This window comes from Coffea arabica, chromosome 6e (assembly GCF_036785885.1).
Source record: "Coffea arabica cultivar ET-39 chromosome 6e, Coffea Arabica ET-39 HiFi, whole genome shotgun sequence".
In the NCBI taxonomy this organism is placed as follows: Eukaryota; Viridiplantae; Streptophyta; class Magnoliopsida; order Gentianales; family Rubiaceae; genus Coffea; species Coffea arabica.
The window spans coordinates 5,227,469-5,358,208 of NC_092321.1; the positions used below are offsets into that span (position 1 = coordinate 5,227,469).

General features: G+C 36.8%; 12 protein-coding genes and 1 pseudogene across 29 annotated transcripts; 5 read left to right on the forward strand and 8 right to left on the reverse strand.

The window, feature by feature from the left end:
* The first annotated feature begins 1,263 nt into the window (after window positions 1-1,263).
* Window positions 1,264-6,362, forward strand: LOC113696045 (BEL1-like homeodomain protein 1). 5 transcript variants are annotated; one of them, XM_072054663.1, is made up of 7 exons: window positions 1,264-1,434; window positions 2,235-2,286; window positions 2,618-2,786; window positions 2,992-3,956; window positions 4,568-4,941; window positions 5,056-5,116; window positions 5,191-6,362. In XM_072054663.1, the coding sequence occupies exons 4-7, from the start codon at window positions 3,060-3,062 to the stop codon at window positions 6,028-6,030; spliced, it is 2,172 nt and encodes a 723-aa protein (XP_071910764.1). In that variant the 5' UTR covers window positions 1,264-1,434; window positions 2,235-2,286; window positions 2,618-2,786; window positions 2,992-3,059; the 3' UTR covers window positions 6,031-6,362. The 5 variants fall into 5 exon arrangements, with proteins under 5 accessions (XP_071910764.1, XP_071910761.1, XP_071910762.1 ...); XM_072054660.1 differs by lacking the exon at window positions 1,264-1,434 and adding an exon at window positions 1,483-2,061; XM_072054661.1 differs by lacking the exon at window positions 1,264-1,434 and adding an exon at window positions 1,483-2,061 and having other exon boundaries at window positions 2,238-2,286.
* A 2,641-nt stretch (window positions 6,363-9,003) lies between these two features.
* On the reverse strand, window positions 9,004-12,406 carry LOC140009374 (BTB/POZ domain-containing protein At3g05675-like). Of its 2 annotated transcripts, none has more exons than XM_072054666.1 (4): window positions 11,230-12,342; window positions 10,933-11,101; window positions 10,745-10,800; window positions 9,004-10,470 (listed from the first exon to the last, which is right to left on the reverse strand). In XM_072054666.1, exons 3-4 carry the CDS (start codon window positions 10,754-10,756, stop codon window positions 9,169-9,171), a joined length of 1,314 nt encoding a protein of 437 aa, XP_071910767.1. In that variant the 5' UTR covers window positions 10,757-10,800; window positions 10,933-11,101; window positions 11,230-12,342; the 3' UTR covers window positions 9,004-9,168. The 2 variants fall into 2 exon arrangements, with proteins under 2 accessions (XP_071910767.1, XP_071910766.1); XM_072054665.1 differs by having other exon boundaries at window positions 9,086-10,470; window positions 12,317-12,406.
* Window positions 12,407-17,221: 4,815 nt separating this feature from the next.
* LOC140009375 (E3 ubiquitin-protein ligase PUB24-like) lies at window positions 17,222-18,932 on the forward strand (annotated as a pseudogene).
* A 12,754-nt stretch (window positions 18,933-31,686) lies between these two features.
* LOC140009376 (E3 ubiquitin-protein ligase PUB22-like) lies at window positions 31,687-33,358 on the forward strand. Its single transcript, XM_072054667.1, has one exon. The coding sequence runs from the start codon at window positions 31,907-31,909 to the stop codon at window positions 33,176-33,178; it is 1,272 nt and encodes a 423-aa protein (XP_071910768.1). The 5' UTR covers window positions 31,687-31,906; the 3' UTR covers window positions 33,179-33,358.
* Window positions 33,359-38,546: 5,188 nt separating this feature from the next.
* On the reverse strand, window positions 38,547-39,623 carry LOC140009631 (uncharacterized). Its single transcript, XM_072055727.1, has one exon. It carries the CDS (start codon window positions 39,621-39,623, stop codon window positions 38,547-38,549), a length of 1,077 nt encoding a protein of 358 aa, XP_071911828.1.
* A 3,816-nt stretch (window positions 39,624-43,439) lies between these two features.
* On the reverse strand, window positions 43,440-65,545 carry LOC113692301 (protein virilizer homolog). The gene is made up of 28 exons (XM_072054668.1): window positions 64,924-65,545; window positions 63,697-63,785; window positions 61,454-61,577; window positions 59,305-59,964; window positions 58,802-59,170; window positions 58,552-58,656; window positions 58,215-58,394; window positions 56,105-56,246; window positions 55,833-56,014; window positions 55,512-55,597; window positions 55,381-55,429; window positions 54,984-55,050; window positions 54,418-54,899; window positions 54,223-54,322; window positions 52,470-52,603; window positions 52,150-52,217; window positions 51,854-52,067; window positions 51,508-51,723; window positions 51,144-51,299; window positions 50,965-51,018; window positions 50,656-50,870; window positions 50,483-50,552; window positions 48,429-48,757; window positions 47,040-47,169; window positions 45,540-46,913; window positions 44,647-45,459; window positions 44,483-44,554; window positions 43,440-43,898 (listed from the first exon to the last, which is right to left on the reverse strand). The coding sequence occupies exons 1-28, from the start codon at window positions 65,002-65,004 to the stop codon at window positions 43,878-43,880; spliced, it is 6,582 nt and encodes a 2,193-aa protein (XP_071910769.1). The 5' UTR covers window positions 65,005-65,545; the 3' UTR covers window positions 43,440-43,877.
* A 1,616-nt stretch (window positions 65,546-67,161) lies between these two features.
* LOC140009377 (DExH-box ATP-dependent RNA helicase DExH1-like) lies at window positions 67,162-75,310 on the reverse strand. Of its 6 annotated transcripts, none has more exons than XM_072054669.1 (16): window positions 74,851-75,310; window positions 73,788-73,933; window positions 73,245-73,344; window positions 72,954-73,169; window positions 72,751-72,846; window positions 72,289-72,564; window positions 71,758-71,961; window positions 71,497-71,655; window positions 70,776-70,868; window positions 70,073-70,287; window positions 69,334-69,493; window positions 68,910-69,183; window positions 68,648-68,840; window positions 68,355-68,541; window positions 67,649-68,017; window positions 67,162-67,503 (listed from the first exon to the last, which is right to left on the reverse strand). In XM_072054669.1, the coding sequence occupies exons 1-16, from the start codon at window positions 75,130-75,132 to the stop codon at window positions 67,372-67,374; spliced, it is 3,102 nt and encodes a 1,033-aa protein (XP_071910770.1). In that variant the 5' UTR covers window positions 75,133-75,310; the 3' UTR covers window positions 67,162-67,371. The 6 variants fall into 6 exon arrangements, with proteins under 6 accessions (XP_071910770.1, XP_071910771.1, XP_071910773.1 ...); XM_072054670.1 differs by lacking the exon at window positions 74,851-75,310 and adding an exon at window positions 73,627-73,709 and having other exon boundaries at window positions 73,788-73,927; XM_072054672.1 differs by lacking the exon at window positions 74,851-75,310 and adding an exon at window positions 73,627-73,709 and having other exon boundaries at window positions 73,245-73,348; window positions 73,788-73,927.
* An 895-nt stretch (window positions 75,311-76,205) lies between these two features.
* On the forward strand, window positions 76,206-94,606 carry LOC113692305 (uncharacterized). 5 transcript variants are annotated; one of them, XM_072054675.1, is made up of 28 exons: window positions 76,206-76,696; window positions 76,798-76,892; window positions 77,732-77,831; window positions 78,189-78,293; window positions 78,453-78,615; window positions 79,850-79,970; window positions 80,086-80,148; window positions 80,262-80,342; window positions 80,455-80,549; window positions 80,640-80,790; window positions 81,687-81,773; window positions 82,448-82,567; window positions 82,642-82,770; window positions 82,853-82,950; window positions 83,028-83,151; window positions 84,745-84,852; window positions 86,130-86,271; window positions 86,812-86,922; window positions 87,176-87,227; window positions 88,148-88,223; window positions 89,772-89,957; window positions 90,093-90,203; window positions 91,176-91,340; window positions 91,430-91,588; window positions 91,723-91,956; window positions 92,349-92,519; window positions 93,552-93,649; window positions 93,807-94,606. In XM_072054675.1, exons 1-28 carry the CDS (start codon window positions 76,534-76,536, stop codon window positions 94,345-94,347), a joined length of 3,849 nt encoding a protein of 1,282 aa, XP_071910776.1. In that variant the 5' UTR covers window positions 76,206-76,533; the 3' UTR covers window positions 94,348-94,606. The 5 variants fall into 5 exon arrangements, with proteins under 5 accessions (XP_071910776.1, XP_071910777.1, XP_071910778.1 ...); XM_072054676.1 differs by having other exon boundaries at window positions 76,309-76,696; window positions 79,850-79,961; XM_072054677.1 differs by lacking the exon at window positions 86,812-86,922 and having other exon boundaries at window positions 76,309-76,696.
* Window positions 94,607-94,910: 304 nt separating this feature from the next.
* Window positions 94,911-96,618, reverse strand: LOC113691404 (syntaxin-121-like). Its single transcript, XM_027209530.2, has one exon. The coding sequence runs from the start codon at window positions 96,163-96,165 to the stop codon at window positions 95,263-95,265; it is 903 nt and encodes a 300-aa protein (XP_027065331.2). The 5' UTR covers window positions 96,166-96,618; the 3' UTR covers window positions 94,911-95,262.
* Window positions 96,619-100,332: 3,714 nt separating this feature from the next.
* On the forward strand, window positions 100,333-104,115 carry LOC113692841 (uncharacterized). 4 transcript variants are annotated; one of them, XR_011816790.1, is made up of 12 exons: window positions 100,333-100,601; window positions 100,700-100,720; window positions 100,817-100,917; window positions 101,421-101,478; window positions 101,587-101,630; window positions 101,736-101,816; window positions 101,916-101,986; window positions 102,174-102,284; window positions 102,729-102,811; window positions 102,951-103,162; window positions 103,466-103,549; window positions 103,796-104,115. XR_011816790.1 is itself a non-coding variant. In XM_072054683.1 (12 exons), exons 3-12 carry the CDS (start codon window positions 100,822-100,824, stop codon window positions 103,878-103,880), a joined length of 930 nt encoding a protein of 309 aa, XP_071910784.1. In that variant the 5' UTR covers window positions 100,333-100,601; window positions 100,672-100,720; window positions 100,817-100,821; the 3' UTR covers window positions 103,881-104,115. The 4 variants fall into 4 exon arrangements, 3 of the variants coding, with proteins under 3 accessions (XP_071910784.1, XP_071910782.1, XP_071910783.1); XM_072054683.1 differs by having other exon boundaries at window positions 100,672-100,720; window positions 102,951-103,167; XM_072054681.1 differs by having other exon boundaries at window positions 102,951-103,167.
* Window positions 104,116-104,574: 459 nt separating this feature from the next.
* On the reverse strand, window positions 104,575-107,306 carry LOC113692306 (33 kDa ribonucleoprotein, chloroplastic-like). The gene is made up of 4 exons (XM_072054684.1): window positions 106,552-107,306; window positions 106,237-106,338; window positions 105,070-105,378; window positions 104,575-104,988 (listed from the first exon to the last, which is right to left on the reverse strand). Exons 1-4 carry the CDS (start codon window positions 107,017-107,019, stop codon window positions 104,890-104,892), a joined length of 978 nt encoding a protein of 325 aa, XP_071910785.1. The 5' UTR covers window positions 107,020-107,306; the 3' UTR covers window positions 104,575-104,889.
* Window positions 107,307-108,809: 1,503 nt separating this feature from the next.
* LOC113691669 (nuclear transcription factor Y subunit A-2) lies at window positions 108,810-113,957 on the reverse strand. The gene is made up of 6 exons (XM_027209917.2): window positions 113,787-113,957; window positions 112,776-113,137; window positions 111,335-111,450; window positions 111,162-111,230; window positions 109,790-109,930; window positions 108,810-109,497 (listed from the first exon to the last, which is right to left on the reverse strand). Exons 2-6 carry the CDS (start codon window positions 113,032-113,034, stop codon window positions 109,093-109,095), a joined length of 990 nt encoding a protein of 329 aa, XP_027065718.2. The 5' UTR covers window positions 113,035-113,137; window positions 113,787-113,957; the 3' UTR covers window positions 108,810-109,092.
* An 11,282-nt stretch (window positions 113,958-125,239) lies between these two features.
* Window positions 125,240-129,853, reverse strand: LOC140009378 (replication protein A 32 kDa subunit B-like). Its single transcript, XM_072054685.1, has 10 exons — window positions 129,597-129,853; window positions 129,111-129,221; window positions 128,908-129,005; window positions 128,760-128,801; window positions 128,594-128,671; window positions 126,695-126,773; window positions 126,471-126,563; window positions 126,310-126,389; window positions 125,632-125,700; window positions 125,240-125,512 (listed from the first exon to the last, which is right to left on the reverse strand). The coding sequence occupies exons 1-10, from the start codon at window positions 129,705-129,707 to the stop codon at window positions 125,428-125,430; spliced, it is 846 nt and encodes a 281-aa protein (XP_071910786.1). The 5' UTR covers window positions 129,708-129,853; the 3' UTR covers window positions 125,240-125,427.
* Window positions 129,854-130,740: the final 887 nt, after the last annotated feature.

Genomic DNA, 130,740 nt, shown 5'->3' on the forward strand with positions numbered 1-130,740 from the left:
TGGCAACGAATCCCCTCCCTGGCACTAGCTAGTAGTGTTTGTTATTTGCACTTCAATTTGAACTAGAACGCTCGGCCTTCGCAAAGAATAATGGAGCCCTGCTGTTGAGAACCGAAGCACTGTTATCAATCCTAACGTTTTACCACACCACCTCATTTGTTTGCTAAATTGCATCATCAACACTTTTTTTAACCACCTTTTTATTTCACATACATTACATCAAAAAAATTTACAGCATTTGTTTCCGAAAATTAACCTAAATAATCCACTATCCAAACGCATATATTTCTTGGGGCAAATGCAGTTAAGTAATAAATACGGGATTGTAGGTAAACAAGTCTTTGGGAGCTCATGAAAACTCTAAATTTGTAGGGGAGTCGTTTCAAACTGAAGAAAGCGTTCAGCTGTGGGGAGGGGGAAGTAATAAAATAAAACGAGTTGAGTGTCATCCCTGGAAACTTCAACATTGTGTAATTTATCAGCACTAATATCAAATCCATTATATATATATATAAGAAAAATAGTATGAATTTGCTCGGTGGCCAGCATTCAGCAAGGACAATATCAATGGATACTAGAAGAAGATTATGTATGCTGGGTCGTTACGATGCTATGCTATCATTTTAATTTTCTTTTTTTTGCGGTAGGTAATGACTAATTAAACAATTGAAGGTTGAAATTTTCAAATTTCAAATACAGATGGCCAAGCTGAAATCAAGAGCATATAAACAGAGGCAATAAGACACAGTATGATATTAGTAGGAATTAGATTTTCTTGATTGAAGCCCACTTTATTGATTAAAAAAAAAAGTAGATGCAATGTTATTATAACTTTTTTGGGCATTAAGTAGGTGTCATGGTGGTTGGCCATATGTGCTACTTGGCCTTTTAATTGCTTTATCTTCAAACTCTATCATCCAGCCACAAAAAATACCAATTCAAGATATTGGAAAGAAAAAAAAGGAAATGAGAAAGAAGAAAGACAAAAGAGCAATCAATAATGAAAGAGGGGACCCTCTCTCTATCCCTTCCCCCCTAATGCTACTCCATAGTAGATCACCATCATCATCATCTTCTTCTCCTCCTCCGATATTTCTACCCGTTTGTATTTAAAAAATTTATTATTATTAATTTCTGATGATATTATATTAACAACCTGCATAATCTTTAGTGGAGGGGGACATTTCCTCGTTTTTCAGCTGTTTGTATCTTCTGACACACTTTGATGATAGCATTGATTTTACATATATGTAACGAAACAAAGACACACACACACACACACATAGTCGCACACATAAACCCATCTACATCTATATCTTTCTCACTCTGAAAAGTTCTTAGTAGCTCATCAAACAACGCAGGTGCCTGGCCTGCCTGCATCAAATGATTTGCAAAACAAGGTCAAATCACTCCCCTTCTTTGATCAATTCGCAGGTACTTCACCCCTCCAAGTCTCCAACTAGCCAATAGAAAGTAAAAATAAAAAAAAAAAAGAAACGAAAAATCCCACAGCAAGAAAGAAAGAAAGAAAAAGGGAGGATGACATCAAGAAATTGGTAAATCTTTAGCATACATGAGGCAAGAGTTCATAGTAATATCATGTGGGACTGGACTTCCTTTCTTTCCTTGCTTCTTAATTTGAAGGGAGTGGAATTTTCCTCCTCCGTCCTATCGTAACAATACTAAGAAAAAGAAATGGTACCTAGCTACTCAAGTGTGTGGATAAATGAGTGAATAAAGATGAGCATCTTTTTCTCTACCTTTTTAGCCCCATCTCTCTTTGATCTCTCACTCTCTCTCTCTCTCTCCCCCCACCCCCACCTCGCCCTCCAAAACACTGCCCACCTTCACTTCCGTTTTTTCCCTGTCAAGTTGGGAGGGATAGGAAGAGTTATTGATTTGAGTCCGACAGCAGAGAAGTAAAGGGACTACTGAGTGAGTGAGAGATATATACATATACATATACATATATATATCATCCCATCTCAGCTGCTACAACAATCTATAGAGAGATATATAAAGATCGCCTAGGTAAGCTTGGTATAGACTATAGACATAAAGGTATGGCCTCTCTATGGTCTTCAACTTGATGCATCTTTTCTCATGTAATTTAGCCATAAAACTGCATGCTCTTTTTAACCCCCTCCCTTTCTTTTTCTCTTTCTCTCTCACTCGCAATCTGATATGGTTTTTTTCTGTCACTGTATCTCAAAATTCTTCTTACTTTGTTGCAGCAGATGATGTTAATGACGGAACACGTGCCATACGAGAGTTTCGAACCACAGGGTACGTACCAATTAATTTATGATATATTAACTATGTATACATCATTCCAGATATCTGTCTTTTCTGATTTTCTCCTCCTCTCCTCTCCCTATATGTATTGTTTCCGACTTTTCTCTCTTCTTCCCAAATCCCGTGCTCCTTTTCAATATCTAAAGGAACCCTGAGTAGAAATTATTAGAATAGAAACTGAAACTGATGATCCCAAATCCCAAGTTATCATGTTCAAGATTAATCCTGCAGTTTGTTCCACTGATTGATCGACCAGCCAGGCGGCTTAGGTATGGGGACTGTTTATGTTAATCATTGGTTTATCCTCCTCTGCAATTTTCAGGCCTTATCTGATCAGAAGACTAGCTTCAAGCCTTCCGAGTCTCCACCGTCAATTTAAGAGCTTTTTAACCTCTTTCGGAACAGTAGTCCCAGCAGCTGGAGGACCAACCGAATGGGTTGAATACTATGTCGACCAACTAGGTTGTTTAAGAGCTTCATATGACCAACAGGTACATACGCGCGTGTGTGTATATATGTGAGTAGCAGCAAGCTAACTCGTAGTAGTATTATATTTCTATATAAGATGTGTGGATGATGGAAATTTTTTTTTTTTTGGTTATGGGGGTGGGTGTGTATTCGGGGGTATTTAACTATTTATTGGGATTGGATGTGAAATGAAGTGAAGGCTAACGTAGTCTCTTTCCATTGATGTAGTACTAGTTTGTAGGAACAGGAAAAAGAAGGTAATTCAGCAAAAAAAGATAAAAGAGAGTCCGATCACGATGGCGACGTACTTTCATGGGAATTCGGAAATCCAAGGAGGCGGCGGGGATCATGGCTTGCAAACTCTGATTCTCATGAACCATGCTGGCTACGTCGGTGGATACTCTGACACACATCAACCGCCGCCTCACGTCCAAGTCCAAGTCCAACCACCAAGCAACTTCGTTTTCCTCAACTCCTCCAACACTCCTGGACCTTCAGCAGCACCTGGAGCCAACTCTCTGAACGTTCCCCACGCGCCACCTCCTCCTTCCCCCACGCAACAGTTTGTCGGCATCCCTCTCACCGCCACCGCAGCTACCTCATCCCATGACCACCAACCTCACGCTGCGTCTGTGCAAGACATCTCAGCCCTTCACGCCTTCCTCCCTCGCCTCCAGTACAACCTGTACAGCCCAGCCATGGACCTTGGGGCGGCGCGTGAAGTGTCACGCGCCCAGCAAGGACTCTCCTTGAGCCTCTCTTCTCAACAGCCTGCGTACGGGTCCTTTAGGCCTGAACGTGAAATCCCATCACAGCCTCTGGTTACGGCCATATCTCCAACTGGCGGGGATGACGTGAGGGTTTCTGGGGGATCATCCTCCTCGGCCTCGGGGATTTCCAACGGAGTGAACGGCATGCAAAGTGTGCTATTGAGTTCTAAGTACTTGAAGGCAGCTCAAGAGCTCCTTGATGAAGTTGTCAATGTTGGCAAGGGAGTAAAAAGTGGTGCGGCAACTGCTAAAGGTGCTAATGGGCAGGCCAAGGAGATAGGAGAGTCATCCGAGATGACGGCCACTGCCGGAGAAGGTCAGAATGGAAGAGAGAACAGTGCCAAGCGCAGTGCCGAGCTTACCACCGCCGAGAGACAGGAAATACAGATGAAGAAAGCAAAGCTGGTTAACATGCTTGATGAGGTAAGGCTATTTTTCGGTCTGTTGATGTTGTGCTCTATGGTGTAGAGAAGCCAAGATTTGATTTTGAAAGCATGCAAGCATAGTACTATAAACGATAAACTGAAAGTGATTTTCAACTTTGAAGCAACTACGTTAAGGCTTCAACTGTGGTTTATTTTCTTTTGTTGTGAAAACGGCCCCAAGGGTACGGAAGGCTGAGTCAGGTCTCCATCACTTTGAGTGGGATATCAGATCTTTGCAGGAGTAGCTATCAAATAATCATGATCTCATGAAAATTTCCCTTCAATAATTCCTTTCTCGAAAATCTAACTGGAGTTCTCTACCTTACTTTTTAAAATTTTTTTTTTTTTAACACTACTATTACTCCGTACTACTGGTTGAATTTTCCGTATAAAAAATGATTTCCGCATTCAATTTGTGCAATTCTCTTGAGATCCTGAACTTGTCGTCCCCTTGTGTTCTCATAATTCAATTTGAAGAAGTAGGTTAGCGTTCATTTACGGGGCTATCATGAGAATTGTCAGTTCTTCTGTTGCCTTAATGGATGCGGATGCTCTGTATATACATTTATAACTTAGTGTTTTCTTTCTTCCAATGCGTGGGTATGAAAGGTGGAGCAGAGGTACAGACAGTATCACAATCAAATGCAGATTGTCATTTCTTGGTTCGAACAAGCAGCAGGAATTGGTTCTGCGAAGACATACACAGCCCTGGCTTTGCAAACGATTTCGAAGCAATTTCGATGCCTTAAAGACGCAATATTAGGCCAAATACGAGCTGCAAGCAAGAGCTTAGGCGAAGAAGACAGTTTCGGTGGGAAAATAGAGGGATCAAGGCTTAAATTCGTTGATAATCAGCTTCGACAACAAAGAGCTCTCCAACAATTGGGAATGATCCAGCACAATGCTTGGAGACCCCAAAGAGGGCTGCCCGAGCGATCTGTTTCTGTTCTTCGTGCTTGGCTCTTCGAACACTTCCTCCACCCGTATGTGTTGTCATATCTAACCTACTACTCTGTCGAAATTCAATTTAGACTGTTGAATTGGAAGAAAGATTTTGATTAAACTGACGCGATTCAATTCGTGATTGATGAATGCAGTTATCCCAAGGACTCAGACAAGCTCATGCTTGCCAAACAGACGGGGCTTACTAGGAGTCAGGTAATTGATAATATTCACGTTCCCAGACATTGCTTACCTATCGCCAACGGGGCCTAAACTCTACCGATATACAGGTGTCAAATTGGTTCATTAATGCCCGAGTTCGACTTTGGAAGCCAATGGTTGAGGAAATGTACACGGAGGAGATGAAGGAACATGAAAAGAATGGCTCCGAGGAGAAAACGAGCAAAAGTGAGCAAAACGAAGATTCAGGATCCAAATCCAATGCTCTGCAGGAGAAAAGCTCGAGCTTGGAGATTCAAAACAAAGGTTTTATCTCAAAACAGGACCATCTTGCAAACCAGAACGTCACTAGTCCAATTTCAATGTCTCCTACAGCATCTCCACCTGGAATACACATCCAGAATCAGTCCGGTTTCAACCTAATCGGTTCACCAGAAATGGACAGCATAACCCAAGGAAGCCCTAAGAAACTGCGAAGCGCAGACATGTTACACTCTCCAAGCAGCGTTCCATCAGTGAGTATCGATGCAAAGCCCAATGAGTCAAACAATGAGCAACTGTCGATGAAGTTCGTCAATGAGAGGCAGAACAGAGAAGGATTTTCGTTACTTGGGGCACCAACAAATTTCATTGGAGGATTTGGTTCATACCCAATTGCTGAAATTGGCAGGTTTAGCAGCGATCAATTTCCAGGGCCATATTCAGGTAATGGAGTCTCCCTCACTCTGGGGCTCCCGCATTGCGAAAATCTCTCCATTTCAGGACACCATCAAAACTTTCTGCAGAACCAAAATATACAATTGGGTAGAGGAGTAGAAATTGGCGAAGCAAATGATTATGGCGGTTTAGGTACCCCGACATCTAGTCACTCGACTAGTGTATATGAGAACATCAACATTCAGAACCGCAAGAGGTTCGCTGCACAGTTGTTGCCAGACTTTGTAGCTTGAAGATTCAGTAGAGCAAGGGTAAGGGCAGGCATAGGTGAATGCTGATCAGGGATCACCGCTGTTTTCTACTATTTTCTTCAACTCCCTTTATTTACTAGGAAAAAGGGGATGCCATAGTAGTGTAAAGAACATCAATATTTCCTCATAGTACAGGTCTATACTTGCAGGTTCGACTTTTTGATATATTTAGATAGTTTAGGCTTTATTTAGTAGATATGGCTGAGGATTGTATATTAATTTTGTTGCTTCAGATAAAATAGAACGACTGTAATAGTGTAATGGAGACTAGTTATTTTTGGGTGGTATAGAAAATAAACACTACACATTATAAATGCTGTCTCCTTTTCATACTTGTCTCAATTACGAATTTGTTTGGTGACATTGACTGGGTATACAATTAACCGCTTAACAGGTTTTGCGGAAGAATTTATTAGACATTCTGGCACCATTCTATCTACTTGTCGAATTGATGTAAGAATACAATTCACACATTGTCGGACACAAGAAAGAAGAATTCTAACTCCTGACTTTCTAACTACATGAAACAGCCCTGCATGATTCTTTGATCGTTTCAAGTCACGAAGGCCTATACAGGAGTAGCGAAAATGTAGACAATTAGAGAGTGGGTTCTGCAGGAAAATTGACTTGCATATCTTTGAGACCATGAAAACTGCTCCGACTGAAGTGTGAACTGATCGGCGGCCTCTCCCTCACAGCACATATAAATCAGCCATCACATTTTCTAATGTTTTTTTTCTATTTCGAGACAAAATAACATAAAGGATCCAGGATAATCCAATATCAGCTGCGCAAATCTTTTCCAAAGATGACAAACTTTAGCGGATAATGTGTCTGCATAGGAATAATCTGTTTCTAAAAGAAAAGGAAAACTCGGTAGGTCGCAAAAAAGAAGCACGAGGACAATAGTCAAATGGGAGGAGAACCTGATTTCTTGTTGCACGATCATCCATCAATTGAAAAGGTAATGTGCCAAAAGTGGCAATTACCTCTGCTTATGAACTACATCCGATAATAATTTGCAGCTGAAATTGATGTTTGTTTAGAACATTGCTTGCCTGAGTAGAAGACTGCACTAGCTTTTAAAGTTTGATGTCAAAAAAGTTTTTGATGGCATAGGACCACTTTACATTTAGACCTTATCCCGGACAAGCCATTCACTGCTTTGGAAGCTACGGGTCGATGTGACCCTACCGACGGTGATAGTGTCTCCTTTGGCATTTACCCTCTGGTCTGGTGCAAAGCATCGAAAGACCCCTTCTTCGCACGCCTCTCCTCCTAAAGTTATCCTCTTAAAGCAGATCTACGATTTGAAGGAAAAACATCTGAAAAAGAAAAAATGAATGTGCAAACTTCCATCAAGAAAAAAAAAATAAAATTGGGATGTTCATTTGTTCCTGAAATGGACTTAACATTAGGTACCTAATGAGGCAATATCTACGTATTCACAGGCTACACAGTCCTTTTTTGTTTTTTTTTTTGACAAAATGGGGAAAACCAATAATCTTGTAATCCTAGGCTACAAAATGACATTGAGGTTCCTGAAGGGAGGTGGGGGAAAGAAGGGGAAGGGTGGGGGGGCTGGTGGTGTTGGGGGTTTGAAAGCAGAAAGATTGTTAATCTTGATATGCTGAAAGCTGAAATTCTGTGTCTATTACTGAATGTCACAGAAAAAAATGAAAAATCCCATGTCGAGCCTTGTAAGAAGGTGAAATACATAACTGCTGCTAAGCATGCTTTCTTTGCTCGTGACTATGCACAGGAAGTTTGGAGGAACTCAGGAGTTCATCAGAATTTATGATAGATCACTGCTTCAAACTTCAAAGACTGGTTTGATTGCTAAATGCAGGCAGAAGGCAAACTTGCGGCAGAACTTATAGCAACAACTATGTGGATGACTTGGAAGTGCAGGAATCAGAGGATTTTTGAAGGTAAAGACAGAGATGCATCGCAACTAAGTGAATATGCTATGGCCTTTTTACAACAGTACAGGAACTTGCACCCCAAAAATGAAAAGAGTAGAATTGTAGAAAGGAGTATATGGAGAACACCTGAGGAGCACCTTTTAAAAATAAATGTTGATGGGGCTTTTTCTGAAGACAAAGCTGCTGTAGGACTGACTGTAAGAAACCACTTGGGTCAGGTTGAAGCCACAATGGCTGAAAGAATCATAGGAGGCTTTAGTGCTGAACAAGTGGAATGTATAGCTTTTCTCAGAGCTTTGCAGATCACCATGAAGTATAGAATCACTCACTTTGAATTGGAAGGGGATGCTTTATCTATTGTTCAGAAGATAAACAACAATGAGCCTGATTTGCCCTTGATTGGCAACCTTATTCATGGCATCAGAATCATGTTGAATGAGTTTGATATTGTTAAAGAGTCGATCATGCTAAAAGAGTTAACAATGTTCAAGCACATATTCTGTCAAAACTGTCATTGTCCTTTGCGACAAGTAGAGTTTGGTTTGTTAACTTCCCCATTCAATGCTGTATTCTGCAGATTTAGTTTGAATGAATGACGCATTTTTCAAGTCCAAAAAAAACAAAAGGATATGGCGAACAGAGTAAATAGCTGACAATCTGAAATTTGCTGCTATAAATTTTTACCATTAACTACATTCCAAAGCGAAAAAATACATCATCTTTCTTTAAAGAAAACGAAAAGAATACATCAGTGATCAAAGTAAGCAGTAAGTTCAAAAGAGACAAACCACCTGAAAACAAGCGTTTTAAGGCATTATTCTTGGCAAAGCACATACCACATCAGGAACTAAAGCCAGATACATCAGAAGATATATCAGAACAGATAATTCTTTCACAATAATCGTAACTCAGAAGACAGGAACAGAATAGCTGGAATGCATCTGACTAGATCATGTTATAGCAATGCCTGGAAGAGATAAATTACCAAGTTGTAATTAGTTGTTTGGCGCAAGAGATGAATTAGACAGGATTTTCAAAAAATTGAACCATCGACCATTCTTTACTCCAATCTGAATATGTTTTAGCTTTCAAGTCGCACTCTGGTTCAGGCATTAAAGAAATTCTCTTGTTTTCTATTTGAATGGCCTACTAAAACTATCACAAAATAAAACCAAAATTTAAGTAAGATATGTTATTATTCTATGTTAGTCAAACCATTTTTTCCACCAAGCAATGCCAGCCTTCGCTTGGCAACCTTGGACCTGTAACACCACACTTCAAATGCCTCAGTCAGGTCAGGATACTGAATATGTTTACAAGCCAACCATTCCGTCAAAATCTCTGCCTGATCACTAGATGGCAATGTAAGAATTAGTGAAACAAAAGCTGATTCCAACGACTGCCAGAGCTCACCATCAATTTTTATTGCCAGATCATTCTCATCATCCCCACTGATAGTATCCATCAATGATTTCACAACCCTAGCAAATGGAAGCCAAACCTTCACCATGTGAAAGCGTTTTGTAGCAGGCAAGACAACAGTGCCATACCCTATGGCTTCTATAACTTTTGCTGTTACTTCAAGAACCTTTAACTTTGTCTCCATCAATGGAATTGCTAAATTAAGAACATTGATGATACTTTCTGACAGTTCCATCCAGCAGCAAACAAAATCCTTGACACATTCCAGCTTGGCCAATATTTGGTAAGCCCATGACAAGTCTATCAAACATGAATGGAAAAACTGAATTTCACCTGTCTTGGACACTGAATCTTGGCGACCACAATACAAAGACTCTACAAGATACCTAAATTTCTTGAACATTCTCTTGACACATTGTAGTACCTCAAACTTTATCCCCTCATCAGCTGGTAATAAAGGAGCATCATCATCCTCAGTTAGCATGTACTCGAGCTGTTCCTGAGCCGAGGTTTTCAGATCATTCATTTGTGAAGGGGGTGATGAGGTGGCAATTTGAAGAGTAGAGAGAAAAATCTTGACTATAGAAGTGTGATTGACTGGCTGGAGTCGGGCAAGAATTGGTTCCACTTGTGATCCCATGCCAGGTATGATTTTCAAAATCTCCTCCTCCTCTGATTCTTCCCATGGGACAGCTTCCAAATATTCAACACATGCCGTAATGATTTGCGGGCACCCCAGGTTCACGGCCACTTGCAGTATGCCTATAGCATTTCTTACGCCATTCCACATGTCGCTTAATGAACCATCTCTCCTGACATAGAAGAGTCGGAGGGCATTGACATGGTAGTCAAAGTCAGATTCTTCACAATATACCTCAACGCAGTTGCGTGAGTCAAGAATCTGGCATGTTGGCCAATTGTCAGATAATCGGTCAGCAAAATACTTGCTCTTGTCAACTAAGATCTCTGAATGACAATATACCCAATCGTCCCGACCTTCTTCTGTCCTAAGCCTTACGACAACATCACTCGTTAAGCGATCACCAATCTCATGTGGGGAATTTGATTTATTGTGCTGAGACAACAAGAGCAAAGAAAGAACATTAAAGTAGTAGAATTTCGAACTTCAACTTGGCATCCCAACGAAGACGAACTAAATAAGAAATGATGATTTGAACCAAAAAATGAATTTTTAGAATGTCAGATTTACAGAAATTCAATAACAGCTTATCCATTGTAAATAGTTCCCAAGAAAAAATGAGGGAAAAAAACCTTTTGTTTGCCCAAATGCTTAAAATGATAATGTAACCTATATGACCCAAAAATCTTTAGGCAACAAAGTAACTTACCGGTGACTCCATTAGGTACTCATGAATGCTGGTCAAGATTGAACATATGATAGCACCTGTTTTTAGAAGATGAATTATGCAATATGATATAAGCTTGATAGCATCATTAGAGATAAATATTAAAATAAATTCAAGAGTATAATAACCGCAGATTGTGAAGTCAAAATCTTTAGAATACACAGTTGTACCAGCAAATGTGGAGAAGCTACTTCGGGTTTGTTCAACTACTAAACCCCCATGGGCACCCTTATTGCTGCACCAAGATTAACCATCAGCACATGCAATCACTCATTCAATAAATCTCCTCTTCTACACCCCAACGAGACCGGAGGCGAAAATGCCGTACCAATGTTTTACCTGATGATTAACAACATGACACAAAATCCTCAGTTTAAGAATATGATACATGCTCTATTGATTCATGACAAACAATTTAAAGAAAAAATGACTAAAAAGAATACAGCATAAAAGATCCTATGGCACACCTCCTCAATTGGCCACCAAGAAAGAATACCAAAAGACCATAAGCTTGTTCACACATGCTAAAATCCCACAAAACCAGACAAAATGAATTGATTAATAATGAGAAGGAAGAATTAGTTTGTCATTATACTATACTGAAAAAGTCAATTATGATGTCCAAGATAAGAATAAGTAAAGTGATTTCTTTATACCAACTTAGGATCGCACAAACCAATATAACAAAATGTAGCAAATTTATCCACACTAATTAATATGCTTTACCATAAATCAAATGCCACTGAGAAGATTTTCTACCGAAGAAAAAAGGAACATGAAACTAGATGTCTATTTGAAGGTTTTTAAGGTGGTAAATTCTGCAATGCTGAAAATTATGACCAGAAAGAAATGTAACTACAATTTTTGGAACTCAAGGCTAAATTGAATGAAAACTAGTATGCCGAAAGGTAAGCTGTTTCTGAATTACAGAACGGCCACATTAAACCAAAAAAAATGTTCATATAATTATCAGGCAGTAGTCCCACAAAACGAAGTTGAAAACATATAACTAGGAACTACGAACAAAATTCCAGGTAGATTCTGTACATAAGGACTACTCCCCAAGTATGACTGCTAAAATTTAAGCCAAAAAGAGGAGAAAGTAAAAGGGGGAAAAGGGAATAAAGAAAAAAAGACCAAGCATTTCCCTTTTTTTTTTTTGTTTGGTCAGGTATTCTTTAACGAATCATACGAGGTAGTATCTAACGAAGATTGAGTTTTCCTATTACATAAAACCCGCAAAAGTAAAAAATAGAACACATAATGGGGGATGAAACACTAGTGAAAGAAGTCCACTAAATAAAATCAAGACAAATTGAACAAGAGGGCAAACGGGAACTGAAGCAACATTTGAACACCCCCCCCCCCCATAAAAAAAAAACAAAAAAAAAAAACAGCCCCAGGGCTAAGTTCGTCGTTGTAAAGAATGAAAGGGGCCAGCATATCTTGAATTACTTCAAAATTACAAAATAACTGCATAGAAAGTATAATACTACAAGCAGTTTAGAAGAAGAAGTTTGGATGAGGATTAACATGAAGACACGGACAGCATACCTTCCCATCCTCTGCAGCTGCACGACAGAACGAGTTTCTCTCTCCTTTACCTGTCTTCCATAGTCTAGCTCTTCTTACCCTTAGCTCATGTCTCCAAACTGAGCAAGCAGTGGGCCTTAGGCCCATTTTGAAGAAGATTGTTTGTGAGCAAGTAGTGGACCTTAGGCCCAATTTTTAGAAGATTTTGAGTTGGTCTAAAAGAAGATTGTTGCCTATTCGAAAACTAATTGGGCCAACGGATTGTATTGAAATCGAATCTAGTTTGCCTCCTCTACACGTGACATGTTCCGTGTCTTTCCGTGGTGAAATTGTAATATACATATATATGTAATAAAAATAATGTGATAGCGGACGTAACTCTAAAAATAACATGTCACTTCTAGTCGCTAATTTTCTAAAATCCATCGTAATTCGATCTCCTCATCTCTAAATTTTAGCTATTTCCAACCTAATATGTGAGAACTTTCTCGACAATTTAAAATCGCAAATGATAGAAGTAGAGTCATATACATGTTTGTGACTTTTAAAGTTATAGCTTACCACTAGAAATCGTGTGAAAATATAAAAATATTTTATATTAAACTAATTAAACAGACCCTAATATATAAATTCCTCGCAGAAGTAAGTTTCCAATTGACGAACGCAGTTGACTATTAATTCCCGTACAAAATATTTTCAGACCCTGCACCCCTAGGGGTAGACGTAGAACCTAAGTGTGATCATGCTCCCATTTTCCATACGAAATACACTGCTATTGGGTATGACCAAAGTATGAAAACAGGAAAGTAAAAAAGTAAGTACAATCATTTTTCAAGCTTTGCAAAGTGACGTTGCTAGAAGCAATTTGTTCGATCATTCATCCGTGAGAGTATATTCTATGTCAAATCATGTAAGGATAATTTTTTTATACACTATTACTCAATATATAATTCTTTTTTGTATTAACAAATATGCATCATATTATATAATATGAATTCAAATATGAAATTCTCATGCACATACGACATACATCTAAAAGTGTTAATAGAAAAAAAATTATTAAATTATCAATATATTAAAAATTAATCCACCGCGGAATTGAATGGTTGACTCCAATTACGATTGCAGTTGGTCATACTTCTTCCCTTACGCGTTTTCGTCGTTACCCTACGAGTATAGGACAAACAGTCAAACCGACTGCGAGATTAAGCCATTCGTCTCGCGGGATGCTTTTGCAGAACAAGAGTAGAAAATGTCGTTTTACATCTAATGGATTCGTTGCTTGTGTATCCCTAGAGTTATGCTTTTTGGTATTACATTTTTTCTGTTATACTGTGCATTTTGATGACTGGTGTCCTGCATGATCCTCCAGCCACTGGAATGGAGTTCGTTTTTGTTTTTTGACGTAACAAAAGGGAGTATCATTTATGTTGTTTCTTGTTCTTTTTTATAAGAACAAAAAAGTTAGCATATACAGAAAACTTCATCTCGTTTCTCAATCATGCAATACCTCCATTTTACTTTTGTACGTAGCCAGAAAAGAAAAACATATTTCATTCATTAAATAGAAATACTACTCGGCCCGTTTGAAGGCAGTTTGGATCCTCTCAATATGTTGGAACAACTAAATCAAGTTATTTAGAAATTTAGTAGTAGTTTTATAATTGAATTTATTATTCAATAGCTAAATTAGAATTCATATGAAAGTTAGTTTAGAAAAATAAAGTTGGACTGTATTCAGGTATGAAATTTGAAATAGATTTTATAATTTTATTGGCATATTTAAGGATTTGAAGTCCGGACCGCAAGTTTGCAGTTTGGACTATGTGATTGATTAAAGGCTTGATTGCCTCCCGTACCAGCCCACTCGTGTTTCTTTTTTTTTTTGTCGACGAAGTGGGTGTCCGGGTCAATTCCGTAAAGGCGGCCCGACTAATCCCACTCCGGCCCAGCCCGACGCCCCAATCAGACCTAGCACGTTAGATGCACGGCGGAACTGATGTTGCTGCGGCGGTTCGACCCCAGGACCTGACGGTCCCGAAGAAGAGGCGCCAACCACCAGCCCATTCACGTGGGGGCAGCCCACTCGTGTTTCTTGGTTGCCTTTGTTGTTATTCTTGAGTTTGGCCTACCAATCTAGTCACAACTATCAAAAAAAAAAAAAAAATTATATTTTTCGTGCTAACGCAATATCTTGTGATTGGTCTACAAAATTAATTATTTTGCACTGCATAATTTTTCGTGCTAACACAGTATCTGAGTTTTCAGATACAAGATTATATTTCAATATATATATATATATATATATACACACACATACGATGTGTTTAAAAAAAATTAGAGGCAAATTTCACAACTTAAAATTAACGCAAGTGACCCGACCCAATTAAAATTTCAGCTATGAGATATCAATCTTTATATCAACAGATTGTTCCGTTCACATCTCACTTGCTGAAAAAAATATTTTCACTGGAATCGTTCCTGCCCTGAAATTGGAAAAATTTTAGATTTTTCAAGAACTGAAAAATTTTCAGCTATGAGAGATTGTTATTCGTAGCTTGATACCGCCGCGACCTTTCAAGAACTGTGAAATTTTGAAAAATGATACCACTGTGAACGTCAAGCAATTCACTTGGACCGTTGACTTGGATATTTGACTGGCTTAAGGACGGACAAAATTAAATCATTAATGTGGCCTAAGATTTTCTACTGATTGGACTATGATACACGCCATGGCCATGCAAAATCATTTCCTTCTTAACTGGTTCTGCTTTTGCATTTTCATACGAATCCCCTTTTTTTTTTGTCCAAAACCTGGACTATCACTTGCTACGAATCCCCCTCGCCCAAACTGATTTTTAAATATCAAATCATATGGGCGCTAATACAGATAGAAATTTACTCGTTTTCAAATTCCAAATATCCTTCTAGTTTTATACTCCCTCCGTCCCACTTTAATAGTCATATTTTTCTTTTTCGTCTGTCCCAAATTGTAGTCAACTTTCCAATTGAAGAATGTAGTTGTATTTTAATTTTTCTAAAATACCCTTATTCAATGTAAGTTGTTGTTACTATAAACCTACCCCATTTAATGAGAGTTTATTCTTTTTTTACCATCAAGTCAAGTTCCCATAAAATTGTACTCTAATTAATGTAAGGGTATTTTAGGAAAATAGCTACCTAAATTTATTGTTCCAACAAAGTTAACTACTTTTTCTTAAACTGTGTGAAAAAAGAACCAAAACTATCAAAGTGGGACGGAGGGAGTATATGGATTTAGATTATGTATAGAATCCCATTTTTGGAGTTCGAAGGGTACCTTTGGCTTTCTGGAGAAAATAATTAACGTTGTTTTAGAAGCCCAAACAGGACATAATATTTCGTCCAGATGAGCAATATCGATCTCAACTACTTTCATTAGCAGTAAAAGTAATAATTTTCCTGTACAATTATCCTTATTTTTAAACAGAAGAGGAATGAGATTTAAGGAGCAGGGAAGCTGTGCGATACAGCTATTAGTCTTTCTCATTAATTGCTTCATTACGGATTGGTGAAAGGGGTGAGGATAGAGAACAGTAGAGAGGGAAAAAAAAAAAAAAAAAACGATTAGAAGTCAAGAAACTCGATCGGGCTGCTGGAGGACAGAAGACCCACACATGAATATTTTTTCTCTCTGTTTTTAACCTCCCTCTTCGATTTTTCCCCCCCTGCACTGGGCTAAATAAAATTAAACGATCAGAAAGGCCGAAGTAATTCTCTGTTTTTTTTTTTCTAATACTTTGTGATGTAGAATACCCAGACCAAAGCTGAGATTAGAGTGCTTTATTAAGACAATGAGAGGGCTTTCCTCGGTTGTATAGTAAATAGCGAACTCATGTGACCAAGTTACGAGAACAGATGGATGCAGAATTGAACGAGTCTAGAATTCAAAGAAATCGACAGAAAGATTGGGAAGATCACTTAAACTCCCAAAGGCCGCCATTCAACTATAGGAGGGTGTCCAGGGACAGTTAATCTTTACGTGACTGAATTCTCAAGGAAGAGATGGGATCTTTTTCTTTGTCTACAAACTTCAATGATGACACAAGAAAAATAAGAAAAGCCCACCACTAATCAATATACACCAGTTGATTTTTTTTTTTTTTGTGGTGAATTAAGAAAAGGTTCCCTTGCTCTACTTACTTGCTACTACTCTCTAAAACACAATTTAATGATCTTACTCTAGTCATTGGAAAGATGATCAGAACTGGATCAGAAAGACACAGAAGATTCAACAATTATATCCTTGGAACGTTGGAGCCTAACTCTATGTGTAACTAGTCAGGCCTAGTTCGCTGCCTGTTTGGCAAAGGAGTTTAAGTCTTTTCAATACATAACAAAGCACCAATTATTAGGGTCCCAAATGCATAAAGGTTAATGCGTGTACTATGTACACATTAATATTATTGGCAGAAGAATAACATACAACAGTAGTTATCTTACGAATTGAAGAGATAGATGTATGGTCTGGAGTGTGTTGTTGACTGTTGAACATCAGCCAATAGCAGTTTAGGATGGAAAGTCCTAGTCCTTCATTACTCCATTTGGCTAAAAATTCGAGAATAGAGGACTTTGACCGGAGGATGCCCCCCGTGAGAATAGACGACCTACCAGATTTTTTGTTAAGATAAAAGAGCGTGGTAGGGACTAGGGCGTACTAGTGTGCTCCAGAGACGACCTGCCTCCTTTAGTAGTATTAGTCCACTCTTCGACCGCATCCAGAAATTCTCATTGCTCTCTTGAATAATACTTGCACTCACTCTCAGTCTCACCTCATCTTACACGCAAATAAATATATGTTAATAAATTAGCCGCATTCTCTTACCACCGAAATTTTAAGGGGAAAAGATAACCTTATTTTATCCATCCACATTCGTTCCACACCCCTACCATTTTTGAGACTATTTCTTAGTCTTCCTCCTCTTTCTCTGTATTCTTCTTCTGCATCAGTACGTAGCCTAGTATTACATGCCACATGAACGTCTGCACCGCTAAATTTGTCTTGATCAGATTATTTCCTACTACGACTACTATTATATGTAGACACACACACATATATATATAGTCTAGTTTCTTGACCACTAGAGAACTGGAAAACACTTGATCACTCGTGTATTTGGTGTAAGGAATCATTGATGGATGACGTTGAAATCCCAGAGTACTTCATCTGTCCAATTTCACTTCACATAATGAAAGATCCGGTGACAGCCGTAACCGGGATCACCTATGATCGGGAAAGCATTGAGCAATGGTTGTTGAAGAGGCACAACGCCACATGCCCGGTCAGCAAGCAGCCTTTGCCCAGAGACTCCGAATTAACCCCAAACAACACCCTCCGCCGCTTGATTCGGGCCTGGTGCACTGCCAACTCCGCCCCTGATATGGATCAGGTCCCCACCCCGAAGCCTCCTATGAGCAAGTTTCATTTCGCCAACCTCATCAGAGGCCTTTGGCTTCCAAACTCAACTGGAGGCGCTGCAGAAACTTGAAGCACTGGCAAGGGAGAACGAAAGCAATAGAAAGCAAATGGTGGAAGCTGGGGTAACTAAACCCGTCACATCTTTTGTCGTGGCATGCCACCGAAAAGAAGTAACAACAGGTTTAGCTGAAGCTCTTAGTATTTTCTTCCTTATACGCTCTTCACTGAATCAAGCAAAGTTAGTCCTGATCGAAAATGATGAAATCATCGATGCACTTACGTGGGTCTTAGTTTGTGATCTTGATCATTTGGATCACTCTTTGACCATCAAAACGCATGCAATATCTGCGCTCAAAATGTTGGTTCAAACGGCAAATTCATCTACTTTGGGGAGGCTAAAGCCGGATTTTTTCAATAGAATTATACGCTACATAAAGGAAAGCAACTCTCAACAAGGAATTAATGCTGCTCTGCAAGTCATGTTGGACTCTTGTCCGTCGGGAAGAAACCGCATAATGATGGTGGAAGCCGGAGCAGTGTCTGAATTAATCGAGCTCGAGTTTAGTTCAGCAGAACAGAAAACCACTGAGCTTATTTTTGGAATATTATATCACCTGTGTTCGTGCGCGGATGGGAGAGCACAGTTTCTCAGCCACGCTGCGGGTGTGGCCATAGTGACAAAGAGGATTCTCAAGGTTTCGCCGGCAGCGGACAGCCGAGCCATGCTCATTCTCTCGTTGATTTCAAAATTCTCGGGTACCGTTGGGGTAGTTCAGGAGATGTTGAGAGTTGGAGCTGTAGCAAAGCTGTGCATGGTGATTCAAGCCGATTGTGAATCGCACCTCAAGGATAAGGCAAGAGAGATCCTAAGAACCCACTCTAATGTGTGGAAGGACTCTCCTTGCATAGATGTTCCTAACCTCACCAGTGACAAGATAAGTCGATTAACTTTGTAATTCACATTAGTTACATCTTTAAGTTGTTAAGTATACCAGCCAAGAATATATTAAGTTAATGAGTATATTGAATCAAGCACGCAACATATGTATACATCATATTACCCCAAAAAAAAATAAAATTGTAGAGTACTACACTACATGGCTTGTTTGACTGAAACAGTGAACTGTACAAGTTGTAGTTAGAGCAAGCCTTGAAAAGTATCAATTCTTTGCTTGATAGTATTTTGTTTCCTCCAAGTTTTTATCCTCCACAATATAGCCGAAAAATTCAGCACGAGCAATAATATACACTACTGAATTTTTTTTTGGGTTGGGGTTGGGGTTTTATGGGTGGTGAAAGGGGAGGGGGGTGGCGGAGGGGCATCGAAATGGGTAACTGAAAGCTTGAACAGTCAAGCGTTAACGGTGGAACATCTCCGAAGCAATTGGTTTTGGGGTCTCATGATCATGGATCTTTAGTTATAGCTAGATGGCAGGTGATTCTCCCGTAGTGGATATGCTACTCACAGTCTTGTTAGATCCGGATGGATCGACGGGTCTAATCATGAACCGATTTTCTTTTCGAATTAGTTTGTAGTATAAAATCGTTTTGGTCAAAAATCAGTCAAAATCATTAAAAACCAGCTAAATTAGTGACCGAATTCGATTGATTGATTCGATTCTCAAATTTTTCTTTTTTTTTTCCCAAACATAATTTGGCTTACCTAAATTTTAACACTTTCATTTATTAATCGAAATAAGAAAATGTCACCTATTTAGTGTAAATATCAAAATCACTTGTTTTTCTAAATGATCTCTAAATCAAGATGTTTTCATTCCTATAATCTCATTAATTTAGTATCAGTGATTCTAATTTGCATTAATTTGTTTTAATTTAAGCTCTGTTTGGATTGACCTATTTTTCAAAAACAAGTTTTTCAAATACAATGTTACAGTAATATACAAACAAAAATAATTTAAAAAATATCTTACCCATATAATATATCAAAAATAACTCACAAGTATACACAAAAAAAAAATTTAAAATAAATTCTATAACATTTTCTACCTAGCTATCACCACCATCCACCACCATCGCTACCATCCCCACCCATTACCGCCACTACCCCTCCCCATCCCTACCCACAATTGCCACTTACCCCTCCCTTATCCCCACCAACCAATGCCACCACCCCCTCCATCCTTCTTTCTCCCCCCTTCCTCCCTTTCTTCCCCTTCCCTCTTCCTCCTCTCCTTTCCTTGCCCTCCAACCCTAGAAGGTCGCAATCTTTTGGTCGCAATTTGGCTATGACCAGATCAAGGGGGAGAGGGAGGGCCGATGGGTAGCAGGGAGGAGAAAGAGGGAATGAGAGGAGGAGGAGGAGGGAGGGGTGGTGGCGATGGTGGGTGGGGGTGGGGGTAGTGTTGGTGGTGGTTATGGACTTATGGGTGGTAGTTTAATTTTTAAAAAGTATCTTAAAATTATTTTAATTTTAAAAAGTACCTCAAAATATATTTCAAAAATCCCTCCAAAAAATCACCAAAAAAATCTATAATAAAAGTTTTTCACAAACACTACTACAGTAAAATATTTCAAAAATATCTCAAAAAACAACTAATCCAAACGGAGCCTCTTTTCAAGTAATTTTGGAGAATTGACATATTTTAACCTTGAACTTACATTTTTATATATAATCATTAGATGTATATTTGATTGCAAGTCTAATATTTTTAAAACATTTTTCATGATTGGCCAAATATAACCAATAATTTAATTTTAATATTTTTGAAAGTTATAAAATATAAAATAATTATAACATCATGCTGACGTTAGTGAATTTTTGAGAACTATCCGATCGATCCGATCAGTTGATCGCTGATCCAATAGTTTAACCGAATCATTATCCCGTCCAAATTTAATAGCATTGGCTCCTCAGAGTTACTTACAGCTGGGAATAACTCTACTTCAACCGGAAGTTTAAATGAGCTCATGCACTAGAGCTGCATCTTTTTGCAGGTTCGCGAGAAGCTACCCATATTAGAGATGTTGTTAATCGGCAATCTTTTGTTTTTACTCCAATTAAGCAAAGAATGAAATCTTACTTATACCCTTTTAAATCTCTTTGCTCTCAATCAACTGTTAGTCATGCTAATTTATCTCACTTACACCTTTGGCAAGTTCTCGTAGAACTTTACTGAGGACACTAAATCGATTGGTAATGACGACAAACTTGAGCTGAAATTCGATTCCTTGAGTCCTTGCTGGTTAGCTAACAACCAATTGCTTTTAAATGGAGAGATCGAGGACACATTTATATCAAATCAACCTTTATTTTTGGCTTTTTTTGTCCAAAAAAAAAACCCTTGCTCAATTCATTAGGGTTTTTTTCCGCTCTTTTGAAAACTGTTACTTGTAAGAATAAAACTTTTCAAAATGAAAAAAAGTAATTATTCAAAAATTTTCTCAAAATCTAAAGATAGAGGTAAAATAATCAAACAAGAACAGCAACTTAATAGTAATGCTTTTGAGCCAATAGTGCAGCTGAATGTATATCCCTCTCTAGCTTACGCTATGGTTAGTAATGGTTAAATTCAGTTGGAATCCTTTGAGTCACTATTTGGTATTGAACTTAGTACCAATCCCAATTATCACGTTACGGTAAAAAAAAAACTTAAATAAACAACACATAGCAAATTAAATAAACGAGACACTTAACATAAATATAAAAGTAACGCTGAGTTGTCACAGGAAAAGTGGCATTGAACATCCCAGGTGATCAAATTAGCCTGTTGCTACTTTCAAGGAAACCATACTCCAACTTTGCAATTTGCATGGTTGTATAGCCAGTTTAATTCTCTAAAATCAAGGCGGTTAAAAATAGAGTAGGTTAAACATCAATTTGCTTTATAGGAGCTCCAATTATGCTACACCTTACCACGAGGGTCGACATATTAGGTTGAAGCGGCTGGTGATAGAATGGCTAGGCGTGCTTACACTCGCGAATATTGGAAATGGAGTCACCATCTGCAAATTGGCACTTTAAAATTCGAAACTTGTAACAAGGAGGTTTCATTTTTTATTAATAATGGATTCAGAACCTTGACACATAAAATCTTGTCTTCCCCAGTTTTTACTTTTTAGTCACTTTCACAATTTTGGGACCCTAGAATCGTGTCCTCATTTGATATATTTATTGTCCTTGCCATTTGTAAATAAACTTGGACATGCCTTCAGAATTCCAATTCCCAAAAGTAAATTTTTTAAAATTCAATTGTAGACCAGTTCTTTATAAAGAAGGCGTAGACCAGTTGAATGGTGAGTCCGGTCCAATTGAGACACCAAGTCCAATATTGCAATATTATTTCTCAGTAAGCCCAATCTTGTAAGTCAACCGCCATGAAGCCAGACCTACTGCACCATCGTACATTACTTTTTTCCTTTTCGTTTTTCACAAGAAGAAGAAGAAGAAGAAAAGGAAATGTCAATATTAATGTCAAAAGTGTCAATTGTTTACATTAACAAAATATATAAAAACAATCTACTCTGGCATATATTTTAATTTTTATTAAAATTTTAAGTTACAACCCCAGTATTATTATTATTTTTTAATAAAAAAGTCAGAATGATTTGTTTATTAAAATATTTAATCAAACAAATAAGTTACTTAAGTTCAATTTGATACAAACTTCAATAGATTAAATTCAAATTTAGTCAATAGATTAAACTTCAATATTTAGTCAAAATTGAACACAAAATTCAAATAGAATAAAAAATTAACCAAATTTCAAGAGAATGGGATTTGACTTTGATTAAATTATTTATACTTGCAAGTAGGGAAAGGAAGACTGGAATAGACGCTAAACCACAGTTATAGATGTCATATAATTGATGAATTACTTGAAATATATTCTAACAAGTGCATATTAGGTAGTCGGTAGACAAACCCTTCCTTTTAATACCCTTCATCACCTGAAATATTCGTAAATTCTACTGCAAGTGTCTAAAAATTAGCAATGAAAACACCTCGGGAGTATAAAATATTGACCAACTTTATGTTTTGAAGATTTTGGTGATTGAGAATTATTAATTCATTTAATTCTTTCATATTTTCGGACGACAACAGCTATCAGCCCAAAAAAACCAAGTCTGCCAGAATCTGAAAAGCTCAAATTATCCGTCTCATGTAGGGGTGGCAATTCGGGTCTTGACCCGACCCGCCAAAAAATGTGTTGACCCGAACCCGACCCGTCAACCCGTGACGGGTCAGTATATCTGACACGAACCCGAAAATTTTGGGTTGGCGGGTCGACCCGAAATGACCCGAAAATTAATTTTAATTTATTAATTTATCACTGTAAATTCTAATAAAATCAATTTCTCACAAAATTAATTACATCATCAAGTAATAAAAATTTAAATAAATAATTTCAAATCAAATCCAAAATAAATTAAACACCGTAAAAGTGTTTTATCCCAAATCAAATATAAAATAAATTAAAACGAATTATATTATTTGTCCAAATATAATAATTCTAACTTCATACAAGGTAAATAAATTCATTTAGGATTAAGTAATTAATGCCTTTGAAAAAAAAGAATGATTTAGTTTAGTTAGATAAAATAATTTTTATATTTATTAAATCATTTTTAATTTATAAACGGGTCATATCAGGTCACCACGGGTTGACCCGAAATCGACCTGTTTTCTTTTCGGGTTCATCGGGTTCGACCCGATTCTGACCTGAACCCCCAAAACTTCAACCCAAACCCATTAATTTCGTGTTAGGTTCGTGTCGTGTTTTCGGGTCGTGTCAGAAATTGCCACCCCTAGTCTCATGGAGGACTGGGGAAAGGAGATGATTTTGGGGGGAACAATGTTAAGGGAAGATTTGGGGCTTTTCATAAATTCAACAAAAATGAGGGCTCATTTTCAGATATCGTGAGTACTTCTCTTTGGGAAACCATACCCAATTACTAAAATAACTAGTGGGAATACCCGTGCTATGCACGGTGCTGACATTATTGGAAAAAAAATAAAATGGTGAACAAATAAAGGCGAAAAAATTTTACCAATAAAATTAAAATATAATATCTGTTTAACAATAGTTTGAAATATAATAGAATGTATATATCATTCAAGAACCGTCTTTTTTCGGTTGTATGAGAATTTTTTTTATCATTGTATGAGAATTGTTAACAAAAAAATACAATAGTTAATATAGAATAGCATCAATAGAATTTAATACAATTGTATTGTAATCAAATGAAAAATACGCACCAATTGAATTGTTATTAGCACCCATAGTTAATGAAGTAATCCCTATATAAAAATATTTTGGTACATGTAGTAATTGGTAATCTATAAAATAAAATATATTGCTAATCTATAAAATTGCTAAGTTGTCTATAAATAGCATCAATAGAATGTAATACAATTGTATTGTAATCGAACAATTGCAATACAATTGTATTGTATTGTATCTATAGTTGATTTATCAAGATAGTGCAGCCAAAAAATGTGTATGTAAGATGAGTATGACGATATAAGAAGTTGTATATTTACCATGATCACGCAAAATCATTGGTGATGTGGATGCCTGGCGATCTTGAGGACAGTTAGATTTTTCATTACTTTGATCTAGAAATAAAATATATATTAAATTAAAAATCAATAGTTTATGTATTTATTTTATGTGTAAATAGTGATACATTGTATGAGAACTGTTAATCAAAAAAATACAATAATTAATATAGAAATAACATCAATAGAATTTAATAGAATTGCATTGTAATCAAATGAAAACAATTACAGAGAAGTGGTTACCTGAACTAAGGAATGCAGTTTTAAATGCTCAAAAGTGCTTTGACGATTGCACATATGTCAGGGGCTTGGTGAGTTTTTTGCTCCTCTTGAATCATTTTCTTTTTTCTAATTGTAATATATTACTTGCAGGTGTTAAGTAGGACTTGGCTCTAACCTTTTGTTTAAGTATTTTAAGCAATGAACTATTTATTCCATGAGTTGAATTGTGCTGTTGCTAGATAGATGAATCACATAGTTGTAATTGTCATTGTTGATAAAGAAAAGAAAGGCTAGAATGCAATTTTGCGAAAAGGATTTCTGACGAAATTAAAAATTAATCCAATTTTAATAATGGGCGTATAGTGCCTTAGTTATTAGTAGTATCTGGATTGTTTTTCTCCAATTATAAACCATTTTTAATTATTTTTTTTAATTATCAAAAAATCTTTTTTTTTCATGCACGATCATTTTTGGAATAAAATTATGAAAATAACTATCGTAACACCTATTTTATGTGATAAATGTGCAATAAAAAATAATTAAAAAAATTTCAGTAATACAAACAAATAAATTTTTATAATATACAATTTATGTTAGAAATAGTAGAACCCTCAATCATGAACCTATACCATCCGCAATTATATAAGCAAGCAATACCTTTTTATCTTTGCTTTACAGTGTAACAATAAGCAAACAACCATTCATAAGATTTTGTAAAAAATTTTCAGAAATAATGGATGATCAGAAAATCAATACAATATCATTCATGACAAAAAACAAAGCAAAAGCAAAACATACTTAAAAGGCAGAGGGGACTGACCTGAAAAATTAAGCCGGCCGCAAGAAGGTTGATTTCTGCTGGAGTCTCTGCACATAATATCTTCCACTACTGCTCACAAAAGAAACAAAATCAATACATTTACAAAATCAATAGAGAACCCAAAACAAATAAGAAACTGAGAGAGAGGGTGAGGGAATTAACTCGATAAGTTAATTAAATCGATCAGTAAAAGAAGAATTTGTAGGAGTAATTGTTGGAGTAATTGTAGGATGAGTTAAGATAGTGGGAGTGAGATAGTGGGAATATTGATTGGTGATAAGGTGATAGTGGGATAGTGGGAATATTGATTGGTGATAAGGTGGGTTATAACCCACTACTTTTTTATGTATTAAAATAAATACAAAAATATGAGTTAAGATAGTGGGATAGTGGGAGTGAGATAGTGGGAACATTGATTGGTGATAAGGTGATAGTGGGATAGTGGGAATATTGATTGGTGATAAGGTAGGTTATAACCCACTACTTTTTTATGTATTAAAATAAATACAAAAATCTAGAAAAAAGTATGACAAGTTTAGAAGGCATTGAGAGGGTTTCTGCTAAAAATCTCTTCCTGAATACATATAGATATAGATAGTGTGCTTGCATTTTGATTCTACGCTGCAACTGACAATTTCATGTTCCATATATCGTTAATAATTTGATAATCACGAAATTGTCACTAATGACGGGCGCCCGAAACGTGCCGTCGGTTAGCGGGGTTGACTTCTGGAGGAGAAATCGAACTCATACTCAAATCAGTCCCCATACATATAATAGTTTTAGAATCCTAACGTTATTATTTATTTAACTTTTCACACAAAGTTTGGTTTATGTTTAGGGTCGTCTTAAAAAAAGCGTCACTATTACGCACCTTAGCCCTATTGTACTTATCAGTTGTTGCTAAATTCGTACTCGATCATCATCCTTAAACATACCAAGTTACATACATGATAAAATATTACATCTTTTAATGTGATATTGACGCGAGTATCTTTTTAATTTTGTTTATTAAACTAAAATTGAGTTGTATTTTATAAACCTACTTGATTATTTTAGGTCGAAAGGCCAACAAGAAAAAGAAAAGGATAAAGTGTATAATATAAAAGATTAGAAGATAAAACTAAAAGAGGAAAAGATTTGATATTATTTGGGAGTTTAGAAAAGAAATGAATATTGTTAATTAAACCAGAAAAGTAAAAAAAAAAAAAAAAACAACTGAAATCGGTTTTGTAAATTCAGTAACCTAGAGAAAAATATTGTTAATTATGGTAAAGTCGAAGACATATCACTGTAGCTAGGGATATTCATCGGCCAAAAATCGGAAATTCAGTAAAAAAAAAATTGGTTTTTTTCCGTCCAAAGTCAATATTCGAAAGGTCCAAACTTCTAATTGGAAGTCTGGATTTTGGTAACTGGATTTCGGCCAGATGACTATTAATTCTGTAAAATTTTCAATTAAACACATCATGTACGTGAGAATCCTTTTGGAATTCGGCCAATAATAGGAAATTCGAGAATTCAATTTTAGAATTCATTCCAAAACTGTTTCACCAAATATAAAAGCTTGGATATAAATTGATCTTACTGAAGTCCAAATCATCGAATTTTGAAATTCAACTTAGATTGGTTCGGCCGATTTTTTGGCTTTTTCCGACATATGAACACCCCTGAGTCTGACTGTAACATACGTCAGTTTGCGTTTAAGGGCATGAATCGTGAAACAACTTTCCATTCTTTTCCTGCAAATTTGTGTTGGAGAATAAGAAAAAGTAATTGGCACGTGGTGTTTACCATCATGGAATTGTGCACGTGCCATAATTTGCAGTGGTAGTACTAGTTTACTGGTGAATGGACGGCGTGTCGATAATGCAGATTGAGCTAGCAGCAGTGGGTCAGCGGCCAGCGTGTATCTGAGTTGAGCAATTACGTAGTCAATTTTGAAGAGGATATGCATCTGTCCAGCGCCATTACTCATTAGCTAGGGCCTAGCCGTCTTTCCAAGACTTCAAAACAAATGCATGTGGCCGCAATAGCCAATACCGGTGGCGGAACCAACCATCCTAACTTCAAAACAAACGTGTGTGGCCATAATAATGTAGCCAATACCAGTGGCGGAACCAACATCTTTAAGGTCAATTTCCGACGGTATATATACTGAAATAAATTGAATGAAAGTCTATATAAAACATGTTTTTTATTATTATATAAAAACATGTTTTCGAGTTTAAATTATACTCAAATTTAGCAATAAAAATCACTCTACCAACTTGTGTTTCGAAACATCAATAGAGCTCATACTTGAATTAATATCCACATTTTTAACACTCGTATCAAATTTCAATGGATTGACGATACGTTAAAATGGTGAACCAAACCAAACCACTTTTAAAACTTGCACTTTTTTTTTTTTGAACCAATCCACTTTCAATGTTGAGCTTCATAAGGAAAATCCTTGTTACTGGAAACACTCTGCATGATTCTAGTTCAGTTCTTTGATATACGTTAGAATTCTTTTTTTTTTTTTTTTTAAAAAAAAAACAAACTAACTCCACACTATTGAACTTTAAATATAGTTGTAATATAAATGGCTTCATCACCTATACCAGACTTCAACCTTTTTTAAAACGTAGCACAATCCAATGTCAACTTGCAATAGCTTTGACTGCTCTTACCAATTCTTATTTTTCAGCCATTTTCGCAGGTCAACAATTAAAACTTCCACCTGCCATTTTTTTGCAATGTTCAACGACACAATGAGTCAGCAGCTCCTGCTTCTCTCAGTTCGTGACCGACCCAGAAATTAATGGGGAAAAAAAAAGGGTGCTAATCTTTTGAAATTAAAGGCCATTTTTGTGGAATCTTGAAGGAGGATGAGTGCCGAAAGTAGTTCGGATTAAGAAAAGAAGAAGATGATGATGATTAGCATTCGTGTTTTGCGATTGTCAATCTTTGAATCCGAATTGCAGCTTCAGTCCGGTGAGCAAATAAAGAAGGGCTCTTAATTAAGCTCTCAATATTCTCCATAGAACAGCATTGAATCATGATTTTTGAGTGTAAAGCGGTTGAACGTTAATTAAATTACTGTAAACCCTATGCAGGATTTGTCTTAATTTGGAATCGCCTGCCTACCTACCTGGGCAGTTAACAAGAAAAAGGAAAAAAAAAAAAGACACTATGAAAAACTCTACCCTATGCTAATTTTTTTAGGAACACCTGTGTCGATCAATGCGAGGAAATCTAATACTATGTGTAGAACTGTTGATGATAAAGAGTTTATAATTTAGATTTTACGCATGATCTCGGATTGATAAGCAAAAAAACGTTAACTTTGTGGGCAAATCCACAAATAAGAGATCAAAAACTGGAATCGATCTCAAGTTCAACAGTACAACAATCTGCATGATACCCTGAATTTAAACGAAAACGAACCCGCTAAGTATAACACGAAATCGTCAACTTCAAACTGTAAAGAAAAGAAAAAGGAATTATAATTTAAACAATGGCGTATTAATTAATTCATGGAGTTGTGCGTATGAGTACCAATTGTAAATGTACTTGTCGGATGATGCTACGTACTTCTCAACCAATTTCCATCTCTAACATTATTATAAATTTGTTCATGCATCTTCATTTTATCAATGGAATCGAATGCATGCATAAAATGAATTTTATTATTCGGTTTTATAGCATTGGAAAGACTCTCTAAAACAAAAAGACCTTGTAGCGACCGGTAACGTTAATTTGATTCCTGCTGCACCTATAATTGTCAAGCATTAAAGGAAATGCAAGTTAATTTCTTGACCTTGGTTTCTCTTTAATTTGTCAATAATTAAGAGCTTTTTTTTTTTTTTTTTTTATAAAAAGAATTATATTATAATGATGTGATAGTATATATATATATATATATATATGAGGTAAAAAAGTAATAGAAAAAATATGCTATTTTCCAAAAAAGAAGCTTTGAAAAACTCACAATTCAAATGGAACCTAAGTCTTGAGTACCTGTGGGACGTACGTAGTACTTGCAGCTTTTACCAATTCGAAGTCATTTTTCTACCAAAAAAAAACTGTTCCCATTGGCAAAATTCAACTCTTCGACCAAGTTGCTCCTCAGCCTTAATTGTTCTTGTCTCCCCCGTCACGTCACCCCTCCCTCTTTCTGTGTTTTTTTTTCCTTCCCGCTGTAAGTAACTGGATCTCGTAGCTAGCACGGTTGACGCAGAAGGCAAGAAAACGGGCAGAAGGGAATAGATTGGTGTGTTTCTTATATATACATAATTAATAAAACGAAGGCTCACACATTTGAACTTTGAGGAAACAAAATACATATCAACTTTCGTCTACGTAGAGTTTACTTTATGACTTAAACCTGCGACCGCATTTTTTTTTTTTTACTTTAAGTAATGTGAAGCATTAATTTACTTTTTTTTACCCTTTCATCCAGCTTATTTTAATTAACATGAAAAAAAGTCGAGATAGGGGATGAGCATTGCATTTAATATGTTTTAAGTGAAAATGATAAATTCCAGTAATTAGGTTTCAGAACATAATTTCAAAAATGTTCTTAATACTTAAATAGTAGTAACATAAGAAAGAAAATTAAAAGGTTCGAGGTGAATAAAAGAGAAAAAATGCAATGCTCCACCAGTACTTGTCGGCACCCTTCGCATTTTTTTATTTACTATTTATTTTTGTTTTGGCAGTGTTTTGTGGGTTTTTGTGCGGTGGGGTTGTGTTGTGGGGCCGGCGCGGGCGCCGGCGCGGGGGTGGTTAGGACTAGTCGCCCTTTGCTGATGCATGCATGTATGGAATAATGGAAGCGTCAAGGGATAATTTCTCAAAACATCTCGTAAGGTTTTTGATAATACCACTTAGCGCCCTAAACTTGAAAAATTATTATAGATCTCCGTTAACATTTTTCTTTTTGTAACTTTGTGAGCCCATCTCAAAATATAAGATTAAAAAGCTCATTTTGGGACAATGAAGATAATTTAACATTCCAAAATTGTCGTTTTGTTTTGGTTTGTTGGTAGTTCATGACAGAGCAATTTAGTCTATTAACATTTAAAACCTTGATAAATGTGGTTTTGTAATAGAAACTTACAGGTTTTTAAGAAGGTTGAAAGATCCTTTAATAGTTTTTTTCTTATCATAATTTGGATATAAAACACTAAAAATTTTAACTAATTTACAAAACAGATAAAAATCATTTGAAGAGATTTACAGATTAGAACTTAATATCTTGCACAAACATTTCAAATAAGTCCCTTTATCCTTTTTTTTTTTTTTTGTCTTTTTCTAGTCTGTTGATTCGGACAAAGAAAATCTAAACAATTTTATAAAACTCCTTAAATTCATAAAAAAAAACTTTACACTAACTAAATGTTGTTTTTCATTCAGTGCCTTGAGGGATAAATGAATTAAAAATAAACGTGGATTCAATATTATATTTCTAAATAAACACCCGTGCCTGAACTGCCTAAATTTTTTACTATTTTGTGAACAAATAACATCAGCCTAATCCTGATTGCGTGCCTTTTGTAACTTGAAAACATCTCAAATATATATTTAATTTTTTTTCTCCTGTTAAAAAGATAGTTACTTTTGCTTTCCGTAGCTAGATTTTGTGCCATTAAACTTATGCCTCCAATCCATACTTTTTGTCTTTGTTTTCAATATCTAATTAATATACTTATAATTCTATGAAATAGTAGAACAATAAAGGACAATTTCAACAAAAAAAAAAAAAAGAATCCTCTATCTACTAGGATGAGCATTTCAATCAGATACTTTGAAATGGATGGATAATGTTACAAGAAGTTGATAATAGGGGAAGTCGGTAATATATTTTAAATCGTAAGGGTACTAAGTGGTATTATAAGAAACCTCAAGGGAGGTTTCCAAAATCGTCCCAAGTCTCAATCCATCATGTAACTCGGAGGATGATGACCACCAAATAATACCAAGCAGGAGCCCAGAAAGAGAATCCATGTGCTGTTAGAAACAAAGTCAAAATAATACTAATAATCTTTTGACAAAAAAAAAAAATACTAATAATCAAGATATGGATGGATGTATGATCAATCCATCTTACGCTTCTGCCACACACATATGTTACACGCACACACACACGAAAGAGACAAAGAGACTCGGCAAAATAATTGTCATTGTTGAGCTCTTCAATACCTTAGAAAAGTCTCGTCTCTGACTATCAACTCTCTAGGAGCAAGCCAGCCAGGAGAAAGCCAGAAAGGATGAGGTTCCTGTTTTCCGTGTTTTGACTTTGGCATTTTGAACATCTTTCTACCTTCTAGTTTCTCCCCAGCCCACATCATTAATGCACACACGTATATATATAGTCTTTTCTCTCCTCCCAACTCCATCAAACCAATTCACCACTGCTCTAGTTCTTCTCCTTATTCATCAACTACTCAATTATATCAACCACAAAACTTTCTGCTTAATTTCGATCAAACATATAGAACTTCTACTTCTGATCGACTAATCATTCGTCCTTGCTTCTTGAACTAAGTTTAGTTAATCCTCATCCGGGCTAATACTACTATTCTCAATTGTTTTCCTCTACTAATGGACGCAATTGAAGTTCCTCCATTTTTTCTCTGCCCCATTTCTCTTCAGATCATGAAAGACCCCGTTACAGTCTCCACAGGCATAACATATGATCGCGAGAGTATAGAAAAATGGCTAATTTCAGGGAAGAACACTACATGTCCGGTTACCAAACAAGTCCTTACAGATTCAGAATTGACTCCAAACATCACCCTCCGACGAGTAATCCAATCATGGTGCACGGTCAACGCTTCCCACGGCGTCGAAAGGTTTCCCACACCTAAAGCTCCAATCAGCAAAGCCCAACTCGTGAAGATTCTCAATGAAGCTCAGTCCCCACAGCTGCAAATCAAGTGTCTGAGAAGATTGAGATCCATTGCTTCCCACAACGAGACCAACAAAAGATGCATGGAAACCGTAGGAGCAGCCGATTTCTTAGCTTCAATTATCAACAACATCGAAGAAGTATCAATACCAACACCGGCGTCATCAGCTAGTGATGATCATCATGGCATATTCGAACATAATACGTTGGAGTCGACAAAAGCAAGCGATGAAGCCTTAAGTCTACTTTGTCATCTGCAACTATCCGAAGATAGGCTTAAAACCCTCTTCCAGAGAAATGCAAAACTCATCGACTCCTTGGTTCGTGTCATGCAACGTGGGAACTACGAATCTCGTGCCTATGCAGTTCTGTTGTTGAAATCCATGTCCGAAGTAGTCGACCCAATGCAGTTGACCAGTCTAAAAACTGAATTTTTCGTCGAACTAATCCAAATCTTGCACGATCAGATCTCGCGCAAGGCATCAAAGGCAACATTGAAGCTACTAATCAACGTGTGTCCAGGAGGAAGAAACAGAATCAAGGCCGCCGAAGCTGGCGCTGTCCCCGTATTGATTGATCTCCTTCTTGATTCTACGGAGAAAAGGGCGACAGAAATGATGCTGATAGTGTTAGAACAAGTCTGCCAATGTGCTGAAGGAAGAGCTGAGCTCTTGAAGCACGGCGCAGGGTTGGCTATCATATCGAAAAAGATACTCAGGGTTTCTCAAGTGGCAAGTGATAGAGCTGTGAAGATTCTTCATTCCATTTCTAGATTCTCTGCAACCACAAGTGTTCTTCAAGAAATGTTGAGTTTGGGGGTGGTGTCTAAGCTGTGTTTGGTGCTTCAAGTTGATTGCGGAAGCAAGACTAAGGAAAGAGCTAGAGAAATCCTTAAATTGCATGCTAGGACTTGGAATAATTCTCCATGCATTCCCACCAGTTTGCGGCCTTCATACCCATGTTAATTAATTGGGAGGATAAACTAGTTGTTAGAGATTAGTGCTGATTTTTGTGTAGATAATAGGATTCAATTGTAATTAGACAATTACACAGGGCCAAATTCTACGGCCGTAGATACTGAACCGTGGCGAAAATTTCAATTGACGCGAATAATACTTGTGCAGAATTCATGTTATCATCGTAAATTCATAACAGCCTCTTATTTCTTTTCTACACGATTAATCTTTTCTTGTAGCATGCGCAGTTGTTGTCTCAATTATGCAGCTGTAGTGTTGAATTAACAATTGCAGCAAATGATGGAAAACGAGGAAAGGAGTTGTTAAGCCTAATGAGGCTTTGAACTTGTACCACAGGGCGGCGCCGTTCGTCTAAACAAGTTGATAATCTACTCCTTCATGACAATCCTGAGATATTCAACACCTTGACTGATATTCCATATAGAAAATTTCCTTCTTCATTGCAGTTTTTTGTTTATTACAGCGGAAGATGAGATGGAAGATTGGTTGGTGGATCAATAATCAAACATTCTTGCGTCCATGCATGTGGGTGAGTGTATTTTATTATAAGCGTAGAGGAAGAAAAGTAAGAAGAGCGTTAATTGTAGGTAAGCCCGAAATAGCGGGCAGCATAAAATACTCGCAGGCCGCAGCAGACTGAATGACTGGATGTGCCACCTAAAACAAATTTTAAAGTACTGCTTAATAGTAAGTTAGACAAATTAATCAAAGGGCAAGACAAAGGAAAGACGAACGTTTTCAGTTTATTCACAGCCGCATTTTTGGAAAAAAAAGTATGCTAGTACTAGTATCTATTCAAACTCCAGAAACATTGTTTAGGGTTGGTTTCTGACAAAACACAACATCTACGGAGGCTAAATATTCCAAGCCCTGGCTGGCTAATCACTCCTCTAGAAAGCTAAGCATCCATCTTTTCTGACAAAGAGCATCTAATTTGTTAACCTTTCCGCTTAACCAAAAAGTGGGCATCTCATATCCAAGATCATGAAGTGGCCACTACGGGATTTAAGTGAAAAATTCCCAAAGAAAGAAGCAAACAAAAGGGTAAAGTCTAAGCACTACTTGCCAAAACAATAGCAAAAAAGAAGAAAAATCTGCATTTTAAGAAAGTGATAATTGGATGGTAATAAAGCAGAGAACGTGTTTCATGACACAAGTATTTCGTCCTTCTTTTACTTATTTCGGCTCTCCAGTCTCCACCCAACTTTATCTATCATTTTCAATATTTCATTATCCAACCAACGTCTATTTGTGGCGCCCAAAAGAAGCACAAGGGTGAAAAAGGGAGAGTAAAAGAAATGGCAAACGAGGAATATCAGTGTCAGCGTAGCATGCCGTTGTTGATTCGTTTGACCAAAGTTGGAATAGTCATGCATTGGCCATTTATATGTATATATATATTTATGAATCAAGTCATGACTCTGTACTAGACTCTCATGAGCTTAGTACTCTTTACTTGTTCAATGTTCAAGCATTTCCGCTAGTCTGTCCGATTCATAGATCTACCCCCCTTCAATTAACAACGGCTAAATGCTTAATTAGAAGAAAGAAAAGGCAATGGAAACCGCATTCTGTGAAGGATATAAAAAGAACATTTTGGCTCGTCAAAAATGCTAACACTTTTTTGGAATGGTTAGGTTAATCGCCATATATGCTTTGGAAATACTGCGAATTAAGTACAGATTTGTGGAACGAGATTGTTTGATGCATTCGTGTAATAACCGTTTAAAGCACTGTAATGCTACAAAATAAACAATTATGTTGTTCAAACTTCAAGAATTAGACGTTCTTAATTTAAATTCCTTTTTTCTCGTCCTGCTTCTTAAATCCTACCATTATACTTGGGAAAAAGAGAAAAATATATATATATATATATACTAGGAGGGGAATGCCCGCGCATCGCGCAGGTGTTTGGTGCCTGTGGTTAAAGAAGATTTTACGATAGTTCAAGCGAATATCAAAAAACTCATGCACATTGAGTAACAATATGAAGTAACAAAATATTTAATGTATACTGGAAGATGGAGAAGGAAATTATGCATGCTATCTTGCTCAGTTCATATATTTTGAAACAAACACTTGTATATGAGCTTTTCATTAACAAGACTAAATGAACTTTAAACAGATACCCAAATGATTAATGGCAATAAACAAAGTGATTATCCACTTAAAGATGCATTTACACAACATTCTTGTTGATAAAAGTAACCAACTTTTTTAGCAACGACAAAGCCTAGCCTCAAAAGGTTTGGTTCCACCCGAGGATTCAGCAATGGATCATCAACCCCCGTAGATTTTGGGTGAACATAATGCCAAATGCCCTTAACATAGGCCTTTACCTATAATTTTATTAACTCGATACTAATTAGATCTCTCCTCCAAAAATAAGGACAATTGAGAAAAATCACATCAAGATCGAAGCCGTCTAGTATCTCCGGTTTCCTCCCTCGATATCGATCGTCATTGGCCTATACATGTTTCTCCTTTGTTTCCTCCCTTGATATCCATCATCATGTGAATCCACTGATTGATCAATGAGAAAAACAGCACTTAAGCTGGCGGCCCTCCGAAGCAGTATTGCGTAGTGTTCATATATTCAGAGGAAAGCAATTCGTGTGGTATTAGTAGTAGCAGTAGTGCACAAGATAATACATCTTCATTTAATTAAGTCTAGTAGAACGTGAATGCTGTTTAAGTACTATTACTTGAGCAGACACAAATAAACAAATTATTGTTGAACGTTCTCGGAGACCTGGAAGATTTATTAATGGAGATGATTGCGGGGGAGTGGTTTCTCGGATCACGGGCTCGCATGGGTTCATGTTAACACGGAAATTTGTGTTATTCGATTGATCCAAACAAAACATTGCCCTGATTAATGAGCATAATAACTAGTTGGAGGCGGCAATGAAATGATCTAGGACAAGAAACTACGAACAAAAAATAACCCTCTGTCCTATTTTGGTATTCCTAGTTTTTCTTTCATATTCCCTCCGTCCCGTTTTGTTAGTCTTGTTTTCCTTTTTCGTCTGTCCCAAATTGTAGTCCACTTTCCTATTAAGGAATGTAGTAATCTTTCAAATTGTTTAAAATACCCTTATTAAATATCTTGTTATTAATACATTGTTATTAAATACTAACCCACTACATTGAATACATTGAGCTTTTCCAATACATAGATAAATGAAAAGTCTATCTTTGTTATTTATTGGCACTATTGGCGGTAATTGAAACAATCAGGGTGCACTATTGGCGGTAACTAATATTTATTGGCACCATTAGCTGTAACTGATATTAATTGGCACTCTTCGTGATTAACATAAGGGTATTTTAGGAAATTATTAATCTAAATTTATGTTTCCAACCAAATTAATTACACTTTCTTAATCTGTGTGAAAAAAAAATCAAAACTAACGAAACGGGACGGAGGGAGTACAATTTAAGAAAAGTAGTTAATTTTGTTAGAAAAATAAATTTAAATTGCTATTTTTCTAAAATACCCTTACATTAAATAGAGTACAACTTTATATCAATTATTCATAGAAACTTGAATTGATGGTCAAGAAAGAATCAATCCTCATTTAACATTATTTCACATTAAATGTAAATGTATTAAATGGGGTAGGTTGGCAATCTATAACAACTTACATTGAATAAGGGAATTTTAGAGAAATTAAAAGATAACTACATTTTTCAATCGGAAAGTGAACTACAATTTGGGACAGATGAAAAAGGAAAACAGGATTATCAAAGTGGGACGGAGGGAGTAATTCTTTGATCACTTCTGGAATACTAGCACATAACTAAAGCATTTGCCAAGTACTAATGAATGATTAATGTTATGTTACTCTTGTCAAACCAGTTACTGTTAATTTTCTGTTGCCTTCTAAAAATTGTTTGCCTTAGGCAGCATGCAGCAAAAATGTAGGTCCTCCTGATTTCCCCTTTCTTTTTTGGATTAACATGTCATGCACCATACATTAATAGTTATGGATGTATATCACATACGCATAATTTAAATTTTAAATTTATATTTATATTATGTGACAACGATATGAACTTGTTAGTGTTCTGAACAATAAGTTTATCCTTCCTTTTTTGGGTTTGTACTTTGTATTCTCCAGCTTTGCCCATATTTTCCTGAAGGACGATCAATATCCGGCTGACTTATTCAATCCCAGCCTCCAATAGAAATCAAAACTAGGTCAGTATGACCGCTGCCTAGAAAAGCAGTGCGTCAATTGCTTAACAATTTCCTTTTTCTTTAATTTCTAATTTTTGTTGTATTAACTAATATAAGAAATTAATTAAAGTATGATTTGAAGAGTGTTATGGTGTTTACAATCATGCAAAGTTCTTTAGAACATTTTCCAAAATATATATTTGTTTCCAAAATTGTAATTGTATAGATTTGATAGAAGGATTGATATAACATTTAGGGTTTTTATAATGAGTACCTAACACATTTAACATAATTAATTATGTGAATGCACATAATAATAATTATTACTCCACCTTGCATTATATACTTTCCCTATTTAACTTTATTTTATCAAATTACCAACATATGAATCCTATTTTAACGAGTCTCAAGGGACACCTGTTAGATAGGCCTTGACATGTATTACTTTTTATTTTTTTTTTAATACCCAAGAATAAAGCGACATACAAGACATTTCTGAACTTGACAAATGTTGGATACAAAAAAGTACACACCAAGCTAAGGCAAGCTGTGTACAGGACACTTGGCAAAAAACTTGTAGGAGTAATGTATTATTGCTCTCGTGCACTTCAGTCTGGAAAATTGTCGTTAGCAGAACTTATGCTCAAGCTTAACCAAAAAACTGGGAACGATCCTTAAAGTTAACAAATAAGGAGAGCTAAAGATTCATCATCGTCAATAACAAATATAAGGCCATAGTTCTTGAAAACCCTAAAGCTGAACGATCTTGCTGGTAATCTACTTATATGTATAGCTTCCCGGGCAAGTATCTATGCACAAACAGTTCAAATTCTTTGCTAAACCAAAATAAGTGCTAATTCTCCATAGTTAACTAAAAAATTTCTAGTAGAAGATACATTTAAGAAACTCTGCAGCTACCAACATCAATTGTAACTGTGTCTGCTCACCTTCTGCAATAGCCATGGTAACCGTTGCTTTTGAGTTAAAGGGAAAACGAGTAAGCACTTCTTTTGAATCAGGTTATCGTCGCTAATAAAAAAAAAGAGTATGTTTACTTTAGTTACATTAATTATAGCATTTTATTTCTCGAAACGTTTTTGCACCTATACACAGCTGTATTAATTTTTTTCCCTTTGGCAAGAAAAAGAAATGGAGTACACCTGCATTAATTTCTCAAGGCCTGAAAATATTGCACAATTCGATTGACAAGTTAAACGGGCTTCGACTTTCATCCAATTGATCATTTGAACGATCTTGTACGACATGGGATTCTACTAGCCCTGATGAAGATTGATTTCCATGGAACTTATGGCTGGGAAACAACAATTCCTGATCACAGCAACCTGACCATACCATTCCTTCAGAATGAGCTGTACTTAATTCTTCACCCGGCAATGGTGGCAACATGTTGTTGTTTATCTGATTCAAAGCATTACTAGTATCAGTAGTTGCGCAGCTCGTTAAATGATCATAATCCGTGGCCACCTGCTGCCTCTCGATTGAATCAAGCCCAGAAAAGTAAAATGCATCGCCAGCACCGAAATGATTATCTGATGACCGATCAGAAACAGACCCACGTTCAGCAAAAGGTTCTTGAGACAATTGATTATTATTAGTCATCAAGTCCATCATCTGTAAGCTCTCAACACTCGAAAACTGATGAAACGACGAACCACCACCAACACCAACAGCAGCAATATTATTAGGAGGCATTAAAATGGGAATTTCTAGCCTATGACGATCATGAGGTTCAGCTGCAGCACCCTCATGAATCTGATCATCAACCTCATGGGCGCCCGCCCCAGCTGACTTCTGATTCAAGAAATTTGCATACACTAATGCAAGATCAATATCGGTTGAGCCCTCCTCCCGAGCTCTCGCGAATGTGCAGCCATGCATCGAGGAGGTGGACGACTCGGACAATATTAATGGATTAGTCGTCGTCCCATTGATGTGGCCTAAAGAAACCACCGCCCCATCACCGGCAACAGCCGCTCTCAGAGGGATACCAATAGTAGTAGCACCATCGCGAAACGTTCTATTATTACGCCTTCTGCCCTTTCGACAGCCGCCCCCAACGGGTACATTTCGGAGGGAACCCCCTTTAGTCCAATACCTTCTGCACCCTTTGCAAAAGTACCTCGGCTGAGTCAAGCTATAATTGTTGTAGTAACAAAATTTGGTATTGGAGGAACCACATCTTGGACATGCTGGTGATATCTCGACGTTGGGTTTCCATCCTCTTTCCATCACAAATTTACATATGGGCTTCTTCTGAAATGCGTGTATAGGCTAGAACAACAACAAGAAGAAGAAGCTCATATATCCGTTAGCTAGTTTCCTCCCAATTAATTAACACGAATCAACTATAGAAACAAAATTGGTGGCGGTGTCTCTCTCCCACTTGTGCATTGGAGCCAAGATGAGAGAGAGATCCCCCTGTAAATGATAGTATCCGATCTGATACAGATTTCTTGTTGTTTGTTATATTAAATGTGTGTGTGTGTTACGTAGGTTTGATGAAATGAAGGGCTTGTTTTCGGAAACATGTGAAAAATTAGCTGAGTATTACGTAGGATTGGGCATGAGTACATGTGTGTGTGATGACATGGTTTCCGGGAGCGTGAAGGACGATTGGAGCAGCCCTAGTGGTAGTGGTTGTTACTATCCCGTAGGCTAATACACGGTGTCGGTGTTTGCTACCCATGGCGGCCTCTCATTGGTGGGACTGAGTGTGATTTGGGAGGCAAAGGCCTCGATTCACCCAATCTATTACTATCTCATTTTGGATCCACCTACATGGTAGTGGTTGGTTGCTTCTAAAATCGGATCTTGATTCCGCAATGTGTTGTGTATCTTAATTTACGTTTTTTTACTACTACAAGTTTTTGCGTCGGTTGATTTCTCAACAATCTCTAGTGTTGCTAATGCTTTGGCCTCCTTCCGGGGTGAGTATGCTAACTTACTTATCAAGTGGGGATTTTGAATTTGATCTCATGCCCTAGATGATGACGATGGGAAATCATGAGCTATATAACATAGAAAGCCAAATTCACCTTGGAATTTGAACAGAGAAAGAAAAGCTTTCCTACCAAGGAATGAAATTATTTTCATTTCTAAAATCTCTTGGCAAGCGTGGGCTAAATGCTAATCCAAGGCTGAGGAAACGTGCTGGAGGTTTCAAGTAATTCGGATTTATTGCTTGCTAAGCACATCAGTTTTTATGCCCTTAAACAATTACACGTGGTCAATGAAGCCCAATAACGACAAAAAGAAAAAGAAGTACAAAAGAAACACAAACTGGAATAAAACTAGCTCATGAAAAAAAAGCAAAAAAAAAAAAAAGAGATAGGTTGATGAAATATGTACACAAAAATCCACGTATATGCTCATGAAGAGTGCTCTCCAGCTTATTTGTTAGTAGGTACTCAACTGGATAGGCAGGTAGTTCCACGAGCGAGCGGGAGGAAGCTTAGATTTGAGGGGGGGGTTCCCTGACAGGGAATGTCTCGGGTCCGTAAGGAGCGCAACTGGGCATGTTATAGTAGCCCAGGAATGACTTGGGAAACTGGTGTCTTGGATCATGGGCTTCTTGGATCGTGCGTGCATATTCTATTCCCAGTGTCTCTCTATTAGTATTAGTTTATTTTAGTACTAAATTCAGTCGGGTGTGATTCCCTTTTTACCAGTCCAGTGATCAGATCATGATCGATTGGCCATATTCATGCCTTTACCCGTTCATCCACGAACACGAAGATGTTTAGCCCCCTCCAATGACGGAGCCAACGGGGGCAGAGGGGGGCCATGGCCCCCCCTAAGTTTTGAGAATTTTAATTCATAATATGTAAATATGTGTGTAAAATAAAATTGACCCCCCCTAAATTTTTTCAATTTTAGTTTATATTATGAGAGTTGATATATATATATATATATATATATATATATATATATATATATATGAATTAGTCATCTTTGAATGGAATTTCAATTTTGGCCCCCCCAAAAAAAAATCCTGGCTCCGTCACTGCCCCCTCCGACCGCGCTTCTTCTATCAACAATCTTATAAACAACTACAAATGGGTTTCAGAAAACAGACATCCAGGCGCACAGGGTCTGCAACAGTTTCCGACATCCAGCATCCGCTTTTCTGAAATTCTTAAATATCGCTTCTTTGATGGGTTTATTGCCCCTAATTATATTTTATTATCAAGATCCCCAGCACATGACCAAGTGACACTATTTGGCCATCACCGGTTTTTATGCTAGAATCCTTGTGTTGCACTCGGCCGAGGAGACAACATTGTACGAGACTCCTCCCGGGCGTAGAGGAATGAATACTTTTAGACCTCCTTTAGAAAGTGGAACCTTGACTTTGAACATATAGGAATATTGAACCATTCATTTCAGGCACGTATACAAAGCCAGCTGCTAACATATTGAACCTCAGAAGGGTTCCTTGCCATCTTGTATATTTCATATTGTCAAAAAGTACATGGACGGCTTGGTTTGACATGGAACACTAATGGGGCGTTTGGTAAGAGGGTATCGGAATGGGGTTATGGAATAAACCCCATAACTCATGTTTGGTTTACTGGTATTGGAATTGAAATATTGGAATGATATCTAAAAATATGTCATTTCTCCATTCCTGACTAAGTTCGTGGGTTTTGTCCAAAACCCAAATCTTATTCCCGGTCCCTCTTCTTCCTCTCTTTTTCATTATTTCCGTCGCCTTTCTCCCCCCAATTCTCTGCCCTAATTACCCCTTAAAAACACGACAAGCTGGAGCTTTTGCCGTGGGAAGAAGAAAAAAAACGAATGAAAACCACATCTGTGCTACTAGAGAGGTACGCAAGTTTTCTTCTGTTTGTTTTCTTGTTCCAAGTTCTCTATTCTCCAAGTCCATAAACAAGAATAATTTGTGCAATAGTGGATCTTCTTCTGCTGATTCTCAATCTTCCATTTCCCTTGTAGATTGCTCCTTAAAAGGTTTGTATCTCTAGTTTCTTTAGATTTTTTGCTCTTGGGAGCAGTACGTACTATGCTTTCTGTACGGTCCGGCAAATCTGCACACTTTTCTTATTTTGTTTTCTCTTCTGATATTAGCAGTTAGCAGATCTTCATGATTCTTGAGCTTTAGTGCTTCTTTTTTGTGGGTTCTGGCTCTTTTTTGTTTTGTCTTCCGCTATTGACTTTGTGGGGTCAAAATGAAAATCATAGTTTATTCCATCATCTTCTTGAATGCTGATCTCAAATGCAACCCAAAAAATGCAAAAGAATCCAAAATCAATAAGCATCAGATTTGTATCAATAGGATGAAGTACGGATCTGCATCATATCACCAAAGGTTCCCCACTCGCAAATCGAATTGGAATTTAGGCGTTACTCAAACCATTGATTTTGTGAGTTGAGTTATCACTTGAAACCCACCTACTTCATATTGGTGCAAGATTAGAAGTGCAGACCGTGGAATATTATAAATTTGTTAAATAGCCTGAAACCCGCTTGCGGGTTTACCCCTTATGTAAAATGACTAAAAGCTGCGTTTCTGTTCTATTTATATCAAACACATACTCTCAAACCCTCACCTGAAGGGTGAGGATGAGAGGGGAGGTTTGCTGGGCATCCTAGGGCCCTCCGATGGGCATGTGCAACTCAACGCAGCTTGCATGTAAATTTTTTTTTTTTTTTAAGTAATTTGTTAAATAGCCTGCCTGAAACCCGCTTGCGGGTTTCCCCCTTATTTTCGTCTATTCACTCAGCTCCGTCTGTTTTGACGATTTTCGTCCACTTTTCAGGTTAATTCAAACCACGGGGTATCGACTGGTATGATATGAAACCACAGGGGGTTTTTATGTATGATTGCTTAACCACAGGGGGATTTTTTGTTGTTTACCCTTAAAAATACAAAAACCTGCATAACTCTCCCCAACATATGACAAGATTATTAATAAGATTTATGTAATTTTTCTTTTGAAACTCTAAGACAAGGTTTATTGTCAATTTTACAGGTAAGGTTAAAATTGGAAATTTATTAGATTCCATTCCGAAAGAACCAACGAACCAAACATCAAGCATAGTAATGATACCCATTTCAGATACTTGAACCAAACAGATGTATTGGAATGAAAGGTCTCATTCCAAACCCAGGATATCCGATTCCAAATCCGAATCCGATTCCAAGCTGCGAACCAAACGCCCCCTAAATATGCTATTTGACAATGAATAAATTCCATCACAGAAATACTAGGAGGGAGAGAGAGAGAGAGAGAGAGAGAGAGAGCAATATGATTTACAACACCTGCAACAGCAAATTAGTTGCAGAATCTTAAATCATACAGCAATTTACAAGAAGAATGACCAAATAAAACCGGGACAATTGAATGGCACAAATTTTGGTACCATGTTGCACAGCCTGAAACTATTGCTATGTAGTCTTCATTACAGCTGCACGAAGACAGATCAGCGTCAAGCTTCCAATGCACAGTGTTGCCAATAGTGCAACTATAGCTGGCCCAATCTATCCTGAGAAACCACAAACAAATCACGTGCCTTATTACAATATGCGCAAGATCCAAGGAATGAGTACAACAATGTTGTTGCTGGTGAAATGGTGAGAATACAGACGAGAAAATATTACGATTCATACAGACAAAGGAACAAAAAAAGACAATTTAATCAACTATTAAACAGGATCAAACTTTACAAAAATGTGGAGTTATAGTCATGATACTATATGCCGAAGGTAACCTCCAGCAAAAACATTGGCCAAAATATTCTCATGCATAGCAACTTAATATGTAGTCTGTCTAAAGCATACTTCCAAGTTCAATAGAAGCCAATAAGAGGAAATGTTAAAATGTGTATGACTAAATAGACAATGCATGTAAATGATAAATTAACTTCAATATCTGCACGCATACAGCAGTTGGTAGTTTTACCTTGGAGGACATCCGCAAGTGGGACATAGATGTGCTTGTGTGTATGCAGGCACACTTTATGTGCATGCATATGCATGCATGTGTGAGTGAGTGAGAGAGAAACAGAGAGACAGGGAGAGGGACAAAGAGATTGACAGAAATGGAAACCATGTGGAATGATCAACAAACCTGAAGCATCTGCATTAACTTTGGATGCTGTTCCAGAAGTTGGCACAGTTTATCGCGATCACTTAATAGAGACTGCAATAGCATACAGAGAGTCATGACCCAAATCAGTTAAATAGCCGCTCAAGAGACACTACATTATATCTGGACCCAGAATGTAGATCTACCTGAATAGCTTCTGGGGACCTGAAAAAATCTTGCAAGGACATTCCAGCATCGTGTTGCTGAGATGTACCATCACCTTGCTGATGCAGAGGCTGCAATTGAGAACGTTCAACCAGCTGTGGTTGCAAAACATTATCGGTCTGTGGTGTCTGATAATAAAGGTGAGCTGGAGAGGCATGGGGCTGTTGCAACATCTGTAATGTTTGCATTTGCAATTGCAAGGAACTTGGAAGCAAGGAACCAACTTGCTCCGGCTGGGGGGAAGATGGAATAACTGGCCTCAGACTCTGTGCTGTATGGCGTGGAATTTGTGGCGGCTGCAGTGGTTGCAACTGAGTAAGAGATGGTACAGATTGAATAGCAGGCAACGAGATTGGAAGATTTTGCAAAATATTTGGCAAATTTTCCATATGCTGTGGGGCTGAACTGCTTCCGTAAAGATTACCAGGCATGGAGCCAGGTCTACCAAAGAGCAATGGGGGTCCTAAAGGAGCTGGCGCAAAAGAGGTCACCACGGTGCCAGAAGATGAAAGGTTACTTGGTCGAGCATCACTTGATGATGCAATGGAGGTCTGCTGAAGGTCAACTGCTCCAACAGATTGGCTGTAAACTACAGACTGTGAGGGCAGAGGTTTTGATGAGGATAACGTAGAAGCGTTAACTGAATAAGGAGGTGGTGTAGGAGGAAGAGGTGGAGGGGGTCTAGTAGATCCACCAGGTGAAGAAAGAGTTGCCCGACCAAACTTGGAATCGGTAAGGGGACTTGAGGACGCCAGAGAACTATTTGTGTAAGCAGATTGATACTCTGCCTGAACCTGCAAAAATCAAATTGACTTATTAGTGGTATGTTAATAGAATTGCAAGACTTTGAAATAAGAAAAATAAAGTCCCTCACATGAAAGCCTGGTGGTAATGGAGGCTGCACATCAGCCACTGAATGAACAAAAGGAGAAGACTGACTGCCAACAGCATCGGTATTTTGAGACGGCGAAGGTGAAATTGTTGGTGGAGGTGGGTATGGAGGTAAGGGAGGCTGATTTAGATGAAACTTTTTGTCATAAAATCCTTGAGAACCAATAGCTGAAGGTAAACCACCATGTTGTAGACCCACTTTTGAGTATAAATTATTTGTCATTCTAGAGTCAGTTGATAACTGCCCAGACACTTTATTAACGTTTGCATAAGTGGAGGAAGAAAGCTCTGAACTACTTGCAAGCACAGCTGAGTCAAAACCACTGGAAATCTTGTTTATGAAGCTCTTTGAATCATCTGACTTATCAGGAAATTTTTTATCTGAAGAAATACTTGGTTCTCGAGCCAATGACCCCTCTGGACGAGAAACTGTCATCATTGAAGAAAATTCACTGTTTGTATTCTCATCCATATTAGAAGCCAATTGTGCATTTAGGTTAGAGTCACTCTCTGTCTCCTCCACTATCGAGTGAGGAGAGCTTTGCTCAGCCACAACAGGTGCAGGTAGTGGCAGATTATCATCTGCCTGAGGAAAAGGCAACTTCTCATCAGGTTCAGATTCCTCAGCATCAAAAACGATATCAATTCCCTGAAGATCATCATCAAGGTCAGGTTTCAGTTGCCGAGATTTATTGGACTTCTCTGCATCTTTATTGTTTTCAGGAGCTGTTCTTTTCACTTGTGCAGTTGCATCAGCAACTGCCATTCCCACTGGATGTTGGCGGTCCCTTTGTCTGGCCATGAATTCATCAACATGAATAGACGGAGGTCTCCCACTAGAGGATCCTATGCGTGGAATAGCAATTACATTTGGATTATTGTTACCATCAGCATTTCTTTCCCTAGCAACATAGTCATCCACATGCATAGAAGGAGGTCGGCTGGTATTGGGCTTGCGCTGCCGAAATGTATCCCTTCGAGTCGGACCAGAAGTAGCAGGGGGAACTGAGCCCCGTGAAAATGAACTTTGAGCAATAGTTTCAGTCGAGGCATTATCAGCTCTGACACGCCTATTAGGCCCATCCAGTGAGGAAATCTTCCGCTTCATTGAAAGACCTGTCTGCGTCAATCTATCACGCAAATTTTCAGGACATTCCCATAAGAATTTGTCTCCAAATTCACCTAAATCATAGTCCTCAATCCTTTCAGCACCACTATCGGCAATTCTATGTATCCTTGTAGAAACTGATGCAGCAATTGATGACGAGGGAAGGATACTGGCCTTGATATCATCGACCTTTACTGCATGAGTAGGCTTTTGCAACATAAGTAATAAAGAGCTTGCAGATTCCATTACCTGCACAATAATGACCCAATACAAGAAGGGAACAGTAGTTCAAAACCCAACAAAGATATATCACTACTCAAGAATGCAGAATGAAAATCTGGAATTATGAAAAGAAGCTGAATAATCATCACTTGCCTCTGGCTCCAATATATTTGCAAGTTCATGAAGTGATTTCATGCTTTCGTCAAGAAAACTATCTGTACCACACCCATCCTTCTCAATCCCAAAAAGGAACTTAGTTGCAGTAATTCTCTCCAAGTTCAGGCTGAAAGTGCCCAAGTAGATATTAGTGTATACCAAGTGACATAAATGCAGAAAACATTTAAACAGAAACTAAATCTGGAAGTAAAAATTATTTATTTAGGCAAAAATATAATACTGCTACCAGCTGCTATCAGACAACAGTAAATGAAGGCCCAAAATTCGGAGTTTTTGGGATCTAGCATAGAACACACAATGTTTAACCTCATTCTGATACTTTAATACATAAACTTGTCAATCCTCAGATTTTGCTACTCGAAGAACTAATGTCATCAAGAATGGAGCAAATAAAAAATATAAATAAATTAAAAGGAGGAAATCCTCTAAATAGGTACAACTTATGATGCAAAATCTCAGAAAAGAAGGGCTCCAAGACCAAGGAGGTTAGCATTCGGTGTAGCACTTATGAAACTTTTGTTCATCCCCAACCACAACATTATAAAATTAAAGCAGTGCCATACCAAACTTAACAACTCTAAACCTGATGCAGAACAGTAGTAGGTCAGCTACTCCTCACCTGCTAAAACCCCTGATAAACTGTTAAAATTGCGGTAAAGTCATCAACATGCATAAATTAGAACGAGATGACATATCCCTCAACTACCTAAATTGCAAATGATCTTGGACTGAGGACAATATTCAGTACCACCAATCGAGTTTCATTTCCTTTCAAGTATAAAGAAAGACTACTTAGATGCTGTCTCAAATTTAACAGCCTAAGATGATCTTGCTTTATCTTTCATGTCTTCTAGCATCTAATGTCCTTATCTACCAATTACTTAATTTATATTTTATTTATAGAACCACTAAGCTTTCATGGCAAAATTCCAACAGTATCAAAGTAGTTTATAACTTAAAAAGCCAAAGAAAAAGGAAAGAAAAACAGAAACAAGACCAATCAGATGAGTATGCAAAACAAGCAGGGTCGGCGACATGGTGAAGAAGTCGAAGAATTCACATATATACTTTAAATCTGTGACCATATGGTCCAAATCTATCCTCATCGTAAGTATTTTAATATATAGAAAGTTTAACACATGATAGTGTGGTCAAGAGTCTTTGCCCATTGCTTTAGGAAAATATGTACAGAGAATAATTTGCCCTTTTTTGCATCTTCTACTTTTATTTCTTTAACAAAATTAACAGCAATAACCATAAATTGAAATGACAAATCAAGCTTCAGCAGAAAAACAAATCAAGAAAAGCAAAAAGGTATGGATATAACAAAGTAAAAAAAAATAATTGAAGAAATAAGAGCAAGACCTTTCTCTCTCCAAGCAGAAGAGTAAAGCACCAGAGGCCAATAGGCCAATGGTCTCAACAGCATATTCTGGCGAACCATCATTTGAAGCAATTGACATTAGCAGTGTACTCCAGCAAATTTGCAAAGGAGGACTCTCCCTCCATTCACAGGCATTAACAATCTTGAGGTCCCTATCATCAGCACGACTCCTCTCAACTGCAGAGTCCTCAAAAATGAATGGCTGAACTTTCAGAAAAATGGATAACAATGCAGATCTGCCTTGAGCAGAGGAACCCAATTCTTTGAAAGCAGATACACAGGCAAGTAATTCCTTTCCAACTGGCAAGACCTACAACACAACCCAAAGATCATTTCATGAAGTAAGATAAAACCACATACTAAGATTTGACAAAGTATCACAGAATCAGCACCAACTCAAAACCACTGTATGAGGCTTAGGATGCTAAGTGTGTTGAATATCATAATTTGAATGCTTCATGCAAGTAAAAAGGAACAACTTCATATATATATTTGTCAAAACACCTGTAAAGACACAAGAACTACCAGAGCCTTGAAATCTACTTCAGAGAACAAAAGATTTTTGCATTGGAACCATCTAGAAGAATCCCCATATTCAGGAGCCACCACCCTCTATGAACGAAATACGATAAAAGGTGTAATAGAAAAAGGGGGGGGGGGACAGAAAAAAGGTAGAGTTTAAACCAACCAGAAGCACAAGAGTGGACAAATATGGTAAAACAATTATTAACAATGGGAACATATGTGTTCAAGTCTAATGCTTCAGCCAGTTGAAGACATAGTTACATACAACATGCACACACAGAAGCAGGCAGGAAGGAAGCAACACAGGCAGATGGTCAAGATGCAGCAGAAAGTTTGCCCTGTTTGGTTTTTATGTTAAAAGAGAAGGGAAAAAAGAGGCACGGGATAAGGTTACAGTGCATAGTGCAAACTGAAGAAAAATGGAAGAGCAAGTGCGACTCAATTTAAAAAAAAAAACAAAATTCACAACCAACAAGCCAAATACAGGAGAGAAAAAAACAAATTGATACGGCACAATTTGAGTTATAATGTTACACAGTTATATCCCCAACAAGATAACCAAATATCACGACACAGGATTTGCTTGTGGGAAGGCAGCACATTAAGGTCATTTTGGAATATCTGATTCTAGGAAGGAAAAGAAAAGTAAACCCCAAAAAACCTGTTTTGTTGATTAGGTTTCAAATGAAAACAAGAAGGAAAGATCATAGTAAGCCAAAGTAAGAATGAACATATGAATTTCAAACATAATTTAGAAAGATTGACAAAGGTAATGGAATACTCTAGTTCACTCACTTTTTCTTTTGGCAATTTCTTTCAATCATAGAAACTAATATCCAGATATGCACAATTGATTTTAATTATAGATAAGTTGGAAAATAGATCATCAGTAGAAGAAGCATTATGTGTAAAGGACAGGAACAGAGTTAATTAAGATCAGATGCATTCTGAGTACGAGAGACAAAATGCAGTTCTGCTGTTATCGTGATGCAAAAGTTTAGTTCAATACACTAGAAATAGTCAAATCCATAATTGAAGAGTGAGAACGCACAACAGAAACCCAAGTTGTTGTTTAAGGTTTTTTTTCACTTTTCTAAGTAGAGCAAATTCCTGTGAACTCTTTCATTTCATACAAGTGACTTCTTTACATGAGAAATTGAAAGCAGACTCCCCAGCTGAGTGCCTCCATGGAACCAAGAAGCGAAACAAATATTTTTCAGAAGGATCAAGCTTCTTGAACTAGATTTTGCTTTTAGACAGCTTCATTTATCTTCGACATTTTTTTTTCAAGTCTCACTTGACTGAAGAGTTGCCTGGACTGCTGAATACCTTTACAAAGTTCAAGATTGTCTCTTTTATTGTCTTATTACACGCAAGGAAGGATTAATTGACACAAAAAACAAATCAGCCAACTAGAAGTTCCAACAATATTACTGCACAGGTCAAGCTCTAGTTCTGAGAATGTAGCAGTGCATATTTACTTACACATGAACCAAATAAAGCAGCGTACCTTACACAAATTAAGGATATATGACAAAATCAGCAAACATTCCCCTGCAGTTACATCTTTAGGAATGTGCCTAGAAAACCACAAAAAACAGTCCACTGTAATCTGCACTTAACCAATTCACGCAGAGGGGAAGGGGAAAAAAAGAAATCAACTAACACTCAACATCAGATTACCTGTCTAGCATTACAGGGCGCGGCAAAGATGTCCGACAATCACACAGCAGTGAGATGGACTTAAATACAGGGATACACCAAGCAAGCCATGAAAATTCATTTCTAGCTACATGTCTGACTTCTGGAAACTGCTTGGCATCTGAGGTAGCAGCTACATTACACCTCTCAAGCACTTTGACGAACATCTGAATGCCACCCTCCCTCAGCAACAATGGCTAACAAAGGAAAACTAGTGTAAGCTACATTTAATATATAAGCACTTTTGATCACAAAACTATGCAACAAGTCAAAAAGTCCTTCTGATATAACCTTTGCACGTGGATGTTCCAATAAAAGAGCAAGAAAATCAAGCAATCTGTAAACCTGGAAGGGAAAAAAACATAACAAAAATATGATAAATAAAGGGCCATGAGATTCACACTTGTCAAACTACAAAACAAGTGCATAAAATCTTTTTTAAGGAAAAACAAAATCAGAACATTAATGACCTTGTATGAATCAGTGTCTGCAACTGCCAATGGTCCAGAAAGTTGATTAGATATCCAAGATATCATAGGCCGCAAAAGAACTGAAGCATTATCAGTGCCATGGCAGGCAATACGAATAATGAAGACCCGAATCATGTCTTGAATTACAACCAATGTCTGTTTAATAAGAACCAAGAGTTAGAATCAAAGCGACTCAAACTTTTTCTCCTTCTAATACCCCTTTGTAAAGGAGCCACAGAGAGTATACATTCACGACATTAGCCCACAATTAACAAGGAATGCAGACTCCACTATGCACTAAAATCTGCCGGGGTAACAAGTTCAAAAATAAGCACATGTTAAACTGGGGGGCAAAATCACATACACTGATTGCACAATGCAGGATAACCTGCGCAACTTTGTCAAGCTGTGGCGTCAACTGACTTAGCAGCTTTTCAGATACTCCAGCCTGTAAGTACCAATCGATCTGTCTCTCCTTCTCACGTCCTAACAATGTTCCCACAGCAAATGCTCTGAGGAGACTTGACATTGGGATCCCATTCTTCCACAGCCAGACACCTTCCTCGGGAAATAGATCATTCTGAAATACAGAATATGCAGAAAAAAAATGAATTTTTTTTCATACATAAGCATTACAGAAAAAAGAATTAAAGAGAATGCATTTGGTAACATTCCACTCCAGAAGAATATAAAATTAGAAAGTTACTAACCAATAAGCAAAACAAACTACAAACTTCCTTGGGACCAAGCGCCAGTGATGAAGTTGAATGAAGATTGTCAAGTAGGAAGAGGAATAAGCCAGGAGTCCAACCATACACAGGCCAACAGGCTAGAGCTGACACAATAAGATGGCAAACAGCTTCCAACCCAAGGGCTTCCGGATAAGGAGAGGACAGGTCGAATGCACACGCAGCCAATCTCGGACTGCAAATGAAGGAATCAATAGATTTTATTCAGAAAAGCACAATGACAAGTAATCGGAGAAAGATGACATGAACCAGGCTACCTCACTTCTCGATGCAACTGTAGAAGTGCATTAATTAGTTTTGTATTCCTGTGCTGCTCCTTTGCTTCCTGTACATGCGGCAAAAGAAATACCTTACTGGGAAAAACATGATATCAAGCAAAATCAAAGGAAACATAAGAATTTATTGCTTAAATAATCCAGAATTTATTCATCAAAATTCACGTTCCCACATTATCTCAAAATTATCACTTCCTACTTTCTGTTAAATAGCCTCAATTACCCAGAAAATCCAAATCATACCATGCACTTGTGAAATCCAACTCAACAGAGAACCTGGGTGAAACTATCTTTACACGCACCTGCAATTTCTGCAGCAAATTAATCAGCAGTACCAAAGAAGGTATCAAAAGATCAACAATGCTTTGTTCACGGTTGCGTTCCAGCAATAAATCTGAAGTTGAATTGCATTCAGTACCTTCATCTACAAGGTAATCTGTGGCAGACATTCAAACAATTCAACAAAATTAAAGCATTTGGAAGAACAAAGATGACTTGCTACAACACAAAAGAAACTCATCAAATATAAATAAAGGAATATGCAAATTAATCACTAACACACCAACTCCAATACAATGGAAATAAAACCCTCACAAAAAGATAACTTGAATCCAAATCGAAAAGAAAGATTCGCTAAGGTTCTCCCTCAAGGATCTCAAAGGATTCTGTTCTCAAAATTTTCCTCTTTCCACAAACGTGTGGCGACGTAAAACCATTTTTTGACCACACTATAAGACTAGCCAGATGGAGGAGGAAGAGGTTCTTGCTATTTACAAGTGGCCTAGTATGAGCAGAATTCTTGGAGAAGCCAGCATCATCTGTTGGTGATTCACATGTGAACTAGAATAGATTATCTATTGGTGATTCACCATATCTCGTGGCAATTAAACTAGCGAAAACATCAATCCTAACGCGAGGTAAAAAATGACCAATCCCAAAAATTGGAGCTCCTTTGTCACTTCACATGAAAGGCTGAACGGGCTTCAGCATGTGCTATCCTTAAAGGATTTCTAGCTTGGTATTGGTTGCCTTTTTTCTTAATGGTTTTCTCTTTGAGGATTGCTTGGGTATAGCTGGGCAGACTAATGGTTTCTTCAAATAGAACAATTTTGTCTGGTATACTCAAATGATTCCACTTTTTCTGTAGAAATCATGTACAAAAAGGGATGCACTCCCTTTTGGCATTCTAGAGATTGTCAATTTTATTGGGAAAAAAAATACAATATAACACCTAGAAAGACAGCAGTGACAAAATGTACATGACCTCAAAGATTTGTAAGAGTCAGAAAACAGCATAAAGTAAATGCATGAAGAACTTAGAGGACAATATCTTGATCAACTCAAAGAGAGTATAATAAAACCAGAAGCACTTTAAAACAGACAGAAATGAGAAAAATAAGCAGCACAGAATTGACTCAATATAGCAATGCAGGAGAACTCAAACCACCCACAAACTCATTTAAACCAAACAAACCATAAATATTGCATGAAATCTTGGGAAATAGAAAAAAGCTGAGCAAGGAATTCAAAACAATCAAATAACTCATGCTCAGGGTCAGCTAACATAAATTTCACCATCAATTCAAGTGTCCACTTTGATTTCTTAGAGGTACAGAGAAAGGTGGCATTGCCTCTAGCAGTTCTGATGCAGTTTGTTGGAGAATACAGTCATATAAACAACAGTACAACACACAGCAAGTGAAGATTATAACTTCTTATAACAGGAGCTCAGAATAAATCAAGTTTTAAGACTCTTTACAACATGTCTATTCAAAATCAGCTCAGGAAGAATTCAACTAGCTTGCAGTGATTTCCTTTTCCCACCCAACAGGAGCATACTTCTCCAGATTGGTTTTATCATATAGGTTTACAAAGCTTAAAAAATAAGATTACAAGAAAATTCTAGTGGCTTCATAAGAGTTTATATGGAATGTATGTTACACAAACAAAGGAAGCAATTAAAGAGAACTAGTAGTGTAAATAAGTAATCACCAAATCCTCCAGGTATATAGAAAATTCAAAATTGAATAACTGAAGAACAAGACTCGTGCTCACCATAAATGTTGGAGGACCTCTCCAGCAAGACTTTACAGTTAATTAAAACAGCATGGATAACCATTACAGCGCCTTCATCATAAAGTACAGCAGAAATAGCCTTCACCAATCACACAATAGTTAAGACCCTACAAACTTCTACAAATATCACTGCAGAAAAGAACAAATAGGATAAACAAATAAACTGTCTGTTACCGAATTATCTGAAATGAATGCCAGAATCCGGAATGCTGTAGTCAGCTGAACGATAGAAGAGTCACGAAGTACGACACCAGGAAAGTCCTTATCAGTTATGCGTTTTCCCAGAAGGTTATCAATGACGTTACCATCAGAACTACAAGGAGCTTCTCCGACAACATTTTCTACATCCATCATATCAGATCCAAAAATGCTTGTTGACGCCATATGTGCATCTCCTCCAGAAGCTAACAAAGCAACATAACGCAGAAGCCCAATAAATCCATTTCTGTGGTATACTACACCAGCATCAATCCATTCCAGAAGCCTTGCAGGAGCATCTTTTCTATTGGACCCAGGAGAAGAGGAGTGTAACACCCGATGAAGTTCATTAGCCTGGTCAATCCAAGAACCCAAGGAAGATGAAGTTGAATCAGTAACAATGACTTCAAAAATCTCTGCGGCAGCATGGAAGATTGCGACATTTAATGGTGAAGATCCTGCAAACAAGAATGCCAGCCATCTCTTATAATACTTCTATAGAGATCAATCATAAAACTTCCAACCATAGAAAAGTCAAATACCAGAATTCATGGAAACTGGATCCAACTCCTTTAAAGAATGTAATGCAGCCGTCAAAACTGATAGAGCCTAAAGAACAACAACAATTTCCATTAGACCTAAAGAATAATTCAGCAGCACACGACATAGAATATTGGAATGCATGAGAGATTCAGGAGTAAAGATGTGCAATTCTGACAAATGAACGCTCATTCACCTGAAAAGAAAATGCGAAGTAGTTTGAAGATTTATTCTCATCATCAACAACAAAATTTATGGTTGACTTACTCTCATTATCCAACTAAAAGCATCACTTAAGGGAAAAATCATGCAGGATGAGTGACTCAATGGAAGTTATGGGAATAATTTGAAAACCTAAAAATGTAAGGTAGGGTTTGTTTAAATTGTGATAGCATGTACCTCTGGAAAATGTATCAAAGCCAACAAAGCCTGGCGTCCACAATCAGACCTGCATATCAGCATAAGTATTAAAAATGTACCCCGAGTTGTGAATTATCAGCAGAAAAGCAGCTAAAACCCAACATACATACCGAGAAAGACCGCATAGCTCCCACAATATCCACAGAAATTCTTCAGTGTTTGGGGTAGATGTGATTAAATGATCTATAGCAACAATCTACAATAAAGGCATTTTGGTCAGCTGAATGCAGCATCTAAAGATCAACAGTTGTCCAAGAAAAGAAAAACAAAAAGCGTACATAAATTTTGGGGGTTGTTTGTTTTGGTGTTTGTGGGGGGGGGGGGGAGGAGGGAGGGGAATCTGGCTCCATAATTTCAAGAATGCTACAGGAAGAAGGAAAAGTCATTGAAGAGAGCCAACAACATAGTTATCTCAACTAAATGGAACTTACAGCCTTCAAATGTGTCTCAACGATAATTCCAACTTCCTGTGGATGACAAAAGAATCCCCTAGATATCAAGGCGGATGCATAGCGTAAAGAAGCCGATTCTTCCTTATTCCAATCATCTGTACCCCTTAGGCCACGAATTACTGTAGTTGACACTTCAGGATCACATAGAAGAAAAGTCAACCCTGAAAGTGAGAGATGAAATGCATATAAATCCAAAAGCGCTGAAAGAATTGATGAATACATCTACGGATAAATTGCTTCAGTCACCGTACCTGAGCGGCTGAAGAGGAGTGAAAGAATAATTGCCTCAATGTATGACACAATATCCATAAACAAGTCCACTACACGCCCTGTCTCTGTACGTAATATAGAACACGAAAGAAAAGCTGCAGACAAAGGGAGAAAACCTCTCTCCTGGTAACCAAGACAGCATAAGCACAGTAGAACAGGAACGAAAATTACATAAATTACAAAAGAGAAATAAAAAGGAAAGACAGAAAGACGCAGAAGCCAAAAAGAAAAGCACTTATACATGCCCTGCACAGTTTCTTGCCAGTAAAGAATATCAACAGCAGAAATCTATAGTCAGTCTGAAGAAACATGGGGGGAGAAGGGAAAACATGACTATTTACCTGTAAACATTGATAGAAATTACAACTGATTGTAAGACAGGTCTTAAAAGGACTCGAGAATCTATCTTTAATAGCACTTTTATTAACAAAAGTTAATGCAGAATATTACAAAAAATATTTAAGCGGTCTCACAAAAGGTCGACTTGTTGGAAGAAAATAATGCTTTTAAAAGCACAGAATAAGAAGTCATGTTCATTCTACTAAACACGATATCCCCCCTTGAACCCATTCTTATTTGTGGAACAAGAACGAAGACGCAAAATACTATACTAAATGATCTGATGATCAGCATTAAGTCCTAAAGAAACAGCAAGATTGACTCATATACAACACATACAAGAGGGACCGGAGTCCGTTCTCTTTCCAATATACGCACTCAGTTGTATAGTGAGATTGCACTAGTTAGGTTACAAGCAAAAGGAGCAGAGAATTGGTGCTCCTGCTCATGCATCACCTTGGCATGGTATGCATTATATCAAGTGCAATGTATATAAAATGGGTGTGATTCACTCAGTAATGCTTAGATAAATCTTGAATAGAACACATTTGAACTGGAAAGAAACAAGAAATGAGATGTGGAAAACAGATTGGTAACCCTACTTTGTTAAAGGTGATAAATTTGGTACAATGAAAGAGGCAGCTAGAAGTCTTTGCCATAGCATTCAGACACAAAGCATGATACACAAGGGAAAAAGAAACTAGACCCCCAGAATAGGCTCAAGCTCCTCTTAAATCAGCTTTGTTCGAATTTTGTCCATTTGTAAAAAAATAATAATAAAATGGCTTGTCAATTTGCAGTCCATTAAACTGCAGGATCTATTTGATCAACAGACCAGGTGAAACGAACAAGTAAATTTTGCCTATTTCTACAGCAGTCAAGACTGTACTTCCACGTCAAAAGATTTATAGAAATTATTACTGCAGTTATTAGGAATGAAAAGGTCAGGTTTCTAACTTCCAATTTGACAAAATCATATCTTCAATCCCCATTTCAGGCTTTCTACACTTAACAATTTATCAAAACCTACTATTTATTTCAATTGCAAAAGTAGGCTGTTTGACACGGCTCATAAACTCAGATAAAGCAAGCTCACTCCTGATTAGCTATATATGTCCAAGCCCGATGTATTCATGTTCAAAGCCAACATTGAGCACACCAATAATCAGTTTGGATTGGTTCATTTTCAATCCCTACTATAGCAAATGTTTTCAAACACCATTAATATACACAAAAATAGTCATATCTACTCAGCCAGAACAACCATTCAGGTTTTATAACCTTAGTTCCAACTCAACCCCTGAACTTTGTCAAGATATTGACCAATTAGCCATACAAGTGGAATGGACCCCTTACCCCAACCAAGAACAATAAACAATATAATGATTCTCACTTCATAAATGAGGTCTTCGAGTCATTTGAAATGGTAAACACCAGTAGGCAAAATTTAAATTGAGGAAAAAACTGTCCCTAAAATCTTCCCAAACCCTCCTCCTTCCCCTTCACCTCCTCAAACAGCCAAATGGGACAAATTAAAGGAGACAACAGACAGCTTGCAAACAAAAACAGCAACATTTACTGAAAAATCATCAATCAAATTAAATTGGTTGTATACAAAAAGAATCTCATCAAACTCAGAAAAAGATTTGTATTTCCAGCAGACACGCAAACCGGAACAGTAAACTTGCAAACAAATTGTCAAAAGGGGGAAAAATAAACAGAAAGTAATGGTAAAATCAACTAAACAAGTACCTTAAGCAGCAGAAGCAAATGTGGATCAGTGTCCCACTTTGAAAAACAACAATTTGACTGGTTAATAAAGGTGCTAGTTGCTTTATATGACAATGATCCAACATCACATGGAATCAAAGTGCTGCTTGCACGAGCCACCAGAGAAGGATCTTCAATTGGGCCATGGAAGTTTATTAATTTCTGCAGCAGTACTTGTCAAATATATGAACAATGAATTCTTCATTACACAAAGATAGGTTGATAATTATTTTACAAAACTTCTTATAATTAGTCTGGCTGATCACAAACTAGTAATCTCATTAAAATATATAATAAATAAACAGCTTGAAAGACTTACAGTGAGCTTCTTGAGTTGGAATTTAGCTCCAGTAAGCATGTCCAAAGTGACACTTGTAATATGACCTGCCGTGGAAAGACCTCCAAGAACAGATAATACTGCACACTACCAAAATGAAACTGAAACTGAGTTCTTCACATTTATTAGCCAAATAGATATAAAAAAAAATTAACATCAACCATGTGTCTCCTCCCAAAAGAGAGGACAGAAGAAAGAAATTTCATTGCACAAAACAAAGTGAAGTGTCTACCTCATATCTAGATGCAACTTCATAAAAACGCAAACGATTAAGTATGTAAGTAGCAAGAGAAGCAACATCATGGCGCTGGTTCTGCAACAAAAACTTCAGTAACTGATTGTAGCCTTCACTGGTGCCAGGAGGGACACTTTCGTCTTCCCGAGGCCACCAGCCAAGGAATCCTTCACAGCCAATTGAGTGCCGAGTAGCTTGCTCAACAACAGCAAGTGACAACAACTTAAGAGTAAGAGAGTTTTGAATGACATGATTGAGAACACGACCAAGCTTCTCCATACCACCACTACTAACAAAGTGAAAGCAGCTCTCTCGACCAGAGCACAGCAAAAGAGCTACACTAAGCCACAGTACGGCACTCTTATGCTGAAACTCAAATTAAAACAAAAGGAAATAGAAAAGATGTCAATAATGTGTGATGATTCATCATCATCATTGACGTATTTTCACTAAAATTTCATGAAAGAAGCTAAAGAAGAAGGAAAAGTGACTCTAATCACCTTCGAACGCACAGGATTTGCAGCAATTTCATGGTTACTACCAAACTTAAAGTATAAGCTCAACAAGTCCACCAGTTGTTTGGAAGTAGGCATATCAGCCTCAGATTCAAAAGACATATTCTCGGTTGAAGATTCAGCAGGGAAATACCCTCCTTGCTTAAAGCTTTTATAGACATCCATAAGTTCCTTTCTAGCTTCATTAAGGACATCATCAAATCCTCCATTATCTCTGAATTTATCCATCCCAACATGTTTCTGATTGATAATAGTAGAATACAAGTTAGGAGTTGCATGTACTAGGGCTGCCGATAGCATTGAACTAATAACGGTATCTGTAGCAGCTCCAAGATTCTGAGACTCCAAAAGCTTAAACATCAGTTGTAAAAACTGCTTGTGTTCGACAGGAATATCAACTCTTGCAACTTTGAAAGATAACTTATTCAAGGTAGATAGAGATTCCTCAATTGTCAAATTGGTTGGGCAGAGTGCAGGGGGAAGGTCTTCAAGGTCTCCCTCAATTGCACTAACAGTATGTGTCAAAGAGCTATCTAGATCAACTTCTATGTTAAACTGACCTAAATCTTCTGCTGTATTCCCATATATGACCAAGCTTAGGCCACGATAGCTGCCTCTTACAACCAAATGACTAGTTACCATAGCCTGCAACAAGTTGCACTTCTTTCAACAACACTTTACAGAGGAGATTGAAGACAAAGAAGAAAGGTAAAATAGTATAACAAGCACAAGTAGACATGTAAACCTGCAGCACATAAATAAGACTTCATTTTGACCCTGACTAACCTTGGGTCCGTTTGGATACCATAAATTGGGGGAAAATTTTTCAAATATTATTTAGCTTACATCATAAACACAACTTTCAACCACCTTTTTATCTCACATACATCACATCACAAAAAGTGCTATAATAATATTCCATATAATTTTTTCCAAATAATCTCATAACCAAACACACCACTTCTTAATCCAGAATCAAAGAAAATATCATTTTTCCATGAAACTAACAATATATTAGTTTCTCTGCTGAACTAGTTAATGCCAGATTGACAGCTTATAACTGCCCCTTTCTCTAAATGTAAGGAGTCCTCATGAAAAATGTACTATTTCCTTCACCATCCATTTCAAAATGGATGTTTTAGTTTGACTTGGCACCTACACTAAGAAATAATTAGAAAAGGTTACAGTATTCAAGATTACAAGCAGAAACATATTGGGCCTTACTGCAGTATTATGAATGTAGTAATAAGAACAGCAAAAATTTTCCTTTTTTTTTTGGGTGGGGAAAGACGAGCTGCAGAACAGCATAATTTGAATTTCTCATTTGATGAAGATGGTGCAAATCTAGCACTTCGCAGAAAGTTAACTTGAACATTCATTCTTATAGATCAAGGTAGGACAACATTATTCTACTTAAATATTGAAAGCGCACTGCAAGATCAAACAAACAAGTTGCTAATTATTTCATTTAACCATATGAAATCTACATGTTGCCAACAAAGTTTGACATGAAACAAACCATCAAAATGGTTAATTTTCAACAGCAGAAATAGTATCCTACCAGCTTACCCCCGTTCGTCCATTGCAAGCTGAGTTCAAACTTCTACTATGTAAATAAGAGTCCAAAATACAATTCTACTCAATTTCTTTTACTTTATTACTGAAGAGAATATAATAGAAGATAAGTGACTCATATATAATGAAGAAAATTATTTTAAAGCTATTTAAAAAAAACCTCTAACTTTTGAATTTGTTGACCAAATGTGCAAAACGAGATGTCAACTCCAATCCATCCTAAAGCAGGTTACCACTTAGCCCTAATATGTGGCAAAAGATACATGTAGGCCTAGAATATTCATCGGTAAACCCAAAGCCCAATCTGCATGAAAACTCTCACCAGTAATTTCTCATCACAAACAGTAAACATGCTCTGCAACAACTTCCTAATTATATGACATTAATAGAAAAGATAAACACCAATGCGCAAATAATACTGCCAACCACCAAAAATGAGCAGAAATTTACCTTTTTCTCCACATCATAGTTTCGTATTAGACAGCAAGGACTGCCTCATATGGCATTCATGACAAAGAATGCCTAACAATATAAAACAAAGCATTTCCCAAAAACTAACCTCAACTTCAAGCACATTTGAAGAAGAATGTGAATACAAAAATGGCTGACAAAGCCGCCTAAACCTTGTCTCTCCTTCACACTGAACAAAAACCTCCAAAGCAAAGGAAGGAGGAGAAGAGGTCCTGCACAAGGCAAAGAATAGATACAAGCAGATACTTTGAGCAAAAACACAGCATGTATGGGAAAAAATTCGTACAGCTTCACAACACCAAGACTTGCAACCAGCAGTGAAACAAATATGGAACCTAATTTATTCACCAAAACAACAGAAAGGCCAAAAGTATAAGAGAAAAGATTCAACAATTCTAGTCTAGTTAATAAATAGGAGTATAGGACATGTCAGATTACTATGAAGTTTCCATCTAAGGGAATTATAGCCTGTCTTGCCAACTGATTGAGGATAGCAACCATGAATACCCAATTAAAACATATAGTACTATTTTTGTATTGTCAGCTTTAAGAAAATCAGCTATTTGTTCATCCTGTTTTGTTACCTCAGTGCTGAAATAACTTAATTTTATTTATCCTGTGGTTCTGCAGTGTATCTTTCTATCCATGTAAGAAAAATAAGTGGCAGCAAATAATATATGAAGCCATTTGGCTATTTTCTCAACTTTTGGCAACTAAGGTGACTGCATATGCCTTTGATTTGAGCATACACAAGATATTACATGATGCAACTATATTATATCAACAGACTACATTAGTTAGCTGTAATGCATCAAATCAGGAGATTTTTCACAGATTACTGTAACCCTATAATAAATCCTCCTCAATCTCCACAGTGTTAGCTTCAATTGTATATAAAGTTTAATCAAATTTCAGGTTCCCACTTCACAAATGATAAACAAGCTCTGTATACAGATTTGGCAATATTCCTCAGATTTGCTACATCCCTATCAATATGCTAGATAGGAGCCAAGAAAATACTAAGCCTCCAGAGGAACCAAACTGTCTGGTTCTCAAAACTAGTAAATTATCTGCAGCAATGCTTTTAGTCCAAGCCAAGTCACCCAAATCTCTCAATTGATTTTGGAAATGAATTTCCCCGTACATTTATCATTTTAAGACTTTTTAAGTAGTACCTAATAAAACCAAAAGAATTTCTACAAACAAAAGCCCAGATAATATTCATTTAACAGGAACCAAGGCGGTCGACAATTATGGAGGAACATTAATACCATCAAGATATTTGTAAAGAATAAACCAGCTATCCAATTCCAACAAAACAAAACTCTCCAAGTACTAAACAAGGATCACAGTCAACTACATCATAAATTCATAAATTGGGGAATTAGTTAAAATATTATACCCATTTTCATGATTTTGCAGTGGCATTCTCTACATCAAATTCACAAAGAATTTTTTACCCTTCCTCTACATATATGCCATGTGAAGAGGTCTTCCCAATTAAATTACATGTCAAACTTCATGGAAAATTGAATCACCACTGGCATCCTGCCAACCATTTTAATCCTTGTAAAGAGTAATGCATAGACACCAATCAACCATTCTTAGGAATTAATCTAACCAAAGGTTCCTGTAGCAACATCCCAATGCAATATTACTTTTTTAGAAAGTAACTCAAATCTCCATTCTAAAGGCCGCAAAAATCGTGCAAGGAATGCATAACACTCTGTATTTCCAGAGCAAAGATTAATTTAATGCAAAAGGTGAGTCAACTCAGCAGATGATTATTGTAGAAATTGTTCCAAATATGGTTCCTTCCACCAAGATCCGATATGAAACTGTCATCTCTTGACTACAATACATGGCACCACAATCCACTTTCAACATACAACCAGACAAGCAGACATAGCTACTAGCATACAATCCACTTTCACGAGAAGGCAAAAGTAAAGGGGTCCTCAATTTATCAGCGTTGCCTATATCACATAAGAAACTAGAAGATTTCTGGCTTCTAACTGTGTTAAGTTATGCAGCTGTTCCCGAAACAAAGAAAGAGTTTTGAACTGAAAGCCTTGAATTCTTTTGATATCCTAACCTTGTTGTGTCAATAAATACATCTAACTCATCCCATTATGAACTTACACCAACATCTGAGATAAGTCAGGCACAAGAAGTCAAGGACAAGAATGCAAATCATATCTCAACTAGTAGTTTCCCCTACAACACACTATCCCCAAAAATGGTCAACCAGATTTATATACTTCATTATAAGCATTACACTTAACAAACATTGTATGCATCATAAATTTTATAACAAAATAACAACCGTACCCGGAAAGTTTAACAGTCGAACAAGTTGATGAAGAATTCTGTTCAAGAAACTCACAAGCAGTGACAACTACAGGCTCCGCAAACAAAACCTGGAAGGAAAATGAGGTAGATTGGTAAGCTTAACACTTTAATAAAAAGGCAGCAGAACTGAAACTTAACACATTATACACCTGTTGAGCAACTAGAGAACCAAAGCATTCGAATTCTTTACCACCAATTAAGTTCAAAGTTAGAATGTAGACACTAAATAAAACCTCTGCACCATTTTAACTATGGTATTCTGATTCCTACAAGCCACAAATATCCTTTAGTTTTCTGACATAACATAGAAGAACACCATCATTGAGGACACAAGTGCTAGAAATATAGAATAATTGTGCATAGAGATACAGAACCAAAAAACAAATTTCAAGAACTAAAAGAGATAAACCTGCAAAAATCCCAACGGAAGAAAACTAAAGGGACGAAACAAACAGTAATGACAATGATGATAACCCCTACAGAAAAATGTTGTTTTGTCCCTCTTAAGTAATTGACAATATATTGTAAATCTTACTAATGACAGCAATACGTTGTTTTGCCCCTCTTAAGTAATTGATGACATATTGTAAATCTCAATGAACTTTCAACAATGTATATGAAGCAATCTGATTATTAAGCAAGAAAGAAGCAGCATGTTACTGCTTGCCCTTGCGTCCCAAAGCTTGAATATTTCATTGTAACCTAATTGCCTTTATCATTAGGCAAACATCCAAACTTTCGCTAACCAGTTTCAGAGCTCTATCCCTCTAATTATTGCAAACCGCATTCTTTAAAAAGGAATCTATTTTCATCATTGAGACCACGAAGATTGTTCCCAGCTAGGTGCCGCCCATTATCTCTATAACCCTATTCGGTTTCTCTAACAATGGCAACAAAAACTAAAGAGAAACAACATCTTAAAAAAAAGGTTAAAAGTGTAACACTATGAGCAAAATCTTAAGACAATTTTAACTTAAAGACTATACTCGCAGTCCTAAATCTCTTCCTTAAACCCTACATAACAACCCAGAGAAAAACTAAATTTCAATTAAAATCATCAAGTCTCATCCTACTAACTACACTTTTGCTTTCCAACTGCAACTAAATTCCACAGAATTTGATTTTTTTTTTTTAAGAAAAAAGATTAAGGTAAGAAGCGTAGACAGGAAAAGAGGATGGTCGACGAGAACAGGCAGGTGACAATACCTCGTCGACGTACTCGTCGAGAGTAGGGTGAACGAATGTCTGGGCGAAGAGCACACATGGCTCGGGTCGACCCATATTCATATTTTACGGCGTCCTTTTCCCCTTAATCTCCTCTTCTGCTTCTCGCTCTCCAGATATACAACGACTGGAATTGAAATATATATACGCTGATTCTGCAATTGCTTGGGCGAGTGGGTGGGCGGGCGGAAAGGAACTGGGCTGAGATCGAAGTGTTTAGTTTGACCGAATGATGACCCGTCACCCCCCTGGAAAATCAAGATTCGGAGCGAACTTAGCGGGCGGAATTGGGGGTTAATATTTTACTATGAGGTTTTAGAAGGGGGTGAATGAGGTAGCTCTAAAGAGTCTTTTCTTTTTTAGGTTCGTCGGCCCAATGATCCATGATACGGGAACATAGGTACTAGAAATTAGGATCGGGTCTTTTTTTTTTTTTTTGGGAACGAAGTTGGGTTCTTGTCTTTCTTTTTGGCATGTTGTTTAATCTCCATTTCAACAAATATAAGTCGTTTAACGCAGTTTTTTCTTGAGTAGAAGCCTTGCCATGTTTTCATAAAAAAAAATACAATCAGTTTCATTTTGTTTCCTAGTACAATATGGCCATTTTTATTTGATGAACCAGTTTCATAGCGCTTTAAACTTCAAATTTTTATAGTTATATAATAATATAGTTTTCAAATTTTATTGGTGAAACAGTTTAAAATTTGCATATACATAGTTGACAATGTTAATCATTTTTGTAACTCGTCAACATTTATTCTAGGGTTGTTCATGTTAGTTAGTGAATATTAAAGAATAACTCATTCAACACAAATATAAACAATTGTAAATATAAATTAGCGAATTAACTCTATTATTCAACAGTGGTATAACTAGTATATGTTGCTGTGTCTAAAAATTCCATAAAAACATTGAAACTTAAAGGAACACCTTAATTTCATGCATCTATGTATCATTATTCTGATCAACATTTTTTTTTTTTGGTCTAACATGAATAATCTACTTTACTCCTATATATGGGGAAAGGGAAGTCCAACTAGATTTGTATATGAAACTCCAGGTGGGGCTCCAAAATCAGATAATTGCATTACTGCATTTTCTTGATTTTTTAACGCAAAGAAGCACCATGCTAGTTAAACCTATATATAATATATTATGTTGTAACTTGTAAGGATGTCGTTGGACTTTGGACTTAGACATTAAACTTTAAGTATGGCCAAAAATGCAAAAGACTTTTAACGGTCAAGATCAGTCCATCTGAGCTCGATTTGATCTCGATAGTTGATGGCAATGAAAGCAAGTGCCTGAAGGGGAGTAGTTGGGTGGCACGGGAGTAGGAGAAAAATCCCCTCTCTTGGCCTTAAAATGGGATGTTCTCCAGCCCTATCCCCAACAATGTTAAATTAAAATATATATATATATAATAACCCAATTATCTATTTATAATAAACTATTATCTAATATCTATTCACAATAACACTAATCCACTAAGACACAAAATAGAAAACCATAAAGTCGTTCTCATTCTCAACCTTTTTATCATGTGAATTACCATATCCCGAGGTTGATGAAGAGAAAATGTTCTGAAGTTGTTTAGTGCTTTGAGTTTGTTCAACATGAGAAATTAACTTGACTTGAGCTTGTTCAAAGTGGAAATATAATTTGACTTCTTGTATTTTTATTTTTCCATCTTGATAGTTTCTTAATCTTATTTAGTTTTGTCTAGGATTGAATGTTCTGAAGCTCAACATGTCTTTGTTCAATGTTCTGAGGTAGAATGACAGTTATTCCGAGGATGTTTAGATTGTTAAATGTTGCAGCACATTTAATTGTTTCTTTAAAGTTATTGTTGATTGAGCATCTCTTTGTTGAGTTTCATGTCTACAATCTATTAGTTGTTTCTTTAAAAACTTGGGTGAGATCAACCCGAGTTTTGATGCACATTTCTCGATCGTCAAACCTGCCAATCGACCTCTACAGTTGCACTGCCAAAAAGCACCCTGGGTGGCTCATCCAATGGAAAGCTCCTTAAGACGTGACTTCCCCAATATGTCCATCTTAAGTATTTTGGTAAACACCATTTTCTATACCAACTAGATTTCCATCTCTAGGGTGCCAATTCGAATAAGGTACGAAACAACCCCTTGAGATATCCATGTTTGACAACAAAACGCACGATGAAGAACTTAAAGTTGCCCTGTAAAGCCTGTAAAAAAGATGTGGACTAACGATTATTTGATGCTTCTATTGACCAACCTCACATCATCCAATTACAGTAGGTCATTTTGTTATTGTGCCATCCCCAAAGGTCGTAAATCTTCTCCTAAAGCCTTACAAGTAAAAGATACAACAGGTTTTCATTTATCCTACGTGTATCTGCACATAGAATTATATCCATCAAGCATCCGTCGCATTGAAGAACATGAAAAACTAGTATCGGACATTTTGATTATGTAGCAACTCCACAACGGCGGCAACTACTCCCTGTCCTTCGGAGGATATGTCTAGCCCAGGCTCCTCAATCTTCCTGTTCAGAAGCTTGTCAAGTTCCCCACGTAATTTCTGCAAAATCGTGCCAGATAATCAATCTTCATCAGCGTCAAGTTGAATAATAAGTAACCGTATTAAACACTTAAAAATGAAGGAGACCAATCAGGCAATTAATAAATAAACTGCAAAGAAGACAGGTTATTAAAGTCGGCAATACCCTTATCAAGTCTAATATGCTCTCTGATGCAGAAAAGTGAAGATATCCCCCAAGCATTTCAATTCCATTTCCACTTTTGCTTGGAATGAGGCTGCCACCAAACATTAGTAGAGCATAATCTGATATGTTTGTTGAGTCTCTCATGTAAATGCTGGTGGTTTTGACCTTTTCACTGTAAACCATGTAAGGAAGAGGAAAAAGATGAACACCAGCATTTACAGATGCAGGGTGAATATCAACTTTTCCAACTTCTTTAGTGTAAAGAGCTGTCCTCTTCCCTCTTCGTTTGCATTGCACCACATTTGGATAGAGCCCAGCACAGAGGATTGCACATACCATTTCCAAATCATCACTGTATTTATTATAAGCCTGCAAAAATGGAAGTGCCAAATAAGTATCAAAATGGACTCGTCTCAATAGTTCATTGCTTCTGTGGTCAAATAAGAGTTGCTACCATATACATTACCCCTCACCTTAAAACAAACAAGAAGGCAGCAAATGATAGAGCAAAAAAGGAATGTGAAGTAAAGGAGACACTTCCACTATTCAAGAACTTCTAATCTCACTCCACTTGAGGTATGTTGTTCTCACATCATCTCAAGACAATTCCAATCATGAGATTTACATGCATGCATATTGAGATGGACAAACAAGCACCTATCTTGAGAGGGAGAAGATATGGAAAATCACAAAATCATCCACTTACATTGGCGCCATGTGATTTATCAACAAAACCGATGTCTGATAGAAGATCTAGAAACTGTTTCCTCATATCATCCATCATTTGTAGGGTCACCATTGACAAGAAATTCTCCCAGCAGAAAGCCCTTTCAGCCCCATTGCGTTTAGCAGCCTTCCATCCTTCAAATGCTTTGAGAAGTGCAATGTGGTCGCTTCACCAATTGAAAAGAAATTCTCACATGATTTTTAATATTTATATATGTTGACTACATGAGTAGGCTAAATAGATAAAGCATAAATACTCTTTCAAAACCTGACCTGCAGGAATCACCAGCAAAAGATCTTTTCGCTGCATCAGCTTCCTCTTTCCTATTAATTGGAAGGACAAATGGGTCACGATATGCAAGAGCAGCAGCAATTGTTAATGCTGGATTAAGGCACTGGAATATGGAACCCATGAGAAGCATCTTTCCGATATTTGGGTCCAAGGGCAGCGTGCAGAGATGACGTCCTAAAGATAATAATTACGTTAAGTCTCAAAAATTGAGAAACAGTAGGAGATTAAATTCCAAAAAGATACCAAGTGGAGTAAGCTCTTCAAAGTCATCCAAAGCTCCAATTGTCTTCAGAAGTTCAATGGCATTCTGAACAGCAAGGGAATCTGGAGGCTGAAGTGCCTTGGCCAAAAATGAACTAATATCTCCTTGGCCCAAGCTCTTGATATGAAGACATAGCTCTTGCAAAGGTGTTCGAAGTATTTCAGGAAGTTGATACTGAGGCATAGCATCAAAAATTAATTTCGGATATAATCTGTAACAGAGTCCAGGTTGAACACGTCCGGCACGCCCACGTCTCTGTAATGGCCACAATAATGACATATAGGGAAAATATCAAATAACTTGAAAAGGGTTCAAGCGCCCCCAAATCCATAAAGAAACTTGAATATATAGTTATTGACCTTAGAAAGAACAAGATGTATAAATTTACAGCATAAGAATGTACACCTGATGCGCTGAAGCTTTTGAAATCCAGGAAGGGAGGAGACAAGCCAATTTGTTAAGAGCATCATAACTGGTCTCCTTTGCCTTTCCACAGTCTATAACATATATGACATCATCTATAGTGATACTACTCTCAGCTATGTTAGTTGCCAGCACAATTTTCCTGCAAAAATTAACAGAAGCGACTTGCATTTAAAACAGATATTACACCCTGTACAGTTAAACTTGTTCAATCCCTGGAGCTAGAAATTTGTATTCTAAGAACTTTGAGGGCACAAAAATGTGCTAGAATATCATAGTAGTGCTAGGCAAATGTAAATACTTACAAGAAGTCACCAAACTAGGACAACAATAGCAATTGTAGAAGAGGAAATACTCAACGTATGGCTATGTTACATTGATTATTAGTTCTTGAGAGGAAAGATAGACCAATGTGGAGTGACTCAATCAAACCAACTCTTGTAAAAACCCACAAAGTAATGAAAAAGGAATGAACTTGAGGTCCCAGCTCAAAGAAGTAAACTCACAACAAAAGACATTAAATCCACTCATCAATGTCATTCCATAAAGTGTGCATTGGGGAAAAACAAATAACCCAAAGGAGGGTGGGCATGCAAAAACATATCTTGTCAAACAGCCAAAACTTATTCAGCATAAAACATCTCACCCATGCCCTGATTTAACTGAGAGAAAAAGGGGTCGAGAAGAATTAACAAGGAAAAGTAGATGGATTAGATGCTACCTCATACTAGGAGGTGGACGATCAAAAATTTCACGTTGATTGATAGTAGGCATTGAACCATGAACAGGAAGGACTAAAAACTTGCGAGAATCCCCAAGAAAGTTGTTTGCTTTCACTTTATCAAGCAGCTTAGAAATATCATCCCAACCAGTGAGGAACACAAGAATTGCACCATCACCTTCATGGCGACAAATATATTCTATAGTAGCTTCTACCTTCAAAAAAGTAAAGCACATGTTGGATTTATTAAATTAAAGAATTCTCAGTTCAGAGTTGTGAAGAAGAGTAAAAGACAGCAACTAAAACGCAACCAAAAGATGACAGCAAATACTGCTAGCATATTTGACAGAAATTACTTCACACATTCATTCATATCATCACAATACTTGGAAAAAAATTTAATCTGGAATCCCTTTGTTCATGTTTTCATTATTCATTTGGAGCCATAGTGTTGACTATTCACTTTGCCACGGTTCTGACAAAATATTCATGGTTATGGCCACAACATGGAATCATGTAAATTCTGAGGAAAACATGTAGAGAAACATGCCAATTGTAACAAAACGACCCGATAAATATGAAGAAAAAAAATTCCAAATTCCCATCATAACTTGTAAGCAAATTGTATTATAATTAAAAAAAAATCCCGTGGCGCTGGAAGAAGGTGCACAAGATATTTCAGAGAATGATCAATGTTACGTACAAGACCTAGATCAAGCTTTGCCCCAGACCAAGCTTCAAGAGATTGTCTTGTTCCAGCACTGTAGCTTTTGTACTGAGTATTAATATCTGCATCCTACACAAAACAGCATTCACAGGTGAATGCCCATACACAAGAAGTTTTCAAAACATGTAGTGGAAATAAAACCAACAGAAACCATAGCATAAATATCCTGTAATCCACATTGTTTTTTGTCCCTTTTGTGGTTTGTTGTGCCAGTTGATGTTCTGACACAACAACTGACACAACAAACGAGCTCAGATATTCTTTTACATAATCAAAACATTTACCGATTCTACTGCATGAGTTTCAGCATCTAATGTAGCAGAACTTTGCTTCTCAGGCATGCATTTTTTGTCTCAGAATGAAGTATAACTACAAAGCAGTATAAGTGGAGAGCTAAATAACTGCTGAATATCCAATAGACAAGCATATCAATGTATTATTTCACAACTGCTCTAAAATCCTGGACGGTACTTAAGGAGTTAACTATATAAAGGCAACAACAGACTCCTATATTATATGGCATGCTATGTGATGCTCCTGTTTCATATGAAAGACTTTGAAGAAGTGAAAGCTCTGCTTATGACCTAAAACCTTTAGAACCAGCACAAAATTCATATTATGTTACATCATGAAGATAGACAATCATTTTCATCATCAGAAAGAGCAAAAAGTAAATAATCTGGATGAACAGCCATGCCTCAAATAATTCTGTTAAAGGATCTCTCTTAAATTCTTGTTGTTGCCGCCGCCTTCCCCTGGGATTTCCAGGAATGTTGTCAGATTCTGACTTAATACAGTAGCAAGTTCTCTCTAATACGTCTTCCAAAAATAGTTCTGCCACAGGAAACACCAATCCCTGACAAATGAATATGAAAAAGGAATTCAAGAAAAAGTGGATTTTCCCGGGGGGGGGGGGAATATATATATATATATAGAGAGAGAGTGCAAATAACATTACTGGGATATGAATTGTTGGTGCATTTCCAAAATATCTAGAAAATAGATCAGCATTAATTGTAGCACTCATTAAAATAAGCCGTAGATCAGGCCGACGAGGAAGTAGGTCCCTTAATATTATTAGAAGAAAATCTTCATTCATGCCTCTTTCATGGATCTCATCTACCAGTAAATGGCTAACTCCTTTAAGATAAGGGTCCTGAACCTGCAAATCAACAGATAACGAATTATGGTTGCAGTTTTGAGGTTTCTGTGGGCTGAGATCTTCTAATAGCATACTAAAGTATGCAGAATCATGATAAGTTAGGAGGATATCAATTACAATTTTCTTATCGTATTTTATAAGGTTGGATTCCATCACACACCAGAGTTCAGAAAATCTAACAGTTAAAGGAAGCAGATATGCAGGTAGTATGGAAATCAAGCACCGTGATAGAGAAACCCCCCCCCCCCTTTTGTTGGTACAGAATAGCAGACCAAATGAAGACCATGAACAAAATCATCAGCATTTAAAAGAATAAAACTGTATTACCAATTGCCTAAGTAGTACTCCTGTGGTGCAAAATAACAATCTTGTCTGAGCAGAACGATTTGCCTCCAGTCGGATCTGGTAGCCTACAGTTTCACCAAGGTTATCCCCCCTTTCAGAGGATATTCGAGCAGCAACTGATATTGCAGAAATGCGACGGGGTTGCGTGCACATTATGTTGCAATTTGCACCACGTTGAGATGAAACCTCTTCCTCCAAAATAAACTGAGGAAGCTGGGTTGTCTTGCCACAACCTGTTTCCCCAGAGACAACCAATACCTATTATCCAAAAATACAAACACTAGTATCAAATAGATGAAAAAGAGCAGTGTTTGAGTCTAGCATGAAGGTTTCAACTTGAGCAATATAACAAAATAGGGTGTACAAGCATGCCGATGAATTTTAAGACACTAATATCTCATAATTCCACAAAAACAAGAAAAATATACTCAGAAAGGAACACACCTGATTTAATGCAATGGCCTTCAAGAACTCATGTTTTACTTTAAATGCAGGAAGCTTCTCCCTGAATGAGAGCATTGCCTTCACACTCTCACTCTCCTACAAAATCAAATAGTCAATACACACACACACATATATAAACAGTTAACAATATTCAAAATATTCCTACAAGCTAAATGATCCAGCTCTCAGCAAGAAAATAATACCCTTAGCTCTTCTTGCCTCCGTTTAAGTTCAAGACTAAGTTTCTCGTTGGAAGCATCAGTCTCAGACATATGTGGAGGCTTTGCCAACTCTAAAACATTAGATGATCCTTTTGGCGTATGAGAGGATGTAGAAGAGGACTTATCAACAGGTATTCCAACTTGTGAATAATTCAATAATTGTCCAACTTTTGTCTCAATCTCGCTAGACATCCGTATCTGCAATTGCGTATAATATGTAATTACCAAAAGAAACATGATTAAAGTCTGCAAAACACATATATGATGTTTTACCTCCTGCTTCGTTGATCCGTGATGCTCATCTAAATCAGCCCTGTAGTTTGGCAATGGAACTTTGCTGACAACAAGTGCTCTTCCCTTATTATAAGCATGGCTTTCTTTCCAAAAGTACGAAGCATAAAACAGAAGTGTAAGAAATGCATGAATATAATCTTCAGGTAGATGTACACTGATACCAACAATAAAAATAACCATATGTAAACAAGCTTTTACCAAAATAACCAATACTAAAGCACAGCTTATCAGCAAATTTAGCATTTATATGAAATTTCTTATCAGCCAGCTCATGAACAAGCAAAGCAACCATAAGAAACTATTATTAACACCATATCTGGTTGGGCACTTTTCATTTGGACTGACTTGTATGTCTACTCACTTTTTTCTGTCCTTTCCATTGTTCCACCAACTCCTGTTCCTCATTTAATCCCAAACCCCCGCTTGAAGGTTATGCATATGTGTCTGTGAACATTTACTAACCAAGATTACTTTGGCCAATAATCCTGAACTCAACAGAGCATACTTCTAAAAAGAACTTACAAGTAGAGCCCCAACTGATAGGCCATATCAGCCATTATTTCTTGGTCCTCTCTTCTAAATTTACGCTTTATAACCATCTCCTGTTCTCCTCCTCTCTTCATTTGCTCCATCTTTCCCCACCACTCATTCTCGTCCATCACCTCCATCTGCAGACAATCATGACAAAAGAAACGTCACCTAACTTCCAGAAACGGCAATTATACATATCTCCCCAATCTGTCTGGGTGTGTACAATGGTAAATATTAATAAGTATATACACGCTAATACTGTACATTGGGTAATGTCACAATAGGACCAACAGCTCAATGTCAAATATAGTTTTGGCAAAAACATTATTGAGAATCATCCTCTGTAAAAATTGCTATCAGTTAAAAACGACTTATGAAGACCATAAGAGGTTCAAGCTTTAATTAGTAAAAATAGATTAATTTTGCTTAGCTATTGGCATAAGGATTGAAATAAGTACCACTGTTTCTAAACTGTGACAAGATAAGAAAAAGAACACAAGGAAAGATTCACAAGGCATAGACATTAGAAGCTGACTCATCACATGAACCTAAATTGAGCTAAATGGAGAAAATTGATTCAATTATTTTACCTTCCCTGTCAGGCTGAGTTGAACATTTATGTCTATTGGTCCAAAACAGAAGGATAACATTATCAATCAGTTCAATTTAAAAGAGTCTCAGATAATGCACACAAAATATTCATAAGGAAAAACCCAAAATTGAAATTCAAGCACCAAAATATAACAATTTGACACACACTGACAGAATCAGGCAAAACATATCATTTGAGTGATAATTCTCTAGTCCAGATGAGTACATAGTTGAGCCTGGGAACGTCTTTTGCAAGAATAAATGAATCATACCACTTTAGTTATAAGGATGCAGATTCCAACTAGCTTGGATCACAATTATATACGTGCAACTAGCAAAAATAACAAGTTTTCTACAGATTTAAATCACCAAGCAAAGTAAAGAATCGAGTCCACTTCGATATACTAAGCTTATGCCATGATAGTAGGATTGAAGCCCATGCGGAGATATTCTCTATTACTACCTCAGCCGCTTGTTGTCGGAGTCGTTCGGCTCTCCAAACGGGGTCCCACCAGCGCTGTTCACCACCACGTCCGCCTCGACCACCGCCACCTCTCCCTCGTCCACCACCACGCTGCCCTCCGCCGCCACGACGACCTCCTTGGTGATTCGGGCGATATGACATGGCGAGGGATGAGATTCGAGCGGTACTGAATGCTAACGTCGCAGTAGGCGGTGCGATGGATGAGGGGAACTTGCGAAAGAGGAGTCCGAGAAAAGAACGGTTGCGGAAACCCACTGACATAAATAAGTGCAGCTAGGCTGGGTTGCACTATTCTTTTTTTACTACAACTAGCGGCATTTGGGTTTTGGGGGATTGGGAGTTTGGGACCGGTTCTTCGAGGCGAAGCGTGAAATGTTGGTCGCGAATTAAGCCGTTCACGTTTCCGCTTCGCTTCAGGAGTCCATCCATAGTTGTATCGCTCCTAACTCTATTTATTTATTTGTTTGTTTTGATAAACTGCGCTTCTTTTTTTTTTTTTGTGGGATTACTGAAAATATTTATGATTGATACACGTGTCTGCTCTTTTCATATTTTCAAAAAGTAAATAAATAAAATAAGTTTTTTACACCCTGTTTAACAGCCTTTTAAATCACCCCTAAATTCTTTTTGGGAGAGTGCGTATGCTTTTAAAACTATTCGAAAAATTAAAATCGAAACATATATTACTCTATATGTACTCAACATCAATCACAAAATTATGGCTGGTTTGGAGTGAAAAACAAAAAAGGCTTATGCATCATCACAGGTTGGTATAATTAGTAATTAGTTAATATTCAATTTTAAGTTTTTCTAAATTCTATGATGTAACTTCACTAATCAAATGAACCAACTAAACATTCTTTAATTTTTAAATTCATCTTATAAGTTTTGTCTGACAAGTGCAATCAACGAACCCATCAGATATTTGTCTATTATTTATTTTCAGTCAACGCGAATTATATTAAAAAGTTGTGGATTTACTATATAGTTTATTAAATAATTATTGATCTACAATACGATTTTTCTTAATCAATTTGAATGCTAAGAGCGATTTAAAAAGGGTTCAATTTAGATCCTATCTTTGTGCACTTAGTTGAATTCCCTTCTCCCGTGGGTGTGATAATAGTATAGGTTTTGTTTTTTATAACTCTTGAACACGGTCTTTTTTTTGCGTGAGATTCCTAGTTTTGACTATCAAAATACCCATCGTCTCTCTTGTAAGGGTATTTTTTTCTTGTAAGGGTATTATATTATGGTTTTGCAGTTTCTATAAAACGGGCACGTGACGTACCTCGGGAAATAAAAATAAAAAAGGCATACTAGATGGGCCTTTGTACAACGGTAGGCCGCAGGTGGCAAGGTTGGGCGGGGGAGGTTCAAGAATGTGAAAATTACTTATGGAGTGGTTCGTAGATTTTGCCACAACATCTAACCCCTCAGGCCCATTTTAAATCGGCTCTAGGAATTGGTTCTGCTGCAGCTTATCACAGCCTGCATTCGTTTCGTCTTCCTCTAATTTTCTCTTCCCCCAACTTCGTCGTCACTGCAAATCGTCAGAACTTGAGATTCAACGTTCCAGATTCAAAATTATAGCCGAAAAACCAAACTCGCAGAGTTCGTGTGCTCGACTCATATCGGCTATTGTTCATTGACTCGGCAAAGATGGTAGATCCGGCGAGCTCAAATCTTGGAAGAATGCTAACAGACGAGATTACTCCTGTGATTATGGTCCTTCGAACCCCTCTCGTTGAGGAGACTTCTCAGAAAAATGGCCTATCATTCATTGAAATGCTCAGTCCATTCTGCGCGTTCAACAACATCGACGGTTTGTTTGGGAAATTAATAAGAATAGCTTAATTGAATTCTGGGTTTTGCTTTCTTAATGTGATGAAACCTTTTTCGGTGGTGTCAATTTTCTGGTTGCAGTTCCGGTGAGGACCGCGAGTGATCAGCCGTACAGGCTACAGAAATTTAAGCTGCGTTTGTTTTACGCATCCGACATTGCTCAACCGAATGTAGAGGTAAGCGTGTTTTTCCACGTTTAGTCTTTAGTGCTAGGATAAAAGGCTATTTAGGCAACTGGAGATTTTGCCTAATTTGGTCAACACAATATGGCTGTGGCTATACGAAAATTTCATTGTCGGTCTAACAAAGTTTACTGGTTTGCCTTAGAAAAGAAAACAAAAAAAAAAGGGAAGAAAATTTTACTGGTTTAGACGCAGTGTATTGGTTGAATACTGTTATCATTAGTTGTAATGTGGGGTTGGGTCAAATCATCAAAAGGTTGAATCCTGAATACATTGCATAACATAACATACTGCGGTAAGAAGAGATGAGCTTGGAGTTGAAGACCCTGGTGCCATAGTTAAGTAATGTCAATATGGATTAGTAACTAGAGTGTTAACCAGTATAATCTGGGCAGCATAGTCAAGGTTCAAGCCTTTATGGTGAATGATGACTGTAGTTAGCATTCCTGGTTCTTATTCAAATTTGTTGACAGGCCCTTCAGAAAAAAAATTCATTTTCTTTTGCATATTGTCCAAGCAAAAAGCTTTTTCGTTATTTATGGATCTCTATTGTTGGCTTTATGTTGATTGTGAAATAATATTTGACTAACAGTATTTTTCAACTGTGATTGCTTTGTACATGAATGTTTCAACTAAATCCTCACATAGCAATAAGAATTGATGATTGGTTGGGAAAGCAGCATGCCTTCTTTGCTGATCACTTGACTGCTTCAAGTTTACCTCTTGCATGTACATGCTATCTCATTGACATAGAGTTAGTTCTCACTTCCCTTTCATGATCAGCTACTCTGCCTGCTTATATTTCCTTTCAAAAATCAATGTTGCTCAACCAGGTTGCCAAAGAGCGCATAAAACAAGTAATAACTTGTGCTGGAGAAAAAGATTTTCCTGACGTGTCTACAGACCCTCTGCTGAATGAGACAGCACTTCCAAGTAAGTTTATGCCCGTTCAGAAAATATGACACAAGAAATTTCTTTCCCCCTTTCTGCTTTCAAGCAGTAGTACCGTGGGTCTTGTCCATTAGGAAATGATGTATTAGAGTCAATTTCACTATGCTCCTCCTTTGAGCAGAGGTTTCAGCAACCTTGTGAAGGTTTTAAGTTTTGCAAATCCAATCCATGCGCTGAATTTGAACTTCGTATTCTTCTCATGCACCATTATCACTTGAAATGTTTTACTTAAAGCATTTCATTGCTTGGTGGAATCTTCCAATATTGCTTACCTAAAAAGATCTTAGTGGAATCTATAGTGCATTTTAGACTAATTGCTAACATGTAATTTATGTGCAGCTGCACAACATAAAGTTCCACCATCTTGGTTTGAATTTTTTAACCGAGAGCTAGTACGCACAGTTTCTTTTGCTGAGCACGAGGCTTTTGACCATCCAGTGGCATGTAAGATTTTGTTCCCCTCTCTCTCTCTCCCCCCAACCCCTGGAAAAGAAAAGGTCAATAAATGAAGTTGAAGAGTCCTGAATTGCTTCTAGTATTTTAGTGGGCTAATTCTGCTGCTTGACAGTACACCTTTCTGCATTCTATCTGATTGTAAGATAGGTCTTTTGGCTGTTTCCTCGATGGATGAAGACCCTATCGACAAATTTGTGGATCTTTTTAATACCAACCAGTTGCCATCTCTTATTAATGATGGTGCAATGGACCCAAAGATTCTTAAGCATTTTGTATTGGTGCATGATAACCAAGATGGCATGTTAGAGAGGTAATATTTACATCAATTCAAATATATTAATTTTTGAAGTTACTTTTAGATAGTAGCTTGGTACATGGATATGGTCTAATATCTCTACATCTTAAGATTAGGTCAATGATTAAGAGTCGGATCAAATTAGTACTGTGATGAAGTTTTGGCCATCAAACTAGTAAAGTACTGAAACTCTAGTCAATTCTAACAATCAAGTCCAACCAAGCAGCATGGCACCTATCTTGACAAAATTGAAATTGGGAAAAAAAGGATAGCAGCCTTCTTTCCTTCCTTTTTGTTCTGTTCTTTTTCTTTTTTTTTTCTGCCTTTGGACAATCACCCTTTGTTGGTCAAAGATTCCATACCCCTACCTCCCCTAGGACAAAGATCCCACTTGCCTGTCTGTTGGTCTCAAAGTTTTAGTTACCTCTGCTGGCAGCCTTCCAGAAATCCTTGCAAGAGGAACACCTCCTGGCTCAACTCCCTAAATAGCTCATTCAGTCCCCCGCTTACCAAGTTCCCCTTACCTTGCTTCCCTCAAACTATTTGCAACCCCCATTCTTACCCTCCAAAAGAAAGCCTTGTCTGGATCGAAAATACCAGAGTAAATGGAGAAAACTACTAGGAATAATAGAGTTTTATATTTTTGAGAGTTTCTGTGAGCTGTTTGATTACTTTAAGTTGGCAGAGTATATGTTCACTTGTGTATTTTGCCCAAAAAATTCTGCAAAGCAGTAATCCAGCATATCTCTTGTAGTAGTGAAATAAAGATTGCTGAGGAATAAGGTTCCTTGGGTGCTTTACAAGAAAATTATAGAGTTTGTTTGGATAGGAGGTTATTTGAAATAATTACTGTAGTACTTTTTGTGATGTGATATATGTGGGATAAAAAGGTGGTTGGAAATCGTGTATATGATATAAGCAAAACAAAATTTGAAATTTTTTTTGAAATTCTTGATATCCAAACACACATAATTTTTATGATATTAATGTTGTCTCTCTTTGTTCCATTCAATCACCACTGTTGTCTTTCCTTAAAACATTGGTAATTAGCATCCTAGGAGTTGTGGTATTTACTGGATTTCTGTGCTTTTAGATGTATAAACTAGAGAAAATAATTGTGTTGCAGAGTCTTTTGCTTTTCCGAGTTTCATCTAAGTGCGTATTCCGCTCAACATTTTACCATTGGTTTTATCCTAACTGAAAAGTTTAATGGACATAGCCATTTTCTAATATTTTTTATGTATTACAGAGCAACCAAAGTTTTGACAGAAATGAGGACTACATTTGGGGCAAACAGTTCCTGCCTGTTGTGTGTAAACTCCTCTGAGGATGGTCTGATAAAGCATCAAGAAAACCCATGGGTATCTTGTGTAAGCCATTTGTTAAGCCTATTCCATTTTCCCCTGTTATCTCTCTCCTGTTTGAGTGAAAGTGTGCTACTGCAAAAGATATGGCTCAAAGGCTTGTTCTTGCCTCCTATGACAGAAAAATGATGGTTCAAAACTTCCCCAGCTTGGCTGCTTCCTCAGTTTAGATGATATGGATGAGGTGCCTCTTAATCTCTGTTATTTGCAAATTTGCATGCTCATATTGTTTGATAATCGTAAGATAAAATCTCCATATTTATGAGCTTAATTCTGAACCTTCCTTGAACTTTACAGTTGAAAAAAACTATTCAAGATCTGTCATCTAAACACATCATTCCTTATATGGAGCAAAAGATTCGTGTTCTGAATCAGCAGGTATGCTTTGTGCTTCTGGTTTCAGCAAGTCATTTTTCAGAGCCGGTTATTGTGGTTTGAGCTAATTTTTCCTGTCTTGTTCAATACTTGTAAATTGTTTACTGTCTCCTAGGTTTCTGCTACAAGAAAAGGTTTCAGAAACCAAATTAGAAACCTATGGTGGAGAAAAGGGAAAGACGATGTTCCTGACCACCCCAATGGTCCAGCGTATGTTGTAGTTTTTCTTTTTATATGCACGAGCTGCATGTGTGCGTTCTCACTACCAACCTAATTTAGTTTGTCTACGTGCTGGTGAAGGTATGCTTATAACTCCATGGAATTTCAAATAAGACTTTTGGGGGACTATGCATTCATGCTAAGAGATTATGAGCTTGCTTTGTCAAACTATAGACTACTTTCAACAGATTATAAACTTGACAAAGCATGGAAACACTATGCTGGCGTTCAGGTAGTTACCTTCTTTTTGACAGTCAATTTTGTTTATGTTGATTAGTCATTTGCTGGAGTTCGTCGAAAAGATTTTGGCGATGTTCTGAAACCTAATTGGAAACATAATTAATGTGCCTATGCTATATGCATAATTGTGCTTCTGATTGCGGACCTAATGTTTGAATGAAAATCGTTGGAGACACAGGACAATCACTACCATGTCTTAAACTTTCGGCTTTGCATGTCTGACAAGCATCGAATGCACCTTGTAGACTCATATAGGAGGATCTTTAGTAATTAAGATAGAGATAGGTGACAAGAAATGGCCCTGTTTGTTGACTTTCATCTTTCGTTAGACCTGGTAAACTTGCATCAGAGAACTAAAATGCATTGTTAAATTGTATACTACATTATCTTTTATGCTTGGGCTTAGAATTTCAAAGAAAAAGACCTGAGTTCAAATGGGTTTTAATCCTTTATTATTTAGAGTTTGGACTAGAGCTTCTTCTAGTAAAATTTTACAAATTATCCTTGATGCCACCTCTGTCACACCCTTTCCATCCGGAGATAAACTTCTTATTGTTATGTGTCACATAAATAGAAACTTACTGGTTAAGTTCAGCTCAGATGTTATATCATATGGTCAGTCAATGAGCTTATTGGGTTGTTCTAGTTCATTTACTTAGGTAAAAACTGTTTATTCAGAATGTCATACAAGTAGCAAAATCAAGTCCACATTCTATTTAGCTATTGTTTTAGCTGGGAACCAGCTGGACTGGGTTACTTTGAGAGGAAAAGTTATGTGCAATGGTATTGAGTTGCTAAGACCTTTTTGTATGACTAGATGTAAATGGTTTTGCACTGGCACGACATATTTCCTGTGCAGCTGTTTTATTGTTCATCTCATTTTTGCAGGAGATGATGGGGCTAACTTACTTCATGCTGGATCAGTCAAGAAAGGATGCTGAATATTGCATGGAAAATGCATTTAGCACATATTTAGTATGTGCCTCTTTTCTTGCCTCTTTTCTTGCTAAGTTGGATTCTTTTGTTATCTTAAGATGAGCAGTGTACAATTACATCCAATGAACTAATTGATTATTTCCACTCTGCTATTGCAACCTTCATTATCCATAAATTTGGGGTTTTCTTCTGTTTATTCATTGTTGGTGAATCTGTCATACTATTTGATGTCAATTAGTATACCTTCCAGGATATACGAGTCCATTTGTGGTTAAAATAAATGGTTGTTCTAATTGATGAAACAATCTAGAACTACTAGTCTGCAGGGCAAAAGCTCTGATCCAACTTTATGGAAGATCGATGGCGAGTCACTTTTTATTGCACTTTGTATAATTTAATTTTGATTTTTTTGCCCTAATAATGATAAGATGACAATGCGGAGAGCCATTGTATATCTGTCTTTAGTTGAAATATTTTATGGTTTAATTTATTTTTTAGTGGTAGTAGGTATTAAATGAAATGTTTATCCAATAACTTTTTAAGTGATATCCATGTTTGGGGCATATATTTGGACAGACATTATGGCTTAGAAGAGGGAAAACAGTTATTCTTGTGGGTACATGGGCTGGATAAATACTGAACTGTAATTACTCAGGATACTGTTGTTGGCTTTGGTATGGATTATTCTTAAACCTACATCATTGTATGTGCAGAAATTGGGGTCATCTGGTCAGCGAAATGCCACACGCTGTGGTCTTTGGTGGGTGGAAATGTTGAAAGCAAGAGATCAGCAAAAAGATGCTGCCAGCGTTTACTTCCGAATCTCTGGTGAGGTAATTGCTCTGGTTTTCAGTAAGAAAACTGATGGGGCCTGCATATTCTGATCTGAAAATGTTGTCTTTGTCAGGAGCCTCTACACTCTGCGGTAATGCTTGAGCAAGCATCTTATTGTTATATGTTCTCTACACCACCGCTGTTGCGAAAGTATGGATTCCATCTCATTCTAGCAGGTGATCTTTACAAGAAATGTGATCAGGTAACTTCTCTATTCTGATAATGCAGTTTACCTATGCAAATAAACTGTAATGATTTCAGTGGTTCTACTTTTCCTCTATCAGATAAAGCATGCAATTCGAACATACAGAAGTGCTCTTTCTGTTTTTAAAGGAACCGCATGGAACCACATCAAGGATCAAGTGCACTTCCATATTGGAAAGTAAGCTTCAAAGAGCCCCTGAATCTAAGTTATTATGTAAATTAAAATGAGGTGTTAATTGTCATACTTAAACCCAGGTGGTACGCATTTCTTGGGATGTTCGATGTGGCGATGGAGCACATGCTTGAAATTTTGGCCTGTGGTCATCAGTCAAAGTCAACGCAAGAGTTATTCTTGAGGGATTTCTTTCAAGTAGTTCAGGTCTCACTTCTGCTTCACAACTGTACAATGTTTCTAATCACCAAAAAAAAAAATGGAAGAAGAAGAAAATTTTCCCTTCAGACTATGCTGCATATGTTAGATCGGTATTATCCTTAATAATCATTTGCACGGTTGAATTTTTTTTTTTTTTTTTGGTCATATGCATTATCTGGGATGCTTTAGGTTTTCTCATGTTAGTGTTTTCCTAGTCTGCTGTGCAAGAGCAAATTAAAAGATAGTTGACCTAGATGGTGTGGACTCATTTAAACAAAAATCTTTGTAGAGTAATGAAATGGAGATTGAAGGTAAAGCTAAAGGAGGAGTTGGACCAGAAGTAGTGAAGGACTTGAAACCTGGAGGAAGGCAGTTAAATCAGCAAAAGGAATTGAATTAGGATGGAAGAAAGTCAAATCAGCAATAAAAGTGCAGCCAAGAAAGCTAGGACCGAGAACAGTGGGAGCCTTGAGTTGTATAAGTGGAATATGACGTTTAAAAAGCAGTAATTTTATGCTGCGGGACAATAAAAAGACAGTTATGTACAGTCAGTAATCTATTTTTGAGATCAGTCTTCTTTGGGTTGAAAGTGGACCCTACATAGAGATATGTCTAAATTGGGTTGGCAAACTCAAAATTTTGTGTTTGGTTCATATGAAAGAGAAGGGTTGTGTTTGAATCACCAGTCTCCATTAGAATGCTTCATAAAGCAGATTCTATCTGCTGTACAAGAGAGATAATGAAAGATGCAATAACAATAGATGAAACGATTATATGTTGCTAAAATCTCAAAATATGATGTAAGATCAAAGTAGGGGCAACTTTCTCCTACTATTGGCAGCAGAATTATAGGACTCCAAGAGCTATTTGATGCTCACTTTTGATTGTAGATACTATTAGAATTACTGGAAAAAGATAACTATCTTCAAGAACTGATCATATTGTTGGATATTTGGATATTTTGTGAAATAAAGAAAGCAAGCGTAAAGCTTTGATTAGGCTCTATACATAGTGGAGAGGGGAAGGTATTACTGAAGGTCCTTTAAAGACAGAGATATTGCTGCGCAGTTCAAGAAAAATTTGGTCCAACATAGAGGAGAATGGATAAAAGATGGCTTCTATTTAGGCCAACTCTAAATGGTATAAACTATAAAGTCATGCCTTCCTGGAGATGAGGGAATATGTTTTTTTTTTTCAATTTATTTGTCAATTCGAGATATAAAGAGACTTCTTCTACTCAATGTTTTGTACTGATTGTTACACCTACTTCTTTGTTAACAGTGCGAACTGAGACAGAAATAAGGTGTTCCATCAGGCCGGTTTCTTATGCCTCAATAAACTCCTTTTTTTTTTTTTTTTGCTTTAACTTCCTTGACTCCCTTTTTTGTGGTTGGGGTGGTTGGGTGATGTGAGAGGAATTAACTGGAAGCATGGAATTGGATATTTCATTGTATTTGGCGGATTACATATTGATGGTATAGTGTATGTTGTACTATTTTCAGATGGTTAATTGCTTAGTGTCCCTCTGTTTATTCAATGTGCAAAAGTTGTTGCCCCATTGATTTCCATCTTTTCCTTGGTTTTTCTTGGTCAATGTAGAATACAGGGAAAACATTTGATGTTTTGAAACTTCAGTTGCCTGTTATCAATGTCAATTCCATTAAAGTTGTCGTTGAAGACCATCGAACTTATGCATCAGAGGCAGCAGTAAGTTAGCTTCTTTTCCTTTTGTACTCTGGAAGGTGGTTTCTAGATTGTTGTCAGATTTGTTTTTTGTTTGCTTGATTATGATTTTGTTGCTTCTATAAGTTGCCCAAGTTTGTGGTTTTTTTGGTTGTTGAATTTTGGACGTGCTGCCCTTATTGTTCATAGTAGAGCAGTTTATACTAAAGCTACGAGGATGAATGCTTCAGCCAAGTGTGAAAAATTACTAACATTATAATATGGAAAGTATGATGTCAAGTTAAAAAAGATCTTTTATCAATTAGGATAAGGAGTTCTAGTTTATATTTCTCATTGTGGTATATCCTGTTGACTAGGGTGATATGTTTGTGTGACAGACTACAAGTGGGGTAATTTCTTTGAAGTTTGCCCAATTTCGTAGTTTTTATAGACTAGCATGTAAGTTGAATAGGTTCATTTGATGGAAGCTTTGATTACTTTGATTGCTCTAGAGCAGGGAACATCCCAACTAATACTTGTACACAGTGAAGCTGAGCTAGAAAATCACGCCTGGGCATACTTCATTTTGATATCTTAACTTGGTCCTTGTTTCAGGATATGTATCAGAAGCTCATTTTTAGATAGGTCACATTTAAGTCTTTTTAAATTGTAGCGTTTGAACTACAGGAACTCAATCGCTTCTCATCTTCAAAGCCTAGTCCAAAGTTCAATGCCCTATTGTTGATGGAGTTTGTTGTGCAATCATAAGTATTGGGTAGTAAAGTTTTTCTCTTTTATTTACTATTTTAGCATTTGGTTGTTCATTAGACTCCTTTCTCCATCTTTTATCTTAGGTTATATCTTAATTTCATGTTGGTCTTTCCCAAAATCTGCCAACTTTCTTAAATGGACATAGTATTCTAATAAGTTTTTCCTTCTCTTTAATCTTAAGCTGAAATATATAATGATTCTACAACTTCCAGACTAACTCCGTAGATTTTCTTACCCACTATGTTGGTCTCCCACATGTTGCTATCTCTTTGAGCTGTTATAATGACTTGAACTGTCTCTTACTACCTGAACTGGGTTAAACTAAGAAGCTCATTTAGGAACAAAGAGAGTGTTTAGTCAGGAGCCAGCTAGCATAATTTTTTTTATGTAGATTTTATTCTATATGGGGTTGAGGGGGAGAGTTAGGTGAAGGCCAAGGGAGGAGTGTTTGTCCTTTTCATACTTTGACACCTCCTTATACCCTACTAGAATTTTTGAAAATGTAAGGAACCTTGGCTTCAGATTGATATTGTTCATTTCATGATTTCCAGACAAGTGTTAAAGAAGGTATCTGGCTATCTTTTGAAGAGGATATGATTCCGTCATTGTCTTCTATGAGAAATAACTGGTTGGAATCACATGGCAAGAACTTCCCTCAGAAATATAAAGATTCAAATGTCTGTGTTGCTGGAGGTATGAGTTAGTGATACTGTGATCTTACTGTTCAAAGGTTGGGGATGTTTCTTTGATTACTCTTTTCAAATTGAGGCAATACTTCCTCAATGCCAATAAATTCTGTATGGAATTCATGGTAATCAAATTTAACCGCAACGTTGCTAAAATGAAGCACCTGCGTTACTAGATTATTTGATTAAGATAGAAAGGCATGTCCAAATTGAGGCAATAAAACCTTGGGTAGTAAATGAGGTGCTGATCCTGTATTAAATCTGGGTTGATAATTAGTTTTCTCTTTTCAATTTTGTAGCTGGAATTTTTCATGATCCATGTTCATATAGGTAATTTATCTCTATTGCTAAATCCTGTTTCTGACAAAACTAAAACTGTATATTTGGCAAACTATTTTACTTTCTGGGGAACAATCTTTCAGTCAAAAAGTATTTGCTGCAGACTCTGCAGGATTGGAACTTGCAGTCTTGCATGTAACTTTTTATCTGCGTCATTGGTGCTTTTTTCAAATGCTCATCTCCCTTGTGTTGCTTCGTTCTTTTGCAGAGGTTATTAGAGTAGATGTTGAATTGAAAAACCCACTTAAAATTCCTATTTCAATCTCTAGTGTCTCACTCATATGTGAGCATTCCTCAAGATCCAACGAAACGAATTCTGGTAAGGGACTTTAATGTTTACTTATAATTATATCTATATGTGCTGATCTTTGATATACTTTTTTCTGCTGAAATTGTCAGCCAATAGTGTTTTTTTAAGCTTATCTGCATTTGAACTAATTTATCATTTTCCTCCAGTTTGCGTGCATTAAATTTGAGATGGAAAAATTCTAATTGGTCCTCTTAATTATTTGTTATCCCTCTTTTTTTCCCCGGGGTAGAACATGACAATTAGCAATTTTTTGACTTTGCAGATTTGAATAGTTCAATTGATAATGACCAATTGAGAAAGCTTGCCATCAATGGGTATGTATGTGAAACTTGGATGGCCTTTCTATTTTTTTGTTTTATTTTGCAAGTACATATCTGCACATTTTGTTCTTGGGTAAGGCCCGTCAAAAGGTCACTAAACTATTCAAAAGTCTAATTTTACCCATTCGACTACTTTTTGCATCCAATAGCCTACCAAACTTTTCTAATGTCTCGTTTTACATGTTTTTTGTAATAAATAGTTCACTAAACTTTACAACAATATCATTTTCCCCACTTAAAACTTTTTTTTAACCAAATAGCCTACTAAACTCTTTAAAGTGATTCATTTTGACGATTTTGTTAAATTCTACAGTTAAAAATGACAAAAGTTTGTCATATTACCCCGTTTTGATTGGATAATTTTGTCATTTCACACCCAAAATTCAATTGTTCAAATCCATTAAAATATTTTATAGCTTCAAAAGAAGCTCCCAAATTCCATTTTTGGGATAGCGCCAAATCTGTTTCTATGAGGATCGAGATTGTATTTTGGGATTTAGTGTTTTTCTAAGTGATAAAATAAATTAATCGATTGGACTAGATGGATTTGGGTACGACATGATAAAATTGTCCATTCAAAAAAAATCAGGCTCACATGCAAAACTTTCATCTATGTCAATGGTAGAATTTAACAGAATGGTCAAGATAAAATAGCTTAATGGGTTATTTGGTACAAAAAATAATTGAGTGAGTAAAATGAAACATTCGAAAAGTTTAATGGGCTATTTGCTACAAAAAATGGTTCAGTGTGTAAAATGAGATTTTTGAAAAGTTTAGTGGGCTATTTGGTACAAAAAATAGTTGAGTTGTTACAATGAAACTTTCAAAAAATTTGGTGGCCTCTGGCGTACTTTACCCTTTGTTCTTCTCTATTTATGTCACTTCTTTGATTATTGAGAAATTTTTTCAATCAGGAAGTGTAGTGCTGAGGCATCTTCATTGCTGTCCTCTGAGATTGATCTACAGCTAGGTGCTGGTGAAACAATAGTGGTGAGTTGGACATTTTTTAGTAGCTGCTCATAGGCAATCTTGGTCTTTTGTATCAGATTATTGTGAAAAAAAGGAATATATTGGAAGTGCAGACCTGTAGTCAATCAGCTGTGCTTGCTTCCAATAGCTAATTGTGTCTGTACCTTCCTTAACCCATTGTTTAATCAGTTAATAAATGGATTAATCTTCTGTACACTGATATTGTATAAGCTATTACTGTTGGATGGTTGGCAACTAATTTGAATTTGAAATCCAAATTTTGCATGCGTCACGCATCCAACTGTGATAATGTATACACTGTCAATGTATATAAGATTAAGTCTTAATAAATATGCATGTGATGGAAGTTGCTTTGCTGTTTGAAGGAGTATATGTTCTTGCTGGTTGTAGTGTCTGGTTTCTCAACCATTGAGTTTCATCAATTCCCTTTTAAATTATTTCAAGACAGTAAAGACTTGGGATGTGCAAGCTGTTCTTGCAATTCAACCAGAAGATGCTCTGTTTCTTAGAATATATGCTCAGTGTGCTTCACAATCTCAATGTGTAGTATTTCAGTGCTATTGGTTTTCCAATAATATCCTTTAAAAGCAGTGGTCAACAAATTCCTGTTCATAAGCCTTAACGGAGGTGCTAGTTCAGTGGTCAGTAAATTCCTGTTCAACCTCTTATTTTTCAACCTCTCCAGGTAACTATGGGCTGGTATTTTTGAATTACATGCAACAATAGTAAAAGCAACCCACAAAGAGTAGTTAACTCCCCATAGCAAGTAGGCGTACTTTACTGAATTAATTTTTTTATTGTAAGCTGTTTTCAAAAGGTCAAACGTGGACTTATAGATAACATGGTATGATGAAATGAAGGAGAAAATAAAAAGCTAATAAGAATGTGAGCTTGGGCCCAGAAGATAAAGTCTGAGGTTACATTTTTAGGCAGACAGAAAGAAATGGTGTTTGGACCCCTCCATGGTTTTGCTTGTTAGAATCCTGGAAAAAAGAGGCTCTATACCATGTAACTTTAGCTTACCACTTTCTTGTTTTGCATAGTTATAGGTCCTGGGCTTGGTCATGTGCATGATGTGAAGTTATGAAGCCTATTTTGTTATGCGAGCAGCAAAATCACTAGTGGACGTGAGAATCAGGACTCCAGGGTCTTGAGGATGTAAAGCTGTACAGATGTAATTTTGGGGGGAAATCTTCATACTCCATAAAATTAAGGGGGGGCGAAATTTTAATTTTAAAAGGAATAAGCGAAAAATTTAAACTGTATTATGGGGAAATAGAACGCATAATATGTTTCATAGTTTCAAGGGACTGTACGCCAATTTTGTCTTTTGCATACTTAACATGTAGCGGAATTAAATTTCTTTGTGCCTTTTGTGTTCTGTTGTTGATTTAGTTTTCATATGTTTATTGCTCATAGTCCATCCAGAATGCAACATCGTGAAGCTTCATTTCCTACAAACATTCTACCCAGTCTATAAGTCTTTGAAAGCTAAATTGTTTTTTTCTTTTCACTACATTTAAGAATCTACTTTTTAAAATTTTTCAGGCGCAATTAAGTGTTATTCCCAACACTGAAGGCATTCTTGAAATAGTTGGCGTGAGGTGGAAGCTCTCCGGATCAGTTTCTGGATTTTGTAAATTTGGTTCTGATTTACTGAAAAAGAAATTTGCCAGAGGGAGGAGGAGATCTAAGAAGTCTTCGGGCAGTTATCTTAAGTTTTTAGTGATCAAGGTCTTTTCTCTCTCTTCTTGTGCAGATGTCATATTCAACCTAAGTCCAGGGACCATTATTTTATTTGTTTGGCATCACATATACTTCTTATGAAACAATCATTTGTGTTTCTGCTTTTGTTTCCTCACTGTCCAGAGTCTTCCCAAGCTTGAAGGTGTCATTCATCACCTACCTGAAACAGTTTATGTTGGAGATATGCGACGTCTGTCTCTGGAGTTAAAGAATCCATCAAACACTCCTTTGAAGGTAGGTTAATATAACAATCAAACAAGTACATGACTCTTTGTGCTATAGGAGAAAAGTAAGTACTCTGGTCCATCAGATAGATATTGTTCCACTGAGGAAAAGGTAAAGACTTCACTTGTCTAGGGTTAGTCTGTCAAAGGCAAAGCTATATACCGCTTGAACTAGTGGTAGTCATTGTTTGGTTGAGGCTAAAGTGAGGGCAGAGTCCGTATCGATTATGTGTCTTGGAGTAAGATGCTGATTAGGCAATCAGAATGATACTATCTAGCAGGAATTTTCCAGAATTAATGACTATGAGCCTGTAAACATTTAAACTGATACATAGATGACAAAAAAGACACTTATGTTCATGGCAATTGTGGCCCATGAATGTAAATTCACGGATAGTGTCAGTAACATGCACCATGGCTCTGGATGGAGATCCATTTTACATGCTTGTAAGTCAACTTAGTAAAATTGTGAAGGCATTTTAGGAATTAATTACTCATGTTACTGTTTTGGGATATCCTTTTAGGTTCTTTCAAGAATTTAAAGTGATTAGTTACCAAGTTTCATCTTGTAATGTTTGTTAATGCCTTTAGAAATACCAAAATTTTAAAATCATTGGACCAACAAAAGAATGCTTTTCACACGCAGACACACACAAGCAAAATATCAACGTGCTCAGTGTACATCTCTAAGCCTACGTGCTTGGGCAAAGAGAACATGGAAAATGTTATGAGAGGAGTAATACTTTTTTTTTTTTGCTTTTAATTATGCATAGAAATATGTAATCTTTATGTTCTCAGGCTTTTTAAGTTTCTCGCGAATGTGTATGTTGGTGTTTTGGTAATTGTTTCTGTAAAAGAAGTTAAAAATTGTAGTGGGTATGTAAGTCACAATTAGCAATGATATATGTTGAGGAATCTCCTATATGATTGAAAGGATGAACTGATACTCTTTTTCTTTTACCATCATGCAAAACCTTCGCAGAATTTGAAGATGAAAGTTAGTCAACCAAGATTTCTTAAGGTTGGAGATCAAGAGGTTATGCAGATGGAATTTCCTTCTTGCCTGGAGAAAAGGGGAAGCTCTGGAGATGGTCATGTACCTAGAAAGACTTGTAAAGCTTCGCGGAGTCTGTATTCATTTCCTGAGGTATTGTGAAGTATCACTTCTTGTTGGATTTCATCTTGATATAAGGGAATTTGTTTATTAATTTTGTGGTCTTGAATTCTGTGTTCTAGGACTTGGTAGTTTGTGGTGATGATCCATTACGGTGGCCTCTGTATCTTCGGGCTGCTGCCCCTGGAAACCTTTCATTGTACATATCAATATACTATGAGGTTGGAGATGCTTCAAGTACCATGCATTATCGCGTTCTACGTATGCATTTTAATTTAGAGGTAGGGTTAATATCCTTGTCTATTTTGATTAATCAATGAAAATGCCCAGTTGGACATTAGTTTTTTTGTTACACTGAACTGCATTATGATTCAAGCTATCCTATTTTAATGCTTTTTTGTGGGCACAAATATAGATACTGCCTTCATTGGATGTATCCTTCCATATCAGCCCATGTCCATCAATATCACAAGAGTTTCTCGTGCGGATGGATGTAATCAACAGGACGAGTTCTGAAAGTTTCCAGTTTCACCAACTTTCTTCTGTTGGAAATGAATGGGAAATTTCATTGCTTCAACCAATGGATACTGTTTTTCCTTCTGATTTTCTAGTGGCTGGTCAAGCGTTATCATGTTTTTTCAAGCTTAAGGTTGGTGACAAGTTAAATGTGCGCACGTAGGGAGTTACTGGGACAAATCTGTTCCAATTTATTGAGTTGAGTTTTTTTGTCTTTTCTTTTAATTCTTCAAAAGGATTTTTAATTTCTTCTTAATGTAGCCACCCCATTTATATGTCCTTCGCTAGTCTTTTTAATGCTTTGATTTGCAAGCGTGTCTTGTGCTCTGATATGCCTTATCAAATTCAAGTAATTTGTATTGTGACAAACAGGCTGCATCTTGGACGCTGTCCTCATTCATTTAAATCTGGTTAACATTTGAGATTGCTTTCTTAGATTGATTTACTTTCCTCTATCATCTTATTTTTGTTTATTTTGTTATACATTGCCTCCTGTTATGTAATATTGAAGTACTTTAAGTTCAGAATTGCAGGAAGTGGGTAAATGCTGAAGATGATCCCTCTTCTCTTGTCCCTTTGGAGAAGGCAGATATTAAATTGGTCCATGGAAATGGAGAAGCGCTTTTTGATACATTAAGGTCACCTTTAGTCGATTTTCACCATTACGAGAGGGTGCACCAAGGAACTTTAGAGCAGGTTAGCATTTTCCCTGTGTAGCTTGATACTTCATGGGAGCATCTTCCTGCATTTTTACTTTGTCCTGCAAACTGTGTGACGCCATTGCACCGTAGTGTACTGGATTTCCTCTCTTCTTCTTCTTCATCCTTTTTTTTTTTAATTGGGTGAACTTTTGAGTCATACGTACTTGGGTTGCTTTTGCGTAGCCATTCTATAACTTCACTGCCAAGAGTATTTTGGTAAAATTCAGATTTGCTGGAGCTTAGTCTACTAAAGAAGCAAGCATTAAGTGCAATAGTATTATACCACTTTACTGAAAATTACCTTGTTTTGACTTTTTCTAAATATGGTTGTTGTCACATCTTATGATAATTTTGGAACTTTTGCTTCTCTTTTATTAAACTTGATTTTTGTGTCTTGTCTTCACTTGTAAATTGTTTGTATGATGTAATCTTAGTTTTGTGCTAGTTGAAGACAAATGCATGTCACGTGTGAGTGGCAAATCTTAGCGTGCCTTGTTGGATAAAACTTGCCTTCCCATTCCTTGTTCACTCCTTCGTGCTCTCAGGCCTTCTGGCATGAAATTTTAGCTCCCTTGGCTCTAGTTCTTCTGACAAAGCTCCTCCTTGAATCACAACCGATTCTCATCCTCATTATCCCCTAGCAAATCAATGTCATACGATCCTGCCCTCGTAGGGTGATGTGTTACCTCCAATATAATCCTCCCTGGTTTGGTGTACAATTGCATTCTCTTATCTTTCAACAACCAAAAATTCCAGTTGCTTCTGTTGTTACATGCTGTTGTTAGTTTTCATTGTTGCAAGTTTGAGTAGTTGACTGTTGCCTAGTTTAACTGCAAATTGTTACATGAAGTAATTATAATGTGTAGCACTTTTCTCACCGGCTCTAACCTTGCTTTATCAAAATTGTTGTCATTCCAGTGTCAGGGTCCTAGCATTTCTTATCGAGTTTAGGTTAATAAATGAAATTGCAATCTACTTCCTTGCCCTCGTATTATTCTGCTGACATTTTTTCCAATGTGCAAACCAGGATCACCAAACTAAGGTTGACTTCATATTGATATCCCGTTCTCGCAGAGATGACAAATCTGCAATTAATCTTTTCTCTCATCATGCATGTGATTGCAGGCAAGTTCCTTTAATAAAGATTATGTCATTGTCAACAATTAGTTCTTAAGCATCCATGTTATTGTTAAGCTATTTGCCATTGTTGATTTTACAAGCGCCTATTTCATGCGATTAAAATGATTTGTATTCTCCTAATCGTCTGTGTTCACTCATACAGTGTTGCAAGCTCAAGTCCTATATGGTGGCTAATAGAAGGCCCTGGAACTGTGACACATAATTTTGCTGTTGATTTTTGCGAGATAAAATTGAAAATGATTATCCACAATTCCTCCAACGTCACTACATCTGTTCACATCAGCACATTTGACTCAGCTCCCAATATCAATTCATCGAGTACTGGTGCTTCTGTTTCTTCTGTAAATGAAGCAGGATGGCGTGATATATCTGTGCTTAACGACATTAAATTTACATCTGATGTCACTGGAAGTCATGCTGGGAAGTTGCTCTCACCATTACCCGTTCCTCCTTTCATTTGGTCTGGTACAAGTTCCACTCGAGTCACACTCGAGCCACTGTCTTCTGCTGAAATGGCTCTCCACATTTGTGTCTTCTCTCCTGGGACATATGATGTATCAAACTACTCTCTGCACTGGAGTCTTTTAAGCTCTGGTGTAGAAGATAAAGGGCCTGGTTTGAGACTGTCATCCGGGACATGCCAAGGTCATCCATACCATGTAACAGTGTTGCAGCAGGATTGAGCCTTTTGCGGCGAGTTCCCACAGAAACATAGTATGAGAGTTTTCCATACCTTTGTAAAACATAAATTCATTGCGTTGTGTAACTACATAGGGGTACAACAGAGACGAAAACAATTTGCCCACCGAGCAAACGGTAGGCGGTGGAATCTTCATAATCTGTGAATTGTGTTTCAGAGCGGGAATTTCATTTTGTTAGTTATAGGTAACCAACCACACGACAATAATTCCCTGTATTTATATGAAATTCTTTTACAGGAAATTGATGTTATTTTTCCTCCCTTTTTTGGCCTTTTTGGTGACAGGTAAACATTTTATTTTATTGTTTTTTGTACAAAAAGCCAAACACATTTTCAAAACTAAGGAAAATTTGGTTCTGATTTGAAGGACTAATTTTGTTGATAGCAGTCAATTAAATTTAAATCCGGTTGCAGATGGTAGTACGTAGGTATGATAATTGTTGAACAGAAACAAAGCGCGCGATTCGATGTTATGGTTAGAGCTGATACAGCATGCTACGTAGACGATGATGCAATGGTCCCGTGGCGGATGCCTCTGAAGAAAGGTTAGAGAAAATGTAGTTCTGAATTCAGAATCAGTATAAAAGTATCAAAAACATTTACGAGTCCAGGAAAACAGCACCAAAGACAAAACTACATCCACCTCCCTCTAATTACAACCCGCGTCAGCAGATATGGTAAGACTTCACCTAATTTAGACTCTTTCAAAAGAATTAAACATATCCAAGAGGACCAAGACGCCCCAGAAAGAAGGAAAAAGAACACTAACATAAAAGAACTTTGAATCTGAAATAAACAAGAAGCAAATGGATCGGTAACATATAAATAATGGCTCTGACCATAGAAATAATGGCAAGGAGGATTAAAAAAACAAGAACTTTTTGACTGCTTCTTCTCGTTACTTCCATGGCCGGATGGAAAGCACAACGATGAGGATGATGATGAGCAGGAGGATGATCCCAAAACAAGTCCACTTTCTGGTATTCTTCTGATGCTTCCTAGCCACCTGCAGCTGCTGTGTTCCGCCTCTAACAAAAGAACTGGCCCTTTGAACCTGACTCTCAATATCATCAAGTTGCTCCCCCTGAGTCTCCACCAAAACAGCCATGTCCAGAAACACCTGATGCAACTCTTTCAAATTCTTCTCAATCTCCTTCACTGCATCGTGCCTCTCCTGAATTTCCATGATGGTGTCCATCACCTGACCCCTCCCCTGCTGCTGTATTGCCTTCTGCAAGAATGTCTCACTCTGCCCCGTTGAGATTAACGAATCCAAAACAGCTTCGTCAGGGTTCTCCCCAGTCACCGTGTAATACCTCCTCTGGACAGTTTCCCTGTACTCCCCGGCCATCTTCTGCCGCAAGTCGCTGAACTGGTTCATTTGATCCTGAAGCTTTTTCCTCAGGCCGTTGACAACTGAGGTCCTCGTGCGATCCGAGGAGCTCCCGGGGCCGCAGCCCGGGATGCTACGGTTGGCGGCGTTGGACCTGTCCAAGGCCTCCAACCGTACCTTGATGAACTTGGCCTTCTTTAAGGATAAAGAAACGTCGTTGTCCATCTTGGTTCGGAGTTCCTTAACGGCTTTGGCGTTGTGGAGGGTCTTGCTCTGTTCGTTGGAGCTGTGAAGCTGGCTGTGGAGGGTCTCCAGATCCCTCAACTCATCCTTGATTGCTTCGACATCTTCGAAAAACTTGTCCAGGTTGACTCCGCCCGTGTTGTTGGTCATTTCGATGCTGTGGGAATCCGGGGACTGATCCTGGCTGCGAAACCGCGAGAATGATCCGGAGAAAAGATCGTTCATATTGGCTAACTTTTTTTTAGTAGTTTAACCCTTTAATGATGAAGCAATGGGGGGATCCGGTGGCGACTTGACAGGGGTAGGTGAGCGAGCGTATGGGGCCCTGGCCCTGATCTTTATGTAGTGGTGCCGGACAAGCTGATAAAAATGGATGAAACTTTAAAGCAAGGGAAAAAGTTTATGGGAACTTATGATTATCTTTTGGATGGAAAACGTTGGAACTGAAAATCGAAGACAAAAAGAGGAGAGGAAGGAGAGTTTTTGAGAAGGGAGATAGCGGGGAGCTTTATTCTTGAAAGGCTGCCCGCCTGCAGTCTGCACCGGAGAAAGGTAATAAGAAAAGAAGAGACTTGTCAAATTGGGCCACTTTTGTTTTCGCGTTGAACTACTCTAGTTCATGGAGAAAGAACAGAGGGAAAAGTCAACTGATGCTTATGTTTTGGGATTTTTTTTTTCCTTATTCTTCTTTGGAAGACGGCTGATAGGGAATGACGAAATAGAATGGAAAGTGGGAAGGGATAATTGGAGAAATGGTCACACAAATAATTTTTTTTTTTTGTACGTACAACTTCAAACTAGTCCTTAATGCCACCCCTTTTTTTTAAAAAAAAAAAAAAAAAAAAGTCCTTAATGTCATCTTAAAAAATAAGAATTGGTCAAAGCTTTTAGTATTCACCAGGAAAGGCAGAATTGAGGGAGATTTAGGCACTACCACACTACCGGTACCAGACACGGATTTTGTAAAGTTTATTCTAGAACTGGAAGTAGTTCGGAACGCGTTGTGCCACTCTAAAAAGAGCTTTACTTCTTAATCGCTAAGCATAATTAGTAGTTAAGCTTCAAAGGGCGAAACTTCAAAGAAAGAACTGACCCTGATGTCATGGAATTGTACAGCTTTAGATAAACACCCAAAGAACTCGCTTGTCAAACGGGGCGACAGATACCGACTGTATATACCTGATCAAGAGTCCTGGTTGTGGATATAATCATTTTGCCCCGTTAATATAGCAGATGAAACAGGTCAAAATTTCAAAAGTTGGATGTTGGTATCTTGTGGTTTGTTTCTTGGGTAGAACAGAAAAGTAGATATTTCGTCATGTAACGCGCAAAATTAAGCCACAAGGTCAATAGGAAAAAGGTATTATTCTGGTGATAAGAGCTTCCCATTAGTAAAATATAACTTCACCAATTGTTTACACAGAAGTATAGGTTCAACTTTACGGCTGATTACCTTAGATTCCAAACTAATCGGTAGGGACAATCACGAGATCATGTTTTGCTGTTGGGTAGTTATGTTCCGGGATTATGTTTACATTGTTGTGCCGTTGCTTTTGAATGGGGTACAACGGAAGGTTAAATTTTGTGATTTGAGAATTTATGTTCGGGTATCATCCTCTTATGGAGGAAAAGTAGTATACAGATAATCCGAAGGAACCATTTTGACATACTATACAAGATCAAGATGCAGCTGTATCCATGTTTTCCAAAATCAACTTGAAATTACCATGATGCATAATTTTACTACGATACAAAAAAGAAGTACAAAATTTGAAATATTTCTGTTCAAAATTATGAGAATCATAGCGAACATCATATTAAAAGAGTTGACTAGTCTGTTTTGTTTAATCGTGTAATCATTAGTGTAGTTTTGTTGCTTATTTGTATTGTCTAATTTATTAAATATGAATTTTTTGAGTGGTTAAATGTGTGTATTAATTATTTTTATTCTTTTACTAATACTACTTATATACATGCATAAGGGGTATTTATAGAATAAAAGTTTTATCCCTCTCCTTAAACTACTTTTTTTAATTGTACTAATTTTGTTATCAAAACCTTAACCTCCAGGGAGGTTTCTGTAATTTTACAAAATTCAAGGAGGCTAGCGAAATTGTCAAAAACCTTAGGGAGGTTTTCTGAAACTTGAGGTTTTTAACAATTTCATTTGGCACTCTCGAAATTTTAAAAATTACACATACCTCCCTTATCATTTGAAATGACAATGTTGCCCTTAAATATTTTAATGCAATTCCCTTGTGTTTGCATGCTTATACTTAGAATGACTTTTAAAATTATTTTTTCATTCTTTTTCCTTCTTATTCCTTTTTTTTTATTTTTTGCCAATAAAACTATAGAACTATCACTATGACCTCTAGTTTCTATTGTAATCAAATGTTGAAATTTTTTTTTTTATGAGTTAACTTTATATGCAATCCAATATTTTTTCTGATCTTTGTTTTCTATTTTTTTGGTATTAAAATTAACAATAATAAAAAAAGGTCCAAAATCACTACTAAATTATGATAATCCCATTATTCAAAAAATTCATAAATTCTAAATGAATTATTTCAACATTTTCTTTTATATCTTATAAATCTAAATCAATAATAAAAGTATTGATTATTATTTATTATGATAATCAAAAGTCCCCTATCATAGTGATAAAATTATTACTATAGTTGTTTATCAAATAGTAGATATTGACATAAAGAATTTGGCACATTTTCTTTATAATTATTATAGATAATCTTATAATTGTATAGAGAAGTAAATTAAAACTCATTACAAAGGGGCATTTTTGGGTATTCATTTAAAAATTTGACCAAATCAACATTATTTTAAGGTTTTGTTACTAAAACTATCAAATCAAGCAAGGTAGGTGCAATTTTTTAAACTTCATGAGAGTTCAGTAAAATTATCAAAAATCTCAGGGGAGATTTCTGAAATTATCCCTAAATACATTTTCTCTGCTACATACATGGGACCTCATAGCCATAGTCATTTGACAAGTATTCCTATCAATTAAATTGGATATTTGGAGATTACGTATAGATACATTTTCTCTATTACATACTTGAAACCTCATAGTCATTTGATTAATATACCTGTCAGTTAAGATGGGTTTTGGATATAATGCATAAATATAGACTTTTTTTATCATAACACATATTTCTATTTCTCTTTCTCTCACACACAACAATACTATCCCATATACACAAGCAAAGACATATTTTAAAAAATTTATTATTTTGCTTGATATTTAAATTCGGTAGCTAAATTTAATTAGTTATCAAAAAGATATTAATTATTACTTCACCAGCTCAATATTTTCCACACTCAAATTTCAAAACTTCAAAATTTAGACTTGGGACTTTTAGTTTTATCAAACAGCTGCTAAAGTTTGGAGATTCATTTGGCAGTTGGCACATCATCCAAAAATGCTCATACCAATATATGGCGTTTAATCAGTTTTCTAAGTATAAATCTGGTATTGAAAAACATTAAACTCCAACAACTCATATCAGATATTCCTACGTGCAACGCAAACTCTATATTGGTTTAATAAAAGTTGATGGGAGCTCAACTGTATTGATATCAAACTCAGTTCTAAGCTAGTTACAAAAGTCAAACTATTGACAAAGTTAATTATTTTGGGGTTAATTACAATTATCACTTAAGGTTTACCTCAATTCTTGATTTACCTTTTTTTTAGGATGTCACTTAACTCCTTGAGAGACAAAAATATCCTCCTACCATACTAAGTTTTTATTTTTTATTTTAAGATAATTTACTTCATTTTTCCATTGAAATTTAACATGTGGTTTAATTTTAACCACTCTAATTGATGGTGGTAAAGTTTCTCATTAAAGGAGTATGTTTATTGGGGAATACATCAATAATTGATTTTTTTAAAAGGCAAAAAACCCTAATAATCAAAAATCAACTAGAGGGAAAAAGAACGAAAAAAATCTAAATGATTGACAAATGAATATGTGATATAAAAAAAATTAGTAATTGACTTTGAATTGTCTAATTATAAGAAAATAAAATACAATCTTTTAAATTGTTCTATTGGAAAATAGATGAAATTTGTTAATAATTAACTAATTATATAGAAAAACATATTTAGTATATTTACAATTGTAAATTAAAGAATCAACATCCTTAATTTTTTGTTAGAGAAAATTTTGATTTGCTTAAAAATAAAATTTTAAAAAAACTAATTTTGAATAGAAAAATATGAGAGAGGAAAAAATAAGGATAATAGAGCAGTAGTTTTGTCTCTCAGGGGGTTGAATGACAGAAAATAAAAAGTCAGGGGGTAAAGTGAGAATCAGGCATGTTTTAGGAGAATAAATTGTAATGAACCCTCATTTTTCAACCCTTCATAGCTGATGCCCCTGAATCCCTGATTGTAGGGAGCCGCTTCTTAAAGAGCACTGAAAGCGGGTTGAAGCTTGACGCATCTTTCGATACCGCTAGAAAGATACCGCTTGACGCAAATTTGAGGCCCTCCCACGCCGCTTCTTACCATACTATACTAGGTAGTAGGCACTAGCATTTCATTTGCTGTTCCAGTTCATCTCAGTCGGACTCTCAGGCAGACTGGCGCCCAAAAAGGCTCCAACTTTCACAAATGGCGACTATCCGAACGATTGGCAAGTAACCCTTTTCTGTATTTGTCTTGAATAAAGCACCGAATCATTTTAATCATGTTTAATGATACAGTGTGTTTGTGGGATTTTAACTTGAACAGATATAGCAGTCAATCTCACTGGTATGTCAAATCTTAATTCATTCTAAAACATTTTGTTTTGGAACATAGTTTTTTGAGTAAATCTAATTTCAATGCATAAATGAATCTCAATTACAGATGGTATGTTCAAAGGAATATACAACGGCAAGAAATACCACGTGGCAGATATTTCTGCAGTACTCAGCAGGGCTTGGAGCGCCGGTGTTGATCGAATTATTGTAAGTATATATCCCTGAACAAAACTTTGATCTTTTGCATAGGGATATGTCTCGTGGGACTATTTTTCTGGTTGGTATTATTATTATTAGCTCGTTGCAAAGGATAAGTTTGCAGCACATTAGCAGGGTCTTTTTATTTTTATTTTTTTGCTGGGGGTTGGGAAAGGAGTATCAGCGGTCCCGCAAAATGAAACTCTACTTGTAGTTAGATAGATGGTATTGTTAACTCAGGTTGTTTGATAGTTTGGCTTGCTCAATAAATTGAGAGGATATGAACTTTGGGTCGTTTGAAGTTCCACTTTTGGAGCAGTTCAACCTCTTGTTTTTGATATCATAGAGGATGGATGAGCTTGTAAAATTTGCTGATTTGTAATTAATTCCGTTTTATTAGAGTAACAGAACTGAGAGGTTTATTTCTTGTTGGTAAGGTTGGTTATTTGCCTTCTGTAGTCGGGCCTAATCATGCTAATGATTCTTTAGTTGTCTTACGTTTTCTGTCCTAGGTTACTGGTGGATCTCTAGAGGAATCAAAAGAAGCTCTTGCTATTGCTGAAACTGATGGTTAGTGAGACACGTTCTCCTTTGTTACATTTTTCTCCTTTCTCTGCTATTTGTCTCTCGCTTGGTGCCTTATACCATATGTTTTTGGCAATCCATTTTCCCTTGCAGCAAGACTTTTTTGCACAGTTGGCGTGCACCCAACAAGATGCAAAGTGAGTGTTGATACTCTTCTTGATGCCATCCTTAAGTTATTGAATGTGTGAGAATGAGGATGCATGGATACATTTGTGATTGCCATACCATGATAATTGATTCAGGAATTTGATGAGAGTGGGGATCCCAAAAAGCATTTTCAGTCTCTTCTCTCACTGGCTAAAGAGGGGGTTGAGAAAGGAAAGGTAAATCAAAGTGCTGGATTTAGGAGAACATAGAGAGGATTACTTTAGGTACATATATCTTCCTCAATTTTCTTAGTGCGACAATTTAATTTTTGTAAGGTGGTGGCAATTGGTGAATGTGGACTGGATTATGACAGGCTTCATTTTTGCCCGTCTGAGATTCAACAGAAGTATGTGCTTGCCTCAAAGATTAGTTTTTCTTTTCCCCCTTTCTTCCCCTTTAATTCTTGATGAGTCTGGGAGGTGTTTTAAGGGTCAATGAAAAATGCTGCTTTTATCCATTGTCGTGGTTTAGGTGTATAATGACGTACTGATTATATGGTTCCAGTTGTCTGTCTTTTGTTCTGGTCGAAACAGATATTTTGAGAAGCAGTTTGAACTAGCTTATGCAATGAGGCTTCCAATGTTTCTTCACATGCGAGCAGCTGCTGAGGACTTTTGTACCATTCTGGAGAGAAATAAGGAGCGGTAAATTTTCTTAACTACTAAAATTAGAACCAAAAGCATTTGTATCTGATTAATTTGCGTATTTGTAATTGTTGTATATTGCACCAATCAACTGCCAAAGATGGTCTGTAAATACTCATTATTTACCATCACAGTGAGTCATGTTAGAATTCAAGATGAACGTTGGGTTGCATCTTTAAAATATTCATCTTTTCTTAAAGAAATGTTGAATTAGTATGAGGCTTCGATAACACTAGTTGCCTTAGTAAACACAAGGAACTGTTGGTAACTTGTTTAAAGTCTTAAGGCCCCATGCTTCTTAACATGGGAAATTGTTTCTCATCTTTCTTCTAGCTAACTAATTTTTAATTGGAATCTCAGCCATTATTCCTATGACTCACTTCTGTTGTGTTAGTCCAAAGCTATTTTACTCGTGCTCTGTACTCAAATCACATATCTGTTTAGGTTCTGTGGTGGGGTTGCTCACTCCTTTACAGGCAGTGCAGAAGAGCGTGATAAACTTCTTTCATTCAGTAATATTTTTATAGGTGAATGCTCTTCTCTGATTACTTCCTACGCTCTTTAAGCTTTTTTCTTCATACTTTAACATTTGGAGTTAGTGATATCAAATCAATCTTTATGGTTTTTCTTTCTTTCCTTGCCTTTTCTCTTTTTTGTATCTTGAAGGCATAAATGGTTGCTCACTGAAGACAGTTGAGAATCTTGATGTTGTTAAGGGCATACCGATGGAGCGAATGATGATCGAGACAGATTCTCCATATTGTGAAATAAAAAATACTCATGCAGGGATTAATTTTGTGAAAACCTCATGGCCGTCCAAGAAGAAAGAAAAACATGATCCAGACTACACCATCAAAGGTCGAAATGAACCCTGCACGGTACGGTATGTGGTAATGGATGTTAACTTCTGCATCTGATGTAGCTCTTAGAAGTGTCACATTGTACCCGTTGGTTGGCTGACACAACTTTCTGAATGAATCAAGAAAGAAAGATTACTAAGAAGAGAGAAAATTACTAAGTCCTTGGTGAGAAAAGTACTGCCGTTATGACATATAGCCATCTTTTTTTCTTGATTCATTCAGCAAGCTGTGCTAGCCAACCAAAGAGTAGATTCGCGGTAGTTAGTTTTTCTTTCTTCCCTTTAATATTTCATCTGACTACAGAATAATCAATAATCTCAGGCAAGTGCTTGAGGTGGTTGCTGGCTGCAAAGGTATTGCTGACATAGATCAATTGAGCAAGAAATTGTACCACAACACTTGCAGGTAATTTTGATGCCATTTCTCATGTTCGTTCAAAACCAATGGACTAAAAATGCCTTTTGCTGGATTTTCACTTTCTTGAGACATAAACAATTTTGTTGTGCGTGAATTATATGAGCAATATTAGAAGGTGATAATTAGGTCATTTGATAAGCCAGTATGCTGCCCGTGTAGAAGCACCCTATACGTTTCTCTGCAAAAAATGGTTTTTGTTTTATATCTGAAGCTTGAGACATCGGATGTAATCAGGATTTTCTTCCCTCAAGACGTTGACTCTGCAGCAGACGCACTTCTTTCTGGTCATGATACTGCTGAAAGATCACAGCATGTTTAGCTTAGAGAAGCTACTGGAGAGGTTTATCTTTAGTTTTGTTTTTTCATCGTATTTGTCTGAGGCTGTGCTTTATTGAGAACGCCAAAACAACTGGCACTTGGTACTCTTTACCTTGTAACATTAGCCGAATCCAGTTCCAACTATTAATGCTTCTCTTCATTTTGGTTGACGTTCTATGTTGAGGGATTTTTAAGCTCTGAACTTGAATAAGATGCAGTCGAAAAATGCTTCTTCACTTGGTACTCTTTACCTTGTACGTATCTTCGTACTCAAAAGTGGATAAATTAATGTTCCCGAAAAGTGGGAAGCTCAAATATGATGGCCTTATCGGTCTCTCAGTATGCGACTATGATTTTTAGTTTCATTACCCATGTCTCGTTTCATGGGCAGCGTATACTGCAGAGCTTGCCCCGTCTTTCATCTTCTGCCAACCATACGATGAGGGTCATGAAAGGGCATTAATTGATTAGTGTTGCGCCATTGGCCATTTCTCTGTTTGTTCTCGAGTCTGTCTCTGATTATTCTATACCATCTACTAGATTTCACCAGTAGTCCTCTCATAGAATCCTGTCGATCAATAAAAGTGTCTATCACGGCACTCCCGCATGGTTATTTCGATATCATACGATCATCTTTCCACCGAATTTTCTCATTATAGCTGTTTAAAAATCACGAGTGTGTGAAGAACTTGAAATTTGACGGGAAAGAACTGGTCGTAAATTGTACCCGTAGTCTTCCGCTAATCACGCAAAACGAAAATTTAAGGATATCTGAAAGTACAACACTAGTATTCATTAAACAATGTCCTTCTCTGGGCATCTTTGGCTTCCGTCTGTGCCATATAAGTGTGACTCGGAACTTTGGCAGGGAACAAAATTGAACTCAATTCTCTCTACGGCAGTTTTTGCTTGCCTCCTCCACTCCACATCATCCCCTCACAAGCGTATGGCAATACTAATTCATCCACCCCTCTTAGCTGCTAATAACACAAAACACTAAGGAGGCTGCTTTAACTATCTGACTCAGAATTTGTTTCAGGTGCTGGAGGAGGAGATATGAAAGATCTTTGTTGTGCCAAGTTTAACCGTAAAGGCCGGCCTTCCACCTCCTACAAAATCACACAAATGAATTCCGTAAGAAAGGATGTGACAAACATGAAGCATGCAATCTCAATCTAACGTTGATATACCACTCCATTCATGGCCTCAAGTGCAGAATCCACCTCTTCAGCGGACGCAAAACTAATAAATCCAAAACCTCGGGATCTTCCGCTGTCCCTATCATAGACGACTTTGGCGCTCAAGAATCCTGGCTGGTCTTGGAAAGCTTCTCTGAGGCCTTGAGAGGTTAGACCCCAGCTTAGGTTTCCTGCATAGATCTTATGTGGGCTATCTACAAATCCCTGGTTGCTGCTTCTGATCTTTGACTCCATGACTTCTCGCTCACCTCCTCGTGGCACCTCAGGAAAATTCACCCTTGCAGTTCGGCCCCCAACTTGCTGTTCATAATTATTACAATACACCAATTTTAAGAAAAGAACGGATATCAGCTACTTCCGAAGCAGCAAAGCCACTACATTTAGTTTACATCGTTAGAAGTGGGAAAACATGTCAATCATCAATGGGAGCTGATGGTTTTGTACATCATCTTCTCTGGGGAGTAATAAAAACCTCTGCAATGACTTCAGTAAGAGATTTTATATATGTAATAGTGTGTCCCCCAGCCACCCCCAACTCATTATCTCATTCTGTGACAAGTAGACGCTTAATTATCGTAAGTTTCTAAGTTATGCACACTTATTTTTGGGAGGACTGATAGAAAACAAGAAAAATTGAAGGCACTATTAAGTAAACCTCTCAATTCGTCCCAGAGATTATTATCTGGTCAAGGGGACAAATTATCCTTTGAATTGGTGACTGCCCAGGCAGGAGCAACATCATGCTCGTACTACTTGACATGAAACGCTCACAGAATTTGCTAACCATAAACTATCTGGTTGAGAAAGCCCAACGAGCTGTCTTTACACTAAATAAAAGAAGATCAATGATTAGCACAGAGTGTGCAAGTTGTCCTAATATAAAGCATCTAGTAACCAACCTTAAACAATACCAGTAGCATATTATCCGTTTCCATAGTTGAACAAGATGTTTTCTGTCTGCCTTCTGAGGGAACTTAATTCAACCTTAACTAAATTTCCTCCAATGAACTACGTAACATTGCACATTATCCATTAAATCAGATAACTGGTAAGTAAAGCTAACAAGGTCTCAGACGAAAAATGCTCAAACAACCGACGAGACAAATCAAGTAGTAGTAGTAAAGAAATGGTCAGATGAATCGCCATAAGGTCACTTACAGATCCATCAAACAGCCGAATTGCCTCCTTTGCTTCTTCAAAACTCCCCATTGTAACAAATGCAAATCCTCGACTCCTATCCGTCACTCTGTCATAAACAATCTTAAACACACAAATCCAGGAAAAAAAATAAAAACCAAAAATCAGCACCACCTCCAATCTCCCATCAACAAAGGTACAAACTTTGAAATCCCAATCAACATTACATATGTAATGAAGTGCCAGGACAGCAGAAAACTGAATTCTTGGTCGAGTACATCTAATCCAAAAAGTAATCTTTTATAATTTAAAGAATCAAGAAAAGGTAAAATAGACCTCAACAGAAGCAACACGGCCAGCTTCAGCAAAGATATCAGCTAATTGGGAAGAGGTCATCGCGTAAGGCAAGTTTCCCACGTATAATCTACGACCTTCAGTTGATAGAGATACAGCAGCTGTATCCCCATCATTTTCATCCTCAACGTCTTGTATTTCTTCTGCTTCTGCTTCTTCTTCTTCTTGTTCTTCTTCTTCTAGGACCTGTGTGCTTTGGATGGCATCAAAAGCATCAAAAGCAGTCGAAGCACAAACAAGTAGGGAGCGAGAGACCTGAGGAACAGGAGCAGAATTTAGAAGGTGATTAACCCTGCAAAAGTTTATGGGTTTTGTGGGCTTGAAGGGGAAGTGAATGGTGGACAGATAAAGGTGTTCTAGGGAAGAAGTTGATGATGGGGTTGAAGAAGAAGAAGAGTTGGCAGTGGCAGTGGCAGTGGCAACAGCCACTGATAGAGAAGAAGCTGACATTTTTTTTGGCCAAAAATTAGCAGTAGCAGTATTGTGTTTGTTCGATCAATGGAATAAGGTTGGGGCTTTAGACTTCCTTGAAAGGGATAACAGATAAGGGGAAAGGATACAAGATTAGAGGCGGAAAATTGGATTCTTTACTCCAAGCCCATGGTAAGTCGCGCTCCCAATTTTACTCTGACGAGTTGATAGCTTGGTGGCTATGAATTTTTCTTGTAGGTGAAATGAAGTGCTGGCTTAGGAGGGTAAGGAAATTGGGTTTTCAATTGACAATCCTTTTAACTTCCAAATCTTTTTGTCACTCGTTACTTGTAGAGCGAAAAAGAAAGGAGAACATGAGAATTCAACTCAAACATTGGCCGCGAAGTATTTTCATGATTCCAAATAAATTCATCAAAAGAAAAGGAAGACCCTTTTCTCTCCCCATTTTCCCTTACCAAATGTTTGCGATTTAATTATGTATGACATACTTCTACTGATAAAGCCAAATGAATAAGAACATAATAGCAAAACAATTGCTATTAGTGCTCACATTATAAAGAGGAGGGGCAAAATCTTGCAACTGCATGTGAAAAGTTTTCAGGTATTCCAGAACAAAAAAGAAAAAAGGTACTGCCAATCGGATTTTATAGGATCCTAAATTCTCAAAATAGAGAATACAATAGGATATGTCTGAAACAAAAAAAAAAAAGGTCTAAGCATTTTCAAAAGGCATGAACTGCCAATCTCCAGAATCCAGTTTATAAGCATATAAACGCCCATCCTCACACGAACTTTTTCTAGGAAACTTTGAGATGGAATCAAGACTTGAGCAAGATCCATGATGAACACTTTCGCTCCTGCGCCACTCTTCATTTTTGCTTACGTGCATGTGTATATCTTCCTTGACGGTGTGTTGCTGCTGAAGAAGTCTTCATATTTATATGATGTAAGATTGAGTGACTGGGGAAGGCCTAATGGTAGCCTCATGCAAAGAGAGAAACTCAAGGTCGGCTGCTTCCCTTCCAATCCAGACTTCGCAGAGAGGATATCGAAGCTAACAAGGTGGTGAAATTTTGTGCTAGCTTCTGATTTTTTATGATTTCGTTCCCATCATTGCTGCTATTATTGCTGCAGATTTTCTGATACCAGCATCTTTCCGTCTACCTTCTTGCAACAAACTAGAATTTGATCATCTACCTCTCTTTTCGTCCTTCTTAATTGGAGGAACTGAAAATTAACTACCATAAACATATTTCACAGGAGGAGCAAAATCAAGTACAATTACATATCTACCAGTCTACGATCCCAATTTCTTGGTTAATTGATCTGATGGACAATATGCAATTTCGAAGGTGAAACTGTTGAAAAAAAACCGGCCGCCAACCATCTATTTAGATAAATGTGTTATGGAAAATCTGGGGACAGATGAGGAAGATTCCCACACAATTATTCAACAATAAGCGTCCTTCGTGGGGAATCTGAAAATGGCTCCAAAAGGAAGATTTGATTGATACAGCAAATGCTGCACGTATAGCAAAGTCCAAATCCAAGTCCGAAGCCCATGACTAGACACGATCATAAAAAGTTCAAACCTCTACCAACAGGAGCAAAATTTAGCAAACACGACCATCCAACTACTTTCTTTCTTTCTTTCTTTTTTTCTGTCAAAACCATCCAATTACTCTGATCTTATTTCAGCAATAGGGAAATTAGAACATTACAAATTGATTACAGGATTCTCACTCTCTCAGAGAATCAAAACTACCAGATCAACCACAAAATTCAAACACCAGAAGCACACTTCAAAGTATGCAAACCAAGTCTTTCCATGTTATTTAAGCAGTGGGAACAGAACCAATCATATTACATAAAGTTCAGTATTTTACACTGCATTATGGCCTGGGAGCCTCTGATTATTCCAATTGCTGGAGAGCACGGAATACAACAGAGATGGCCTTAATGCTGATAAGCCAAGAATGAGTTGCCTTTTGGAAGCAAACCAAATGGTGGTAGAACCGGAGTTTCCATTTGGTTGCAAAATGGGATTTGAGGCCAGGAAAATTGGACACAAATCCTATTTGTATCCTGCCATCAAACTTTCAGGTTGCAGCAGCTATCTGCAGCTACAACCCACTTGCCTGGCGGGACAATCCAATGCCCTGAAGTCATCATATTAGGCAGAGACTGAATTGCTGAGGATAGATTGTTAAATGGAAAGCAATCAAGATCTCCCCCGGAGTACACGCTAGTAACCTCTGTACCCAAATTATTTGACCTGCAGCCATTAGCTTTTCTCAGTGAACTTGAATTTCCACTATCAGACTGCACGACATCGGAGCTCTGGGATCCTGTCGGTCGAGAAAATCGTCCTTTTGCAGTCGTATTGTCATCAGTATTACTCTTACTGCCATTCAGGTTCTTAGTGTTGAGAAAGCGGCCGCCACAACCTCTTGGCCTGCGCATTGCATGGAGATGACGTGACAGGTGCAGATATGGCTGCAAGGCATGAGGCAGAATCCAAATTGAGCAACCATACAGGAATATTTGGACAAAGTCTGTGATTAAGGTGAGGCTGAAAAAATCTTTTCAGAAGGTTCATTTCTAAAGAACACATCTTGTATAGGCAATCATGTTGAAGTAAGAGCCAAAGGCTATCATCTTGATGACCAAACCAAGGCAAGCATTTACAAGTATAATTAAATTATTAAAGAGATGCAAGGAAATGTTAAAAAAAAAAAAATCCAGTTGTCTCGATTGGAAACCTGCTAACAGAAATATTCATATGTACCTTGCGGTTTTTCAGCACTTTATTCTCCAGTTCTGCCTTTGCACGGTACTGTCTGCGCCTCAATATTCCATTATACTGCTTAACATTAACAAATATTGGCACTTCATCACTTGTTGAATTCAGCGGCAGCATGATCCGGCCCTGAAATTATACAGATGCAAATTTTATGAACCTCCAAGAAATCCAGTTGTATCGATCACTTAAAAGAAAACAAAAACAAATTTTTATGACACAAGGTGCTGAGGAATGAGAAGTAACTAACAGATGAACAACCAATAAGTTCACAGACAAATCAGCAATGCAATAGAATTATGTCTCCTGTTTTCTCGATTGGTATTTATGCTTTGTGTTTCTTTTTTTGGAACAAGTTCCGCTTCTGTTGACTTCATCAATTATTTTATCTAATTCCTCTCCCAAGCGAATTCCTCTATTCTATTCTGCAATCTATAGTATATTACCATATTCGTGATGAATTACTTCCGTCTGTTAAACACAACCATTGATTTGACTGTTCCAAGGGATCCAAGTCCTATGGATGCTGTTCTGTTCCTAAAGGTTGCCTTACTATTTTGATGCTTTAATCTGTTCATAGAAGTATACCACCATGGTTCAATTCCCTTAAACAGCAGTGCCCCTGAAAGAATCTGATTTCCCAACTATTCCATATCCAGTTACATTCTGATTATAACAAGGCTTTCCAGAATAAGTTAAGAGCTCAAGTTTAAAATTCAAAATGATTATGGTCCAGATAGATCATCTAGAGCAGTTTATGAGCATTCAATCACAAAAAGTTTGAGATCCATGTATCTAGTTATACATCCTAGAGCTGCTCTCACAGGATTCAACTTTTCTAAGAGTATTTGTTGATTTCTCTATATATTCTGCTTGTGTTGGGATGCCAAACACTCAAGCAGCACCTAAGGAATTTGGCATCGATTCATTATGGAACTAGTTATTTCCCAGTCTGAGTGTGCTTATCTGCAAGCGGACATCCAACAATATTCTAACACTGTCATTATGAAATTAGATGTACATATTGCACTATCGAGTCAAACTATGGAAGATTGATTCTTCAATCCATATGCATCAATTATCATACCCTAAAAACTTGTTCTTTCCCACACTTTGCTTGCTGACTCCGGCTTTTCACTACTGCTACTCAAATTAATAAAAAGTGAACTCACCTGAAAATCAGATGAGATTTGAAAGACATGCAATATTGCCTTCCATAGTTTCTTATTACTTATGCTGCATCTCCGGATTGATGGAAAACACAATTGCAGGAACACAAAGTGAAGAGAAATGTTCTAATAGAAAACTGGAAATATGTTAATACTTCTAGGTAGCTAGTAGCCAGAAATTAAAGACATACAGTCAATTGAGGCCCATAAGTTGAGAATACACCATGACATTGCTCTCCATAAGGATATTTTGCACAAATCTGAGCCATCACGAAGAAAAACAAATGTATATCATCAAAAAAGGCAGAGAAAATTGATAGTCAGCAACAAGATAATTACAATTAAACACTGAAATCACAATTACCAATGGCTGGCTGAATCCAAGCTCCAAATGCCCTCGATATTCTGCAGCAGCTGCTTGCATGTTGCTGGCATTTTGGAGCCGAAACTTTTGCCCATTTGGAGGATCCTTGCACTCACCTGAAAAAAGGGCAATGACAGTTAGTTAATAGATCATTTAGGATGAGAATTGAACAACCTGTATTCTTTGTAGCCTCAAGAGACAAGTGAGTTATTATGCAGCGGGACATTGCTCAACTCCCACCAATATGAAAAATGAGACAATTTCTTTAGTTGCTGTCCTTCTACCATATATGTCAAAGAATTGAAGAGTGGCAACAATCAAGACAACATAGCTTGTGACAAATTCATCTCTATCTCTAGCGCAATGAACTAGGATGAAGTACCATTGGAAAGATGAAAAAGAAGATCATAAACACAAGCTGATAATGCCTACATGTAACTGAAACTTTGCAAGATGACATAACGAGTGCACTCTTGCACTATCAATGGAAACATGGGAGCTTTGCCAAAATGCTAGCCTCAATATTTCATAGTCTCTAACAACTTGTACCAACTAGCCGCTCAAACTTAGTTCATGTAATAATTACACAGATGAAAGTTTTCAACATCGCAATTTTGGAAGAGAAAACCGCAAAAGCTAACAGTAAATATAATCCTCAATCATGCATTCACATACGACTCAAAGCAGGTGCATTCCATGCTTATTTCGTAAAAGGGCAAAGCAATACCAGTAAGAGAAATAACCAAAGCCCTTGTAATGACTGCCAAAGCAATAACCTGATGTTTTATGCCTTGGTGACTACAAACCAAGTTTTGATTTGATTGCAGTTTACTGCTTCGTTTTGCATGAAATTAAAGTCAAGCATACTATCTGGTTTCCATTTATGCAAGCATACTGAATAAAGCCCTTAAAGTCTCTGTCTTTCTTTTCCTCCATCTTTCTTATAGGTCTGGTGAAATTCATGATATCAAAAGGAGAACAGGGTAAAGGCCGCTTATAAAGCATCTTTGATCCTACTAATTCACGCAACATGATGAAGCTTTATAGACTGGTAAATCATAGTGAACGACATTTCAAGAAAACAAAGAAAAGAAGAAATAGTATGACATGTGATAATGACCAAAAAAAGAAAAAAAAATCATCAAGTGTTGTGTGCTTTTCTATATGCACCAACTCAATCTTAGGAAAGTAAATACACTAGTAACTCCTTGTACTCAACATACTTTTCTCCTCGTATGCATGCACAACAAGATAAATTAAAGAATTCTCTTCCTTTTCAGTATGCTAGTATACTAGTAGAAAGTCTCTCAGTAGTCTTGTGTTCATTGACTATCAGACGACGTCAAAGGGCATGAACAAAAATAGTAAATTAGAGAATCCAACATCAAAAAAATAAAAAAATTAAAACTAATAATACCAGATTGAAGACAAAATTAATTACCAGAAAAAATGGTAAATTTATTAGTTTTCCCATTTCCAGTTTCTTGTCCTCCATTACGTTCTGGTTCCCTAGAGGGAGTGAGCTGGGTTCCAGTATTGGATGGCTTGTCTACAGCAGAAGATGCAGGCTTGAACTGGCCAAAAAGGTCATCGTGAAAACCTGCTGGCTGAGATCCGAGGCCAGTGCTCCACCAAGGCACTGCTGAGAATGCGGACGTCGTGTTGGCTTCTTTGGCAAATAAACCACCATGCATGGCCATCTGTATATGGACTTCAACTTAAGGGTTTTTGGGTAGGTCTTCAACTCAAGGGTTTTGATTATGTCCTGACGAAGCAGTAGATTGCTCGAGCTCAAGCTAGTTCCTGAAAATTCCGTACGTATTTTACGATTCGTAAATCTTACCAAAATTAATTTGGCGAAAAAAAAGGGACTAGTTTCAGTAGTATTATTACTGGTTAAAGAATTATAATCAAGATGAGGGAGAAATAAATCAAAAGAGACTTCAGGGGAATTTAAGAAAACTAAGAAGCGATACTTGAAGAATTAAAAACAAAAAGGGGTTTTAAAAGATGGAATCAAACTACAGTATACTACGGTTCCCTGCCTTCAAATTGCAAATACGACAATTGACGTGAGGAAGCACTTTTTAAGTATTGATCTTTATATAGAAAAAAAATAAAAGAGACACAAGAATTATACTAGAAGCACTGTAGAAGACAGATTATAAGAACATGGTACTGCTTAAAACCACCAGAAAAAATCGAAAAAAAAAAATAAAATTTGAAAGGTGGTCAGATGAGAACCAAGAATCCTACGTTTCTAACTTAGCAATCTTGAGAAAGATGAAATCAAAAGAAAGGAACGCAGACAGGGAGAAAGAAGTGTGTTTTATACTACTCAAGTAGCAAGTACCAGAAACACCAAGAAAGATGCTAAGTCAAGAACTGAATATTCTTTAAAAAGGGTTGGTAAAAAAAAAAAAAAAAACAGAAGCGAGAGGAGAGAGCAGACCAAGTAGAAGCAGAAGCAGCTGCAAATCTCGAGTTCAGTTGCAGAAACCCCATTTGGTAGGAGCCATGTCGGTACAATTCAAGCAGAGAGACAGAGAGAGGGAAAAAAGAGAGGGAAGGAGAGAGAGAGAGGGCCGAGGACTGCGTACCACTGTGACCGGGTAAATGGACTTGTAAGGCACCAGCCAATCAAATATAGCTTTCATGCAGTTTTGTTTTATGCGCTAAAATTAATTATAAAAGGATGGTTTGCGCTATAATGGTACCAGTTTAGTACAGTAGGCTCAATGAGATATTTTCATTTCTCTCTACCTCTTTAACTTCATAGGACTAGTTTATTTCCTGAGTTTGGAGCGCTCACTCACTGCCCCCACTCATCTTCGCCCCCACCACACATTTTATTACATTGATGAGAAGGAAAAGGAAGAAGAGAAAAGGAAGTATATCTGCATATCAGGTTGCTAATAGTCTTCACAAGTTTACAATAATGAAATTATGAGATGAGCTGACGTAGTTCAAGGTGCAATACATGCATAAATGACATTCACATCTTAGGTTTAATGGTTTGACTAAGAGGGCTGTCTAAAGAAAGGTTTCAAGTGTTTAGTTTTTTAAAAAATGAGTTTTTTTAACGGATGTCTTTAGAATATTCATTAACATATCATATATATATATATATATATATATGCTAACAATTATTATCATTTCTTGCATTTACATGTTTTTCACATTTAATCTTGTTTATCCATCCTTATATTTATTTATTTATTTTAATTAATCTTATATTTTTTAAAATATAACACCGTAAAATATATCTTAATGAGTGCTTTATAGGCATCCGTTAGACAAAACGTTAAAAGATGTAGAGGGTGTATTGATTATAATTATGTGTATTTACATATATATAATTTAGGTGTGCTAACAAATGTTCATTGGACATCTGTTCAAAAAATTTTTATTTAATAATTGTACTTTTGTGCATAAAGAACTATCCTTTGTATAAATTGTCATGGTAATAACTTTATAGTCCCCATAGTAGATTTTTTTTAATTTGATGGTCCCCATAGTAGATCAAGCATTTAGATAAAATGTCAATTTTGACGGATGATCAAGCATAATGTTTCAGAGATAAAGAGTTTTACATCAATTGAGATGAGAAAGTGAGCCTACTTAACTACGTACTAATAGCTGAACAGCATGTATATTGAAGAGAAAAGAATACTACTAGTAGTGCAGGCAATTTTGAGTGCGGGAAATAATTGCTTTTTTGTGCAGGAGTAGTCTTGTCAATCGACTACTAGTGCTAGCGGAGTATTTATGGAAATAGTGTATCACTACTGTTCCGAGTGCAGGAGTAGCAGTAGTATTACTGTTCTCTTCATCTACTTCCCCAAATCTAGCTACTGGATCAAGTCCGAGTAGAGCTGTTAAGTTAGTCAAGTACCTCGAAAGCTCGTTAGAGCTCGGCTCGTTAAGGCTCGAGCTCGGCTCGTTAATTTTGGTTAACGAATCGAGCTCGAGCTCGAAACATGCTCGTTTAGTTATCGAGCCGAGTAAGTTCGACTCGTTTGATACTCGAGTAACTCGTTAGAGCTCGTTAATGAAGGGCATATTTGTCATTTTAGAAATCAAAATTATAAAAATTAAAAATTATAGGTTTTTATTAAGGTTAATTTTCACGAGCTCGAGCTCGAGCTCGTGAAGCTCGACTCGTTTGTGATAAACGAGTCGAGCTCGAGCTCGAGCCACATGTACACTTAACGAGTCGAGTTCGAACACATTTTAAAGCTCGTTTTCCTAACGAGCTCGAGTCAAACTCGACTCGAATTAAACTCGAGTCGAGCTCGGCAGCCAAATACTCGGCTCGACTCGGCTCGATTAACAGCTCTAAGTCCGAGTCACCAAACATCCTTTTATCTAGCAAGTTTATGTATTTATTAGTTTTTGACACAAGACTCTTTGGAGTTCTTCTTCTCTATCATTTAGTAGGAGGATAGAGTAGATTATTCAATTGTTATAGCCTCCTCCGAACGCAAAAAAAAAAAAAGAACACATTTGCCAATGGCTCTACGATGCATTCAATTGTGTATCGGGATGATCGAGCCATTTTGGCCGTTCCTTTTGGGCTCGATCCTGTACCTGCAGCCTAATAGGGAGGTTACAGAACTAGTTACAAGGGTCGGTTGGTCCCCACTCTCTTTCCTCCTGGAGAAACCTCCACTGCAATGCTACAGCAGATCCCCGTCGCTCTGGTGCGCTGGAGTTTCTGCAAATGAAATATTTGGTTCAGCAGACTGACAAAAAATTATACTGCTAGCATTCATAACTTCTTGTCCATATGGCATGCATTGCCCTTGTGCTCCTTTTTTTTTTTTTTTTTGGTCGATTGGAAGGTATTTTGATCTGACCAGAATCACCTAACCAGCTAGACTACTCTTTTCAGGCGGTGAGAGCCTGTCCCAAGAATCACAGCACGAAAGCACCCGAAAGTCGAACCTGACACCTGCTCCTAAAGAGAAGACTACGAAACCATCTGAGCTCCCGGGGGCGCATTGCCCTTGTGCTCTCCGAATCTGCATTCTTGAGTTATGGCAAGACTCGAAGAAGGAAACACACATAACACCTTGAAACGCGCATGAAACTTGATGGCTAAAACCAAGAGCTACCTTGTTATAGGGCAGTAGTATGTTTGGCGTCATCCGTACGTATGCATGATTGAGGGTTTTGAGACAAATACTACATCACTGAAATTACGCTCGAGTTGAAGTCAAGATTAACAAATCTTCTTCTATCTTCAGTAACAAGTCTGATCTTTTTATTTTAAGTTTGAAGCCGTATTTAAGCCTACATTTGGCCGGAGAGTCAACCAAAGTTAGGTGGGACAATTTGTTAAGTAGTAGAGGTAAATAAAAATACACACGGCCTCCATGATCTCTTTAGTGAAATCTTCGCAAAAGTTAAGCCCCTCATAATTAAGAATACTAATCTAGAGAAACAAGTCTTTCTTTCATAGAGATATAATAATTATAAATCATAAGCTTAGTTTTGTCTGGGTGGAGAATTTGGACAATCTTGGATTATACTTGTAATTACTGTATATGATGTAAGTAGATTCGAAGAAAAATATTCTCTCTATATCTCATCTTCTCTAACTTTTCTCTTCTTTTTTTTTTATTACCTCTTCTCCAAGATCATAAAAGTTTGCTTAAGAATAATGTTAGGTCTGACGACTCTGACCTAAAATATTTCAGCAAAAGCCATTTGCAACCCATATACATGCCCACCGAAGTGAATTCCTGTAATAACCGTCCCTTCCTGCCCACTTTCTTCTGCCACAAGTTTGCTGAAGGAAGGAGTGGACCTGAACTCGTTAACAGCTGACTTCAAATTAACGGGGCCCTCTTCTCTCTTTATCATTCAGTGCCATTCTTGTTGTCACAGTAAGATCATCGGTACTGGTTCAACCTACTACCTTGAACTCCAGAATATGGATATCCATAGCAGAAGTATCTGACAAAAGAAAAGCATCAGACGATGATGATATTTTCTCAAGTACACTACATCTAACATGTTGAATAAACCATACAGAGAGAGAAGAAAAAAGTAGCAAATCCGGGCCCTTGCAAGGCAACGGAACAAAATTGTGGGCCGGGAGTGATGTGGCTGCTACACGTGTCGCGTGGGTCTCCGGGGCTGCTACAAGTGGAATTCCTTGGCATAAAATGAATGCACGTAGAGAAGTTGAAGAAAAGAAAAAAGGTGATCTGTCTTTCTGGCTTCCGCTGGATTTTGCAATCCACATCACACAGACACAGTCCCTCCCAACGGAACTCCTCTAATAAATGTTGGCAGAGCACCCCACCACTAATAAATGGAAATGGGCTCTGTTTGTGTGGAGACCTTTTCGATTAGATACAGAGGAAAAAGTTTGAGGCATATCTAGATTTAAGCTACTTAAATTAGCTAACGTCAGCTTATAATTATTATTATTATTAGGGTTTTTATTATTATGTAATTATCTCGAACCTCTGCCATTATTTACACTCTAATCATTCATTATTACTATTTCCTGGAGATAATCCATTCAGTAGTATTTCCATACGGCGGCACATACATAATCCATTCTTAGATAATAATCAGGAAGACTCTTTTTTTGCCCAAATGGAAATCTGCGTTCTGATGGCACTCGAATTTCGCCTTTTCGTTTACTAGCAGACAAAAATTCAAGGGATATAAACATTCTAATGATTTATTAATTAAGTTTCCGACAGCCCAGTGAAATAGTCCTCCATCTATGCATCTCTCCCACTCCCAGTATATATGTTCATTGAGGGAAAAAAAAGCAAAACAAAAGGTTCATCTTTCTTTTCTTTACCCCAAAAAAAAAAATTTTTTTTTATGCCTAAAGGCTAAAACAAAAAGGGGTGATGGGTTGGACGAATCAGGATTAGCACTAACTGCAAAGTGGATTCCACTCTCCCCCTGCCCCCGCTTTCGCTTTCGCTTTCGTGGTGGTGATAAGATCCTGTGAGTAATATATATATACTAGTGTGAATACCCGTGCTACGCACGGTGCTTACATTATTATAAAAAAATTACAATCTATGGAAGAATTTAAAAATAGTAAAATATTATAATCACGGGCACATGAAAGTATATTTTAAAAAATGAAACTTTGTAACAATAGTTCAATATAGGATTGTTCCTGAAAATTGGTACTGTTTCCACATTCTTATAAACAATGAAAACAACAATAATATTATAATATTCGGAATATTATTAATACTTAGAAGTACAATAATAATCCCAATAATATGCCCAAATTTTAAAGAATACATAATACCCAAATTTTTAACTTGATTCTTATAAACAATGAAAACAACAATAATAATATAATATTGGGAATATTATTAATAATTGAAATAACAATGGAAACACCAATATTCAAAGAATAAGTACCGTAACTTCTAACTTGATTCTTATAAACAATGGAAACTGCAATAATATTATAATATTGGGAATATTATTAATAATTGCAATTATAATGAAAATGGCAATCTATAAAGAATAGATAATACCGGCTTGATTCTTATAAACAATGAAAACAATAATAATATTATAATATTAGAAATATTATTAATAATTGTAAGTATAAGAAAATACCAATATTTAAAGAATAAATAGTGGCGAAACTTCTAACTTGATTCTTATAAACAATGGAAACCATCTAATTCTAGATTGTGCCCATGCATAGCACAATCAAGATGTGACATGAATTTGAATTTTTTTTAGAACCTCATTCCTAGGATCCATCGACTACAACACACACACAAGCTGTTGAGACAATTTTGCGACTAAATATATAACTAAGGTTCGAGTATGTTGGGGGATTCATTTTATTTGATGCTTAACAAATATAGGATTTTTTCTAGAGTTCGAAATTTTTTTTTTTTTTTAAAATATATATATATATATATATATATATATATATATGTAAGATTTAATCCGAAGAGAGTTTGGACACGGCATGAGTTGGTGCTTGCCACAGGCCACTTGACGAAAATGAAGGCAAGAAGACAGGAAATGGCACTAACCCAGCGTCGATCACAGCCACGGGCCAAATAGAGACATGCAATCATAATCATATCATACGTAGCCCTAAACTGTACATTGTAGATTACTAATGAAACTTGGACATAGTTGCATGACTCTCAACCGAATTCCCAGCTTTTAAGTTTTCAAGTAATATTGACTCTTTATTACATGGTGAAGCGTCCTTTCTTGCTCCAGGCACAAACGGGGTACTGCCAATTGGTAGTTCTCTTAATCTGCCAATTGGCTCAAGTATACTTTACTGGCTCAATCCTACTCCAGTAATAATATTATAATATAGGAAATTTTATTAATAATCTAAATTGTTTCTTATAAACAATGACAACAGTAAGAATATTATAATATGGGGAATATTGTTAGGAAATTTTATTAATAATTTTAATTAAAATGAAATTTGTAAATTGATTCTTATAAACAATGGAAACAGTAATAACATTATAATATGGTAACTACAATGAAAATCATAAATGTTTAAAGAATAAATAGTACCAAAACTCATAAACAATGGGAACAACAATCATATTATAATATTGGAAATATTAGTAATAATTGAAATTATAATTGTATTAAAATACGTATTAAATTAAGTTACAAATTTCTAGCTAATTATTCCTTCAGCCAATGTTGGTATATATTTCGAAGTTAACTATATAACCATATAACCCTGATAGGTAACAGAACAGAACATAACCAACAGTTGATCATCCCTGCAGCCAAAGTTTATATATACGAAAAGAGTTTCCTGTCCACTGGACTCGCACAATCAGATCATCATTCACACCATAAGCTGAATAAGATAAACAAACTTTATATACACATCCATTGTGACCATATACTTCCAAATCAGCCATTGAACATTACCTCAAAAGCAAGGATCTTTAAAGTTATTTAAATTAAATTAACATCAGTAGTCAACACGATAATCGAATTATTTTAATTATATAATTGAAATTATAATATTTGAATAATTGAAATCAGAAGCCAGAAATTGCATTCACAGACGATTATAATAGTGAATGAGCAAACCATACCACAAAAACTGATGTGATTCTGAGTTCATTTTTGGCACTAAAACAGAATCTTCGTGATTCCCACCACCTACTTTCTAGTCCCCTAAAAGTCTCACCCCTTGGTACACTGCACCAGGACGGAGGTCATCTATATTGCTAAAGCATCTATAGCCATCAATCTTAGGTGCCATTGTCCATAAGATTCTTAGGTGCCATTGTCCCATATGTTTTTGCAAGATTTATTTTTTGAATCTATTCCCCTTTTTTTTTTTGCTATTTCTCTCAAGCGTCAACATTTTTGTCTTGCACGATTCCAACTTTTTCACCGCAAATTTACAGCATAATCCCGATTTGAACAGCCCAAGGACATGTAATGCAGTAAGACACAAAATCTGCCGAAAAAAAAACCCAAAACACAAAAAACGAACCTACCTGCTAGTAGTAATCTCTTAATGTCAACCTTCTGAACATCTTATTTCAAAGTAACGAAGAAACTCCACAGGTCACAACTCATAATTAATAGTAGTATTATTTTTCGTGATCAAAATTGATGGTACTACAATATGTTACCATATTAAGAGTTTGGGGTAAAGACTACATAAGTCACATCATGAGCACAACTCATGATATAATCAGGTTTTCAATATTAAAAGAATAAATGTCAATATTAAAAGAATAAATGTCAATATTAAAAGAATAAATAGTACCGAAACTTCTAATTTGATTGGCGCGGCGTTTGAGTCGGTGCAGTCGAGATTTTATCCGTCGTAGTTGATGTGAGATTTCTCTTTCGTCGACGCAAAATTGTTGGAACTGTTCCAATTCTTGTGCGGGACCGTGGTGGCGTCCTTTTCGTTTCATTAGCAGATGTTTCCTCCGTTACAATCTTGCGAGTTTGAAATTCAGGTGTTGATGACATGCCTGTAAACGGCCATGTTCCATTGTGAAGCTAATTAGAGAGGTTCGAGAAGGAAGTTGATTGGAAGGGTTTTAAATGAAGTGGAAATGTGGGTGTGGAGTGAAATTGTAAGAGTAATTCCCAAAGGTAGTAATTCCCAAAAGTAGTACCATGTATATTCCGTGGCAGTTGGGAAGAGATCAGGTGCAATCCTCAATTCCGTTGGATCAGGGGCCAAGTACCAACTATATTGTAAGTGGGAAGAGTTTTAATGTAAATGGAAGTTATTTTTTTGTTTGAGGGAACGTGGGAGTGTTAGAGATTTAATGTAAGTGGAAGTTACATTTTTGTTTGAGAGAACGTGGGAGTTTTAGTTGGTATTAACTTCTTATTTGAGGGAAACGTGGGGATGTAATGGGCCCATGATATTTTTTACGAAATAAGATAAATGTAAAATGCTAGGAAAATAGAGTTGAGAGTGGGAAGGGTTGTGGAGGCTTGTTCCTGAAAATCCCTTCTCAAATTTATATAGACTAGTGTGAATACCCGTGCTACGCACGGTGCTTACATTATTAAAAAAAAATTACAATCTATGGAAGAATTTAAAAATAGTAAAATATTATAATCACGGGCACATGAAAGTATATTTTAAAAAATGAAACTTTGTAACAATAGTTCAATATATGATAAAAACATCTCCATTATTATAAACGATCATTTCAATGAAGGTTGGATCCTGAAAAAAAATAGAAATCTATATCATAAATCGAGCGACATATGGGTCCAATTAAATATAATTGAATATTTAATTTGATAAGTAAATGAAATACTTACAGACATTTTGCCTTTGATTTGATAATGTTCTACGAAGGTGTGAACATTCTTCACACCAATCAACCTTGAGTACGAACGCCAGTAATGGGGGTTTAATTAACTCTGTTGTTTTCTGTGGACTTCGCACTATGAATGAGAATGCACGATTTTTGCATGAATTAATGTGTTGGTCGAACAATGCACCTCCATTTTTCTGACAATGAAAAGCATACATAGTTCAAAATTATCTTTTATTTTAGACAGTTTGTAAATAATATTGTGTAAAAAAATATACATATAAATAATGTATACCTTTGTTTTAAAATCTCTAAGATAAGAAGCATCACAACGAAACATGAATCGTGCATGTCTGTCTTGAAGCGCGAGGTATAGGCTACAATGAAATGGTAATAACAGTGATAACATTATAATATGGTAACTACAATGAAAATCATAAATGTTTAAAGAATAAATAGTACCAAAACTTATAAACAATGGGAACAACAATCATATTATAATATTGGAAATATTAGTAATAATTGAAATTATAATTGTATTAAAATACGTATTAAATTAAGTTACAAATTTCTAGCTAATTATTCCTTCAGCCAATATTGGTATATATTTCGAAGTTAACTATATAACCATATAACCCTGATAGGTAACAGAACAGAACATAACCAACAGTTGATCATCCCTGCAGCCAAAGTTTATATATACGAAAAGAGTTTCCTGTCCACTGGACTCGCACAATCAGATCATCATTCACACCATAAGCTGAATAAGATAAACAAACTTTATATACACATCCATTGTGACCATATACTTCCAAATCAGCCATTGAACATTACCTCAAAAGCAAGGATCTTTAAAGTTATTTAAATTAAATCAACATTAGCAGTCAACACGATAATCGAATTATTTTAATTATATAATTGAAATTATAATATTTGAATAATTGAAATCAGAAGCCAGAAATTGATTCACAGACGATTATAATAGTGAATGAGCAAACCATACCACAAAAACTGATGTGATTCTGAGTTCATTTTTGGCACTAAAACAGAATCTTCGTGATTCCCACCACCGACTTTCTAGTCCCCTAAAAGTCTCACCCCCTGGTACACTGCACCAGGACGGAGGTCATCTATATTGCTAAAGCATCTATAGCCATCGATCTTAGGTGCCATTGTCCATAAGATTCTTAGGTGCCATTGTCCCATATGTTTTTGCAAGATTTATTTTTTGAATCTATTCCCCTTTTTTTTTTTGCTATTTCTCTCAAGCGTCAACATTTTTGTCTTGCACGATTCCAACTTTTTCACCGCAAATTTACAGCATAATCCCGATTTGAACAGCCCAAGGACATGTAATGCAGTAAGACACAAAATCTGCCGAAAAAAAAAAACCCAAAACACAAAAAACGAACCTACCCGCTAGTAACGAAGAAACTCCACAGGTCACAACTCATAATTAATAGTAGTATTATTTTTCGTGATCAAAATTGATGGTACTACAATATGTTACCATATTAAGAGTTTGGGGTAAAGACTACATAAGTCACATCATGAGCACAACTCATGATATAATCAGGTTTTCAATATTAAAAGAATATCAATATTAAAAGAATAAATGTCAATATTAAAAGAATAAATAGTACCGAAACTTCTAATTTGATTGGCGCGGCGTTTGAGTCGGTGCAGTCGAGATTTTATCCGTCGTAGTTGATGTGAGATTTCTCTTTCGTCGACGCAAAGTTGTTGGAACTGTTCCAATTCTTGTGCGGGACCGTGGTGGCGTCCTTTTCGTTTCATTAGCAGATGTTTCATCCGTTGCAATCTTGCGAGTTTGAAATTCAGGTGTTGATGACATGCCTGTAAACGGCCATGTTCCATTGTGAAGCTAATTAGAGAGGTTCGAGAAGGAAGTTGATTGGAAGGGTTTTAAATGAAGTGAAAATGTGGGTGTGGAGTGAAATTGTAAGAGTAATTCTCAAAGGTAGTAATTCCCAAAAGTAGTACCAAGTATATTCCGTGGCAGTTGGGAAGAGATCAGGTGCAATCCTCAATTCCGTTGGATCAGGGGCCAAGTACCAACTATATTGTAAGTGGGAAGAGTTTTAATGTAAGTGGAAGTTATTTTTTTGTTTGAGGGAACGTGGGAGTGTTAGAGATTTAATGTAAGTGGAAGTTACATTTTTGTTTGAGAGAACGTGGGAGTTTTAGTTGGTATTAACTTCTTATTTGAGGGAAACGTGGGGATGTAATGAGCCCATGATATTTTTTACGAAATAAGATTAATGTAAAATGCTAGGAAAATAGAGTTGAGAGTGGGAAGGGTTGTGGAGGCTTGTTCATGAAAATCCTAAGTGGAAGTTATTTTTTTGTTTGAGGGAACGTGGGAGTGTTAGAGATTTAATGTAAGTGGAAGTTACATTTTTGTTTGAGAGAACGTGGGAGTTTTAGTTGGTATTAACTTCTTATTTGAGGGAAAGTGGGGATGTAATGGGTCCATGATATTTTTTACGAAATAAGATAAATATAAAATGCTAGGAAAATAGAGTTGAGAGTGGGAAGGGTTGTGGAGGCTTGTTCCTGAAAATCCCTTCTCAAATTTATATAGATATAGATATAGATATATATTAAAGAAAAAAAATGATAATGATACTAGTTGAGAACTTTAAGATAATGTCGTACGATCAATAGAATCCTGCATGGCAACAAGGTCCAGTAAGGTTTCTAGATTCTATTTACAACAATTGTGAGAGAGTCCAACTTTAGAAAATTCGGTGGATTATTACTAAAAAAATTATCTTTGATTGGGCCGGGTCGGGTCGGACGACCAACCCCATTAAAAATTTGTTAGATACAAGACAACCAGGAAACGTCACCGTGGACCGAGAAGAGCGTCGGGAATGGCAAGACGGCTTTAGACAATACTATAAGACATTCGGACGCTTTCAAGTCCTTAGAAGTTAGTAGTAGTAATCATGAATTTAAATCTACAATATACTACATACTATTCTCCAATAAATACCTGAGGCCGCTGATGCAACTTGTCTCATAGTAGAATATTAAAGTTGCAGAAATTAGCGAAGGTAAATCCCAAACGCAAATCAAGTTTCTCCAAAGCAGTATTTTGTAATAAACAGACACCCCTTCTTATGTAATTCCCCATCCGATTATCCTCAGCTTACAAAAATTTGGCTTCAAACGGCTTAAATTACATATTACAATCAAAGCCTATATATTACACAAAACTAAGATGGAGAGGACGCCCCTTCTATCATTGCAACCAAGTAATGCATTTCAGCCATTGGTAATGGATTTGAAGTGAAACTCGTCGATTGTTGAGTAAATAAACCCTTCACATTCAAGCCATTCAATAGCTTTTCTGTCGAGGTGAAGAAATATCACGAGCAGAGAAAAACAAAATGTTATCAACATGTTTAGGTCACTGGATGACTGTCACAATACACACACACGCACACAGAGAGAGAGAGAGATATATACAGGATTCTTTCCAAAGGCACATTCAGTCGCTGGGCAAGTTCATCGCGCGATGCCCCCTTCACACTTTCACTGAGACATTAGAGATCTTGAGTTACAAGAAGTCAACTCCAAAGCAAAACACAGACAGAAGGAAAAAAAAAAAAATCAATCTTGGAGCCAAAAGTTGGTTTCTGAAAGAAAACACATATAATATACCCTACTCGCCCAAGAAGCATACAATCTAATATCATAGTACTTTTTTTTTCAATGACTTAGTTAAGATTTTATTATCACTCACGTACCCTAAACAATGACTTTGCCAAAAGCAGATCGACATTGCAATTCTAATCATTTCTAAAGTTCAGCACGCATGAAATAATTTGAATTTCTATGGCCTTAATTAGGCATCAAATCAGAAGTTCACATCTTCTACATAACTACTTTTTCCTAATGAAAAAATATATCTCTTTCACTTTTTATGTGGTTAGGTACCATAAACTCAGGCAAGTCTACAATAGCAATTACTTTGATAACACCAATAGCAACCTAGACATTTGAGTAAACTTTGCCCTTCTTTATCCATGCCTACTCAAAATTGCAATAACATGATTCAATGCAAGCTTTTTGTGTGTTGTTTTTTGTGGTGGGGGAGAGAGAGACATTCTATTCTACTAGGATCAGCATTTAAATATCTCTTACAGCAATGCTGGCTGCTGCAAATAGTCCAAAATCAATTTCTCAACTCCCTCCAATCTATCAACAGTGTATTGCCCAGAGAACTGCAAACCAAAAGATCATTTGGGCAGTAAATACATATATCAAAGAACCAAATAACAATACTCTGACATAAACTAGCTTACCTGATTTGATAGGGAAGGCTGGTAACCCTTCACAGGAGTGTTGAAACCTGAGTTTGGCACATTAACTGAAGTACTGGTATTTTCTTGCAACTTCTATAGGAAGAAAATGAAAAAGATCAATTGAAGGAACCATCAGAAACAAAAGAATGTTTCATAATCATGCCTAATGGCATGTGAGATATGCAAACATTTGAAGCCTATCTCATAAAAAGTTGGATTAATACCCGTAACCTGGTATTGTAGCAGTGCACGTATATACAATCAGCAAAGTGGTTTGCAATCTCATTATACTCGGTGACAGGCCTGAAGTTACAAAAAAGGAAAGCTAATCTTCCAATTCAGAAACTGAAAAAAATGAAACTTGGAAGGAATAGAGTGAACAACTACAATTCATTTGCGCACTTGCCATGCTATAACATGCTCCTACTGAATCTTCACCCAGGCATATTAATCAATAAAGGGTAAACAAACATTTGTATACGTGCAATAAAAGTGTCTTATATATCCCTACCATATGGCCTAAAAATTTTACCCTTTCACCACCTCACACTCCATGCTAAAGTGAAACTGTTAATAATTAGAAATAAAAATTAAAAAGTGACTCCTTAGAATCCTCACTGCTATTAGTACAATCTTATAATTGAGTTTAACGAGTTATTAGTTCTCAAAAGGTAGCCTATGAGATTGGAAATGAGTAAATTCAAAATGATGCATTTCATGATTTTTTTTTTTTCAAAACAGTGATACCATTCCAACTGGATGATTCTGGTACTAGGTAAGTGGGGTTTTCCCCACAACAAATATTACGCGGGCAAAACAAGACACACTGAAAAACTCTGTTAATTCTGCCATATTGCGTCCGCCACATACTCTAATATCATGGGGCAAAGGTCCATATTTGGACCATAATGTATTAGGTAAAGAACCCTAAATCACAAGGGGACAAAAGCGAGTTTATCCATCAGTAGATGAATGGATATGTAGCTGCTCAGGTCCCCAAAATACTATAAAACAATTGGCCATTCCCCTAGATACGTGTGGTGCTGGTAGGATTACACCACTTGGTTTTCAAAGTCTAATCTTACTGTTACATATTTAAATGCACCGTTGACAATCCATATGCTATTACATGATATCTCAGCATTAAAAACAACAAAGTAGCCTAAGTACATCCTGCAAACATGCCATGTCCTAAAAGGCTACACCTTCCTTTGATCTCAAGCTTGCTTAGATTCTACCGACGAAGCAGTATACTCTCTCGATCATATACTTATATAGCATGCATATGGTTACTAATGAAACGGAAACCTAACTTTTCTATTGCAACTACCTCCTGCAAAATTTAATCTCAAGTATCAGTGATCTAAGACAGCAGCCAGCTGAATTTCATTTTCCATTGTTGTTCTGTTACAGGAGTTACTACTACTATTGTTTGCCTGCAGATTACTGAAGTTGTTTTGATAGGGGATCCGGCTAGCATAATAATTTGCACTATGACTTTAAAATGGATAAAGGGCGTATTGATGTTAATAACTGATATAAGAATCAAATTCAGAAATTTAAACTTTAAAAAATAGTCAACCATGCTCTTGAGGATAGAAGTTTCCCCGAAGACTTAAATATCAAGTTGTCATCTCCTGTATTTATAAACATGCTCCCAGAGCATTTGAAATTTTTCACAAAATCAGCTCAAATCAGGGCGTGCATATCTGCTTAATGGAAGATTTTTCTTTGATACTGAACTCCAAATCACTAATAATTGAAGCAAAAGCCAAAGTCAACCGATGCAAAAATTTTAACGTAGCCATAGTTTTGTTATTTTCCATTTCAAATTAAACAATGTATCACCAAAAAGAATAATCTCTTCCTAACGGAAGAACCCTTTTCAATCACTGTAGCTCTCAACCATTAGTACCATTAACTCCTCTTGAGATAATACTAAGCCAATCAAGGGATTCAGTAGGCCAAATCAAATTAAACTAGCTATTTATTCAGCGCTAGCTGGTATTCTTATGATTAAGTTACAAAAGTTCTGTGCTTAAGAGGTACGTTGTCAAAGAGAACAACTAGAAGTAGAAGTTTGATACATACTATCAAACTCAACAACTGGATTAGATGCATACCTGACAGAGTAGACCATCATTTGCTTTTTACCCTGAAAGCCTTTCAGGTGACCATGAATAACAACATACATGCCATCCCTAATAACATAATTTAAACCAAATTTTAACAAGGCACCAAAATTGGATCAGCCTGAGCCAAGTGAATTTAACTTGGACAATAACTTACAGCACTCTTTCCATTTCTTTGCTATCAACAGCCTCATTTACCCTACAAGAAAAAGATTCAGCTCATGACTAAGGGCAAGCTCCATAGCAGCAAATGAATAAACAAGTTTGGCTAATTAAAAATTCTAAGAGCATCTAAAGTGGATAACCATCTGAAACAATCAATGCAGCCCGTGCCATCATCTACAACGAATTGAATATCAGTTACCCTTTCAGTTTTATTCTTTAATAATCCCACCATCTTTACCTGAAAATCAACTCAAAATCAAGGTATTACAACGATATGCCCTTCCATATAAACCAAAAATGAGTTGTTATTTAGAACAACAAATAAGAAAAGAAATATACCCACATTGTTAACCTCAACTCCATCTACGAGAAGATTCATTTTGTCATCACTAGAATGAAAGGCTTCACTTATTTGCTTCACTGTCAGTGGAATCAAGGTCTGCGTATCACGATTCTGCAAAAAGACCAAAAAGTGTTACAAAAAAAAATAGTTTTACTGATATCTGTTGCCCCATCAAACATAAAACTTGGGAAAAGTCAAAGCCTAATCAAAGACTAATAGATCAGAAACTATTTCACCCTGAAACAGCAAGTTTATCAAATATCATATTCAAGTAAGTAATTGAGAAAACCTCAGTCAATTAATTCTATTATCCCAAGAACCAAAAATCTAAACCCAACCCTTAAAACCCAGGGCCAAAAGCCTAACAGATTTTTGCCAAAAATCAATATCATTAGATACAGAGGTTTAATTTTGCTGCTTTTTCTCATTTTCTTTACTGAGTTTCTCCCCAAAAAAATCATGTTAAGGGGTTAAAAATACACGAACCTTTGCAGGAGAATAGGAGGCATCAGCTGTGGTTTGAGTGGCTTGAGAGGGCATGAAACCACCGCCGGCGAAAGCGGCGTTTCCATCAAATTGGCTGTGTCCTCCGTACATATCTCGATAACTGATGGAAATAGCAGCAAGAAATACTAATGAAAAGGGAGTGGACGAGCATCACAGCAAGAGGTAAAATTCGAGACTATTTCAAGGTTCCCGCCATTTTGATTTCTTAGTAGCAGCAGGATATCTTTTTCAATTAGGGCAATTTTCGAGTTAATTATTTAATTTTTGTGTTTTGGAGGCTAGAAATTTTTATGTTTCTAACAGATCCCTGAGGTTTGGAAAAACTTCATATAGACCCACTTAATTGCTCTTTAGATCTCAAAAAGTCAAAACCTCACAAAGGTAGTGAATTTGAAAAACTCCGACTAATCCTTTGGGTATATTAAGTTATTTGCGTCACAGAACTAGAAGAAAAAAAAATCAAAATATGAAATTTGCACAACAATCTCAAACATCTAAAAATGAAAGAGAAAAAGGAAGGATTAAAGGATATAGGAGCTTGACAATTCTTTTGAAAATGATGGATAAGTAGAAAGGGATTAAAAGTTCTTAAAAATGTTGAATAAGAAAGATCAAAAATAAATTTAACCTCTAATAAATGTATAACAATTTAATCTCTTCATAGGAGAATAAAAAATATATGAGAGGATTTGACATTTATTGAAACATGTGATCCATAATTAATTGCTACTTTTTTTAGTTAGCTTTTTATGCACACATGAATAAACTTGTATTATTGTGAGATAAAACAAAGATTATCGTAAATGAAAATAGAAAAAACACTTTTTAGTAAACTATGGACCTTTTTACTCTTTACAATTGAACTCATTAGAATCGTTCTTCCTCTCCTGAAATGCCCAAACCCAAACAAAAGAAAACTTTCTATTTTTTCTATACTAAATGGGACCATGCTACAATATATGTAGAGGTGTCAATCACAACCTAATTATGTTGACTCTCTAACCAATAATAAATCCAAAACCTTCCATTAATTTTGAATATATCTGAATGGGTACTCAATTAAATCCATTTAATTGGTGAATAGTGGGTTGACTTGACCCACCAATTTATGTCCATTTAAAAA

Excerpts from the sequence above, each read along its gene's own strand:
- LOC140009631 (XM_072055727.1), bottom strand. The coding sequence starts at position 39,623 with ATGGAAAGAGGATGGAAACCCAACGTCGAGATATCACCAGCATGTCCA.
- LOC113692305 (XM_072054675.1), top strand. The coding sequence starts at position 76,534 with ATGGTAGATCCGGCGAGCTCAAATCTTGGAAGAATGCTAACAGACGAG. Across the intron at positions 78,616-79,849 it reads CAAGATGGCATGTTAGAGAG|AGCAACCAAAGTTTTGACAG; the intron begins GTAATATTTACA and ends TATGTATTACAG. Across the intron at positions 80,149-80,261 it reads GTTTAGATGATATGGATGAG|TTGAAAAAAACTATTCAAGA; the intron begins GTGCCTCTTAAT and ends TGAACTTTACAG.
- LOC113692841 (XM_072054681.1), top strand. The coding sequence starts at position 100,580 with ATGGCGACTATCCGAACGATTG. Across the intron at positions 101,479-101,586 it reads TGCTATTGCTGAAACTGATG|CAAGACTTTTTTGCACAGTT; the intron begins GTTAGTGAGACA and ends TTTCCCTTGCAG. Across the intron at positions 103,168-103,465 it reads AATGAACCCTGCACGGTACG|GCAAGTGCTTGAGGTGGTTG; the intron begins GTATGTGGTAAT and ends CAATAATCTCAG.
- LOC140009378 (XM_072054685.1), bottom strand. The coding sequence starts at position 129,707 with ATGTACGGAGGACACAGCCAATTTGATGGAAACGCCGCTTTCGCCGGC. Across the intron at positions 129,006-129,110 it reads ATGGAGTTGAGGTTAACAAT|GTAAAGATGGTGGGATTATT; the intron begins GTGGGTATATTT and ends GTTGATTTTCAG. Across the intron at positions 126,774-128,593 it reads ATGATGGTCTACTCTGTCAG|GCCTGTCACCGAGTATAATG; the intron begins GTATGCATCTAA and ends TTGTAACTTCAG.
- LOC140009376 (XM_072054667.1), top strand. The coding sequence starts at position 31,907 with ATGGACGCAATTGAAGTTCCTCCATTTTTTCTCTGCCCCATTTCTCTT.
- LOC140009377 (XM_072054669.1), bottom strand. The coding sequence starts at position 75,132 with ATGTCAGTGGGTTTCCGCAACCGTTCTTTTCTCGGACTCCTCTTTCGC. Across the intron at positions 70,288-70,775 it reads CAAAGCTTGATCTAGGTCTT|GTAGAAGCTACTATAGAATA; the intron begins GTACGTAACATT and ends ACTTTTTTGAAG. Across the intron at positions 67,504-67,648 it reads GCATATTAGACTTGATAAGG|AAATTACGTGGGGAACTTGA; the intron begins GTATTGCCGACT and ends ACGATTTTGCAG.
- LOC113692301 (XM_072054668.1), bottom strand. The coding sequence starts at position 65,004 with ATGAATATGGGTCGACCCGAGCCATGTGTGCTCTTCGCCCAGACATTC. Across the intron at positions 56,015-56,104 it reads ACTCCTCTTCAGCCGCTCAG|GGTTGACTTTTCTTCTATGT; the intron begins GTACGGTGACTG and ends TCTCACTTTCAG. Across the intron at positions 51,019-51,143 it reads CAGACACTGATTCATACAAG|GTTTACAGATTGCTTGATTT; the intron begins GTCATTAATGTT and ends TTTCCCTTCCAG.
- LOC113691669 (XM_027209917.2), bottom strand. The coding sequence starts at position 113,034 with ATGGCCATGCATGGTGGTTTATTTGCCAAAGAAGCCAACACGACGTCC. Across the intron at positions 111,451-112,775 it reads TAAATTTACCATTTTTTCTG|GTGAGTGCAAGGATCCTCCA; the intron begins GTAATTAATTTT and ends CCCTTTTTTCAG. Across the intron at positions 109,498-109,789 it reads AAGTGCTGAAAAACCGCAAG|CCATATCTGCACCTGTCACG; the intron begins GTACATATGAAT and ends CATGCCTTGCAG.
- LOC113696045 (XM_072054663.1), top strand. The coding sequence starts at position 3,060 with ATGGCGACGTACTTTCATGGGAATTCGGAAATCCAAGGAGGCGGCGGG. Across the intron at positions 4,942-5,055 it reads TTCGAACACTTCCTCCACCC|TTATCCCAAGGACTCAGACA; the intron begins GTATGTGTTGTC and ends TGATGAATGCAG. Across the intron at positions 5,117-5,190 it reads CGGGGCTTACTAGGAGTCAG|GTGTCAAATTGGTTCATTAA; the intron begins GTAATTGATAAT and ends ACCGATATACAG.
- LOC113691404 (XM_027209530.2), bottom strand. The coding sequence starts at position 96,165 with ATGAACGATCTTTTCTCCGGATCATTCTCGCGGTTTCGCAGCCAGGAT.
- LOC113692306 (XM_072054684.1), bottom strand. The coding sequence starts at position 107,019 with ATGTCAGCTTCTTCTCTATCAGTGGCTGTTGCCACTGCCACTGCCACT. Across the intron at positions 106,339-106,551 it reads GCCGTGTTGCTTCTGTTGAG|ATTGTTTATGACAGAGTGAC; the intron begins GTCTATTTTACC and ends TGTGTGTTTAAG. Across the intron at positions 105,379-106,236 it reads TTCGGCTGTTTGATGGATCT|CAAGTTGGGGGCCGAACTGC; the intron begins GTAAGTGACCTT and ends AATTATGAACAG.